Source organism: Narcine bancroftii, chromosome 10 (genome assembly GCF_036971445.1).
Source record: "Narcine bancroftii isolate sNarBan1 chromosome 10, sNarBan1.hap1, whole genome shotgun sequence".
Taxonomy (NCBI): Eukaryota; Metazoa; Chordata; class Chondrichthyes; order Torpediniformes; family Narcinidae; genus Narcine; species Narcine bancroftii.
Genome location: NC_091478.1, coordinates 76,327,360 through 76,471,538, shown reverse-complemented (window position 1 = coordinate 76,471,538; position 144,179 = coordinate 76,327,360). Strand labels below are relative to the sequence as shown.

Here is a 144,179-nt window from a genome sequence, read left to right as displayed (position 1 = left end):
TTCTCATCGGAAGATCACAGTCAGAACGAATTGGAAATGACTTCTCCTCACTGATTATCAACACAGGCGCACTCCGAGGATGTGTGCTTAGTCCACTGCTCTACTCATTATACACCCATGACTGTGTGGCCAGGCACAGTTTCTTTCTTTTTAATATATTTTTATTGATTTGGAAGAGAGAAATATTACATTTCATATTGACCCCACATTAACCACACAACATAATATAATAGAATACAGAATATGTCATAAATAATTTATACATCATCTTGTATACAATGTTCAAATACCATGAAAATTTCATTAAGAAAACTTCAGCTCATATTCTAATATTACAACATAGTCATAATAAATTATCTAATTAGAGTCATCTCTACAATTCCAATGCCATCTACAAGTTTGCCGATGACACCACAGTTGTCGGCAGAATCACAAACAGCAATGAGGAACCGTACAGGAGGGAGATGGATCAGCTCGTTGAATGGTGTAATGACAAAACCTTGTGCTCAATGTCAGCAAAACCAGGGAGATGATTGTGGACTTCAAAAGAAAGTCAGGGGAAAACAATCCAATCCTCATCGAGGACTCTAATGGAGAGGGCCAAGAACTTCAAATTTCTGGGTGTCACCATCTCCAAGTATCTATCCTAGAGCTTCCATGTTGATGCAATCACAAAGAATACTCACCAGCGGCTAAGCTTTGTGAGGTGTCTAAGAAGATTCAGTATGTCACTGAAAACTCTCATAAACTTCTACAGGTGTACTGTGGAGAACATTCTGGCCTGTTGCATCATTGCCTGGTATGGAGGCGCAATCTCTCAGGACAAGAATAAACTCCAGAAGGTCGTTAACTCGGCCTACAACATCACAGGCACCAGACTTCACTCCACTGAGGACATCTACATGAGGAAGTGTCTTTAAAAATAAAAGCAGACTCTATCCTCAAAGACCCCACCACCCAGGCGACACCCTCTTCACTCTGTTACCATCGGGAAAAAGGTACAGGAGTCTAAAGAGGAACACCCAACAGCACAAGGACAGCTTCTTCCCCACTGCCTCTGCCATCAGATTCCTGAATAATCAATGAACCAAAGACACACTTCCCTATTTTTTGTGCACTACTATTTTACTTTTTTATTTATAGTAATGTTGTAAGATGGTTTGCACTTCGATGCTGCCACAAAACACCGAATTTCATGACTGGCTCATGACAATAAATTCTGGTTGTGAAATGTAGAGTAAATGTTTCAAGTGTCCAATCCAGCGAATGGCAATAAAATAAATGTGAGAAGAAAAGGTTAAATAAAATGCGATACATTAGCCTTAATAAATCTTATAATAATTTTTCAAATCACATATGGGGGAAACTGAAGAACTCCTAGTATCTTAATTGTAGTTATTCATTCTTTGACATCTCACACACCTCTTGTAAACATTTCTCCCTTCTGCCATCTGGAAGGAGGTACGGTAGCATTCAGGCCCACACGTTCAGATTGCACAACGGCTTTCTTCCCCAAGCCATCAGGCTCCTCAATTCTTTGAACATATGTGTACTAGTATATCATGGATTTTTATTATATTATTATTTATTGTATTGTGACTTAATATTTAACTTCTATTTATGTAAATGTGCTCTATGGTCATAGAGAAACACTATCTCATCTTTACTGTGCATTGATAGTATGTATGACAAATAAAGGTGACTTCACATTTGACCTTTTCCATTCACTTCCTATTGAGTCATTATTTTCAGGTATTTTTAATTCATTATATAATTAGTTTTGTGTGTGCGTGCGTGTGTGTGTGTGTAAGAAAGTTCAGGTGAATTTGTATTACCCTATTGTCTAGTCTTTTTGTGTGGCTACACGTAAACAACTCAAAATGTGTTCTTTTAAAAGCCCGCCTTCAAATTTTGACTCTTTCTGTCCATTTGTCCTAATGTCTTGTGTAGTTTGGCTGAACATTTTGTTTTAGTATGTTCTGTAGTGGCCCGTGAATTGAATCGCAACCCGGTTCAAAAAATGGCTGGTGAACATGGCAATCATGAGGGACCAACGGCCGTCATCCCATGTGACATCCAGCACGGTGGGAAACAGCGGGAACCCTGGCCAGTCAGAGGCCAGTGCTGCGATGGTGTCACTCCTGTCGTCAGGGTCAGGACATGAATATAAACAGAGCAGGCAATGCAATAAATCAGTCTTCGGCCTCGACTCGACTGTGTGTGTCATTCTTACTCCACACTTCATGTAGTGTGTATGCTACATTGGTGACCCAGCAGTTCCAAGCAGCAGTTGGACTGGAAAATGATGGACCAAGCAGCTCTCCATGTGGTCTCGCTAAAGCTGCCAACGTTCTGGGCGTCGCAGACACGCATGTGGTTCAAACAGGCTAAGACCCAATTCCACCTTTGACAGATCATTGCCGATGGCTACTGCTATGTAGTGAGATCACTTGACCAGTACGCAGCACCAAGGGTTGTTGATTTTCTATGGCAGCCTCCAGAGCAAATAAGATGCCCTCAAAGAGCTACTAATCCACGCTTTAGGGCTATCATGGCGCGAGCGCGCCACCTCTTTGCTGCACGTGGACAGTTTTGGGGACAGGGCCCCATCTGCCCTCATGAGCGTGATACTCGCTGAGGGGCACAGGCCTTGCCTGCTCTTTGAGCAGATTTTCCTGGAGCAGCTGCCCAAGGATATCCGACTCTTGCTTGTCGACGAGGACAGCGCTGTGATGATGTCACTCCCGTCATCAGAGGCAGGGAGTGAATATAAACAGCTGACAGAGCAATAAATCAGTGTGTGTGTCTGTGTGTGGTTCTTACTCCACACTTTGCATAGTGCACACGGTACAGCTCTGTCATTTAAGATACTCTACACATTTAATTTGCTTATCTGTATTTTAACTAAATTAAATTCATACATTGGCAACCAATATTTCACTTTTATTAGAAAAATATGGAAGTACTTTTTCATATTTATTATTTTTGATCATAGACAATTATACATTTATCATGATATCTGATTCACAGTGGATTAAAGTCCAACCAATAACAGGCTCAACGATTGTGTTAGAGGTTGAAATTACTGGTGGTAAGTCTGATTTTTGCATGTTTATATCAATAAAATTAATATAGAGAGCTAATTTCTATTTCCATTTAACTGAAACAAAAGCTTAGTAAAAATACATGGAAATGCTAGAGAAACTCAGCCAGTCTCGCAGCATCCATAGGGTGGAAAGATATATTAGCAATGTTTCAGGCCTGAACCCTTCTTCAAGGAATAAACAAAGAACAGGAAAGTGGCAGAATAAGGACTGAAGATTGGCTGGGGAAGGAATGCAGACCAACAAAAGGTGTTAATTGGATATGATAAGAGGAAAGTGAGAATTGCTTTTGGCTCTGAATGGAGTCAGAGAGAAAACAGAAGAGAGAGAGAGAGAGAGAGAGAGAGAGAGAGGGCCTTTTCATAGTTGGCCTCCGCTATTTTTTTACCTTTTAATGCAGGGTCAGAAAAGCCTGCTCCGATGTCCCCTTTCAGCCTGGAGGCAGCTGGGATGATGATGTGGTGTTCAGGAAGCATGGCTACTTGTGCCATGATGCCATACGCATGTGCCAAGCAATGGCCGACTTCCTTACCCATAAATCCCCACCCAGCTAGAATTGCTCTGTGTTTTCCAGAACGGTTCCAGCTATGTGGGGCATTATGGGTCGGGTAGACGGCCATTGTTCTGCCGCATAATGAGCTGCTGGCCCCGACGAGCAGCCTCAAAGGCCGAAGCAGCCCGGTGAGGTGCTGGAGGCTGGAGTGGCTGTCACAGTCTGCCCCAACTGCTCCCTGATAGCCCGGGCCCTACTTCCCTAATGGCCCCCTGCCCTGAGGGGGTCATGGAGGGAGAGGGGTGAGTGAATGGGAGAGATAGAACTGAGATGGATCTCAGGCTGACGGCATCATTGCGACGTCATCAGCCCACTCCTAGGTAGCCACTTGCATTCATGTTGGGTGGTGGAGCAGGTACGCGCAACTGCGACCGATGCTATCGACCCGGTACCCACTGACGCTGGACATGCCAATGCTGCCGACCTGGTACCTTCCGCCGCTGATGACTCTGCCCCTGAGAGGGATTTGAGTCAGTGCCACGAAGCCGGCCGGGTGCATTCATGCAGGTAAGTTTCCCAATGTAAGGGCAGAGAATCTCCATCTTTACACTTGGATTTTTTGACTTTATGAAAGGGCCTAGAGAGAGAGAGAAAGAGAGAGAGAGCTGGAGGAAAGGAGATTTAAACTGTGTTTTTTACTTCTGCAGCTGCAAGGCTGAGAACCTGCTTGTTATTTAGAATCAGCAGACATAATCTAATTTACACCATGAGGCCCAGGATGCATATTTACTAGACACACCTAAATTCCACCATGGGGCCCAGGATGCAGTTGAATCAGTAGACATTATCCAAATTCCACCATGAGGCCCAGAGATGCAGTTATCTTCAGTAACAACTTTTGGTAATATAAGCCATGGTCCCACTGCTGAAGTTTGAGACTCTTCAAGAGGTGACAACATCTCTCAGCAAGAAGAAGAACTTCAAGAGTCTAGCTAACGTCCCGGTCGAGGGAGGCTACCGGCGCCCCGACAACCTACTACAAGTGTGCAGTCGTTGCCTCGCTTCGGCAGTTGGGACCAGTCCAGTCGTTGATAAGTATAATTGGGAAGGGCTTGCATATTGTAGTGTGAATTCAGCTTTAGATTTAGTAATAAAGCCTTGTATAAACTGAACTGCTCTCGGTGTGTGTGTGTCTATTTTCTTTCGGTAGCTCAAACACTGTGACCAATCTAAAATGAACAAAATGAGAGGTATAAGTTTACCCAAGACAGATGGGGAAGCAGGTGAAGGAGGAGAAAGCCCAATAGGTCATTGCTATCCAATTGGAAGGTGCTCGGACAGAAGACGAGGTGTTGTTCCTTCATTTGCAGGTGGTCTCAGTCTAACAGTGCATGAGATCATGGATTGACATGTTGGCATGGGAATAGGACAGGGAATTGAAATTCTGAAATTGATGTTTTAAACTTGTTTTGCGTTGCTGGAGTTCCTGCAACCATTTCCCTCAATTTTCAGAATGTTGGGTTCTAAGTTCTTAGTATGTTCTAAGTTTAAACTTCACTATGCATTTGGAACTTTTATAAATATTGATTAACAGAGTTAGAAAGTGATTTCCCTTTTGATTCTGTCATCTGAGCTGTTGGTATCACATTAATTGCATATTCTGGTTACTGTTTGATTGTGTTACAGCAGTCACAGATGCCATCTTGGCTTTACTGATTAACTTGACTCCTTCCATTTCAACTTTTGCTATTGTACCCAGAGCACACCTTCACGACGGTTTTTCCAATTGTATTTCATTTAGATTTTTAAAAACATTTTAAATTTAAACATGCAGCATGGTAACCGGCCCTTCCAACCCATGTGTCTGTGCTGCTCAATTACACCCAATTAACGTTTTAAAGAAGTCCCAAACTTCTTTGAAAATATCATAAATTATTTGAATTACGATATCAACTTTATGCAAATTCTCTCAAAAACCTTCAAGACAGGAATAATAAGATGTTTCAATATGTCCATTAATGACTGGATGCAGAATACTGTATACTTGTGGGTCATATTAGAAAGAATATTTGAACTGGGAAACACTGTTGCCTGTATGCGAAGTGATAGGAAGCAGGTAGCTAAGGAAAATGGACATTTTAATTTTAGGAACTTTCACAGGAATGAACCTTAAGTAACCTGGGGTAACTGCCTGTATCAGGCCAAGTCTAGTTGCCTCGACATCGACCCACAGTCAGCTACAGCCTCAAATTACTTTAAGCACTGGGTGAGATGCTTCGAAACATACCCTTGCCGTGATAGAGGACAGCCACCGACTACTAATATTGATGACTATGGTGTCCCCAAGAGTCTGCCAGAGTGTCCAGGACGCGACCACTTATGCCACAGCCATGAAGGAGCTGAATGGGCTCTACGAGCGACCGGTGAACAGGGTCTATGCTCAGTACAAACTTGCTACAAGGAGGCCACAGCCTGGTGAATCCTGTAGAGCTTATATTCAGGCACTAAGGACAATGGGCAGTACTGTGCCTGCACAGACAGAACTGCTGCGGAGACCACAGACGATCTCATTTGGGATACCTATGTAGCCGGGGTTTGATCAAATGAGGTGAGGCATCACCTGCTAGAGCACAGGGTAGAAAACCTAGAGGACATGATCCAGATCGCAGAGATGACGGAGGCTGCAGTCTTAATTATGGACATGTACTCTCGGGGCTGGACCCCACACTCTGTTGTGAGTAGGATGCCCTCCCTCTATCCTACTACTGCCGCTATGCTGCCCAATGCAACCCCAAAGTGTTATTTCTGTGGGAGGAACAAGCACAGCAGGTCCCAGTGCCCAGCGAGAAAAGCCAGGTGCCAGAAGTGCCTTAAAAACGGCCACTTTGCTGTAGTCTGTCACTCCAAAATGGCCACTGTCAAACACAGTGCCTCGTGTGAAGCCCAGTTGCCACCCTCCGTTTCAAACACTTCTTCCTCAGAGCTCTCGTCCGATGAGAGCGAGTGCTCCACTGTGTGGCAGCGCCTGACATCACGGGGCAGACGCCGAGCTTGAAAGGTACAACCCACCCTCGCCGCAATGACGTTCACCCTACCTCATGAAACAAGGTCCGACCAGGCCCCAGCCCCAACCACAATGGCCACCATTGACCAGGAACCCGTCGCCACTATCGACTGGGGACCCACCACCACCGAGGCAGCTGTCCAGGTACCCGCAACTGCGACCGACGCTATCGACCCAGTACCCACCGACGCTGGACATGCCAATGCTGCCGACCTGGTACCTTCCGCCGCTGCTGACCGGGGACCCGATGCTGCCGACCAGGGACCCGCCACCACCGACAGCAAGCAGCAACCCCCAATACTTACCGTTGGCTGGCCGACATCCCCAGCAGGCTGCAGGCAGCAACACCACCTCCCCAACACTTTTTTCAGGCCCAACTGTTTGCGTGACGTCATCATTCACACGTTGCGTGACATCATCACGCAGGACTCCACTGTCCCCATTACAAGTCTCTGCATCAATAACCTCGACCAGGACTTCCCCCAACCCCTCACAAAAGCAATGGAACTGATTAAAGTGCATGGACACTATACTAATTGGTTATTTGACTCGGGGTCAACTGACAGTTTTATCCGCCCAGACCTGGCCCACCGTTGAGGACTGACTATTCTCCCCACTGCACAGAGAATTTCATTGGTGAGCAGATCACACTCAACTGGGGTAAAGGGGTGACCCTGAAGTCCAGGGCATCACGTTCACAGACTTCAAACTATTAGTCCTTCCCCAATTGTGCGCCCCTGCGCTGCTGGGACTGGATTTTCAGTGCCAGTTTCAAACCATTTCCCTGCACTGGGGGGCCTCACGCTCCACTCTCTGTCTGTAACCACTCCACTCTGGAAGCCTCCTGCCAGCGGCAGCCCGAGCCACCTGCACCCACGCCCCAGGGCCTCACCTGTAGTCTCTCCACCCTCCAAGTTGCTCCGCCAGTGCTTTTTGCAAACCTCACCCCGGCTGGAAACCTGTGGCCACCAAAAGCCGGCCATATAGTTATGAACACAGGAAAGTTATCACAACCGAGGTGCGCAGACTGCTGGACGAGGGCATTGTCGAACCTAGCTCGAGTCCCTGGAGGGCCCAGGTGGTGGTTGTTAAAAATGGGGAGAAGCCCACGGATGGTGTTTGACTACAGCCAGACAATCAACCACTTCACGCTTCTGGATGCGTACCCCCTTCCACGGATCACAGATGTGGTAAATCAGATCGCCAAATACTGTGTATTTTCCACCATTGACATACGTTCGGCATATCATCAGCTTCTGATCCGCCGAGAAGACCAACCTTTCATGGCTTTCGAAGTGAATGGACGGCTGTATCAATTCCTCAGGGTACCCTTTGGGGTCACAAATGGTGTCGCGGGATTCCAGTGGGAAATGGACCGGATGGTGGACCAGAACGGGCTGACTGCTACTTTCCTGTATCTGGACAATGTCACCATCTGCGGCCATGACACGGAGTATCATGATGCCAACCTTGAGAAATTTTTTCAGTCTGCAATTCGGCTGAACTTGACCTACAATTTCGACAAGTGTGTCTTCCGGACCACTTGGCTCACAATTCTAGGTTGTGTGGTGGAGAATGGGGTAGTTGGACCCTGACCGCATGCGACCCCTCATGGACTTGTCCCCCCCCCCACACCCAGAAGGCACTCAGATGCTGCTTGGGCTTCTTCTCCCACTATGCCCAATGGGTTCCACACTATGCTGACAAGGCACAGCCACGCATCAAGACCACCTCCTTCCCCCTGTCAACCAAAGTCAGAGTGGCCTTCGACTGCATCAAATCGGACATCGCTGCTGCAACGCTGCATGCCATCGACCAGTCCATTCCATTCCAAGTCGAGAGCGATGCGTCCGACTTTGCACTGGCAGCCAGGCTGGCCGGTCAGTAGCCGCCTTCTCCAGAACCCTCCAGGGTCCTGAGAGCTGACATTCTTCTGTTGAGAAGGAGGCCCAGGCCATAGTTGAAGCAGTACGTCGTTAGAGACACTACCTCACTGGCAGGCTCTTTACACTGCTGACCGACCAACGCGCGGTCTCCTTCATGTATAATAATATCCAGCAAGGTAAGATCAAGAATGACAAAATCGCCAGGTGGAGAATCAAACTCTCCACCTTTAATTATGACATACTGTATCGGCCTGGTAAACTCAACGACCCGCCAGATGTGCTCTCCAGGGGGACTTGCGCCCACATACAACTGGACAGACTGCAGAGACTCCACGAGGAGCTCTGTCATCCAGGGGTCATTAGGTTTGCACACTTTGTCAAAGCTCGTAACCTGCCCTACACGGTCGAGGAGATTCGCTCCATGACCTGAGCCTGCCCGGTGTGCGCTGAGTGCAACCCCCACTTCTTCCGTCTGGAGAACACCCACGTCATCAAAGCCACCCGCCCCTTTGAGCATCTCAGCGTAGACTTCAAGGGGCCCCTACCGTTGACCAATCATAACACCTACATCCTTACGACCATTGACGAGTACTCCCGTTTCCCTTCGCTGTGCCCTACTCGGACATGACTGCCTCCTCAGTCATAGAGGCCCTATACTGCATCTTCGCTATCTTCGGGTACCCCAGTTTCATCCACGGTGACAGGGTGTCCTCATTTATGAGCGCAGAGTTGCGGCAGTACCTTCTGGAGCATGGTATTGCTTCAAGCAGGACCACCAGCTATAACCCACGCAGTAATGGGCAAGATGAAAGAGTGAATTCCACCTTCTGGAAAGCGGTTACGCTTGCCCTCCTGTCCAAAGGTCTCCCCACCTCTTGCTGGCAGGACGTGCTCACTAGTGCCCTACACTCCATCCGCACCCTCCTATGCACCATGATCAATGCCACCCCCCATGAATGGATGTTCTCTTTCCATACCAGCGTGGCTCACAGTTCCCGGTCCAGTCCACTTACGGCGCCATGTCCGGTACTCAAAGAATGACCCTTTGGTTGACCGAGTGACTCTTCTCCATGTGAACCCACATTATGCCTATGTTGAGTACCCGGACGGGCGGGAGGACACAGTCTCGGTAAGGGACCTAGCCCAAGCCGGATCAGGTGCAGCAGTGCCTTTAACCCAACCTCCCCCTACTCCTTCTCCCCCAGGTCATGTGCTTGAACAGAGGGACCAGCACCACCCCACCAGCTCAGGCCAGACTGTCGACAACGCCATTGGGGAATTGAGCGAAGCAGTGGCCGCCCCCTATGGGCCTGCTGGCGACACAACTTCGGCGACCCCAATCCCAGCACCATGGTGGTCATGCCGGATGGTCAGACCCCGTGACCAGTACAGCTGCTAACCTCCATCCACCCCGGGGTCAGTTCTCAAAGAAGGGGTGAATGTGATAGTACAGATTCTATCACCAATATGTATATGTACAGACTGTAGTGTAGGATTACTGTGATTGGCTGAGAGAGTCAGAACACCTACTGGTAGGTCTTAAAGGATTGCTCCTACCCAGACCAGGTCATTCTGGACTGGTCAACCTACTTGTGATATGCTCCAGTCTTTTAGTTAATAAAAGCCTTGGTTTGGATCAACAAGTCTTTGGTTCTTTCGATGCACTCTACAATGGGCACCCTCCAACTGGATGGTATAAAGATCGACCTTCAGTTTACATTAGCACCCTCCCCCATCTATCCTTATGTACCTTTTCCTCCTAGGTCTCTCTCTCTCTCTTTCCTCAATCCACAGGACCATAATAGTGGCAGAGAGAATCACTGGAATCTCCTTCCGCCTCCATCAGTGTGATCTACCGGGATCGTTGTTTGAAGAGGGTGCGCAAAGTCATTCAGAACCCCTTCCACCCTGCACACATCTTTCAGCTGCTCCTGTTGGGGAAGAGATACAGGAGTATCAGACGCAGCACCACCAGGCTGAGGAACAGCTTCTTCCAATTGACAGTGAAAAGGAACTGCTCACACTAACCATCCAAGATTCTAATATTTACAGAATATTTATTTAGTTATTTTGTTATTTATTTGATATTTAGTTATTAGTTATATGAATACATGTCCTGCATATTTATTGTTTGTCTGCAGTTATCTAATGTCTGGTACTGTTTTTTTCTGCATGTTTTGCACTAGGGATCAGAGAACACTGTTTCGTCAAATTGTAATTGTACAATCAGATGACAATAAACTTGACTTTATAAGGCACTGGTGAGACCTCACTTGGAGTATTGTGAGCAGTTTTGGGTTCAAAGGAGGTTCACTTGGATGATTCATACTTTTGACTGCTCTTGGCCTGTAGTCGTTAGAATTTAGGAGAAGGGGGGGTATCTCATTGAAACATTTTAAATGTTGAAAAGCGTGGACAGGGTAGATGCAGAAAGGTTTTCCATGGTGGGAGAGTTTAGGACAAGAGGGCACATTTTTGGGATTTAAGGATGTCTGCTTAGAACAGAGTTACAGAGGAATTCTTTAGCCAGAGGGTGGTAAATCTGTGGAATTTGTTGCCACAGGTGGTTGTGGAGGCCAGGTCACTAGGTATATTTGAGGCGAGATTGATAGGTTCTTGATTAGCCAGGTCATCAAAGATTATGGGGAGAAGGGTGGGCAGTGGGGTTGAATGAGACAGTGGATCAGCTCATGATTAAATGATGGACTGAATAGCCTATTTCTGCTCCTATGTCTTATAATCTTGTACCTTTTTCCTGATGGTAGTAGCGAGAACAGAACATGTCCTGGGTTGTGTGGATCATTGATGATTGCTGCTGCTCTCCGACGGCAGTATTCCATGTCGATTTTTCTTCCAGCTGGGGAGAGTATTGCCTGTAATGTATTGGGCTATGTCCACTACCTTTTGCAGGGTATTATGCTCAGGAATATTGGTGCCACCACACCAGACCGTGATGCAGCTGGTCAGCATAATTTACACGACCCTATAATAAAGAATCATCTTTTTCAACCCTCTATCTTAAACGCAGGTTTCAAGGAGTGGGATAGATTGGGTATAAAAAGTTTTAGGGATTTGTACATTTGAGGTAATTTTGCTTCATTTGAATAACTAACAATTAAATTCAACATTCCTAGCAGGCATTTTTTTAAATCTAAAGATAGCTACAAATTAGGCATTTTGCTCAGTCTAAACTTTAATTTTCCTCAGATTCCCAAAACCAATCTCCTGGCTTTACTTTTTGATTTAAGATTTTCTCATTGTGGAGTGATAGCAATTATTTATGATAATTTGATGGATCTAAAAATATGTTGAGGGAGGGGAATTAAAAATGAATGGGAATGAGATTTGAATACATCAATTCCAGATGAAGGCGGGGATGCCACTCTTGATCTGATTAATAATACTTCATTCTGTGCACGATGTTGTTTTAGTCAATTTAAAATGGTACATAGAATACATCTGTCTAATGTTAAACTATCTCGTTTTTATTCTGATGTTGAGAGACCTGCTGAGTCTCTCCAGTATTGTTTTTTTTTGCTTGATCCACTATGTGATAAATGCAAAATCTTTGCGGCCTCTCAGATTAATGAGTTTTGGGAATGTCCAAAACTGAAAAAGAGTTTTGTGAACAATTTTTCCAAATTTTTATCAGAGATTCTTTGGCCAGGGATAAATGCTGACATTGAAAGAATGGTTTCAAGCTGTGAGACTGGTTTGAAACATCATGCAAATCAGACAAAGGAACCCATGATAATAACGGACTTACCAGCAGAACCATGGCAGAAAGTTGGGACTGATTTGTTCTACATGGATGGAAAGAATTACTTGCTGGTTATTGATTATCTGGAGATTGCACTGCTTCCTAATGCACCTGCTGCTTGTGTGATCAATCTTTGCAAGACATGAAATTCCTCAAATTGTCTACAGTGACAATGCATCATGCTAGAATTCCAGAACATTGCAGAAGAGTATGATTTTTGACATGTGACTTCAAATCCTCTGCATCCACAGTCAAATGGTAAAGCAGAGAAAGGAGTTCACATAGTTGAAGAAAGCACTAACAGTGGCTCAGATCCATATCTAACTCTATTGAATTACAGAACTTCACCATTTCAACATGGCATGTTATCTTCTGAGCTTCTGATGGGACATAGACTACGCACCACACTTCCTTACATTGCAGACCCAAACAAGAACAGAGATGTCAAAAATGTTGAACAGAAACAAAAGTGACTGCAATGGAGACAAAAACCAAACGATGACAAGCCAGCAAGAAGCTTAGGGCCACTGGCTCAATATGACACAGTGAGACTCAGAGATTCCATCACTTGGGACAAAAAGGCTACTATTCTGGAAGAAGGAAATTTAAGATCCTACACTGTCAGGACAGAGGATGGTCAAATACTGAGAAGGAATTGAAAGAGCCTGCTGAAAACAGAAGAGACACTGCAGGAACAGGAAAATGCAGAAGATCCAGCCTGCACAGAAACAGAGGAAATACCACTAGTCCCAGACAGTAGTGGACAAGCAGAGCTGACTCAAAAACCTGTGTTAAGAAGATCTACACATGTTATCAAAGCACCTGTAGGCTGAATCTCTAAAAGAAAAAGAACTGCACACTTAAAAAGTTTGTGCTGCCGATGTTGTACTTACATTTGCGTTGAATTTTAAATTGAAATGAATACTGTATTAATGTGTCGTAGCTTAAGGACACAAAGTAGTCTGTTTAATTGGCTTTTTTACAGAGGTGGCTAAGAACCACTCAAATTGTATCTAGCATGGAGGAAGCCTAAGCCATTAAAGTTCATGACTGTGGTCACCTTGCAGCCACTAGCAACATGGTCCTTGCTCTACTGTGTGGTTGCAATTGAGGTTGCAGCAGGTGTCAGCTTTCATTGAATTAAGCAGATATTTCACAAACTTGCCATGGCTCACGTAGATCAGTGGTTCTCAACCTATAATTGAAAAAATATAAAAATGTTACAATATCTCATGAGGATGTTAATTAATTTCAATTAGTTGATTGAAGAATAGTTACTCATAGATGGATCACTGTGAAGTAATGTTTTGCTGAAGGTAATTTATTCCATTAAATAATTAATTTGTCTGGGGAACAAGACCTGAATTTCCTTGGAATATCTGTGTTGGAGTTTACCCTATCCTGTTGATACCAGGAACAAAGGTGTACAGATTTGTTTGACTGTGCAACTGTCCAGGAGGCATGGTTAATGTAGAAGTTGAAGCAACACTGTTACAGTGCTAGTGACCTGGGTTCAAATCTGACACTGTCTGTAAGAAGTTTGTACGTTCTCTCTGTGTCTGCGTGGGTTTCCTCTGGTCAATCTGTTCCCTTGCACCCTTCAAGATCTAGGTGGGTTGTAGCTTAATTGGTACATTTAGGTGGGACGGACTTGTGGGCTGAAAGGGCATGTTACTGTGCTGTACATAAAAATTTAAATTTAATTTAATTAATTCCCTGTAAATGTGGAAGGAAGCATCAATACTAGATTATTCCTTCCATCAGTATCCTTTCCCTACTGCAACAAACTTTTTGCAACACTTTGTTTATCCATGTTCACATACCTGCCCATCAGGTCGAAGCTTTCTCTCAGAGCATTCCAAATAGTCAAATTTCTCTGTTTATTTCCCTCTTATCTCTATCCCCACAATACATCTGCACCCGGGACAATTTACAATGGCCGATTTTCCCCCCCATCCTATCACTGGGGAGTGGGAAGGGATGGGACCACCCAGGGGAAACCCATGCAGTCACGATGAGAATATGAAAACATCACACAGAACTGGGAATGAAGACAGGTTTCTGGAGTTGTGCAGCAGAAATTCCAACTTCCAACCACTTTGCCATCATTGTATTCACATTCACATTTGGCACTTGAATCTTCATTCATTCCCACTGGCATGGTTTAATTAAAATCTTAATTTAATTGAAATACTAATTGAAAAAAGTTATTGTTCATCGCCATGGAGCGACCATGTGATTCTAATGGCATTCCCTCTTCATTTCCCCACTGTTTCTTGGCGACATTATCCAGGCCATTTAAATGCATGAAATTTTATTGATATTTTGCATGCATGCCCCATCTCCATGCTGCTTGATATCTTCCACTGTAAACCATGATTCCCATCCTCCACCAAATAAAGGAAGTTTTAAATATCCAACCAGTGACTCTGCTTCCTGTTGATAGTTTTCCATCATTGGTCACCGTTCAGGATGCTTCTGCGTACAAAACCTGGTCACTTTTCATGCTCAGGCTGAACCACAATGCAGCACTGAGACTAGCCATCTGTGTGAGGTTTCTTTTAATGAAACAGTAGAAACTTGGGTTCTTTTAAAACAACTATACTTTATTAATTAAAGACTCATAACTGTGTTATATAGAGAATTTAGGTTAAAATGACTTAAGTTAAAATGTGATGATTAATCATAAAAAGGGAAGCCAGAACGGACAGGGAGCTTACTAGCAGCCAAGGACAAAAAGTTCAGCTGAATATGTTTTTTTAAAAACCTATCTTTTCATGGTCATAGTGAGAGACATGCAGGAGACAAAGGATTGATAAGAAGGGTGAGAAACAGAATTTAGTGTATGTAGAGTTCACAGCGTACGTAACGAACGTGATAATTAAAAATGCAGTTATACTTAGAATGCTTTTGTAATACTAACCAATTAAAACAGTATTAATAAGAAGGGGAAGGGCAAACAATAAGGGTATAAAAATCAATGCACTGTATGTATCGGGGCTTAACTGGTGAGAAGCCAGTTAAGTCCAACTCTGCAGACTTGTAAATAAAGCTTGTCGTGTCATCAGTTTTAAAGAGACTCATGTGTGAGAAGTTTTATTTCTGACAACTGTGTGGAGGATCCATCTTGAATCTAACCAAAGCTGCAACAAACAAGTCTCTGGCTCCATCTAATGGTCAGGAGAATCACTAGCACTCTATCATTACATCCCCTTTCCTTAATCTAATGACATCACACATGAATACAGTATTAATTTCAATTTAAAGTTCAACACAAACACAAATATAACATCAGCAGCACAAACTTTTTAAGTGTGCAGTTCTTTATTTTTGGAGATGCAGTCTGTAAGGTGCTTTGATAATATTTGTGGATCTTAACACAGGTACTTGTGTCGGCTCTGCTGGTCCACTACTGTTTAGCATTGGTGGTGTTTCCTCTGTTTCTGTGCAGGCTGGATCTTTTGCATTTTTCTGTTTCTGCGGTGTCTCTTGTGTTTTCAGCAGGTTCTTTTGATCCTTCTCAGTATTTGACCATCCTCTGTTCTGACCATGTAGGATCTTGGATTTCCTTCCTCCAGAACAATAGCCTTTTTGTCCCAAGTGATGGAATCTCTGATTTTCACTGTCATATTGTACCAGTGGCTCTAAGCTTCTTGCTAACCTATCATAGTTTTGTCTCCATTGCAGATGCTTTTGTTTCTGTTTGACATTTTTGATATCTCTGTTCTTGTTTGGGTCTGCAGAGTAAGGAAGTGTGATGCATAGTCTACGTCCCATCAGAAGTTCAGCAGATAACATGCCATGTTGAATTGGTGAAGCTCTGTAACTCAATAGAGCTAGATACGGATCTGAGCCATTGTCTTAATACTTTCTTGAGCAGCTATTTAACTGTGAACTCCTTTCTCTGCTTTACTGTTTGACTGTGGATGCAGGGGACAAAGTCACATGTCAAAAATCATACTCGCTGCAAAGTTCTGGAATTCTATACAACTGTAGCAGGATCTATTGTCACTGTAGACAATTTGAGGAATTCCATCTCTTGCAAAAATTGATTTTCTACATTTGATCACACAAGCAGCAGACATATTAAGAAGCAGTGCAATCTCTGGATAGTTTGATAGATAATCAATAACCAGCAAGTAATTTTTTTTCCATTCATGTGGAACAAATCAGTCCCAACGTTGTTGCTTCACAGCAGCATTTCACTGCGATTTTTCTTGATTACCTATGTTAATGGCTTCTGGTCTGTCTCTGCCACAAATGTTGGTCAACCATACAAGTAACTGTGGAATTTCTCGAGTCCATATACCAAACCTAGACACCCTTTCTTTATCTGTGCATATCAACATTCAGATGTTGACATCGTCCTTGATGCGTATACTACTAGCCTCCAACTTCTCCCATAGCCTGAAGTGCTACGACACCTGTTCCATCTTTTGACATGTCTGTAGATATTTTCGTCCTTCTGGATGCATCAAACAATGTCAAAAGCACTGGTTCTGTAGTTGGAGTGGTCTTCAGTCATCCCTATTCTTCCTTGTGATTGAGTGTCTACTTAAATTCACATTAGTCCTGTAATAACCTCCTTAGGCACATTGTTTTGGAAGACAGGTTTGGTATGGATTTACCAATGTAATTGATTATTCCTAGCACACTCAATATGCCATTTTTTTTATCAGTGTGTCTGGGACACACCTTGCTTTCACTTTGAACTTGTCTGGATTTTGTCTAAAATATTGGCCAATAAATTGAAGATTATTTTACCATTAATCATTTCTGAAGATCAAACTGCTTTTTATTAAAAATCATTATTTTAATTTTAATATACACAATTTATTGAATGTTTTATATTTACCTCCCACTCCTGCCCCTGAATGTGTTCTCTCTTTAGATGCAGAGAAGGCTTTTGATCAGGTGGAGTTGGGTTATCTCTTTGCTACTTTGGAAAAATTTAATTTTGGGGCATGTTTTATTAAATGGATTAAATTATTATATTTATGTCTTACTGCCTCAATTCTTTCTAATCTACAGCAATCAAAACCTTTTCATTTTCAATTGGGTACTTGTCAAGGTTGTCCTTTAAGTCCATTACTTTTTGACCTGGTATTGGAACCTCTAGCAATTGTTCTTTGTGAAAGTAGACTTTTTATAGGGATCCATAGGAATGGCAACGAACATAAGGTTTCCTTATATGCAAATAATCTTTTGCTTTTTGTATCTAATCCAGATGTTTCTTCACCAAGCATATTAGCTTTGCTTTCTCATATTACTCAGTTTTCTGGGTAGAAGTTGAATCTGCATAAAAGTGAATTTTTACCTTTAAATATTCTTTAAGATATTCTAATTTTCCTTTTAAGATTGTGAAGGATCAACTTACCTATCTTGGTATTATAATTATTAGGAGTTATAAACATCTTTTTCAGGAACATTTTTCTACTTTATTTCATCAGGTTAAATCACTGCTATCAAGATTGTCACCTTTATCTATTTCCATGATTGGTCACGTTAATACTATTAAAATGTACATTTTACCTAAAATTTTTATATCTTTTCCAATCTATACCAATTTTCATTCCCAATTCCTTTTTTGACTCACTTAATTTGCTTCTATCTTCCCACATGTGGCAAGTAAAACGTCCCCGCTTAAATAAAGCTCATCTTTAAAAATTTAAAAGGATTAGTGTTTCCTAATTTTAGATTTTATTATCTTGTGGTCAATATACATAATTTGCTTCTTTTGTTACATTTTGGTAATCTACTTAACCACCCTTCATGGATAGAAATGAAACTGAATTTTACTGAAAGTACTTCCATGTTGGTAATTCTAGGGTTTTTTTAAAAAATCTTCTTTATATAAACTAACTGATAATCCAATAATTAGATAGTTTGAGCATATGGCCACAATTCAGAAAGTTTTTTTGGATTTCAGCTTTTCGCTTGCTATTATATATACTGGTAATCATTTTTTTCAACCTTCTTTGCAGATACTGTCTTTAAATGTTTTTATTCAAAACAATTTTGCTTCCTCCTTTTTTTAGATATTTACAAATTAGACATTTAGTGCAATCTCAGATCCCTGACTTCCCCTGAGTTCCCGAGGCAAACATCCTTGATACCCTTTTTGATTTACAACTTTCTCATAAAGGTTTAATATCTCTTAGTTAAGATATTTGCTTGATTTAAGGACAGCATCGTTAGTTAAAATCAAGAACGATTGAGAACAGGATTCTCAGATGAGGTGTGGGAATCTATTAATACAACCTCCTTTTGTGCACAGCACTGTTTGTTGCAATTTAAAGTGGTCCATAGAGTACATATGTCTAAAGTTTAAATGGTCTCGTTTTTATTCAGATATAAATTCTCTGTGACAAATGTAAAATTGGTGATGCTACTTTGGTTCACATGTTCTGAACTTACCCTAGTTGAGAAACATTTTGGAAAGTTATCTTTCAAACATTATCGGTGATTCTCAAGTTCAAATTTAAACCTTGCTCTTTAATTCCTCTATTTGGACCATTTCAAGATGATGATGTTTTACTGACTCCAACAAAAAAAAAACAAATTTTATCTTTTACTTTTTTGAAAGCCAGCCATGCAATTTTGATCAGATAGAAAGACAATACTCCGTCTACACATGGTTCAGTGATATTATATCTTGTTTAAGTTTAGAAAAAATAGATATGCCATTGAAGAGTCAAATATTAACTTTCAAAAGACATGGGGCCTATTTATGGATTATTTTCATAACCTAAAGAATTTGGGTTGTTCTGAAGCTTTGGTGCTGTGTTGTCCATCTCCAGGTTGTTTCCACCTGTCAGCTTTTAACCTTGCTTATGGTAGGGGTAAGTATTGCAAAGGCTACAGCTTTCAGAAAGCTGCTGAGCTGTGTGACAGACATCACATTCACTCAGGGGTTTGTGCACAATGTTCATGTTTGAACTGGGTTATTGCATCCTGATCTCAGTTTGTCAAGCATTTCTTTGTCAATGCAGAATATAATGCAGGCAGAAAAGGTAGTGAAAAAGGCCTACCACAAGCTTCCCTTCGTGGGTGGGGGATGGAACCAAAAGCTAAAACTAAATTGCAAATTTACAAACCACTGGTCAGACTATGTTTGAAGTTTTCATTGGCACAACTATGGAAGGATATGGTTGTACGGGAGAGAGTGCAGAGGAGATTCACAAGGATGTTGTCTGGATTGGAAAGATTGGATAGGCTGGTTTGTATTCTCTGGAGTGAAGGAGTCTGAAGATAACCTGATAGAGATGTATAAAACTATAAGAGGCATAGATGTAGTCAGTAGTCTGATCTTTTCCCTTGGAAGGGGAATCAGAAGCAAGAGAGCATAGGTTGAAGATGAAAGGAAGGAGATTTGAGGGGAATGTAAACACACAGTGATTGATACCTGAAACACAATACCAGTGGGGGTCGTGGAATGAGATACAATTATTATGTTTATTTTTTTCAAAAATATACATAATAACATTTTAAATAAACAGTAATTATGTTTAACATATTTAAAAAGGCAAGGGCACAATCCTAATGCAGGGAAATCAGGTTACTGTGGATGAGACATATGGTCAGGGTGCATGTGATGGGCTTACAGCCCATGTTCATGTCATATGATTCTTGATTTCAAGATCAATTAATTCAATTTGGTTTGGAACTCATTAAAATCTTGTTACATTCTGCAGTTTCTAGCAAGAAACCTGTTCCAAAAAAACATAAATGCGCAAGCTCTTAATTTTATTTACAAAACTCCTGTTCAGTGTTCCAAGTTTCATGGCAGTGAAGTATGGAGGTAGAATACTGAACTAATTTAATATCAAAATACAAAGTATGATCTTGGTTGTTTCATAAAATAATGATGTAAAAATTATGCAGTGAGTCTGCAAGGTTATTTGCTGAAAAGAGGATGATAATATTTACAAAAATGCCTGTCGACCAATCATGTTTCAGGATTCAAGTGTTTAGTCTTTAAAAATGACACATTTATTGTTTACTTATTACACATATTTTACACATTATTACATATTACAGTGTTGCCATGGCTGCAACAGAATGCACAGGATCAATGTTGCTCTTTTACACATCAAGCATGATAAGGGATCCTCCTATAGGACATTAGGTGAGCCATGTCGGGAATAAAATCAAATTCCAGTTTATTGGATTTAAAATAAAAAATATAGTTACTTATTCTTTGGTTTGAATCTGTCCAACAGAAGAACATCAAGGGAACATAGGAAAGATGTGTTTACGGGGACAATATTCCTCTCTAATGTGCTTATTTCCCAACAGCAAGATGCCATAAACCATGGGTAGGTCTAACCATTTACCCTGCTGTTACAGGTTACTATTTGGAATAGTAAGGTCCTAAATATCAGCACTCCTTCCTCCTTCCAGCAGGGAGTCCTGGCCCCTTGTGATTTCAACATTTTGATCTAGTGCCCAACGATTCATCTCAAGGCCCACCTGATAACACCACAGTGCGACAGAATTGTCTGTTTAGCTTTAGGTGCTCTGAAGGAAAATGGTTTTGAATATGTATTCCACAACCTCCTACCCCACCCCCCGATTTTCGGATTGAGCAAAGGTAAAGGTAAAGCTTCCATTATTGTTACATAATACTACATTTAGAATGTAACATTCATGAAATTCTTTAACTTTTGTCTACCATAAGGCAGACAGAGAATTGCCATTTTGTCCAGTGCCCCTCACAGGGACCTTCAGCACCTGGTGTTCATAGGCGGTGTCCCCTCCAAATACTGACCAGGTCTGAGCCTGCTTAGCTTCCGAGATCAGACAATCTCAGGCGCATTAAGGCTATTAGGCTTCTGTGGGGAGATGCTTGGATGCAAATGCTACCCTGGGGAACTCCAGCACTAATGTCTCGGGTCTAAAAGTGAAAATAATTTTATCATGGATCATGCATGACTTCAGCAACAGGGTGACTTTGTTGACCTCGGGTGGAGTTCCTCATTGCCAGACTCCAATCAATTTCAAAGTGCTGTTCCATATTGACTTTAATACTCTGTTCATTTCCCTGTCTTGTTTAAGTTTTTAATGACAGCTTATTACCCTACGCAAAGCCAGGTCCCTGAGTGGTATACCTATACTGGTGATAAAGTTTGATTTGTAATTTTAATCAACTCTTTACTTGTCCTGCGAACTCAAATATTCCAGTCATTCTTGGTTGTTACCTTAGTTGGCGTAGTAATTAGTGCAATGTCTCTACAGGACCAGCAATCGGGGCCTGAGTTTGAATGCTGCGCTGTCTGTAAGGAGTTCTCCCTGTGTATGCATAGGTTTTTCCCCAGGAGCTCTGCTTTCCTCCCACGGTTTGAAACATACAGGGGTATAGGGTGTAATTGGGTGGCATTGGTTCATGGGCCTGTTACTGTGCTGTATGTCTAAAAGTAATTTTAAATTTTAAATTAATAATTTATTAAATCTTCTGAGAGATAAGAAAAATTGAGAGGCAGCTTTCCATGACCTTGGAATACTGATTATTGCTTTAAAGTCAGTTAACCATATTTAAAATAGATGTTAAAATGTAACTTTCATTCAGCAATCATTGATGGAGAGAAAATAGGGGCGCTGGCAATGGGGGAACTTTTGTTTGTTCCAGAGATATTGCATTCATCATATATAACAGATTAACTTTTAGCTTAATGTCTCATCTGATAGAGAGACATCAGTTAAAAGGGAAGGTCTACAGATACTCAGTAATGTACTGAAATGCCAGTCCAAATATTACAGTATTTGAATCTAAAAACCTTGAATCACAAATAGCAGCGCTGGAATTAAAAAAAGGAAAAAAAAAAACAGTTTCAGTCTAAGAACCAGAAATATTTCTTTATCTTAAGTTGCAGAATGCAGTTTTCCCCCTTTAATTTTAGATTATTTCCTTTCAAATTTCTCTCTCTCTTATTTTATAGGACAACTTGAATAATCCACAAAACCTGAAAAATGGCAGGTACATCAACCAATATGCATGGTCTGCATGAATCTTTTAAAAAGTTTGCAATGCATGGGGATACCAAGTCCACAGGGAATGAAATGAATGGGAAAAACTGGTCCAAAATTTGCAAAGACTGCAACGTCATTGATGGCAAAACAGTCACTTCAACTGATGTGGACATTCTATTTTCAAAAGTAAAGTAGGTACCAGCCACTTCTCCACAAGAACATTGTTTGTACTCACTTCATCAACTTAAAATATAACCTGCTTACATTTTCTTCACAATAGAACCTACAAGCCAATTCAACAATGCACATCTTTGACATAGCAATGTGTTAAATGTTTAAATGTCAGAAAGTCCTGAGCAATCGAGAAAGATCATCCAGCAGAAAAGAATACAGGAAACATGTAAATAGGTTAAAATAGTAGAAATAGGTTATTTCAGCCCATGAGTCTGCCCCACCATTTAATCGTGAGCTGATCCATTTTCTCACTCAGCCCCACTGCCTGGCCTTCTCCCCATAACCTTTGATGCCCTGGGTAATCAAGAACCTATCAATCTCTGCCTTAAATCACCTAATGACCTGGCCTCCACAACTGCCTGTGGCAACGAAATCCACAAATTTACCCCCTCTGACTAAAGAAATTCCTACGCATCTCTGTTCTGAGCAGACGCCCTTCAATCCTGAAGTTGTACCCTCTTGTCCTAGACTCTCCTACCACGGGAAACAACCATTCAACATCTACTCTGCCCACAACTTTCAATATTCAAAATGTTTCAGTGAGAACCCCCTCATTCTCCTAAATTCCAATGAATACAGGACAAGAGCTGTCAAGCACTCCTCATTCCCATAATCATCCTAGTGAACCTCTTTTGAATCCTCTCCAATGTCAGCACATCCTTTTTTAAATGAGAAGCCCAAATACTCCAAGTGAGCACCAATGCCTGGAGAAACTCAACAGGTCACGCAGCGTACATAGGAAGCAAGCTTATAATACTATATAACCAATGTTTCCAACATTTCAATTTCCAGAATGCATTGAACAAAGTGGTACACATAAGGCTACTTGACAATATAAGATCCTATAGTACTACAGGAAACATATTAGAGTAGGTAGAGCATTAGCTGATTGGCAGAAAGCAGAAAGTTGGAATACAAGGATCATATTCTGATTGGCTGCCAGTAGCTAGTGGTGTTATGTTATGGTATTGAATGCCAAGTTGTAATCAATAAAGAGCATCCTGATAGAAATGTCTTTGCTGTCCAGGTGTTCTAGGGCTTTGTGAGGAGCCAATGAGATGACTGTTGCTGTGGTAGGCAAATTGAAACAGATCTATGTCACCACTCCGACAGGAGCTGATATGCTTCAACACCAGCCTCACAAAACACTTCATAACTCTTCCTGGGCACCGGTACGATTGATGCCTGTTTGAAACGGGTGGGTACTACGCATTATTGGAGTGCAATATCACAGATATCTGTGAATACATTGGCCAGTTGTCAGCACAGGTTTCAGTCCTCGGCTGGGTAGTCCATCCGGACTGGATGCTGTCCTTGCATTCATTCCCCTGAAAGCAGAATATGACTCCAGAAGCCCTTCATGACAGTGCCTAGGCCCAACCATCTTCATTTGCTTCCTCAAAGACATTCTTTGCATTAGAAAGTCAGAAGTGAAGTTCACATAACTGTGCAATGTTCTGTTCCATTCATGACTCTGTGCCAAACGAAGGAATCCGTGTCTGCATTCAGCAGACCTAGACAACATTCAGGTGTGGGCAGATAAGTGGCAAATAACATTCATCCCACACAAGCGCCAGGTAATTAGCATCTCTCACAGGATATCTCCTGTCTATGACATTCTGCACATAACCTTCTCCAACTCATTTACCATCAGCATCCTGAGGCTCATCATTGATTAGAATCTCAATCAAATCAGCTGCATAAATATCATGGCTACAATAGCAGGTCAAAAGCTAAGTATCCTGCAGCAAATAATTGACCTTTTACCCCAAAATCTTTTCATCCTCTTCCCCGTGGCCTTTCATTCCTCTCTCCTGCACCGTCATACTCCCAGGGTGGGACACAGAGTGAAGCTTCAATAACACGAAAGTCAACAGCATTCAGGTCTAACCAGCACTATCCACCATCTTAAATATTTATGCTCTCCATCATGGGTGCACAGAGATTACAGGGGCTACTCTCTACAAAATATCTTTCAGTTACATAGTTAGTCTACTCTGGCAGCATCTCCCAAACCTGTGACCTCACCAGCATTAAAGTCAAGAGCAACTGGCACATGGGAACATAATTCAGCTTGCCCTCCAATCTGCTTTGGAACCATATTCACTTTCCTTTACTTTAGCTAAGTCTTAGAACTCTCTGTCTCTGCAGCAGAACTGCTGCAGTTCATGAATCCAGTTCACTGCCATCTTTCCAAGGGGAATTAAGGACACACAATGAACACATACCTTGCCAGTGATGCCCAGTTCCTGATAAAAGAACAAATTATATTGTTGATGCTATTAAAATAAGAGTAGGAAATGTCATTACACTTAATAGTTTAGGTACAATCAGTGGAAAGAGAAACTAATATGAGTGTCCTTGAGCAGTTCTATAACAATATGAACTCACATTTTCTCCACAAGCATTGCTTGATCTGTTCAGTATTTTTCTTGTATGAAATCATGGCAATCTAGCATTTTTTATTTGGAAGGATATTTGTGAAAATTAAGGCACAATTTTATTTTAATTTCAGAGCCAAATCAGCTCGAGCAATCAACTTTGAAGAGTTTAAGGCAGCTCTGGCAGAACTCGCTCCAAAGAGATTCAAAGGCCAAAGTCAAGAAGAGGCACTTCAGTCAATTTATGGTCTGATTGCTGGAAAAGACCCAGCAAACCTTGGAGTAACAGTAAGCACGCTGACCCATTCTGATTACAAACTCATGTCTGGAGTTATATAATTCAGTTTCAAATGTTTCAAAAAATTCCATTGATTTTCCTTGAACTTCTGGCATTTCTATTGAGTTCCTGGAACTGGACCTAAAATTTGTAATTCCATCCACTATCTCTGATTTGGACCAAGGTGAACCAGACAAGTTTTGGTCCATCTCAGTCTGAGCCACGTTATGAATTTTCTCAACAGTTAACAGCACACACTCAGGACACACGCTAATGCAAAGTTAATATGGACATCTATTCAGGCATGTGCATGAGGATACAGGGCCATGTCCCTCTCACACACATCTCTGGCCTCAGATAGAGTCACATGCACACACGGGACTTTGTGAGGGTTGGCAGGAAGCCCATTTACTCTGATCAACCTGGAGAATGCACCAACAGTAAATACTGGTGTACTTCACAAAATCACAGCACAATGCAGTATATAAGGCCAGTCTGCCCATTGGGTTTGTGCTGACTCTGGGGTGATTTAGAATCAGATTTATAATTTATTTTTCTGAACTACTTGAATTGTTTAGTGAAGAGAGAACTGGGACTATTATATCTTCTTTCTGCAGGAAGCGTTTTCCATTCAGGACTTAACCAGGATCTTCATGGAGGGCAAACTCTTCATTGGTTAACCTCTAAAATTTACACCAGTACACTGCAGGTCGATGTGTCATAGTGACCCTGACAGATGCAGAATAGATTTGGCTCTCCATGTGCATGGAATATTCCATTAAGGATAAAAACTCCAAGACCCTCAGTCTCTCCTCAGAATACCTGTCCAAACCCTGGACTCTCATGGGCTCCAAAGTAGCTGGAAAAGGATCCAGTATTGAACCACTAAAAGGATCCAGTATTGAACCACTAAAAGGATCCAGTATTGAACCACTAAAAGGATCCAGTATTGAACCACTAAAAGGATCCAGTATTGAACCACTAAAAGGATCCAGTATTGAACCACTAAAAGGATCCAGTATTGAACCACTAAAGCAGTGGATTGCTTGAACATGATTTGCATTCTTCTGTAACCCTGGTGGAGCAAAAGGTTCTGATACTTTCAATATCTTATAAGCTTTCCTCAAATATCATCCTGATATCTTTAACTTTCTGGAACTTACATTAATGCAACTGTTTATATTTTTCATTCATTTGTTTTTGTATGTGACCACAATGAAAATTTATTGTAAAAATGACAAGAGTACACTTTGTTTTAAAACAGGCAAGATATCTATCACTTTCAATGAATTGTGTCATTTCTCCTTTCAGGTTGTAACTAAAGGAGGTGGCGTTGAGAGATTGACAGATACTTCTAAGTACACGGGTTCCCACAAGGAACGATTTGATGAGAGCGGAAAAGGAAAAGGGATAAGCGGCAGGGAGTACGTGGCAGAAAACACGGGCTACGTTGCGAATTACAAGGGAGCTGGAACATACAATGAAAAAGTGAAGAAATAATGGTCATTGGAGTCTTTCCACACAAAGGCACAATGACACCTGTGCTCTCAGCATCTTTTCTTCTTCAATGGCTTAAGGTCCTCTGGTGTTTACATTAAAAAATTAAATTAAATCTCTATTTTTACTTTGAACTATCTACTTCCTAAGTAGAAAGTGCAGCTCCCAGCTCCTGTCCTAAGGCAACTCTCCTGCTCTGTTTCTCTTTAATACCTGTTGCTGCCCCAAGGGTCAGACGATGTAATGGGTGAGATCATGAATGTTTACCCACAATGTCAACAATCTTAAATTCTTGCAAACGCAGAGGTTGAGGGGAATAGAGAAAAACACCGTGTAATGAAGCAGCTGGGGTGGGATGGCAATGTGCATCAAGGAGAGGGAAGGAGACTGAATGTCAAATAGAAGAGAGGGAGAGAAGAACGCCAGCCCAGATCATGGACAGCTGGGGAGAATGTAAAGTTGGCATAGATTTACAGCAAGGGCAGCTCTGGCAATTCAGACCCCCACCCCTTGCTGTCTGAATTATGTTTGTACATTCTGTCAGTGACCCCTGAGTGCTCCAGTTCCCTTCCACACCCTAAAGCCACGCAGGCAGGTTAATTGGTGACTGCAGTGTGGGTCAGTTACAGGAGGACAGGGTAGGAGGAGTTGATGGGCATGTGAGAGAATGAGTAGGGGAATGGGATTGATGGAACTGCTCTGGGAACAAGCACATACTCAATGGACTGAGCGGCATTGAGGGATGGGAGGGGTTGGGGAGAAGAGTAGGAGAGAGGGGTGAGAGAGGGGAGTGGGAAAAGTGGGGAGAGGATGGGTGGGATGGGAGGGGAAGGGAGGGGATGGAATTAAGAGAGGTGAGGGGAGGAGAGGATGAAAGGGGAAGAAGCTGAGGAGGAGGGGAGGAGCTTGAGGAAAGGAGGAGGAAGGGAGAAGGGAGGAAAGGCAAAGGAGAGAGGGAAGTATAGAAGGGGAGAAAGGAGGGAGGGAGAGTAGAGGAGGGAGGAGAGAGAGGGGAGTAGAGAGGGAGAGGAGGAAAGAGCAGGTTTAGAGAGGGGAAGGAGAGAGTGGGGAGAGATACAACAGAGATGGAGGATGTTTGATTATTTACAGGACAAGCCAAAGAGTGGTAGTGGATGATTGCTTTTCAGACTTGATGTCTATGTCCAGTTTTGCCTACTAAAGTGCAACACCTTGCACTTGTCAATGTTAAATTTGATCTGCCATTCATTAGCTCCCTTTCCCAGTTAATGTAGATCCTCCTGTAATGTTAGAACACCTTCTTCACAGTCCATGATTCCACCAATTTTGATGTCATCCTGCAGCCCATGAATTTTGTTAACTACATGTCATCCACATAATTAATATCAACAACAGTGGACCGAACACCTTTCTAGCAGTTAAAGGGTGGTGGGGCAGGGCTGGGGGAATTTCTGGTCAAAACCCTTCAGGTCAGAGGAGGGAGCTAAAATAAGGAGAGGGTTTTGCTCAACATTCCAGAATCTGTAGAATCATGTGCCTCCATGGGTAATTTACTGCCTGTTTATCAGGATACCCAGGTTGAATCAGTGACGCAATGATCCGAGTTCTGAGTTTGAGTCCTACCCTAGTGCTGTGTGTATAGAAAGCACGGCCTCCTGCTGCCTCGAATGTGTGTATTGCATGTGGTCACGTGTCCTCCCCGTCTGATACATATTCGGAAGTCATATCATCAGTCAAGATTGGGCTCCAGCCACTAATTAGTTCACACCTCGCCATTGGCTAATTTAAACTACCTAGGGTCAGCATTGGCTACCAGCAAAGATTTGCACTGTATTTAGCACCAGCACAGAGCCTCTCTGCCTTGTGATCCAAGCCCCAAAGACAGCTCCATGCCAGGTCACTACTGTGAACATTGTGGGTAAGGTGTGTACTACACTGAAGCTGAACCTTAATATTGCGATAGATCAATAGTTGCTCCATTGATCAGGGAACCGGGAGAGTCCCTGTTTATAGTGTGTGAGCGGGGTCAAATAAAGGTTTACCTTTGTCGGAGTCCAACTGATGTCGGAGGTGAATGTCTGTATCGTCACTTAAGTGAAACAGTGTGTGTAGTTGAGAGCAAGGTCGAATATAGGTTTATTGTTGACGGAGTCTAACTGATGTCCGAAGTGAATGTTTGCATCATCACCTAAGTGAATTAGTAATTGAGTACCGTTTAACGTTCTCCCTTGTTTATTTCCTGTGTGTTAATTAAAGTTATGTGTGATTGCAACGTTTGTGTCCACACTCATTTTTATGCAAACCTACCGAACCTGAAACTCTTCTCAATACAACATACATATATTTGAGCATAAACTGACTCTTCAGTGCAATGCCCTGAGAGAGTGCAACAGAATCATAAGGACCATCTTTGGATACTATTAAGCTAAAATCTCTCGAGGATGGATGCACAAATAAAATGGCGGCATTGCTAGAGCTGTTGTAACGGTTTGGAGGGACACAGTGGATTTAGTAGTATCCGTGGGGAGAAATGAATAGTTGATGTTTTGAGTTGGAAAATGGAGGCCTGACCTGAATGTTCAGTTCTTTCCAGAGATGCTGCCTGACCTGCTGAGTTGCTCATGTTTCTTTGTTGGCTTGATGTATTTCCACATTACTTTAAATGATGTTGGAGAAACTCAGCAGATCAAACAGCGTACTTTATAGAGCAAAGATAAAGATACATAACCAACATTTTGGGCTTGAACCCTTCATCGAGTTATTATCAAAGCTTTTGATGAAGGGCACAAGCCCAAAATGTTGGTTATGTATCTATCTTTGCTATATTTCTGTAGTAGAGATGGAGAGCACCAGGTTCCTTGGAGTTCACTTAATTTGAACCTATTGTGGACCCTCAACATCTCTTCACTAATCAGGAAGGGGCAAAAGCACCTGCACTTCCTGAGAAGACTCAAGCGGGCAAGGCTACCGGCTACCATTATGTCAACATTTCTATTTAAGAGTTCTGTCCTGGCTGGCTGCATCATAATGTGTGCAGAGAAATGGATCAGAGGTCAATCCACAGGTCCATAAGAGTGGCACAGAGGATCATTGAGGTCTCCCTCACATACCCCCCCCCCCCCATTGATGTGATCTATCAGGATTGCTGTCTGAAGAGGGCACACAAAATCATTGAGGACCAATTCCACTCTGCACCCAACATCTTTCAGCTGCTCCCATCAAGGGATACAGGAGTATCAGAGCCAGCACCACCAAGCTGAGGAACAGCTTCTTCACACAAGCAATGAGAATATTGAACAATCAAAGAACTACTCACACTAAACATCCGAGACTCTTATATTCATGAAGCAATATTTATGTGTATAGATAAAATACTTGTCCTGCATATTTTTTTGTTTGTCTGTATGAGTGTCATGTCTGGTTGTGTGTCTGCATGTTATGCACTGAGGACCGGAGAATGCTGTTTCGTGGGGTTGTACTTGTACAATCGGACAATAAACTGGACTTTACTTAAAGTACACTGTTTTACCTGCTGAGTTTCTCCAGCATAGTATTTTTTTACTTCAAACACAGGGTGGCTTTTTATTCTTACTTTTAATGATGACAATTTTTCTTTCTTTATAAGTTCCAATTACATGAAAGAGAGATAGTATATTTTTTCCTTATCTTGTTCCAAAATGGTTTAAATCTTTTCAAGTTGCTAAAGTAAATGAAAGAAGGCCCCAAAAGATACCGTACATGTGTTGTATAGGAGGATCCAAAGTATAAAAAATTTACCTTAAAATCGGGGTCATCCCATACAACGGGTCTTACCTTGACAAAAATCGCAACACCGCCGCCATCTTACCGCTGGCTCCAACACAATCCCACCTTAGTTTATTTGCAAAGTCTCAGCTCTCCTCCACGAGGTCCATCTGCTAGTCCAACTACTTTAAACGGCCTGTTACAGGAATTGACAGTGGTTTATTTTAACATATCCGAATAAAATTTAAATAATAATGTTATTAAATCTTTGTGATTTGCTTTTAACGCCATCCACTGATCAACGGGAAGTGCCAGATTTGTGGTCATCTAATACAAATGTATTGCTGAAAACCTACATTTTAGGTGGAATTAAAAACAAAATACTGGAGAAATTCAGCAGGTCAAACAGTATCCTTTATATACCAAAGATAAAGATATATAACCAACGTTTCAGCATTGGGAAAATGTTGAGTGAAACACGATAGGCTGCAAACACTGACTGTTGTAAACACACCGAAATGATGGAGGAGCTCAGGTGGTCTATTCAGCATCTATAGGAGACAAAGATATATTGGTGACATTTCAGGCCTGAGCCCTTCAAGGAAAAACCAGAACCTGCACAAACAGGATATTTCAGAAAGTCTCAGAATGGGGGAGGAATCCAGACCAACGAAAGGTGTTAATTGGATGTGATAAGGGACTATTTTAGCAGCCGTGTCGCACAAGGCTCAACTTAAACCTGCCGGTCCCGTGGATAGGCAGCAATCTCGTAGTGACGTCCCACCTTGTCCCGTGGAGCCCGGGACATGGAGTAGTTAAAAGAAGCCTGTAAACTCTGAATAAATCAGTCTTGAGTTGACTAATCTGGTGTGTGTTTTTGTATTACTTCAGTAGCTCTACTGTAGTAGCTGCTACACTATGTAGAATTTATCATGTCTGAGCGAAAGGAGACAGGGAATAGAGAGATAAAGGGGGGAAGCAGGGGATGGGGTTAAAAGGAAGCCAGAAAAGTCAATATCAATGCCATCCGGTGGAGGGTGGTGCCCTGTTGGAAGATGAGGTGTTGTTCCTCCATTTTACAGGTGGTCTCAGTCTGGCAGTGTGAGACCATGGACAGACATGTTGGCAAGGGAAAGGGGTGGGGCAATGAAATGGGTGAACACTGGGAGATGCATGCTATCGCAGCGGACAGAGGTGCTGGACAAAGTCTGCGACCAGTTTCTCTGATGGAGCAGGAGGAGCACCAGATGCAGTAGGTTACCCCTGCAGATTCACAACTGAAATGTTGCTTCACCTGGAAGGACTATTTGTTGGCCAAATAAAGGTGTTTTTACTTCAACTCGTCCTCTATAGGGTCGTCCTATACAACGGCATACGCGGTACATTTTTTTTGTGAATGAACTGCTACGTTGTCCGCCTGTCAGCCGCCGGGGGGCGCTGGAGGGCTGAGCGGGACGGAGGCAACGGCCCAAGGCTCGGGAGGGAGCAGAAGCTGTTCGCTGGGAACAGGGGGCGCACCCTGAGGAGATGGCAGCGGCGATCGGGCCGGCGGCGGCGGCGGAGCTAAAACGGCCGGCAGCCCGGTGTCCCGGTTCGGCTGCTCGTCGCTAGAGCCCGGCGCCCGGGCCGCGATGGTGACGGAGCCGCGACGGCGGCCTTGCTAGATGATCGTCGCGGCCTGGGCCGTCTTCCACGCCGCCCGGAGCCTGCTGCGAGGCCTTGCGCTTGCCGTCCGGCCGCCCGGCCGCATGGGGAACAGCTGCGTGTGCCGGGAGGCCGGCGACGCGGACGAGGGCGCGGCGGCGGCGGCGGCCCCGGCCCCACCCGGAGGAGGTCAGCCGCCACCTCCGCCGTCCTCATCCTCCTTTCACCCTCGCCATCATCACAGTAACGCCGAGGGCGAACCCAGGAACCGCTCCCGGGAGCCGGTGAGGCCGCCGCGGAGGGGCCGGGGCCCCCACGAGCCTCGGCGGAAGAAGCCGAACGTGGACGGCCTGGTGCTGGATACGCTGGCTGTCATCCGCACACTGGTGGACAAGTAAGTAATCCCCTTCCCCTCCCCCTTTCTCCCTCTTCCCCCTCTCCTTCCCCTTCCCCTACCCCCCCTCTCCTTCCCCTTCCCCTACCCCCCCCTCTCCTTCCCCTTCCCCTACCCCCCCTCTCCTTCCCCTTCCCCTACCCCCCCTCTCCTTCCCCTTCCCCTACCCCCCCTCTCCTTCCCCTTCCCCTACCCCCCCTCTCCTTCCCCTTCCCCTACCCCCCTCTCCTTCCCCTTCCCCTACCCCCCTCTCCTTCCCCTTTCTCCCTTCCCCCTCTCCCCCTTCCCCTCCCCCCTCTCCCCCTCCCCCTCTCCCCCTCCCCCCTCCCCCTCTCCCCCTTCCCCCTCCCCCCTTCCCCCTTCCCCCCTCCCCTTCCCCCCCTCCCCTCCCCCTCCCCTCCCTTCCCCCCTCCCCTTCCCCCCCCTCCCCCCTCCCCCCTCCCCCCCCTCCCCCCTCCCCCCCCTCCCCCCTCCCCCCTCCCCCCCTCCCCCTCCCCCCCTCCCCCCCCTCCCCCCTCCCCCCTCCCCCCCCTCCCCCTCCCCCCCTCCCCCTCCCCCCCTCCCCCTCCCCCCCTCCCCCTCCCCCCCTCCCCCTCCCCCCTGCCCCCCTCCCCCCTCTCCCCCTTCCCCACCCCCTTCCCCCTCTCCCCCTTCCCCACCCCCTCCCCCCTCTCCCCCTTCCCCACCCCCTCCCCCCTCTCCCCCTTCCCCACCCCCTCCCCCTTCCCCACCCCCTCCCCCCTCTCCCTTCCCCACCCCCTCCCCCCTCTCCCCCACCCCCTTCCCCACCCCCTTCCCCCCTCTCCCCCACCCCCTTCCCCCCTCTCCCCACCCCCTTCCCCCCTCTCCCCCTCTCCCCTTCCCCCTTCCCTCCCCCCACCTTGCATGTTGGGCCCCGGTGTTCCCCAACCAGGATAAAGAGCTCAGCCCGAAACGTAGGGGTTAGGTATCTTTATCAGTCCTATATGAAGTGAACTTTGTGACCTGCTGAATTTCTCCAGCATCGTGCTTTTACTTCAACTATGGTGTCCACAGGCTCTAGGGGTTTTACTCCTGTCCACTGCAAAATTCTGCGAAATCTCTTCCAGGGACGCCTAGCTACCCTGAAGACGTTCTCCTTTGGGGTCGGGCACCTGCCTACGTTCTGCTCATACCTTGAGGAAGGGCTCAGGCCCAACAAGTTGGTTATGTATCTATCCTTGCTACATAAATTTCCCGCTGAGTTTCTCCAGCATTATGTTTGTACTAAAGCTCTCATAAAGTATTTTGGGTTTGAGCTCTTCATCGAGGTATGGTTGCTGTGAAAACACAATGCTGGAGAAACAAACAACACTTGATGTAGCAAAGGTAAAGATGCAGAACCATCATTTTGGGATTGGTCCCTTCATCAAGCTATGACAAAATGTAGACAGGTGCCCGAAGATAAAGATACATAACCAACGTTTTGGGCTTGAGCCCTCATCAAGGTATGAGCAAAATGTAGGCAGGTGCTGGAACCTTGGGCACATGTCTAAATTTTGCTTGTACCTTGATGAGGGGCTTAAGCCTGAAACATTGGTTTATATATATTTATCTTTGTTATATAAATGCACTCTCTGACCTGCTGAGTTTCTCCAGCATTGCATTTTTACTTCAACCACGCTGTGTTTTACTCCTGTCTACTGCAAAACTGCAGAATCTCTTCGAGGGATGAGGGATTAATGCACAAGTGACAATTGAAGGCTAACTTCATCAGAATGGCTTCAGATCAGGCAGTATTGAACAGGTGTAAGAGTTTGAGTGGAGTTTAAGGCAGTTTTAAAGTAAAAGTGTAAATTTGTTTGGAAATGGAGAAAGTTGTGGAAGTACAAAGCAGGCTAGGAGACATCTATGAACAAAGGAAGTGATTACCATATGTGTGTTCCATTTCTGCATTTCATTCAACCCCTTAATTCCCAAACAAAACATAGCAATGAAGTTCTCATCCTTGCCTTTCCCCACTCTTCCTCCTGCCTCATTTGATGGCTACTTTCCAAAAGAAAGATGTGCATATATTGGTAATACCATTTTTCTATTGTGAAGGCATTGTTTTTCCCCAGTACCCCTTTCATCATATTCACTCAAATAACATTCACCGCCCCTTTGGCTTCTCTTACAGTTGTGAGAGATATAACAACTGCCCTTTTATTTCTTTTCTGAAGCCTCTATAGATGAAATGATCTCTTTGTACCAGCCATTTATGAAGCTGTATATCAGGGTGGCCAAACTTGTTGAATGTAAGAGCCATACGATAAACCTCAGGTGCTTGAGAACTGCAAGACTTGAAAGACTATTACATGCTTTTACTCTTGAATGCACATTTTGTTACAAAAAGTGCATATAAATATTAAGTACATTTACAGATGCTCCCCTACTTGCGTTGGTCCAACTTATGATATTTCAAAGATGCGATGGTTCGAATCCATACTTTCACTTTTGAATTCTGATCTGTTCCCGTGCTTGCAATATGCAGTACACTACTCTCTCATGATGCTGGGTGATAGCAGTCTCTAGTGATCATGTGAGCAAGTGTACTGTAAACAACCCATCTTGTCTACTAAGCGCCCATGTGTCTCTCCTGCTTCTGGTGAGAAAAAAAGAGAAAAGCAATTACTCTGGGTCCTTCATGCCCTGTGTGCTTTCAGCTATGTACATTAATGGTTTTTTCAGTGTGGAATAAAGGTATTCAAAATTTAATTATAAAAACTGGTTGGTGCGGTATTCTTTTTCGATTTGTGATGGTTGAGGAGCACCTGTACGTAATAATATTTATTTATGTATGTAATTTTGAAACTACTAATATGTATTATTTTCAGTAATCAAAAAGTACACATATTGTATATGCTCTTGTATTAGTTGAATTTTGTGGACCAATTTTGGGGTAAAATTTTTAAGGGGTCGACTATTACATGCTTACTACTTTTGCCCGTGGTAAGTACATGCATTTTTTTGGGGTGTCGGGAGCTCTGATGGGCGGATAGATAACTGGGACTGAGTGCTAAGTCCGCCTTCAGGAGCTTGGATTGGCAGGTAACTGGGGCCTACGCAACCATCCACAGTTGGGGCGTTGGGAGATTGGATTGGCGGGCAGCCAGAGCCAAAAATAGGGAGGGTTGACTTTTACATGGTTTCGACTATTGCTTGTGTATAAACACCAAATATTTTCAATCGCAAGCCACGCCCACTAACATTACCATTGTGAGCACTAATTCGTATTATTTCTGTCTCAACCAACATATTTCCACGATCTGCACATTCTTTGTCAAAGACCTGCATGTGATTCACGAGCCGCAGTTTCATTCTGCAATATGGAGGCACGGTGCAAAGCTTGAGGTTTTGTCTGACACTTTAATACTTATTTTGCAGTGTGACTTTGGCATCTCAAATTGTTTTAATGAAGCTAAAAAGAAAGTGAAATATATTTCAACTGGATTTTTTTTTAAACCTCAATGCATCAATTTCCAATTACATTTCTGCTTCTTCCACTCTCTTCCTTAGACCTTGTTTTTTAATTTTGTCATTATTATTCCCAGTTACCTTGCACCACCTTTTTTTCTCATTTGGGGTCTTTGGTTTTCCCCTTCTTGTTTGCCTTGACTGCATCTTGAAACTTTGTGTACTTTAAGATTTCTTTTTTGTTCCAGGTTTCCAGCATCCTCATTTACTTTTCTCCTCCTTCCATACTGCCACATTTCTCCAAGTGCAATAGAAAGAGGCTGCACAAGACCCTCCTTTTGTTGAGGAGTTGCACGTTCTTTGCACCTTGCTCCTGAATTTCCTAATGGGCTTGTTTCCACTTGGTAGGAAAGACCAGATCTATCATGTCTTTGCTTGAGAAATAGTTGCTCTTTCTTGATTTGTGCGACTGCTCGAGATGTCTTTTCCTTTTAAACCTTCTGCACCTTCTCCAGTTTACATTACAAAGACATTTACTGCATATTGTACCCAAGGATAGTTGCTACTTCCCCTTATTACAATAATCATGGACAACTCTGACAGTATAAAAGGACTTTGCACTCTTACATATCACTTTTTTAGCTTGAGAATTACTGTAATAGTATCAATTCTTTTAACTAAATTAAGTTTGCTATTACAGGTTTTTACTTCAATAAGTAGGAATTTTGGGGTAAACATGGATTGTACAATGTATATGACAATAAACTCATTATTTGATTATCAGATAGTCTGATCAAGACTCTCCCCTAGAAGTATAATCATTCTGCTTTAAATCCTATTATTTGCCTTTTTTTTGTGCCCTTAACTGGCTCTTTTTATTGATGTCCAGATCCCTTTGTTTTGTTATGCAGCCACAACTTCTGACATGTTATGTGCACTGTACCACTTGATACTGGTAATACTTGCCAATTAACCATGAACAATGGTCCCAGCATTTTGGAACATCAATTTCATCTTCTTCAATTTGCTCCCCCCCCCCTTGCCCCCCAAATGCCGCAAGTACAGTCCATCTAATGCTCTTGTTTTGTCATTAAGTTTACTGTTCATCATAGTAGCATTGTCAGTTGATAACCATATAACCGTTTACAGCACGGAAACAGGCCGTCGGCCCCTCAAGTCCGTGCCGGTTCACTTGAACAGCTCCACTAGCTCCTCCGCAAACTCCTGAGGAAGCAGAGGCTTTCTTCATGATGTCATTGTGTGTGTGACACCCTCTCCACCTCTTTGTTCAGAAATCTGATGGCAAACTTAAAGACTTTCTATTAAATTTCATATTTTGATTCTTCAATTTTGCAGTTACAATAAGTGAAGCAGTGCTGGGAATTACCTTGTGAAGGCAACAACTTTTAGAATGTGTATCTGAGGTTCCCAGAAGATGAGATCAGTGATTCCATCAGCTCAGCACACTGCTGTTCACGTTGCTAACTCATGACCGTACTGCTAGGTTCAGCTTCTCTCAAACAGAAGCATCACGTTTGCGGATGACACAACTGTAGAGGCCTCATTGGCAGCAATGATGAGTAGTCGGCTAACAGAGAAGCAAAATCTATTTATTTATTTTTATATCTGTATGTATGTTTGTATTGTATATGTATTGTCTGTATGTGTGTTATTTATGGTTGTGTGTCTGCAGGTTTTGCATCTAGGATCTGATTACGCTGTTTTGTTGCGTTGTACTTGTACAATCGGATGATAATAAACATGAACTTGAATTTCTTCCCAGGTGGTGAGAGTTGAATAACGCTAGAAACCCATAAATTATTTTGGATCAGGGTGTATATATGGTGGGTGTGGGTGTGGGTGTGTGGTGTATATATGGTGTGTGTGGGTGGGTGTGTGTGTGTGTGTGTGTGTCCAGAGATGTGCTTTTTTTTGTTGGGCTGTATATGTCAAATCAGATGACAATGAACTTGAATGTCTGGTGTAATACTTGCTAAATGCTCCAGTTCTCAATCATCTTGTGCTTCTATTTCCACTGTGAAAGTTTGAATTCTATTTTAATTGTGGCTATCTGTAAAATGCAAGTAGTTATGATTTGAGAGACATCTTTTTGTTTTCACTGGATGCCAATATAATTGTCTTGCTTAAAAGATGTAGTTGGCTGGCCAGTTGTTGAATGTGCTTAGCCAAATAAAGTTCCCTGCTATAAAATGCAGATGATTCATTAATTTGTACAGTATATTTCATAGAACAATGAAAAAGAACCTTGAATTACAAGAAAACTGTGATTATAAGGTTTTTTTTCTGTTGTAATAATTTCTGCAAATTGTGACTTTTGACACAATATACTGAATAACTTCTTTATTTCTTCCAGCGATCAAGAGCCTCCATATTCAATGATCACCTTGCATGAAATGGCAGAGACAGGTAAGTTCTGAACAGGAACTAAACAAGTTGCTAATTTTATGCTCACTTCAAGGAAAAATCAGAAAAGGCAGAAGTAGGATGTATCAGAAAGTCGCAGAATTCAAACAATGGGGGAGGAATCCAGACCAACAAAAGGTGTTAATTGGATATGATAAAGGACTAGGTAGAATTTAGGGTATGGAGAGACAGTGGGGGTGGGGGGGGGGGGGTGGGGAGAGAAAGGTGTGCAGGGTGGGTGGGTTATAACGAAAGACAGAGAAGTCGATATTAATGCAATCCAGTTGGAGGGTGCTCAGTCGGAAGATGAGGTGTTGTTTCTCAAATTTACGGGTAGTCTCAGTCTGGCAGTACACGAGACCATGGACATGTCAGCAAGGGAATGGAGAATTGAAATGGGTGGCCCCTGGGGATCCATGCTATTGTGGCAGATAGAGCCGAGGTGCTCGACAAAGCGAATCCTAGTCTGCGTTCATTTTCTCCAATGTAGAGGAGACTGTAGCGGGAGTACCGGATGCAGTAGATGACCCCTGCATATTCACGAGTGGAATGTTGCTTCACTTGGAAGGACTGTTTGGGGCCCTGACGGTGATGAAGTAGGAGGTGGAGCATATCCTGCGGTCACAGGGGTAGGCCCCAAGGTGACAATTGGTGGGAAGGGAGGTGTGGACAAGGAAGTAATGGAGGGAGTGGTTACTATGGAAGGCAGAGAGGGGGATATGTGTCTAATGGTGGGATCATGTAGTAAGTGGCAGAAATATGCAGATGCTGGTGGGGTGCTAGGTGGGGACAAGAGAAATCCTGTCCTTGTGGGGGGGGGGGGGGGCAGGGCAGATTTGTGTGTAATGGACATGTGGGTGAGTGCCGTTTATGGTGGTAGAGGGAAAGCCACGTATTGAAGGAGGAGGATATCTCTGATGACCTAGCATGGAAGTCGTCATTCTGGGGACAGGGTGTGAAGAGGTGTAGTCAAGGTAGCTGTGGGAGTTGGTGGATTTATAGAAGATATCTGTCGAGAGTTTGTTTTTTGATACAGAGACCGAGATTGAAGAAAGGGAGAGTGTTGCTAGAGATGGATCAAATGAATTTGAGGTCAGGGTGGAAGTTGGCAGCAAAATGGATGAAGTTAATAAGCTCATCATGAGATTGAAGTACCTTTACTCACTAGAATGGGAATTACATTTTTAATGTTATATGCATTGTTGTTCAGCAGATTTTAATTGCACTGCTGCAAATTCAAAGTTCACAATTACAGGTACACGATCCTTTATCTGGAACCCTTGGGGTACAGTGTGTTCCGAATTTTGGATTTTTCCGGATTTCGGAAAGCCCACCCGAGTTGTGCTGCCGTATCCACCCCCACCCACTTCCAGTCGCCCGGCACGGGCCTGTTACCATGTATTTTCAAATAAATAAATAGAATTGAATGGCATACAAAGTCACTTCAGAAAACATTTAAGAGACCACAAATTAGTCTTGGGTTAGACTGCACAAGGACAATTGTTTCTGATCTGAAATGTTGAAATAAGCTGTTTTTGACTTGTAATTAGTTTCTTCCAAGCCATGTGCAACAGAGTACATTTGCAACATAGACTTAATTTTACATTTGCAACATAGACTTAATTTTACATTTGCAACATAGACTTAATTTTCTTATTGCATGGAGATGTTTTTTTTTAAAAACCTTTAAAGTTTCCTTTTATTGTCACATAATAATACATTAAAAATGTAATATACATGATATACTTTAACTTGTGTCTGCCATAAGGCAAACCAAGATTAGCTATTAACATTACCCTGGTAGAAAAGAGAGTCCCTTCCGAGTCACTCTGTGGATTCACCTCCAATGTTCCCACAGCCACTGAAGCTGCCCAGACTCCAGTTCAAACCATTAGCAACCCGAGCTCCAGATCCCAATGACCTGGTTGACATGAATCTGTTGCATGGAGGTGTTAATGTGCTTTTGCCTCCCTACTACTTTCCACATTTATCCATACTTTCATGTTTTGGTCATTTATCTCTGTACATTGACAATCTTCTGAGATTCGTACTATATATGTAATCCTTTTTTTACTTTTACCAATCATTTCATTGCTGTGAAAATCTGAAAGAATTTAAAATCACTTATGTGTAAATTGTGTGGCACTGAATTAGCAGATAATGTTTCTATGTATTGATCAGGTCTAATTAGGATCTTGGTAGCTCTTGTGTTGGTTGTAAAAGAGAAAGAATTGAAGATAATTTGGGCTTCATCTCTCATTCGAGGCTTGGATCATATGTCCAGAAACTTCTGTTGGGGTCTGTAATATTGAACTCCAGAACATCCCACCTCCTGACAAACTAATGGGTTAACCCTAGTTCACAATGAAGTGTGAAGGGGAATGCTGGGAACAGCACTCAATGTAGCTTAAAGTCCCAACCTAGCGAAATTGTAATGGGTGAACCAAAAAGCATACAATAGATAACCTAGCGAAATTGTAATGGGTGAACCAAAAGGCATACAATAGATAGTGGATGTACTGGTTGTCATCCATCCAAATACCATAGACTCTAGATGGGTTCCCACTGAAAAGAAGGTACAAAATATTTCACTATTAGGTAGGAAAACTGGGAATGTTAGGCCAGATGACTTCAGATCAGTAATTAGGAAAAGATGGAATTAATTAAGAAAATGATAGCAGGTACTTAGAAAATATTAAAAGGAATATTGAACTGCACGTTTCACAAACATTTCTACGACTGATTCCACCTGCATTGAATTCGTCCATCGTTATTGAATGAAGATCTACTGGGACCAATGCCTGAAGAGGGCGGACAAAATCAGTGAACCGGTGCGGACTCGAAAGGCCAACATGGCCTGTTTCTGCTCCGTAAATGGTTATATGGTTATATCAGTATATTTTTTCCATGAGGTTTGGCATTATTTAAACCCAGCTACAGTATGTTCCACAAGCCGAATAGGACTTCCACTTGCTTAGATATAAACCATCAAGGAAAAGTTTCTTGTTGAATTGGCTGTTGAAAATACAATTGAAACTGATGACAGTAGCGCTTGTTTGCAGTTATTGCTTTAGGTAGAAAGCTGTCAACTGGAATGCAAAAATTTGTACTGACAAGCATGTACGTACAAATCATTTGTATTCCAGACAATAATGCATTGAACTGCAAGTGCCAGAATAAATGATGACCTAATATGTGTGCTTGCTGTAAAATGAATTCATGCAAACTGGAGGGAAGAACATCAGTTTTGAAGTTTACTGTGCTTCTCTCACAACTTGCGGTGTAGGGTAGCCAGAACTAAGGTGACTGGATTTCTACTTTAAATTGGCAAAGATTTACAAAACCTGTGTTGGGCTTTATTTTTGATCTATCTCAGCAAAAGTTTTGATTTTGGAATTTTTATTTGAATGACTGCAGAGGTTGTGAACAGAAGTATGAACTGACTGTTTTATTCATGTTTTAAGTATTGCAAATTCAAATTTTGTCACCCTTTTGCTCATTGATTGGTTGAAAAGTATCTACCTTCAATTGTTTGAACTTAATTTGCTGTACAATGTCCAATATGATGTTTCCGTATGTAATGAAATAATTCTGTTTGTAGTAGCTGTGGTTCACTCAAAAAATTAGAAGTTGCATTTTAGTGTAATGTTTAATTTTTTGGGGAGGTGTCCGAGAAGAATGCCCCAATGTTAGGCATCCTCAGAATCTCATTTTCTGTGTTCTTGAGCTTGTCTATCTACTATGGGCGAGGTACAATGACAACGTTGGTTTTGTTGATTTGTTAACTCATCTAATGGATCAGACAGATTAGCTGGTAATTTTTTCATTGCTTGGAATGCAAGATAAATTCAAGCACATCTTGTACAAAAACTTATTGAGCCTGTGGGCTTTGGAATTTAGTTTTATTTTCTAGTTTGCTTCTTGAAAATGGTTGAAATTGATTTGGATGCTCTACATTTAATATTGGCACTGCTTACATATTTTAAAAAGCAGTGCCCTTAAACCAAGTAGTATTCTTTGAACTCTGGTGCTGAGAGTTGTCTCGTTTAACAAGCACAAGGCCTCTCACTTCATTAAGTGCTACACCCGTGCCCAGAAATAATTTGTCTGATTAGAGCAGTTGGCCATTAATAAATATGATAGGCAAAGTTGGGAGCTAGTCATAATTTGTTGTTTTGTCTTCTTTTCCGTTCTGTTTATAGAAAAGGTAGGTGTGAGTGAACAAAGTCTTAATTTTTTTCTCTTTCAGAATGATACCATTTTTAACAAAGACACAGATTATTTAGTCATTTGATAAAACTTGTGTACTTGCTGTACAATATTGATTTTTGTTTAACTATAGGCAATTAATTCAGAATATGGCTTGTATTTCATGGAGCTCATCGTTAGATCAAGCATTTCTGGTGAATTACTTCTGTTTCTACATTAGTTGCTGTCCATTATATTTCCAAATAAATCCTAGTCTTCGTCATCAAGCTGTCTGAGCAGAAAATTGCCTTGACTGTTTAAAGATTGCAAACTGAGAAGTAAAGTGCAGAATTTTCAATGAGTACTTTAAATATTTTTGTATAGTACAAAACATTATAAAACACAAGATCAAAGTAGAAACTGAAATGTGTTAAAATGCTTCAAAATCTACTAAGGATTTTTATAGTTAATGAAATTATAATTGAATTTTTTTTAGAGCTATTCCGCTAATCAACAATAGTGTTTTAGTGCAGGATTAAAATTCTGTGACAATTTTTGAAACAAACTATTAATTTTGAGAATATATAACAATGATCATTCAGACATAACTAATATTTTCATCAACACACAAAAGAGCATACACTGCAAGAATAGGGGTGAACTTGACAGCATGTAACGGCTAATATAGCAAAGACTGATCTGGGTGGGCGAGCAAGGTGAAATTTCCTTCTAAAAATTACCTTTGATCAGCTTTCTCTATTTTTTTCATCTCTTTAGTATTAATTATTCTTGTTGTGCTTTCATTCACTATGTGGTCTAGAGTCTAGTCCTAATGCTCTCTTCCAGGGACAAGTCATAGTGGTCAAATCTCTGGCGCAGAGTCTGCCCCTTTGGCTCAGAAAGGAAGATGGGAGAAGAGGAGAGCTGTAGTGATCGTGGATTTGTAAGGGAACAGGTGGGAGTTTCTGTGAACAAGATTGAGACTCCTGGATGGTATGTTGCCTCCAGGTGCCAGGGTTGGGGATCTCTCGATCAAGTCAACAGCATTCTCAAGGGGGAGAGTGAGCAGCCATGACATAAATAGGAAAAGGGATGAGGTCCTGAAGAGGGGGTTAGGAAGGAAGCTAAAAAGCAGGACCTCAAGGGTGGTAATCTCTGGATTACTGCCTGTGACACACATCAGTGAGGACAGGAATAGGAGGTTATGGCAGATGAATGAGTGGCTGAAGAGTTGGAGCAGGGGTTCAGATTTGTAGATCATTTGTAGATCAATGACCTGTACAAAAAGTACTGATTGCACCTGGATGGGGAACAAATATTCTGGTGGACAGGTTTGCAAAAGCTGTTGGGGAGGGTTTAAACTAGTTTGGCAGGGGGATGGGATCTAGGATGAGAGAGCAATGAGTAGGACAGAAGATATACAAATAGAGGAAAGATAGGTAGTCAGTGCAAAATTGCAAGTGAAGGATTGAGGATTTAACTTGGGATTCTTTGAAAACAAAATTGAAAAGGGTGATGAATAAGGCAGTGAAGGTCTTGTATTTAAATGCCTGCAGTATAAGAAATAAGGTTGATGATCTAGTAGCGCAACAGGAAGTTGGCAGTGGCCATCACTGAGTCATGGTTGACACAAGACCACAGCTGGGAACTAAATATCTGTGAGTACATAGTGTATCGGAAGGGCAGGGCAGTAGGGAGAAGGGGTTCCACTGGTTAAAATTTGAATTAAATCTTTGAAGAGTGAAGACATTGGATTAGAAGATAGAGAATTCCTCTAGGTAGAATTAAGAAACTGTAAGGGTAAAAAGACACTGGGAGTTGAATGCAAGGCTCCAAAGAGTAGCAGGATGTGTGTACATTCTACAAAGATAGAGAAGGCATGCAAAAAGGGCAATGTTACATTAATCATGGGGGATTTCAATATGCAGGTTGATTGGGAAAACCAGGTTGGAGCTGGATCCCAAGGGAAGGAATTTATCGAATGCCTTCAGGATGGCTTCTTTGAACAGCTTGTGGCTGAGCCAACCAGGGAAATGGCAATTCCAAATTTGATGTTGTGTAATTAACCAGAGTTGGTAAGAGAATCCATCGGAAGAAATTATCATCATATGAATATCATAATAGAATTTACCCTAAAGTTTGAGAAGGAGAAAGATATGTCAGTATACAAGTGGAATAAAGGGGACTGCAGGGGTATGAGCGAGGAACTGGTCAAAGTTGATTGGGAAAGCAACTAGCAGGGTGGTAGGCAGAGCAGCAATGGCTGGAATTTCTATAAGAAATAAGGAAGGTTCAGGACAGGTAAATAATTAAATGGAAAAAAAAATCACCTGTGGCTGACAAGAAATCAAAGCCAAAGGAAAAGCTATAGAAAGGGCATGCAAGGAAGCAAAAATTAGTGGGAAGGTAGAGGACTCGTAAGTTTTTACAAGTGTACAGATGGCAACTAAGAAGAACATTAGGAAGGAATGAATTTTGAAAGGAAACTAGCAAAACTATCAAAAAGATTCCTTTTTTTGCCTATTTTAAAGTAAAAGAGGCAAGAGTAGATGTAGGACTGATAGAAAATGATGCTGCAGAAATTGTAATGGGAGACCAGGAGATGGCAGAGGAACTGAATGACTATTTTGCATCAGTCTTCACTGTGGAAAACACTAGCAGTATAGTGGACTTTCAAGGAAGAGAGTTGAGTGCAGTTGCAATATCCAGAGAGAAGGTGCTTGGGAACTGAAATGTCTACGGTTAGATAAGTCTCCCAGACCAGACGGAATGCACCCTTGGGTTTTGAAAGTAGTACCTGTACTGATGGTGGAGGCATAAGTAATTATCTTCCAAGAATCAATAAGTTCTGGCATGGTTCCAAAGGACTTGAAAGTTGCAAAGGTTACTCCATTATTTAAAAAGGGAGGGAGGCAGCAGAAAGAAAGTTGTAGACCTTTCATCACAACTGATTGGTTGGAAAGAAGGCTAGACAAAGAAGATAAAAGTTGTTTATTTGAACTTTGAAAAGGCTTTTTACAAGGGGCCATACACGAGGCTGCTTAACAAGATGAGAGCCTGTGGAATTACAGGAATGATAGTAGCACGAGTAGAGCATTAGCTGATAGGAAACAGAGTGAGAATGAAGGATCCTATTATGGTTGGCTACTGGTTCTGCAGGGGGTCTGTGTTGTGGCCACTTCTTTTACATTGTATGATAATGATTTGGATTGTGGAATAAATGGCTTTGTGGCCAAGTGTGTGCAGTTGATACAAAGATAGGTGGAGGAGCAAATAGTGATGAGGACATGGAGAGGCAAGAGAGAGATTTCGATAGATTAAGAGAATGGGGAAAAGGAGTAGCAACTGAAGTAGAGTTGAAAAGTGTATGATCATGCACTTTGGTAGAAGGAATAAAAAGACAGACTATCATTTGAATGGGGAAATTTTTCAAAATTTGGAGATGCATAGAGTCTTGGGGGTCCTTGTGTGGGATACCCCAGAGATTAATGTCCAGGTTGAGTCCATGGTGATGGTGAATGCATTTGTAACTAAAGGAATAAGATACAAGAGCACGGATGTGATGTTGAAACTTTATAAGGCACTGGTGAGGCCTCACTTGGAATAAGAGGTACACTTTTAGCCTCCTTATTTAAGAAAGAATGTGCTGACATTGGAGAGGGTTCAGAGGAGATTCACAAGAATGATTCTTGGATTGAAGAGATAAACACATGAGGAACATTTGACTGCTCTTGGACTGTACTCCTTGGAGTTCAGAAGAAAGAAGGGAGACATCATAGAAGCATCTTGAATGTTGAAAGGCCTGGACAGAACAGATGTGGCAAAGTTGTTTCCCATGGTAGGGGAGTCAACAACAAGAGGGCACTAATTCAGGATTGAAGGGTGCCCATTTAAAACAGATATGGAGGAATTTCTTTAGCCAGAGAGTAATTTCATTTGCTACCATGGATTGTTGTAGAGGCCAGGTTGTTGGCTATATATAAGACAGAGATTAATAGATATTTGAATAGTCAGGGTATAAAAGATTATAAGGAGAAGGCAGGGGTCTGAAGCTGAGTGGGAGAATGCATCAGCTAATTATGGAATGGCAGAGTGGATTTGACTGGCAGAATGGCCTACTTCTATATGTTATGGTCTTGTGTCATGGTTGGTCAGACAGTTTTAAACCAGTTTTAATATGTTTGCAGCCAGTAGATTTGAATGTGTATTTAGTTGATGCTCTAACTTGAGCAAAGTTCTGAGAATTTTAAACAATCTTGATTGTGTGTTCCTGTTCACTTAAACTGTGAGGAAATATTTTGTTAAATGTTGGTCTCAAGGATAAGTATTTAAAAAGTTTCCAATCACCTGTTGTCTAAATAAAAATATTCAAAGTGAAATATTGCATACAATATTTAATTGACTTAGGCAAAGCTGAATTTAAAGTTCATTTTGCTTTTTGGTGATAGATGAAGGCTGGCTGGAAGTAGTGCAATCGCTGATCAGAGTTATCCCTCTAGAAGATCCATTGGGGCCAGCTGTGATTACGTTGCTGCTTGATGAATGTCCATTGCCAACCAAAGTAAGTAGTTCCTGACCAATTCTAATATGTTCTACATCGAAGAGAAGTAATGCAAATCTGCATCAATTATTAGCTGTATGGAATACAATGATATTTCATAAAATTGTAATTGACCTATTCAATGTTAATACATTCTAAATCCAAGTTTTCCAGTTCTGCAGCAGGAGACCACATATCCTGTTTAAGAGTATGTTAAGTTGTATTGAAAACTCCTGTAGTGTAAAAAAAACTGATCCAACAAAATGATAAATGGTCAGTAGATGTAACTGTACTTGCCCCTTTTACAGGGCTCTGAAGCTGAATCAATGATGTATCAAATAGTGTTGCAGTTTGAGGGAATTAATCTTGTTGAAAAGTTTTATTTTTAGTAGTTGAATAATATGTACACTTGATATTCAAATATTCCATTGTAATTTAACCTCTTTCAACAAAGCCTAGAATTAATAACATTCGAAGATCAGGTGTTTACAGAAGAAATACAAGGGATTTTTGTATTTTTTATGGTCTCTGGTTACAACAATAGTGTATTTGTAATAGTCCATCCAAGGTGTGTTTTCTATATTTTCTGTATTTTCCATATCTTCATATACACATCTACTTTGTTAAATCTTCCAATCCTTATCAGTTTTTGAAATGTACTACAAAGTAGAATATTAATCTACTGATAATTATCAGTGATTTCCATTTCCATGTTTAGAGCAGGGTTGACCATCCTTTTAATTTTTAATTTAGACATACCCAGCAAGGTAACAGGCCACTTTGGTCCACAAATACGTACCGAGGGTGTAAGTTAATTGAGTGGCACAGACTCGTGGGCTGAAATAGCCTGTTACCATGCTGTCTGTCTAAATTAAAAATTAAAAGGTTGGCCATGCCTGAAGAAGAAGGCTCATCTCTTTCCAAGATCTTGGTTGAGTCTATGTCTAAAATAATTTCTATAAGCAGACAGAAGTGGTTTCCTTTTATTCCCTTGTGTTAAATAGGCACTCTAACTTGCGTTTTGTCTTGGGAAAATGCTTGGGATAATATTCTCTGAGCAGTTGGTGTACTCAAATACTGTGCACAATGTATGCATCGTTTCTAACAATTAGAACATTTAAATGTAAAATGGACAAAAGTTATCAAATAATATGCAAACTGGGCTAACTTAAAAATAAATAGTAAACCATAATCATACTGTTCGACATTTTTGGGGCTTCGTCCCACTTGGCAAAGATGTGTTTGAAGAGATAATTTTTAAAAAATTCATATTTTGCAATAACAAAGGTTTCTATCGAAATTGCTTTGTTGATTTATTTAAATCATTATTGAAAGGTTTCAAATTTTTAAAATACATTTGGCAGGATGCATTACAGAAGCTATCAGAAATGTTGAATTTGAGTGCATCTTTAGCAAAAAAAGATGCTTGCAATCCAGCTAAACATCGCAACACCACTGCAGTACTGGGATGTCTGGCTGAAAAGCTTGCAGGTATGGATGACACATATTCTAAAAAAATGTTTGCATGTGGTGGGGGGTATGGGGTGTGTTGAGCAGGGATGCACAAGTCCAGAACTTTGATTGTTTTTTAGTTCACTTTGTTATGAGTCCAGAGGACTCCAAAACCCAGTGGCAATAGAAATTCACCAAGACAATGGTTACTTAAACAAAAGTTGCTTTTAATTTTCTTTAAACATAATAACAAGGTCAAATTTTAACTTATTACTATCAACTTAACTTAGCCCCCTTTAATTCTAAGCACACATGTATGAAATGTGTATATGTTCAGGAAAGTTCTTTGTTTCACAATTAATCATTCACTTCTCCGGTATCAGGCATTTCTTATACTGTGCACAGAATTTAACATTTATGAATTTTCACCAGGCTATGATATTTAAAGTTAAATGGTTTCTACTCATGAAGGTTATTGTTGGTTTCGGAGAGAAATTTGTTGCTCCCTCTCCCTCTGAGAGAAGAATCCTGTTTCTTTTTTCATCTCTCTGCTTGTAAAAACCAAATACCTCTCCCAAGGCTCCAAACCTCACCTTATCAGTACTTGAGCCTGGATTCTGTTCCAATTTGCACCTCCTTTTGAAGTTCTTTCCAAAGCAGTTCCATTGTCTCTGCAAAACGTCTGACTTCAGCAAAGCTCTTGCATTTTAAATGAGATGTCTTTGATGAAGTGTTACTCTGTTTGTGAAGTGACCTACACTAAAACCCCTCACAATCTATCTCTTTTAAAGATATATTTATCCATAACCATAATATAACCCTTAACAACTTCGATTAACACTAGTTTTATTTTGCTATTATTGTGAATGTATGGAGGAGGAATCATTAATGGAAAATGTAAATTGGGCAATAAGCCAAACGCTAGTGATCAGATGTGCACTGTACTCTGGGGTCGTCTTTAAATTTCAACGTAGAGCAGACATGATTGGAGTACTAAATTGAGGTTCATGAATTAAATTTTAAATAATAGATATAATATCTGATTTATCTGCATGAGGGAGGTTAGAGGAGGGGGTAATATTGAGCAAGTTGCTATGATAGATAACAACCTTGTTCTATACTTGTGTCACTTAAATGTAGTGATCACGTCCTCAATATTGTGTAGCATTAAGAATTATTATCAAGTAACTCATTTGAGGTTTCTTACCACTTTATTTGAGGGATCAGGAAAGCCAGTGTGGGACAAAATAGAGATGGATAAAATAGGAGAGACATTAGCAGAGGAATTTATTTATAAGTGGGATTCAAAGTTAATAACTGGTGTGAAGGGGGCATTTTTGCTTAAACATTTGAAAACTATTTTGATAAATAATGAAATAGGAGCAAAAGAAAGTATAACACCTAAAACACATCTGATTCAAAATAACCTTATACCTTTTTCTAAAGATAACCCATTAAAAAAAATATTTGGCTTCATAACGGTATTAAAAATGTAGAAGATTGTTATGAACAAGATGTGATATCGTTTCAACAGTTAAGCAAATATGGAATTACTCAAAATACATTCTTTTGCTATCTTCAACTGAGAGGCTACTCTCGGGAAAAATTAGGTCCAACAAAGTATTTGCCAGCTTGTAGTGATTTGGAGGTTCTTATTAGTAAAGGTTATACTAAGAAATTTATTTCTGCAATGTATCTTTTATTACAAGCAAATACTATTAAAAAGGGAATAAATCTAGACAGAAATGGGAGGTTGATTTAAATATTACAATTGATGAGGAAAGATGGACAGAACTCTGTCAAGATTGTATGACAAATATTATAACTGTTAGATACAGTTTAGTTCAATGTAATTACATCAATTATATATAACACCACAAAAATTACATAACATGAAATCTGATTTATCAGATAAATGTTTTAGATGTGGTGAAGCAGTAGGAACCTTTTTTTGAACTCAGTCATGTTCTAAAGTTAGAACTTTTTGGACAGATTTAGAAAAGTGTTTGGGACAGGTTACTGGGATTGTTATTCCAAAAAATCCAGATTTATTTTGTTGGGGAATATAGAAAGAACAAAACCTGAATTAAAACTATCATTTTATCAAGTTAAATTTATTCAACTATCTTGAGGAATGTGTATTGCAGTGACTTGGAAATTAGATGTGCATTTGTGCAATGAAAGATGGCACTCCGAAATTCAAAGTTGTATACCCTTGGAGAAGATTATATATAATTTGAGAAATAAATTTTCAACCTTTGTACAAATATGGACCCCATATTTGCAAAGTTTAGGGCTAAATATGTAAGAATGTACTTCTGGCCTCTTAAGGCCTGTATAACCTTCTTCCCTAAAGTTGTTTAATATAAATACTGTAAGATTCCAGTGTGTGAGCCAATCCTTTGTGCAATCCAGGTTGATATTACTTTTTTCTTTACATTTTTCTTATCTGTTTATATAATTCTTTTTTATAACTATATTTCTAATGTCATAATTATTTTTATATGGTTGGGGATAAGGGGGAGGGGTTAATACCATGTAATCACTGTAATTTTCAAATTTTCTTAAATATTGACTTTGTATAATTATAATTACATGGATGAAAACTTTAAATAAAACTTTAAATAAATATTGTCTAGCAAAATGCATATTTGTTAAAATATCATGTGCTTACCATTCTTACCCTCTCATGGCAATTGATTGATTGTTTAAATAATTTGCAGAGTAGCCTGGGAATCCACTCAACAGTACCCTGACCAATAAAAATTGTTATCAGCTGCAGTGTATTGTGTCTTTGTTATGACATAGATGGGTAATAAATGTCTTTCTAATATTTTCAACATCTGCAAAGAAATGCATTATGCTTCAGGATGAATGAAGAAACAATGATTTGTTTTCTCAAAGGTGTATTTTCTGTTTTTATGATTGTTCTTGTTTGCATAAGCACTTTTTAAATTGAAAATCTGTTTTTTCTGTTAGTACAATTAAATATTCTGGGTTTCTTCTAAATTGTTGAAGGAGGAGCTGCAGTGAATAGATAGAGCAAAACATCCCTCAAGCATTTTTGCAGTGTACTTGCATTGTTCTTTGCTTCACTGTATGCCTCTTTAATTGGGAGTGTGACATGGAATGGTATTTGACACTCTTGAATTAATTTAATTGATAGGTTCATCAACAGTAATTATTATTTTTGAAGTCCACAGAGTGATTATTTCCCAAATCTCATAATTTTTTCACAACAATCACTGTTAATTTCTGACGACAACCAGAAATTCGTATGATGAGATTTATTCATTCATAAAACTTCCCATGTTTTAGGTCCTGCCAGCATTGGTCTTCTAAGCCCAGGCACCTTGGAGTATTTACTGGAAAGTCTGGTGAGTATGATTGATGCATTGGATTCATTAACCACCAAATACTGAGGTGATTATATGTTGGCTGAAACTTGGAATTATTTCTGTTTTGTACATATTACAATTGATGGCAATCTTACTGCTTTTTAATTTGCATTATACATTTTGCAGTAATCATCTAGACTTGTCCCTTCCTGTATTTTTGAGAATTTCTTTAAAATAAAACAGCATCTAAACCTGCTGAGTTTCTCTGCATTTTTGTCTTACACTACAATCACTGTCTGCGGACTTTCATGTTAACTCTTCAAGTCATCAGTTCCATTCATTAAGATTGTGCCTGATCTTTTTTGTTGGGATCAGCTCATTACGAGACTTGCATAATCTTCATTTCTTGAATTCAAAAATCTATTTCTTCTTCCAAAATTTCACATTTTAGCCAATCTTTTGATCAGCTTCCCTAATGAGCTTTGTAAATGTATAATTTTGCCTAGCTAAATGATTGTTACAGTACAATTCTGATTATCTGAAATGGTCAGGACCAGGCCTATGTCGGATAACATTTTTTTTGGAGAATGGTCATTTTTGAAAAACAACCCAGTAGCAACAGCAAATCATTTCTAACAGTGTTTAAACAACAACAAACATCAAGGGAAGGCTTTTTAAGCATTAAAATAATGTTTACTTCTCTCCAAAAAATCCTGATCACCGACACCTCACCACCAAGGTCCTCGCTCCCATCAGCAGCCCAAGGTCCCTGGTTAGTTCAGCTCTGGAAAAAAATTTCAAATAAATGAGGATTTCGGAGAATCTGATTTTTGGATCATTGGAGTTGTACTGTACTTCCATGTGGAAATGATATATAAACCAGTGAAAAATGAATTTGGCAGATGTCATAATACGGGCAGTACCTTAATGATGGCCTGAATGCAAAGATGAGAATGGAGAATTAAACTGCTTTTAAGTTGAGGTCTTTTGATTCCACATTGGAAAAGGATGCTGAGGCACTAGAGCTGTTACAACTCAGCTTTACAAGGATAATACCAGATGTAGGGGTTTATCAATTAATGGAAAGAATGAATTAACTTCCTTTTCATGCTGAGGGAGATCCTGATAGAGATCTTTAAAATTATGGAGTGGTTTGATGGAGGTTATTTGTGTACCACTACAGCCTTAGCATAGTATTTTTTGGAGTCCAATACTTGTATCATGTTTAAAACTATTCAGGTCTTTTTGGAAGTAAGACTACCTTGTATTTTATTCCACTGTAGAGGGTATAAACTTTGACATTGAATGCAATGTGTTTTCTGATCTCACGGAAAAATAATTCTGGTTACTTGGCAGTGCAAAACTGCAGCAAGTACTTCATTGTACTTAATGTTGCACAAACTAAAGGTTTCTACAGTAAAATATTTGATTTTTGTTCATTGCAGTATGCTGCTGTAGCCACAATTTAGATGGTTTGAAATTGAAGAAATGACTCCATTGAAACAGATGCCATTGAGTTTGGCTTGACTGAATAGCCAGTGATAAACTTTCTAATTTAGTGTAGTCACACTTGGGAGATTTTGTATGTTTAAAAAAATATGAGTAAAATAGCTGTTGGATCAGGATGAATTAGTTAAGAAAGATGAGGATGTAATCAAAACTCATATAATCCAGATGAGACAGAACTAATGGATGTAAGTGGAAGATTATTTTGTGTAATGTTTACAACATAATTGAAAATAGTTATGAGAATGATTTTATTTTTGATAGAGGTTGGAATGAAAAGTCCAGAATAATTGCTATCTCCTGTGATTCTCATAAGGATGCTGTAGACGACATTTCCCTCCTGCTAAAATGTCCCACTTTCAAAAAATGTTATCTTCAAGGAAAGTAAGCAGCGATATTCTGAATTGCCTCTATTCATCCAAATCAATCAAACTTTGTACTTGCAGCTGTTAATAGCTTTAATTTTTCATTGATAAAAGCAAATAAACAAATAAAAACAAATTAAAATGATTAATAATAATTCAAAGAAAAGTTTTTCGAGTGAACTTCTAAGAATGAGAAGGAGTTCCTTGTCCTCTTGGATATTACAACATATGATGTCGTAGTAACTATGGTAACTCTACAAAACAACATCCTTCTTAAAGGGAAAGTCATAAAACAACCACAGATCAGAAAAAAAGTTTTAACCTTTACATACGCTGTTAGATATAACTGGTGGATGAGGAAATTTGAAATGTTAAAATTGACACATTTGAAAGTTTAAATATTTGGTACAGTAAAACCTTGTTGGAATGGAGTAGTTGGGGTCCAAGATTTCATACTGTGTTACAGCCGAGTCGCGGAACAGACACATATATGTCAGAGTGTCTACGGATAATCAAACCCTGACAGCCCCCAGGTGTGGGATGACAGGGCTGCGCCGGCTGCCCCAACTCAGGAGCCAGCGTTTGCTCTGGAGCACCTCTTCCCACTGCGGACCGTGCCACTGAAGGTGGTGTTCTGCCACCTGAACGTCCCTTCGTAGACACCCACAGCCGGCTCCAGAGCCGCATTCTCCCGGCGATTCCACTTGAAAGCAGCTCATAACTAACAGTTTCAATGAAAGAAAGCAAGCACATTCTTTTAATATTAGTATTCTGAATTTTAATAAACTTATTTGCAAAGTTTGGGGTCCACAGACACCTGCGCTATAAACGATTCTGTGGATTAATGAATCGCGTTCTAATGAGGATTCACTGTACTTTAAATCTGTCAATTTGGATGCAATGAAACGATTAGCATTTGCAGTGTATATACTGATCTGTAAATATACTGTGGGCAGCCCAGATGGCCATAGAACACACAGCAAAGAAATAGGCCCTTTGGCCCATCTAGTCCATGTTGAACATTCTGCCTTGTCCCATTGACCATGGTTCTCCATATGTCTCTGATCAATGTACCAATCCAAATTTTTCTTGTGTTGAAATCAATCCCTAATTTACTATTTCATCTGGCAGCTCATTTCACATTCTCTCCATTCTTGCATGAAATTTCCCCTAGGGTTCCCTCTAAATATTTAACCAATCTCCTCTAATTCTTGTCTCACCTATCCTCTGTGGTGAAAGCCTGCTTGTATTTACTCTATCCATACCCTTCATAATTTTGTACACCTCCGTCAAATGTCTCCTCATTCTCTGACACTCCAGGGAATAAACTTATTTTACCCTTTAGCTCCTCCAATCTCAGCAATATCCTTGTAACTCTTCCCTGTACTCTTTCTAATTCTTGTAGTTAGGTTCGAAGACTGCACACAGTCACAAAACTTTGATATTCATCTTGGTTTTTTTTAAAAATGGCGGCTCTGCTGTAACGGCAGCACTGCCGCTGGTGCATACCCAGGGAGCATGGAGACACAGCGTGCCTCCTCAAGTTAAAATCCCATGCTCCTAATGCTGACGGCTCTGTACTGACTTTTAATGGCCTGTTAAAGGAGCTATTTCTATTTAAAATCCTACAACAATGGGTCTGTGCCCAAGATGACAACACCTGTGTTGGTAATGGCCTCAAGAGTTGCAGACCCTGGGGGAGGAAGGGGTCTGGCACAGGGCACCTGAAGCGGGTAGAAACATCCCTGTTGAGACGAAGCATAGGAGACCATGGCAGTGAACCATCGAGGGGCTCCGAGGCTGAAGGGCCCACATAGGCTGTGGACAACTTGCGATTGAAGGACTCACAGGACTCTCACAGGCTGTGGGCTGCTGGAGACTGGCTCATGCGAACCAGGTATTAGAACTGGGATTCAAGAGGGTTCTGAGGGCAAGAAGGCTCCCTAAGAGCTTCTGGCTCTGAAAGCTTCCTGATCATATCAGAGGTTTGAAACTGGAGCTTGAGTTGCCAATGGATTAAACAAGGGTCTTGTGACTGCAGAGGCTGCGAGAACACTGGAGGTGAATCCAAGGATGCTCTGTGTCTCTGAAGGGACTCTCCTTTGCTTCTTTCTCTTACTGTACGGGGCACTGGACAATACGAATGGTGACTCTGTCAGCTTTATGACAAACTGAAGGAAATTTTGTGTAATATTGGATTTTCTGCTTTATTACATGGCAATAAAATAACCTTGAATCATCTTTTTGGGTTTTCCTTGTGTGCAACTCAAAAAAAAAGAAATTCTTCTAATTTGCCTCTGCTCAATCTGGTAGTGATCATAATCTAACTCGGCTGTGGATAAAATTATTCCTGAATTACTTTTGATTTGTGACTATTAACCTAACTTTTGGAGAACATTTTCTTGGCCTTTATCATACCAAATCCAGATGTTAACCTTTGAAAAGGTGCTATATTGTCAATTTGCCTTTTAAGAGATGAGTTTTGGTTTGTGTTCCCTGAAGATTATTATTTGCCAGTACTGCTGGTATTCTTAATTTTGTAAAGAGAGAATATTCTGGATTTCTGCACTGTTTTTAATTTACCCATCCGTTTAATATTAACTAAGTGATCAAAGGCAGATCTGTCTGCTTCTGCATGGTTTCTCTTTTCCTAGGCTGAAACCTGCATTAAACATTCAATCATTGGACCTCATTGTAGCTACTAACATCTATTCCTGCCATATTTTTGTTGTCTTTGAATTCAAACTAAATGTCTAGATCTGGCCCAGCTGCTTTTGTGGATTTGGATCATGTATTAATCTGAGGTCATCTTGACAAATGTTCCCATTCCTGGTTCTCTGTTCCGAAGAAATACTTGGCCACACAATAATCTGTTACAATTTTTTTTATGGATGGTTTAGGTTATTTTTTGAGAATAAGAGTTCAGTTCTTTTTGAAGTATTAATGCAGGTAATATAATAATTGAAGAATTTATGTGGTATCTTTTTGATGCCTTTTATATTCTTGGAGTGCCTACAAATAATTAAATGCCAGAAAATTCTAAATAGCAATCAGTTTACACAAGTAATTATGGAACTATCTTTTGAGTCCATCCCATTCACAAATCGAGCTATTAAAATCTGTTGTCTGCTTCCGTGTCGATGGGAAAGAAACCAAAATGATATTTATTTGCATGACTTAAATTATGTCGTTAAAAAAAATCTTTAACTACTGTAGAAATGTACTTATTGTGTAACTCTTAATATTACAGAGTGTACAGTCTCACCCCATGGTCATGCTTTTCTCTCTTATTGCCCTGGAGAAGTTTGCACAAACAAGTAAGTTTTTGGAAATATGCACAACGGAAGGAGAAAATTTTCAGTGTAAATGTTTGTTCTTGTTTTAAACAATACAGCATGTAGTAGTGCATTGATTGCTCGGGCATATGACTGGGTCATTACAACTCCAGTAAAAACTTGCACTTGCTAGCTGTTGGTAGCCAAGGCAAGTGTGAGATTTGAGAAAATTGTGTGCAGATTCATGGTATTTAATTATTCTGTGTTGTAACTCATGCGAGCATCAGTAATCAGGGTTGTTTCCCTGCATCCAAAGAGCAATGATTTGCACTCAAATTCCAAAATACTGCTTAAATATTTTTATAAACAATACTGATGAATGATGGGAAATGTATTAGCGTACTATGGCTTAATTAATCTGAGAAAAGTTGATTAGTTATTTATCCAAAGAAAGCTGCTGTAAATTTTGACTCTTCAATGCATTCAATTTATTTCCACACCTCCTCCTCCCAATAAATACATTGTCTATCTTATCAAAACCATGTATGCTTTTTGAAATCCTGATCTTTGATCATCACTACCTGTTCAATTTGTCTTGCATCATGCTCTGACGACGGATGCTCTTTTCACATTTTACCCAGAGTTGTGTAAATTTTAGTAATAAGTGGACCACAAGTGTCCACAGTAATTCTTGGTATAATTCGATAACAATTTTAAAACTACTTTTGGCCCTTGAGCATTGGTGCAGAATGTGCAAAGCTTGAGTATTGAATTTGCATGTTGATACACATGATAAGCCTTTGAACTGGTGTAATAAAAGTAAGATTGATCTTAAAAGGTGCAAATTGCAATTCTAGTATTTGTGTTGCACAAAACGATTTTTTATTGCTGTAAATCTCAAATGTAATTGTTTGCGTGAGTCCATGCCATGAATTCTTCAGGAGTGAAAAATTTTAATTGCAGGTGAAAATAAGTTAACCGTCTCTGAATCATATATTAGTGATCAATTGCTAATTTTGGAATCATGGGTAAATCACAGAGATTATCTGAAACGGCAAGTTGGTTTCTGTGCACAATGGAGCCTGGATAATTTGTGTAAGTTCATAATTTTTGTGTGATATGTCCTGTCATAAAGATGGAATGATTGTAATTTGTTGATGTCCATTCAAAGCCTGATTAAATAAAAGTGCCTAACTTGCACGACTGCTGCATCAAAATAATTCTGATGTTAACTTGAGGACAAAAACAATGTATCCAGAGAGGCTTTCAAGTCTATATACAAGCATATGAACATGCAGATCAGGAATATCCTTCAGCTCTTTTTGCAAATTAAGATCATAGCTAAGCTGATCAAAACCTTAGCTTTGCATTCCCATATGTCTGTGGTAACCTTGGATCTTCTGGAGTATTAAGTATTTGCCTACCTCCGTCTTAAAAAGCGAAATTTGCTTCCACTACTCTTTAGGGAAATAATGGTTCCAAAGCACACATTCCATCAGGGGAAAATAAATCCTATTTCATCTCTCTCAAGTGGACAAGTCATGCACAGCAGCATGCTGCAATTGCTAACCATTTAAATAATAATCTTGTACAACGCGAACAGTTGCAGGGTACCATAGGGGTCAGTGCTGGGCCTGCAACGTTATACAAGATTATTATCTAAATAGTTAGCAATTGCAGCATGCTGCTGTGCATGACTTGCCCTTGCTATTCTTGTTTTTAATTTCTGTTGAGTACTGTTTTTTTTAAAAAAAAGCACTTTTTGAAAGTCTTCCACTGTTCCTCAGCCGTCCTTCCATTATAGCCTGTGTTCCCAGTCTACTCTGGCCGACTCATCCCTTATCCCCTTCCAGTTTACCTTGTTTAGGGATAGCATACTGGTTTTAGACTGAACGATTGCACCCTTCATTTGTATGATCACTCTTTCCAAGAGGATCCCTAATTACTAGATCACTAATTTTGCCTGTCTCATTGCAGATATTATCTCTCACTGATGCCCTGATCTCATCCTTAACTAAGAGCTCTACTCCATTACCCTTGCCTTCCTGTCTGTCTTTCAGTATTCCCCGATATCCTTGGCTATTTAATTCCCAGTCCTCTTCATCCTGCAACCACATTCCAGTAATTGCCAAAAATGTCCTTAGAGTTTAGAACACCTCTTAAAAGAACAATAATTAAAAACTAATATAGGCCTGAAATCCAGTTATAAATTATAGTTTGGAGAAAAACTTATTTGTTCTTCATACTCATTTGTTCTTGCATTTACATTTTTATTGGACCTGGATCTATCTGCATAAAGTACTTAAATGGGATGAGAACTAACGGTTCCACTTTGGTGCATGAAATAATTTCAGTGCAGAATTGATAAGAATTGTCAATCTAAGGACATAATGTTTGTGGATATTGTTCTTAATGCCTTTATTTTTAAACATAGTTTTGAAACGGAAAAGGCAGTTCACTTACGAGAAAGTAAATCTCAGCTACATTAATGCAATGTTGAATAGCAACGATGTTAGTGAATACCTCAAAATATCTCCAGATGGTTTAGAGGTAAGAATTTTGATTGCTCTGTAACATTAATATTATTTCCTCAAGTGATGTTTGAAACCTTGTGACTCAGAGTTTGAAACTTTGTTATTTGGGACAGGAAATTGTGAGAAAGTTGCAAAAAAAAAGATGGGTGGGTTTGAATAAAATTATAAAGAAAACTAGGAAAATGGAAAGTTTGTGACAAAAAACAAGGTAGTCGACTTTGGCAGGAAAACATTTTTTTAAATGATGGGCGAGTAGGAGATTGGCAGATACATTAAGTACAGGATCAAATTATATGCTAATCTTTTATCACAATGAGTAAAGAAATCTTACTTGAGTTATCAAGGGCTTTTTTTGTAAAACCACAGAATAGTACAGTTTTGATTTCCTTACCTGAAGAAGAAAACTAAACTAGCTTTATAGGAAGAACAATAATGGATTATTGGAGTAATTACTGGGGTTGGGTTATCCTATAAGAGACAGAGAAGATAGAATCATTCTCAGCATTTGGGGAATGTTATAATTGAAACATATAAAGTTTTCAAGGGTTTTAAAAGGCCACACTGGAAACTGATTTGACTTGACAAAGTCATTTTGGAATATTACAAACTATGCTGATGACCTGGGAAGATAGGAGTTGAGGAATGTGATTTGTTGTTTTAATGGTGAATGATTTCTACCATGGAAATTTACTTGTATAATTGCAATCTTCAATTTGTTTGATTCCCTCAAAGGGATTCATCACCAGGGAAAGTGTTGCCACCACCCTAAGTGCTTAACTTCCTTTAATCCTTGATTATCTAATACAATTTACACATAGCTTTCTAAAATCAAGATAATCTGAAGTGTATGTATCTTATTCTTTAAGATAACTAGGGAATCATGTCAATGACATGGAAAATGGCAGGTCACTGATTAATTTTGACAAGTTATTGGTAATTATGAAATTAGGCAGAATGAGAAGAGATGATGTATCTCTTTTACAGTTTGTGTCTGTGAAAGTAACCGGCGTGTTGAGAATTTTTTTAAGTAAACTGGATCTTTGGTTTTATAAATACAAGCAAGGAAATCACAGCGAAGTATGCATATGAAATTGCTATTTTGGCTGCAACTGGAGTATCATTTTCTGAGCGGTGCTCTTTGGGAAGCATGTGAAGGCTTTGGAGAGGTAATAACTCAGATTTTACCAGAATGATTCTGGGAATGAAGGTCTTTATGATGAATGAATTAAAGAAATCAAGATGGTTATTTCAACAAAGGAAGATCTGAGGTATTTGAAGTCGAATGGCACAGAAGGAATAAAGAGAAACTTCCTGTTTTGAGAAGGGGTATGGTGTGAATTAGGGAACAGAATGAAGTTGGGGAAAAAGGACAAAAAGCAATTTGAAAACACCTGTAGTCGCAGTAGAGGAAAATTCAATTGATGTCATGCGAGAGCAAGGGACAAGTGCATGGACACAAGGATTTACAGGGTTATCTGGAGAGGATGGGGGGGGGAAATGGGATTGTTCTTGAATTGGTTCGTTTGCACTGAACAGGCTGAGGATTTGTGTCTGAGCTATAATTATTTTTAATCCTGTCAAAATAGGAATGTAATAAATATTCTACATCATGGGTAGATAAGCATACGCATCAACTGCTATCATCAAGGCAAAAGTAGCTCCTGCCTATTTGGATGCTTCATTTCATCTCTCTGGTATTCATCTCCCATGCAAATCAGGCCTTGGCTGCTAATTTTCATTCCTCAAGGAAACAAAATGCATCCTCGAATGTCTTTACTTTTAGACATTTAGTTAAAGGAGAACGTGATCACTTCCAGTTGTCTGTTGAATGTTGTTGTCCTCGAGTGTCTTTACTTTTAGACATTTAGTTAAAGGAGAACGTGATCACTTCCAGTTGTCTGTTGAATGTTGTTGAGACATCTTTAATGACATGGTTTGTTATGGTAGCAGGGGACTGGACATCTGGCAGTCTTCACCACAGCCTTTAAGAAAGACAGTCTTTCCTAAGTGACATTCATGATCTTGTATTGATGGCTTCAAGCCTGACCAAACACTTAATTTGCATGCTTCGGGCCCATGGCTATACCTGCAAGCAGGCTGCAGTCCCCTTTTTTTTTTTATCTTGCCTGTTCTTCTAGCACAGAATATTCATACAGTATTTTGTGACTTGAACTTGTTCTATTCCAAGACTATCATTAGGGTCAGATTCTCATATTAAACACATAACTCCAGATAAGATCTGTTCATGTACTGCAAAGTTATCTGTGCAGTTGAAGGAACAGAATCTCATTTCTTAATTATTTTAAACACTGAAATTCAGTCCAAAAATTCTAAATCTGGTCTTTTTAAATTTTTTATCACCTTGCTAATGGCAAACATTGTGCTGTTTGTGCTATTGCAGGCTCGATGTGATGCATCCTCATTTGAGAGTGTCCGGTGTACTTTTTGTGTGGACTCTGGTGTATGGTACTATGAAGTAACTGTAATTACTTCTGGCGTAATGCAGATTGGTTGGGCAACTAAGGACAGTAAATTTCTTAATCATGTAAGTTGTGATATTCTTGCTTTAAAAATTCTTTTCTTTCTTAAATTATTAATACAAATTGCAAAAGATTATATGTAGTGAGTTGATTCATAAATTTTATTTTTTAAAACTTGTATGTTGTTGGGGAAGATGCCACAACTAAATCCAATCCTGAAATTAACATTAATACAAGCCCAGAGGACCCCAAAACCCAGCAGCAATAGAATTCACCAAGACAAATAGTTACTTAAATAAAAGTCATTTTTAATTTTCTTTAAACATAAAAACAGAATCAAGCTTTAACTTATTACTATTAACTTAACCCCCCCCTTCTAATTCTAAGAGCATGTGTAAGTAATGTGTATAAGTTCAGAACAGTTCTTTGATTCACAGTCCAATCTTACTTCTCACTCCTCCAAGTTCACCAGTATCAGGCAATTTTTATATTGTGCATAGAATTTAACATTTGATTTTTCTCCAGAGTCTTGTGAAAACTGTTAAATGGTTAATGCTCAGGAAGGTTTCAGAGAGAAATTTGTTGCGGGTTGGACACGCACAAGCTTATTCCTTCCGATCAGTCACTTCAGTGTCTTCCTGAAGAAACTTGCCCCATCAGGGTTTTCCAAATGATAACCTTCTTCTGCAGGTCACCACAGAGTTCCTCAGCCACTTCAGTGTCTTCCTGAAGAAACTTGCCCCATCAGGGTTTTCCAAATGATAACCTTCTTCTGCAGGTCACCACAGAGTTCCTTTTGTTTCCCTTATTTTAGGTGAAACACTCTAGCCAGCCATTTCCTCTTGTATGGACCACAAGGGTTTTCAACAGGCTGAACTCAGAACTCACAACCCATCTTCAACATGGGATTTAAACAAGCTGCCAGCTTGTTGTTGCAGCCTCCAGAAGCCACTGCAGAAAACAGTTCTCTCTATCTCTCTCTCTCTCTCTCTCTCTCTCTCTATATATATATATATATACTCTCTCTCTCTATACTCTCTCTCTATACTCTCTCTCTATACTCTCTCTCTATACTCTCTCTCTATACTCTCTCTCTACTCTCTCTCTATACTCTCTCTCTCTATACTCTCTCTCTCTATACTCTCTCTCTCTATACTCTCTCTCTCTATACTCTCTCTCTCTATACTCTCTCTCTCTATACTCTCTCTCTCTATACTCTCTCTCTATACTCTCTCTCTATACTCTCTCTCTCTATACTCTCTCTCTATACTCTCTCTCTATACTCTCTCTCTATACTCTCTCTATACTCTCTCTCTATACTCTCTCTCTATACTCTCTCTCTATACTCTCTCTCTATACTCTCTCTCTATACTCTCTCTCTATACTCTCTCTCTATACTCTCTCTCTATACTCTCTCTCTATACTCTCTCTCTATACTCTCTCTCTATACTCTCTATACTCTCTCTCTATACTCTCTCTCTATACTCTCTCTCTATACTCTCTCTCTATACTCTCTCTCTATACTCTCTCTCTATACTCTCTCTCTATACTCTCTCTCTATACTCTCTCTCTCTATACTCTCTATACTCTCTCTCTATACTCTCTCTCTCTATACTCTCTCTCTCTATACTCTCTCTCTCTATACTCTCTCTCTATACTCTCTCTCTCTATACTCTCTCTCTCTATACTCTCTCTCTCTATACTCTCTCTCTCTATACTCTCTCTCTCTATACTCTCTCTCTCTATACTCTCTCTCTATACTCTCTCTCTACTCTCTCTCTCTACTCTCTCTCTCTACTCTCTCTCTCTACTCTCTCTCTCTCTACTCTCTCTCTCTCTACTCTCTCTCTCTATACTCTCTCTCTCTATACTCTCTCTCTCTATACTCTCTCTCTCTATACTCTCTCTCTCTATACTCTCTCTCTCTATACTCTCTCTATACTCTCTCTCTATACTCTCTCTCTATACTCTCTCTCTATACTCTCTCTCTATACTCTCTATACTCTCTATACTCTCTCTCTATACTCTCTCTCTATACTCTCTCTCTATACTCTCTCTCTATACTCTCTCTCTCTCTATACTCTATACTCTCTCTCTCTCTATACTCTATACTCTCTCTCTCTCTATACTCTCTCTCTATACTCTCTCTCTATACTCTCTCTCTATACTCTCTCTCTCTCTATACTCTCTCTCTCTATACTCTCTCTCTCTCTATACTCTCTCTCTCTCTATACTCTCTCTCTCTCTATACTCTCTCTCTCTCTATACTCTCTCTCTCTCTACACATCTCCTACAGATTGCGACACTGGACCCAAGCTTAAGCCTGTTCATCTGTTGCTTTCAAAACAATAATCCATTTGCACCTGCTTTTGAAGTTTCTTGAGCTCTGAGTTCTTCTGTTTGCACCTCCTTGTGAAAACCTTCAGCAAAGCAGTTTCCATTGACTTTACAAAGGCCTGGAGTGTCTGGTTTGAGCAGAGCTCTTGCATTTTAAATGAGATCTGTTTTGTGAAGTTTTTGTCTTTGTTTGTGACCTACACTAAAACCCCACTATCTCCTCCAAAATCTTATTTATATATACTATAAAAAATAATAATATCCGTCACAATAATTTTGGAAAGATTACTGAATGGCTGTTAGAATTGGTCGTCCTCAATCTTTTTCTGCTCAGGACTTGTGCGCCCCTGCAGCATTCCATTTAGTATCAGCAAGTTCCATGGAATTTAATCTGGAGCATTTGTCTTGATTATATTTTTTTTAACCTCTTGCCATTGAAGACTTTTTGAGCAAATCCAATTAAAGTGGTAATTGTTTACAACAAACACGTATAGAAAGAGTTAATTTAATATTTTAGTTCTGCATTTCCAGTTATTTAATATTTAAAGTATTTTCTGAATTTTTGGCAAATGTATATTAATTATTTATTATACAAGAGTAAAATGTGGACTTAGCCCAAGCCATTGAACCATTAAATTAAAATGGTGGAATTAATTGGTAGTTTAGACAGCATCTGTGAAGAAATTATCAAATGACCAGATCGCTGGCTTTTATCAAACCATTTTAAGTGAGACATTGATGACGCTTATTTTTAAAAGGAGGGTTATGGAATTGGAGATGATGAATACTCTTGTGCATATGATGGCTGCCGGCAGCTAATTTGGTATAATGCCAGAAGTGAACCGCACATACATCCTTGCTGGAAAGAAGGTAAGTGTTAACTTTTAATCACCTGGTGTGAATTTTACCATAGCTTTAAACCTGTCTGCCTCGTTCCTTTCATGATGAACTATCTGGATTTCAGTGCTGAACTAGATGCCATACCATTGGGATTTTCAAGTAGATCATGGATTATTAGAGTTTTACTGTATATAGCTTAATATCAAATTTTGTTGAAAAGATAGACTTTTTCCCTTGACGGTAGGAGAGATTGAAACAAGTTTAGAAGTAACATGGGGTGCGGGGGGGGGGGGATCTTTTTTATTCAGAGAGAGGTGGCTGTATGGAATGAGCTTCTGGGAGAAGTAGTGGTGGCATGGTCCATTTTGTCACTTAAGGAAAAATTGGATAGCTATATGCATGGGAGGGGAATGGAGGGTTATGGGTAAGGTGCAGGTAGGTGGGACTAGAAGGGCCGAGATGGCTTGTTTCCATGCTGTAATTGTTATATGGTTACTTCTGAAATGATTTGCAACATTTTACTGTGGTAAATATGCTATAATTTTTTTTTTAATTGCTGTAATGTCTCACTGAAAGTGTGCTTATAGATGACCATTGGAGAGAAAATAAAGGCTAATAGTTGGATGAAAATTGTTCCTGAACTTGGAGGTGCTGAACTTTAGGCTTCTGTACCTTTTGTCTGAAGGTAGCAGGAAGAAGGGAGTCCTTTATGATTCAAGTTTGTAATCATAGTTGCTGCCACTTTTATAACAGAGCTCTCGTGTACTGTACAAAGATATACAGGTAGTTGCAAATTACAAGAAAGGTCTGCAAATAGCACTGTGGATGTCTATCGAACAGAAAGTCAAGATATTGGCTATAGCTAACATGGTGAAAATGTGTGATGGACTTATTGAAGGACTAGAGCAGCACGCATTCATAACAGAACAAGAAATCATGTCAGTTTATTAAAAAACCATTGTTAATGAGGCAGATGATGCTGGAAGAAACATTTGAAAAAGCCATAGAGGAAAATTTCTAGTGTTTGGTGCTGCATTTATCTTATTTTGTAAGCAGGGATGAAGCTGGTTCTTGGTACGTATTAAACATTATTTCATGCTTGAAAAGCCTGCTGTTGTTTTTTTGTTGCTGTTTAACCGCTGATGCAAGTATTCTGCTGATGGTACTGAGCTGTTTAAAGCCATTGTTCCGATAATCAAAATATATAAAACGAAATGTGTGTAAATATTTTGGGATGATGGTTTCAGGATGTTATTTATCAATCTCACAGCCTGTGGGAGGAGCGATTTCCCAGCCGGATGCTCATCATTTTGATGGTACTAGGTTAAAGATTGTGTCCTCTAAAATCCTTGGAGCCCTATTTAAGCAATGCTCTCATTAAATGTTATGAATAGAAAGGAAGACCCCAGTGATCTCAGCCACTTTGATGATCCTCTGGCCTGGTGCTTTGTAGCTACCAGTGCCTTGAAATGATTGAATCATTGAATATATTTAAGAGGGAATAAGATCTATTTCTTCAGTATAAGGGAATTAGGGGTTACAGAGAGAAGGTGGGGATGGGGTACTGAACTTTAAGATCAGCCATGATCTAATTGAATGGCGGAGCAGGCCGAATGACCTACTCCTTCTCCTATCTTCTATGTTTCAATGATGCATAGACAGGACACTCTCGATTGTGTTCCTGTAAAAAAAAAAGTCAAGATGCAGTGCAATGACATTACAGCATCAGTGACCGGGGTTCAAATCCCACACTGTCAGGAGTCTGTACACTCTCCCTGTGTCTGCGTGGGTTATCTCCGGGGGTTCCGGTTTTCTTCCACCCTTCAAAATGTATCATGGTTGTAGGTCAATTGAAGTGTTTGGGTGGCATGGGCTGTCACCATGCTGTATGTCTAAATTTTTTTTAAAATGTGCCTTCCTGACTAATGAGGTGTTTCTAGGTCCAGGATAGGTTGTCCTTATATGCACACAAAAACACTTTGTGTTCTCCGTAACAGAATCATTGATAGTTTGCTACTCTCTCCAACCTTCTGAATTCCTGGGCACTTGAGTTTCCAAATCAGGCTGTGATCAAACCAAACAGTATACTTTCCCTGGTACACTCATAGAAGTTTAAGTATTAGAAAAAGAATGATATTGGAATGAAATGATTATAACCATCAGAGAAAATGCAGAGGATCACATTTCTCCCTCCCTTAAAAATATTAATGGTTGAATCAGTTGAGGACATAAAATTGAAAGATGTCTGACTGTAAACTAGCAGTTGTCACTAGGGGACTGCTAAAGAGGTCAGAACAATTATTCATTTAAACAGACTATTGTTAATAAAACATTGGGATGAAATAAAATGGCAGATTTTGGAAGTCTGAAGTGAAAACTAAATGCTCAATGGGTTGGACCATATTTTTTTTAAAGGAGGAACCATGTTAACTCATGTTTTCAGAATAAACTTAACCCAGAGATTTTTAAAAATGTGACAGTCAATTTGACGTGTGTCTTTTACATGTGGCATTTTAAGATCAATGATGAGCAAAGAAACAGAAAGATGTACGATGTGAGGGGGTGCCAGTGAACTGGAAGAAGGGAAGGAGACCTTTTGGACCAGGTGGTTGTAAATGCTATGGAGGAAAAGGAACAAAAAATATAGATGCAGAAGGATCGGATGCAAACCTTAGCAACAACTATTTGACTTAAATTTATATTTTTGAAAGTTTACTTTGTGGTTGTGTTGTATCAGTGATTGCCCAAGTTTGAAACTTGTGGATCTTCAATTTCAAAAACCTAGAAATGCATTTGCCCTTTCCATTGCAGGGGACACCATAGGGTTTCTCTTGGATTTAAATAAGAAGTTGATGATTTTCTATCTTAATGGAAACCAACTACCCCCAGAGATGCAAGTCTTTTCATCTGCCACGTAAGTAGATTTTTAAAAAGGCATACTTTGAATTAATGCTGATAAGAACATTAACTCTTGGAATAATGAAACTGGAAATAGGCTAACAATGTTCTTTGACTGTTACTACCTTGAGGTTACATGTTTTTGATCTCTGAAGTGATCCATGTGGTCATTGCTTTCATCTGTTTTGTCTGTTGTATAGTTCCTTTCAATTTTTGAAAGCTGTAACAGTGCAGTACCTTGGGGTATTTTGTAACTTACTTGCCATACTTTTGCACGATTACTTCCCTGGGACAGATGGAATTTGTAAGTATTTTGTATGTGGCTTGTATTAATTTTACTGACTTAACTGCAATCCTTAACACGAGTTTTCAAAAAAGAGATTTGTATCTCCAACTTTGGTTAAAAATTCAACCATCATCAATGCATTAAGCTAATAAAAAGCAAATAAAGGTCGAATAAAATGCAGCTAATTTTCAGGGATAGTGTTGGTGAAATGTGTTTATGGGCTTCAAGGTGCTGTTTCTCTGCCATGTTTCATTGTGTGAAGATTTTACCAAATTACTTTTTAACTGACATACATTAAATGGTATTAACATCTTCTGGTTTCTTGGACAGATTTTCACTTGTTATTTTAGTCATTCTTTTCCATTCACTGATATCCAAAAATGAACTATAGAAGATGCTGAGAGAAGTTTGTTGCTGAGTAAATGAGAAAGAACATGATAGCATGGAGATTTGCAGAGAATTAATGATTCGTGGTAGTAGTGACAGGCAGCATGTAAACAAATGGCATAAAGTAGAGGTGTAAAATGGAGATGGCTTAAATCTATAATTCCCAGACAAAAGAGAGAAAAATTGGATCCAAGACTGATGAGATAGCTTTTGAATACTATGTGGAATTCAGAAGGTTCTAAGTGAAAACACGATGCTGGAGAAGCTCAGCAGCTCAAACAGTGTCCTTTATATAGCAAAGATACATAACCAATGTTTTGGGCTTGAACCCTTCATCAAGATATGGAAAAATGTTGGCAGGCACCCGAACAAAAAGGTGGGAGAGGAGCACAGTCCCAAAGGCAGGAGGTAACAGGTGGAGGGCACAACAGTAAGCAGGGGAGGAGGATGGCTCTGTGAGTGGACAGGGAAGGGGGAGGAGGAGATCTGAGGGAAAGATGGAAGGGAGAATGGAGAGTAGGTTAGCAGAAATAGAATGTTTCTTCCACAGTGTCTGTAAACTTTTGTGTTTTACTTCCGAACACTCTAATGAATTTTTTTTAATCAAGTCATCGCAATATAACTTATTATTCTGGAACAGTATAAAACTGTGGTTTTGCTGTCAGAGCATCTCTCAAAATAGCCATTTCATAATAATAGTATTTCCATCATGATGCTGAGGATTTGGTTAGTGGGCAGGGTAAGATGGGCTGTCTCTGGCTGGGACTTGGGGAGATAGTAATGTGAATAAAAATTAATCTAGGGATGAGATTACTATGGAAGATGGGGAGGTGCCCAAAGGAAAAAACTGTCTGGAAAAACAGATCAGGTTATAAATTTGTAATAGGACTTGCACCCAGATGGGCACGGCTAGTAATGAGAACGAGACATCAGATGAGAGTTTGTTAAAGGTATGGTTAAGTAAGACCTGACAGTTATTCAAAGCGAAATATACCTTCTGAGGTGGAATAGAAGATAGTAATCATTGATCAAATAGATGGGTTATGAGTGAAGTCAAGTTTATTGTCATCTGATTGCACAAGTACAACCCGACAAAATAGCGTTCTGTGGTTCTTGGTACAAAATAACCTGACGTAACATACATACAGACAGACAATACATATGCAGGACAAGTATTCATATATCCAAATAAATAAATATTATTTTGAGAATATGAGAGTCTCAGATGGTTAATGTGAGCAGTTCCTTTGTTCATTCTGCATTCTCACTGTCCATGGGAAAGAAGCTGTTCTTCAGCCTCGTGGTGTTGGCTTCTCCACTATGGGAGCAGCTGAAAGATGCTGTGAGCAGGGTGGAAAGATCCCTCAATGATTGTGCCCACCCTCTTCAGACAGTGAACCCAGTAGATCATCTCGAAATGCGGGGTGGGGAAGAAGATTCCACTATCTGCCACTCTTATCGTCCTGTGGATTGACCTCTGATCCATTTCTCTGCAGCAACCATACCACTCTGTGATGCAGCCAGCCAGGATGCTCTCGATTGAGCTCCTCCAGGAGGATGACATGATATTGGCTGGTAGTCTTGCCTGATTGAGACTTCTCAGGAAGTGCAGTCTCTGTTTTGCCTTCCTGACAAGTGAAGAGATGTTCTGTGACCTCGATAGGTCACTAGTTAAGTGGACTCTGGAGAACTTGGTGCCTCTTCTCCCTCCACTACAGAGTTACTGATGTGTGGTGGAGGGTGATCACTCCTGGTCCTCCTGAAGTCCATGATCATCTCCTTTGTCTTCTCCACGTTGAGACTCGGGTTGTTACTCTTGCACCGTATCGCGAGATTTTCTACCTCTTCTCTGTAGTGTGACTCATTACTGATGAGGCCAATTATGGTTGTGTCATCTGCAAACTTGGTGGATCTGGCGATGCTGTCGTAGGTCAGAAGCATGAACAGGAGTGGGCTGAGCACACAGCCGTGAGGTATGACAATGCTCAAAGTTCTGCTATCGACATAAACAGTCTGTGGTCTTTCTGTTAGGAAGTCCAGAACCCAGTTACAAGGGTGTTGAGTCCCAATGAGGACAGCTTCTCCACCAGCTGCTATGGAATGATCATATTAAACATCGAGCTGAATTCAATGAACAGCAGCCTGGCGAATGCGGCATCACTTGCCAGATGGGCCAGGACACAGGGAAGCGACAAGGCTATAGCATCTGTGGGATGGTTTCTTCTGTAGGCAAATTGAAATGGATCCAGTGTCTCTGGGAGGTGTGCTTTGATGTGTTCCATCACCTGACACTCTAAGGATTTCATAATGGTGGAGGTCAGTGCCACAGGTGGTAGTCATTGAGGCCTGTTATTGTTGCCCTCTTGGGTACCAGGGATGTGTTGAAAGAATAAAAAATGTACTTTTGGGTACTGCTGGAAAGGATTTCAGTTTAACCTTCCGAAATCTAGTGCTTAAATTTTGGCTGTGAATTTGTCCCATAAGGATTTTAGCCCAGAGAATGGAGGTGGAACGAAGTGATGTAAAGTGGGCAGGAGAAAATTAGGGACAAGTCAAGGGTGAACAAAAGAATGAAGGGGGAAGGAAAACAAACATTCTCCAGACAGGAGGTAAAGTTGAAAGAGAAGGATTTTGAAGAAAGTTGTAGTAGGAAAGTTCTGGGCTGACAACCACAGTGTGTGGGATTACATACATTATGAGAATTTATTGCATGTCCAAGATGAGAAATCAAACATCCTTGGCACTGAAGCAAAGGTTTGGACCATATAAAAATTAACGGTAAGTTTGAAAAACAAATTGTACTTGACACTACTGTGCAATGAATTTTTGTCATGTACATTGTACAATGGACATATGCACGGAAATTCCTGCTGCAGCCAGACAGATACATAATCTTTTATCCAAAATTCTGAAAGCCCAACCTCTGAAAACCAAACATTTTTTCCATGGATGTCGTCTGTACGCCAAAGCTACTGTTTGGCGGCAAAATGACCTGACGCGACACACCCCGTCCAGCGCCGTGTCTCAGAGCTCCTACCAGTCAGCTGTGTCTCTGCTGATCATGAACTTTGAAGACTGTGAAAATACCAAAAAGGGCTGCAGAGTCCCCTATGGGTAATAGAGAGAAGCAGAAAAGGAAGCACCTGTCATTATCGATAGCACACAAAGAAGAGTTATTGCAGAAGCTTGATCCTGGTGTATCTTTGAGGCATCTTACTGAAGATTATGGTGTGGATATACCACCATATATTTCTTTAAAGAAGCAGAAGGATAAGTTATTGAAGTTTTACAGTGGTGTCCTGAAACTAACTAAAAATAGAAAAACATTGCATTGGGCAAAAACACAGGCCATGAGCTGATGGAGTGGGTTCGACGATGGAGAAGTGAACATATACCACTGACTAGTTTGATTGTCATGAAACTTCGTTTACCACCCCCAGGTTCAGCGCTGCCATAACCCCCCCCACCATGTCCAGAAACCTTTCTAGTTGAAGTGCTTCTTGGTTTTGGATTTATATGAAACCAGCACAATTACTTAATGTGCACCGCTGTTACTTATTCTATTGCCTGAAAAATTCCAAAAATTGTCTGGTCCCAAGGGTTTGGGGTAAAAGATTATCTACCTGTTCTTTGTAAAATAAAACACTAATAATAGGTACACATTAAATTAAAAATAGATAATATATCCTTCTTCTTCTTTGGCTTGGCTTCGCGGACGAAGATTTATGGAGGGGGTAAAAAGTCCACGTCAGCTGCAGGCTCGTTTGTGGCTGACAAGTCCGATGCGGGACAGGCAGACACGATTGCAGCGGTTGCAAGGGAAAATTGGTTGGTTGGGGTTGGGTGTTGGGTTTTTCCTCCTTTGCCTTTTGTCAGTGAGGTGGGCTCTGCGGTCTTCTTCAAAGGAGGTTGCTGCCCGCCAAACTGTGAGGCGCCAAGATGCACGGTTTGAGGCGTTATCAGCCCACTGGCGGTGGTCAATGTGGCAGGCACCAAGAGATTTCTTTAGGCAGTCCTTGTACCTTTTCTTTGGTGCACCTCTGTCACGGTGGCCAGTGGAGAGCTCGCCATATAACACGATCTTGGGAAGGTGATGGTCCTCCATTCTGGAGACGTGACCCACCCAGCGCAGCTGGATCTTCAGCAGCGTGGACTCGATGCTGTCGACCTCTGACATCGAGTACTTCGACGTTAGGGATGAAAGCACTCCAATGGATGTTGAGGATGGAGCGGAGACAACGCTGGTGGAAGCGTTCTAGGAGCCGTAGGTGGTGCCGGTAGAGGATAATATATCCAAAAATCAGATAATATACACAGTTACCATAGTGCAACAGAAAAGTGGAATAACCGTAATGAAGACAAGGTTTGTGTCATTATGTTTAGTACACAGAGGTTCAAGAGCCTGATGGCTGTTGGAAAGAAACCACTCTTGAACATGATCTTCAGGCTTTTGTAACTTTGTTCTCAAGATAGCAGCAAGAAGACTTTATGACCATGATGTAAAGAAAACCATGTAGTTAGTTGGATGGAAATAACGAGCTGAACTTAAAGAAATGGCGTGTTTCTAATCATTTGCATTTGGATATCACCTTAGATACAGATGTGGGGTCGAACATTGAACTCTGAACATGTTTTTTTTCTAAACTAAGATTTCAATATCAATAAAGTTAGAACATGGGAAATTAGTTGGATTTTAAATCTCTCTGGTCCATTTTGCCATTTAATGATATTTCAGCCAATCTAAAATTTAACTCAAACAACAAACTTTTACCATATGCCTAAATACTTGGTCAAAAAATCTATTATTGACCTAATAAGTTTATTATTTGCTGAAGAGTACAATCTTCTGCAGGTGACATTACACATCTTTCAGGAGTGAATTTAAATAGCAATGTTAGACTAGCCAGCCATTCTCGACCTTGTTTCGGCAATGGCCTCCTAAGGACTCTGCTCAAAGTTTATAGGTCTCTTTCCCTGTGAAGCAGTCAGGTTGTGGTTTTTTCTGTACTTCTATTGACTATATGCAGTGCATTTCCAATCAACCAAAATTCCGAATATCCAACAGTTTTTTTTGGGTAAGACATGACATCACAATTTGAAAATAAGTTGGAAAAATATTTACCCACTATGCTGAAGTGGGGCTACAGGGAATCAGTTTTACAAAGGAGACATTTGTCCAAGGTTACACATTGAAGGAAAGGATAGCAATAATTAGTTATTTATTAATTCTTTTTTTTGCAAGTTACTGCAACTTTGTGATAAATTGCATTGTAACATTCTCTGAATTTGAATTGAATACCGCACTTTCTGCTCGCTCATCCGAGCCCCACGTGCTCCCCACCCGCCCACTCGAGCCGTTCCCTCTGTCAAATACCCTTTTAGTAGGGTTGCAGAAATTCAGCTGGAGGACAATCCCTTTGCAATCTCCTTCCACTACAGGTGAGGTGAGACCTCAGGCTCCAAGGCAGGAGCGGGGACTTTGGGCTCTCGGGGAGGATTGGCGATGGCAGTGGGGAGGAGTCGGGGATCGGCGACAGCATATACAAGTATTCTGATGCAACTGGGCTGCTTTAGATAAAACTCCCTAATATTCAAAAAATCTGCTTAACCAAGATAGGCCCGTATTAAAAGAAATTGTTACATGAGGTGAGATGAAAGCCAGGCTTTTACTTAAATGTGCTGTGGCCCACAGGCATAGCGCATAGCACATAGGACCCTGTTGAGACTAGACTCCCTTCTTTCCAAATCAGAATTATGTGAAAAGTATTATCTCTTTTTCTCATATTTACTGAGATATTAAACACTAATGTTTAAATTTCAATATTGCTTATCTTTTTGCTATCTGATAAATTATAAAAGTTATTTCCAAAATTATGATCAAATCTTGATTTTTAAAAAAAAATTTAATTGCAGATCGGGATTCTTTGCTGCTGCTAGTTTCATGTCCTATCAACAGTGTGAATTTAATTTTGGAGCAAAGCCTTTTAAGTATCCTCCAAATGTCAAATTCAGCACATTTAATGAATATGCCTCTTTGACTCCAGAAGAGAAAATTATTCTTCCAAGGTGAGTATATTTGGTATGAAGCAACCTAGTTGGCTTTCAGAATTCTGTTTTTTTTAATAATCAGTTTAGCTGCATGTGTAGATTAGAAATTCAACGTGTGGTGTATTAGATTACAAAATTTGACATGTGTGTTGTATTTAAGACACAGGCGACTTGCTTTATTGAAACAAGTGAGCATACGGGAAAACTGCTGCACACTGTGCTGTGATGAGATGGCTGACACAGAACTCAGACCTTGTGGACATAGGTAAAATACAGTCTTGCTTTGGTTAAAGCCAATTCATTTTCTTAGCTGCAGTGTGAGCATGTTTTATTTAGGGTGATGTTTGCCTCCCACTACCATCATGTATCACTGCACATCTTTGAAGCACTTTGTCCATGAAGATTTTAAATGAACTTTCCAGCATTCCAGTGGTTTTGATACAGATTTATCACCCTGTGGACATTGCTCAAATGGTTACTGTAATTGCCTCTTCCGTATCTTTCCCATAAGAAATGGAAGAAAGGGCAGAGCATTCAACTGCTCATAGTTACATCATTTGTTACAATCATTTTCTTCGACACCAACTCTAAATCCTTTAATTTTAATTTCCTAAAATCTATCAACCACCCAAATATTCTCAGTGACTCTATTTGCAGGTATAGTTACAAAGTTTAAAAGGCATTTGGAGCAGAGTCTGGATAGGAAAAGTATGGAGGGATGCAGGCCGAGTGAGGACAAATACGATTAGCATAGATGAGCTTCTATCTTTGTCACAGATGACTCGCTTGATTGAAACAACTGGGACAAACTTTGCTGAAGAGTTTGTTTCTATACTGGGCAGCTTGGACTTCGAGCACACTAATGTAAAGAGACCGTGCTCTCTGGCTGAGAATTTCTGCTGTATTGAATGGCCACCTCTTTTAAAGCTCAAGGTTCTCAAGAATTTTGTGCACAGTTTTTTCAAAATGATGAAAAGTAGAATGGGGATGGAATTGGTCATGCAAATACTAAATGTACTCTTTGTACTTGGCTGGCTGATGTGGCGCTAACATTCTGGCAATCCTTCAGCGTTTTCATGTTTTTATTGTGCAATTTTAAGAAAAGAAGGATTAATTTTGAGGCTATATAGTAGTCAAGTGGAATTTTTTTAAAACTTGATCGTTTGTTCCTTGTTTTTACCAGTGATCTTTGCATGGGATGTGCCTTGCAACTGGACACCTGTCCCTTGTGCCGTCAAGAAATAAAGACGCGTGCCAGGCTGATTTCCCACATCTCCTGAATGTTTCACTTTTTTTAAGACTTGTTCTGATCACCATCATCATTAATACAAAGTGCTATCAAATGAAACAATCGAGCTGGGACGTGTACCTTTATTAAAAGGCAATGTGCGTAGATGCTCATGTTTCTGTACGAGGCAAAGCAGCCAATCTTGGCAGTGAAAAAGTTTCAAGAAAATGCACTGTAATCTACATAGCTGAATTATAGCACGAAATTGGTGGCTCAGCTTGGCTATTATCAGAAATGAAATGGTATGCTACGGCAGTAAACGCTTCTAAGAAGTCAGGTTGAGCCAGATTTAAGGAAGAGGCCTATTATTGGAGCAGTGTGGAGAAACCGATACTCTCGTGAACACACGGCCTGACTGACACAGACATCAGCGACGAACGTCCCTCATCTTGACGAGCGCAAAACAAAATTGATTTTAAAGATGCAAGTTCCAGTTTGTTTCAGAAATTAGATTTGTTTTCTTTCTGACTGCAAGATAATGTGCTGTACTTTTATTCAGCATCTGTAGCTTTGAAGGGTAACAGAAGATTCCGAAGGATATATGCAAAAATATTTGAAAAATGAAATTTTCAACATTATATGTATGCAGAAATGTTTACTTTTGTAGGCAATGTTCCATGAGGCCCCAGGCATATGACAAGAAAACAGTATCATCTGCTGGTGAAATGATGTATCAAAAATTGAACTTCTCAAACCTCTGATTTGCCAAATTAGTTGGTAAAATCTGAGATGTGATGATTCCAAAGAACATTTTTTAAACAAAACATCTGTGGTAATTAATACTTTGTAAATTTTGTTTTGAAAACATTTGTAATCCATCCCCAAAACCAAGCCTTGAGGATTGCAAAACTGTAAATTATTTATTTAATACAGTACATATTTTACAGATCCAAGATGCTTTCATCCACCTTTGTCCTTAATAATTGCATTTAGTAATGCAGTGGACTTCAGTTTCTCCTCCTCCCCACCACCCCAATTTTTGATTGGAGCAGAAATGTACCTGCTGAAACTTGGGTATTTTGAATACAATGCATTTGAAAGGATTATCACAATTGGATAAATCAACGAGCTACTAAGTTGTAATGATGCAATTTGGGAAGTAATTGAATTGCTAGTCTTGAAAACAGCCATAATGTTATTAGAGATTTATTTGATTTGTCATATTTAATTGGTGGAGAATTCAAATTTAATTTTGGTGACCTGATCATATTGTACTGTATTGAAAGTACTCTGGAAAACCTCACTACATTCCTATTTACTGCTGTACAAAACAAATGATGGTATTCTTTCCCCAAACACCAGAACAACTGGTGCTTTGAAATTATTTGCATAATAAAATACAATTATTTAAAGAGTTGACCTACTTATTAACATTGAAATGTATATATTGTTCATGCCATTTATGTACTTTTGAGAATGCATGATCTGGTCAAATTAAATGTGTAACTTTTCACTTTTTTAATGTACAAATGCCAATTACAGGCATATCTTTTATAACATGGTTTTGAACAGCTTGGGTTTTGATATATGGTCAGTCCCCGTCCTGTGCAGTCACTGTCCCAGGCGAGCTATCAGTGACGTTGACTTGAAACTTCAGGCAAGTGTTATTTCAAACCAAGCCGAAGGCAGGCATCTGCCTACACCCCCACCCTCTCCTTGCCTGATAAGTGTTGTGGGCTGAGTTTGCCGGAGACAGGCAGGGGGAGCCTGGAACTAAAGAAGGTGCAAACTACACATTCGACAGATGTTTTCTTCATTAAACAATGTTCACTTATTGCCAATAAAGATCTGTCATTTTTCATTTTTATACATCCCTTTTAAATATTTTATGCTATTTGCATAAGATTTCATGATAAAGAAATAAAAAATTATAGAATTGGAACGTATTACATTAATGTACATTGTAACAGTGTGGTTTTCCATGACACTGAACTTGTTTGGAATGTATTAGCAATAGTAAATGCCATTTTTATCCATTCTACTTTTGGAAGATAGAACATTACAGCACAGTACAGGCCCTTCGGCCCTCAATGTTTATATCAACCTGTATCACCAAGCCAGATTGGAAATAGAACAAATATTTTCAATTTAAATCTTGTTTGTAAACTTGCCCAATGATTTTCTGTGCAGAGTCTGAAACTTGCTGCTCTTTATCTTTTATTAATTACTTGGATCCTGTAGGAGCACGATCTGCAAATGATCTTTGCAAGAATTAGAATATTTTTATGTCTTCAAATAGATAAAATAGGCTTGACTGGCAAACTTAATATGATTTTGAGTGGGAAGTCATAATATTCGGACTTTTAGAAGGAAAGTGACCAAAATATTTTAAAATTTGTTTAAATTTTTTTCTAACAGTTGGCATAATGTTTATTGCCCTTGAAAGTAGCAGTGTCCTTCTGATTGAAGGCATTAAATTTTTTTTATTTTTCACACTATGAACCATATCAATCAAAATACATACAAACATTTCCCTCTTGAATATACAGTGTCATTTTCTCCCCTTCCCCCCCCCCCCTCCAAACCCACTAAACGTTCAACATATACATTATAATAAACCCATTAAACAATGTCATCACACTGAGAATAAATAAGAAAATTGCAACATCTACTTTTACACACTGGGTCAGTTCATTTAATCTCATTCAATCATTTTAGGGGGTGGAGGTCCGCGGTAGGCCTTCTCTGTGGTGTTCCATGTATGGTTCCCAAATTTGTTCAAATACTGTGACTTTATTTTTTTTAATTATATGTTATTTTTTCCAATGGAATACATTTATTCATTTCCATGTACCATTGCTGTACTCTCAGGCTATCTTCTAATTTCCAGGTTGACATTATACATTTTTTTGCTACAGCTAAGGCTATCATAATAAATCTTTTTTGTGCTTCATCCAATTTGAGGCCTAATTCTTTACTTCTTAGAAGAAAGATCTCTGGATTTTTTGGTATGTTGCTTTTTTGATTTATTTAATACCTGATTTAGATCTTCCCAAAACTTTTCCACTTTCTCACATGCCCAAATTGCATGTACTGTTGTTCCCGTTTCCTTCTTACAGCGAAAACATCTATCTGATACTGTTGGGTCCCATTTATTTAACTTTTGGGGCGTGATATATAGCCTGTGTAACCAATTATATTGTATCATACGTAACCTCGTGTTTATTGTATTTCTCATAGTTCCGGAGCATAGCTTTTCCCATTTTTCATTTTTTATCTTTATGTTTAGATCTTGTTCCCACTTTTGTTTGGGTTTACAGCTTATTTCATCGTTCTCTTTCTCTTGCAGCTTGATGTACATGTTTGTTATAAATCTTTTAATTATCATTGCGTCTGTAATCACATATTCAAAGCTGCTTCCTTCTGGTAACCTCCACCTGCTTCCCAATTTGTCCTTCAAGTAGGTTTTCAGTTGGTGGTATGCAAACATTGTACCGTGAGTTATACCATATTTGTACTTCATTTGTTCAAAAGATAATAAATTATTTCCCAAAAAACAAATTTCTATTCTTTTGATCCCTTTTCTCTCCCATTCTATTGTGAAAGGGATTAGTTGATTTTGCGTCAATAATAATTTTGGTAGTTGGTCATTTGTTTTTTTCTTTTCTACGTGAATCTTCTTCCAAATGTTGAGCAGATGTTGCAGTACTGGTGAACTTCTATGTTGCACCAGTTTTTCATCCCACTTATAATGTATATGTTCTGGTACCTTCTCCCCTATTTTATCTAGCTCTAACCTGGTCCAATCTGGTTTTTTCCTTGTTTGATAAAAATCTGATAGATATCTTAATTGTGCTGCTCTATAATAATTCTTAAAGTTCGGTAGCTGTAAGCCCCCTTGTTTGTACCATTCTGTTAATTTATCTAGCGCTCTCCTTGCTTTCCCCCCTTTCCATAAGAATTTCCTTATTATTTTCTTTAGCTCCTTGAAGAATTTCTCTGTTAGGTGAATTGGTAATGATTGAAATAGGTATTGTATCCTTGGGAAGATGTTCATTTTAATACAGTTTATCCTTCCTATCAGTGTTAGTGGTAAGTCTTTCCAATGTTCTAAGTCATCGTGTAATTTCTTCATTAATGGCTGATAATTTAGTTTATATAGATGGCCGAGATTATTATCTAGTTAATACCTAGGTACCGGATTGCTTGTGTTTGCCATTTAAATGGTGATTCTTTCTTAAACTTTGTGAGATCCGCATTATTCATTGGCATCGCTTTTATTTGCATTGATCTTGTACCCCAATATTTCTCCATATTCCTTCAATTTCTTATGTAATTCTTTTATTGATAATTCTGGTTCTGTTAAGTATACTATGAATCATCTGCAAATAGACTGATTTTATATTCCTTCTCCTTTATTTTTATCCCTTTTATTTTATTTTCTGTTCTTATCAGTTTTGCCAAGGGTTCTATAGCTAAAGCTAACAGTGAGGGAGATAGTGGACATCCCTGCCTAGTTGACCTGCTTAATTTAAATTGGTTCAATATATATCCATTTACTGTCACCTTCACCAATGGTCCCTTATATAATGCTTTAATCCAATTAATATATTTCTCTGGTAGGTTGAACCTCTGTAGTACTTTAAATAAATAATTCCATTCTACCCTGTGAAAGGCTTTCTCTGTGTCTAAAGCAACCGCCGCTTTTGACGTCTTATTTCCTTGTACTGTATGGATTAAGTTAATGAACTTACAGATATATTGTCCGTTGTTTGTCTTTTAATAAATCCAGTTTGATCTAGTTTTACTATTTTTGGTACACAGTCGGCCAAACTGTTTGCTAATACTTTTGCTATTATCTTATAATCTGAGTTAAGTAGAGATATTGGTCTATACAATGCTGGTGTTAGTGGATCTTTCCCCGTCTTTGGTATTACTGTAATTATTGCTGTTTTACATGAATCTGGCATGTTTTGTGTTTCTTCAATCTGGTTCATTACTTCCAGGAGAGGAGGAATTAAAAAGTCTTTAAATGTTTTATAGAATTCTATTGGGAGTCCGTCCTCTCCCGGCGTTTTATTGTTCGGTAGCTTTTTTAATATATCCTGTATTTCCTCTATTTCAAATGGTTTTATCAATTTGTTTTGCTCCACTTCTTGCAATTTTGGTAGTTCAATTTTAGCTAGAAACTCAGCTATTTTGTCTTCTTTCCCATCATTCTCAGTTTGGTATAATTACTCATAGAATTCCTTGAAGTTTTCATTGATATCTGTTGGGTTTATATGTAATTTGTTTATCCTTTTTTTATAATTTTTTTTTTGATGAATTCAGCATCCCAACTTCTGACCATACGATGAAAAGGCTAAGATGCAGTAATTTCCACAGGTAGATGAATATGTAAGGCAATAGCCTAACCAGAGCAGCTTTAGTGGAAGGGGTGTGTACATTTGTGGGTCTCATTTGTAGGCATGTGGTACGAGCTGCCAGAGGAAATGGTAAGAGTGGGTACAATAGCAATGTTTAAAAGACTTTTAGATTGATACCTGGATAGAAAATGTTCAGAAGGATATGGGCCAACCAAACAAGAGAATGATTATCTGATCTCCTTGTTCTCTACCCTGTGATGGTGGCAAGTAACTCCAGTGAATTTTGTAGATGGTGGAAACTACAGTGACTGTGCCTTTAGTGAAAGAATTGAATAATCAAGGTGGTTTAGGGTAATCAACTAAATTGGCTAGTTTTTTTTGATGAATGATAAATTTAAATTTAGACATGCAGCACAGTACCAGGCCATTTCAGCCCAATTAACCTATAAACCCCCCCCCCCATTTTGAAGGGTGGGGTGAAACCAGAGCCCCCAGGGTAAACCCACACAGACACTGGAAGAACATACAAGTTCCTTACAAACAGCATGGAATTCGAAACACTGTACTGATCACTGGTGCTGCTGTAACAGTGTTGCGCTAACCACATCACCTCTATGATGTTCAGCATTGTCGGTTTTGTTGAGTACTCCAATGTGTTCCTGCAATCCTCCTCTACAGTAGAAAGGCTTTGGAGTTCCTGTTCATGTTGAGGTGTTGTGGGTAATTTTAAGAATGCTAACCACCACAGAATACAAATTGACCACAATTTATTAGATCAGACAGCTCCAAGCAAGTGGCTAAAGATTGATATGGGTTTTCTGTAAGTAGTTTGAGTCTCCCTTGGAAAGTTCGGTTGCTTGGATTGGGGGAAGAGGAGGATGGTTGGCAATTTGGAACTAACCAATGAAGAGTGGGAATACTGCTGTTCACATCAGGCATACTCAAACCAGAAGTGGCTTCAGAAATTAAGAGGGAGCAGGAAGATTATGGGAAGCAGAAGAGGGAAACCTAAATGAGAGGACCACAGTATAGCGTGGGGTTATGAGGCACAGTAAGTGATTATTTTTGTGGGGGGGGGGGGGGGGTCAAGAATGTGTACATGTCCTTGGTGTTACAGTGTATGATAGTGTCAAATCTGCTCTCCAATCTCCATGCCATTAGATCAAAATCTATTTTATTAGGTGAGCAATAGCCTCTCAATATTAAAAGAACCTGTGTGTAGGCATTTACCATTCCAGAACTGTATTTGTACACATAATTAAAGGGATAGACTGATATGTATCCTGTTCAAGCTTCAGAGTTTAATTTGGGAATGATATTGGCATAGGCATATGGGCTGAGGGGCCTGTGCCTTGTGCTGTACTGTTGAATAATTACAAATTCAACCTGCAGAACATTGAATTCTTTGATTTGAAAAGTTGACTTTTGCTGCCACTGGTCTTTACATTAACAGTATTTTCTGGTTTTATTTTACTTTTTTCACTTATACTGGAGATGATGATAGACAACTTCAAGCAGAGCACAAAGATTAATTTCAGATTTGCTGTTTCATGTAGTAAGCTGGAGAAACATTAAATTAACTTTTATTGAATTTAGCATGTTTAATCATGTAATGATGCTAAATCATTGCATTAGTTCAACTGACATAAAAATGTTTTGCAGCTGATTTTCGTTTGTACTCGGCATCTGATGCCTCTTGTGTCTGTGTCCCAACAAAAATAGTCAGCTTGCATTGATAGATTCCAGTTGCCCTGATACTGCTTCTTCATGGTCACAATGAAGAACTCCAAGAGTGGATGCAGAAAAATGAATTTTCAATGACTTTGCACTTAATGGTTTTTATGTTTGAAGTAGCCTTAAAATGTCAGGAAATCATAAAAAATTGATTACATCTTGTTTTAAAAATGGTTAGTGATAGGAACCTTTTAAGGTGATTACTGTGATCACCAGTCCAAAATGCATAAAATACACCCCAAAGCGTACAGGAAGCAAAATCTTTGCTGTCCAATGTTATTGAAGAGGTCTATGCTCAGCATCGGAGGATCATCCATATGAATGCAAAGGCCAGAGTGTCAGAATGACAGACTACATCAGCCCAGAGCCATGATAAATTCTCCCTGATCCTTTTGTCGGTCGGACTCCTCCCCACGGTTTGTTTTTTGAGACTTTCTGTAATTTCCTGCTTTTGCCTTTTCTGGATTTTCCTTGAAGAACAATATATCTTTGTCTCCTCCTGCATTTCCGTGTGTTTACTCCAATCACAGCGCCTGCAGTATTTCTCACCGCTCCAGTGCAAATCGATGGAAAAGTCTCCAGATACAGTGGTTGAAGTAAAAACAATGCTGGAGAAACTCAGCCAGTCAACAGTGTCCTTTATATAACCAACGTTTCGGGCTTGAATCCTTCATCAAGCTCCGGCAAACAGGAGCTGTTTCCCCCCTACCACCCCGAGACCGAGTGCGGAACCCGGCGCCTGCGCCATGGCCGCCGCGGGGACCGCTACTCGGGTGGGACCGCTGCCCGGATGGGACCGCTACTTGGGTGGGACCGCTACTCGGGTGGGACCGCTGCCCGGATGGGACCGCTACTCGGGTGGGACCGCTACTCGGGTGGGACCGCTGCCCGGATGGGACCGCTACTCGGGTGGGACCGCTACTCGGGTGGGACCGCTGCCCGGATGGGACCGCTACTCGGGTGGGACCGCTGCCCGGATGGGACCGCTGTTCGGGTGGGACCGCTGACTTCCGTTCCGTGCAGACATGGCGTGGAAGTGTCCAGGTGGGAGAGATCACCTCCAATCCGTGGGAACCGGGGTGGGGGGTGGGTATCTCGTCCTCTCCGGTGTGAATGGGCCCGGAATGCCGACGTGGAAAGGTGCACCTTCTGGTCGTATCAACGTGCTCCTTGACCGGCCAGCGCGAAGGTGTAGCGCCCGAGGCCCTTCTTTCCCCACCTCGGCGCTTTATTGTGTGTGTGTGTGTGTGTGGGGGGAGGGGGGTTGTTGCGAAGGAACCTGCTAAAGACGTTAAAAGAGAAGGGTGGGGGACATTCCCTCTTTGCGCCTTGGCAGAATCAGTGTGCCCGTTAACGATGTCAGCTCACCTCATTCACAGCGACGCGTATGGAGAAACACACGGTGAAATATCTTTGCAGGAGATTTAATTCTCTCCGATCATGTTCCGCGTTCCCCTGCACAGATCCGCTCTGTCATGGCCATCCCGGGCTCCTGGATGCAATACCATTTCATCTCCCCTCCCCGGTTTTTTTTAAATTTCTCTCTGTATTGCCCAGTTTGCTCACATTCGTTATTTGTGGGTACGTTGTGTACAGTCAAAGCAATGCTGAGTGGAGAAACTCAGCAGGTCCAACAGTCTATGTGGCCAACGTAACCAACGTTTTGGGCTTGAGCCATGATAAAATGGCTTTGCTGACACCTCGATGAAGAGCTCAAGCCCAAAACGTTGGTTCTGTATCTCTATCTTTGCTCTATACTGTTTGACCTGCTGAGTTTCTCCAGCGTTGTGTTTCTGCTTCAATCGCTGTGTCTGCAGACTTTCATGTTTTATGTTGTGCACAGTTTTATTTTGTTGCATTACATGTACTCTGGCAATAAATCAAATCATTAGGTCCTTTCAAGCTGGCGTGTAAAATGGCATTTTGCCCAGTTAGTGCCCTACTCATGCAGCAAGGATAGGTCAGGGAGCCCAGTTAAACTTAATTAGGATGCATCCAACGGCGGCTTGAAAACGAAAGTAGCCGACCCGGTTGTTCCGGTGACATCAGCGTGTGTGTGCGTCACTGTGCTGCATCTATTGAAATGCAGGGCTTACATCCTGCTGTTCCTGCAATGACTGCAGCATTCGCCTGACAGCGGTGGTCACAACAGTTGCCTGCTGTCTTCCAGCACAGCAGAGTTAATTAGCCAGGACCTGGAAGATCATTCCTGATCACCATTTGGACTTCCATTCGTCACTTCCAGTGGTGCGTCAATCAATGCGTCAACGGAGGGCGGGGGGTAGGATCCTCCTTAAATCACCAGTTAGGGATTTAATGGATCAATGGAAGCACCTTTGCCCCACTAATTGCCCCTGGATCCCAGGAAGGCAACTGAGGTGCTACAGCTTAAAAGTGCCTATTTCCAAACCGTCCTATCTATCCTCGGTCATCTCTATGCTGGGGTGAGTCCTGATGCAAAATTACATTTCTCTGGCAGTTTGTGCTCCATATTTCCAGCATCAGTTTATGTTTCCACACTGATGATGGGTTTTACAATTGATGTATAGCTGTACTGTTGCCATTTTAAACAAAATTTGCATTTTAAATGTATAGGGTTGTTGTGAATGATACTTAATTCAACAATTATTTAACTGATGTGTGAACATCGCAAAAGCATAGTTTAGTTCTTTTGCAGTGTGATCGTTATCCTAATGAAAGAAAGTCAAAGCAGTCCATTTGCTTCTGGAAAATTTCCTACGGACAGAATGAGGTTGCAGCTTTGAGGACTATGTCCTATATTTGGATGGTTAAATGTTTGCAAGTTCATTAGCAGTAATCCTTCGTTTTATCTTAAAATGCATTGCAATCTTTTACAAGTATCCGTCTCGATTGCTGTCATCTTATTGAGACCCTAAGCAGTAGTGTTTAAGAGACTTTTACGTAGACATGTGTATCATATGTAAGCACTGGTGTTTTACATGAGCATCATGTGTTGTCTTATGCTTTCTGTTGCCTTTTGATCAAGATACTTATGCTAGTTCATGATCCACTTAAATTTTGGTTAATGTTGACTGGAATAATAGAGTAAAAGAAAGATATTTTTGAATTGCATTCAGGAGAACTTTGTTGAGAATGCTCTGAGTGAGTTGGACCAAGTTGCAGTGGGAAAATATTTGGGCGTATGTGATTGCAATATCATCATTTACTTTTTGCACAGGAAGGAAAATGAGCAATCGAGAATAAACTAATTAGCGGAGGGCCATTTTCAATGGGATGGAAGAGTATCTGGAATAAGTAAACTGCATTGAAAATTTACAGGCAAACTAAGTAACAGTGGGCAGACTTTGATGAGGAGATTCTTTGGTTCATTGACATTCTTTTTCACATTACTTCACATTTCTTTACAATGTAAAAGTTTCACTGTTGTGCAATGCAGTCAAGCCTTTCCTTCTTTGAATGAAAATAGTTTTTATCAACTAAATTGATGGAGAAACACAGTCTTTCAAAATGTTGTTGATTTAGGAATTATGTTCCTGAGCTAAAAATCTGGTCCGGTTGCTCAGTTATTTAATAAGGATTGGAGAGGAAAACTGGCAACTTCAGGTTTAAATAAAAAACCATTACAATTGGGGTGACACGGTAACAATAAAAAAAAACCAAACCTATGTTTAAAAAGGCCCCTTTAAAGGGTTCTTTTTTTTTTAACCAGTAGTTTGTATTACGTCTTGACAGTTGCTGTTTACAGCACAATTGATATGAGATGAGGCAAACTATGAGATTGAATTATTAGTAGAGTTACTGAGCACATGAACAAAACTAAACTGATCAAACAAAAAAGGCCACACGTCTCAGTGAAAGTCACATAACTATTGGTGTGCAAAGACAGTCAGGATAGTGTTGCAGTAACAGCAGCACTGCCGCTGTTGTGGACCCAGAGGATCAGGGCCACAGCCCTTCATCGCTCTTACACGGGATTCTTCTGCCTCACGTTCCACATGGTGACCCTGTGCGGATTTAAATTGCCCGTAGGAGGGGACCGGTGTCTTTTTATTCTTGATAGTGATGATCCACGGAGTCCAGATCTAAGTTTGGCAGCGTAGTATTGCAGGCTCCAAGGAAGCAACAGATCACCATAGTGGGAGAACAAGCTCCTGCCTCTCCCTCCCCAGCTGGGAAGGGTCCTGAAGGGTAGGAGTGCACAGCAGTTGATGAGACACCAGTACAAGGCTCAGCATCTATAGAAATGTGAGACACATTGGGCTGCTGGTGAAGGATTTTGTGAAGGTGTGACGGCAAGCCGTGCTTACTAAGGACCTTGAGGACTGACAGCTCCCAAACTCTTTGGAGGTTTGGAAATGGGGGCTGAGTCAGGTGAATTTACAGTTGAGTAATGAGGCATGAGTGAGAAGCGAGCCAAAGTTGATTGTTAGGAGATCCAAACAGGGATGACAGAAGAGCAGCATTGGCAGGAGTTTCTGGGTATAACTGGGAAGACGCAGGATCGTTTCATCAGAAGTAAAAGAAGGGAGGATTCTACAGGGAGGATGGAACCATGGCTAGTGAGGGAAGTCAAAGCATCAATCCAAAAGAGAGGTGTTACAATATTGCAAATATTAGAAGGAAACTAGAGGATTGGGAAGCTATTAAAAATCAATAAGACGAGCAAACAAGCTAGCCAATAATATGTTTCATGAGGCTTCTGGCTGTATTGAAACACATTTTCTGCTTTTAATTCTTGTCTGAGCTTTCTAAGTAGCTGCAGTGTGAGGCTTGCACATCCCAGCCGATAAATTTGAATTTTTCTGACTTTGCATCATTTCACCTGTAAATGAAGAATATAGAATAAGATGGTGACAGCCTGACATTTGTTTTGTTCCTGTAGTTCACTTTGATACTGGAGATAGAGTGGTGGAAATGGAAGATCCAGAAGTTGAAAACCTTGCCTTATCTTCGTAAGTAAGATCCTGTTGGTCACCCTGCTTAGTTTTACAGGGCAAGTATGGAATCCTGGTTTTAGAATGTTCTTTATCTTAACAACAGGTGGTAATTGGGTGATAATTATATTGTTGATTAAACTGTACAATTTTAACATGAGTTTGGGAACAGAGATGATGGCAGGCATGTACTAAATGTAAGCAGTTGAAAGCGATAGAATGATTCAAGGATGGTGCCATATAGGATCCTTCCCTTTACAAATGGTGCAGTCAATAACAAAAGCAGTATTGAGTCCATTAGTGGACATCACTTTTTAGAAAAGTGGTGTGATCCTAAAGAGAATACCCGTAATAATATGACAATTTTAGTTAAGTGGCACAATTTGCAGGACTCGGGAATGCAGGGAACCCTGAATGTTTGGATGGCCTTCAAGTAGATAGAATAGTACATTAAACTGAAAGGTCTCCTTTGTCTTTTGATGATTCATAGTGTGTCTGGATATCAAATTGTGGTTTATTCCTAACACCTCCTGAAATACTTTTACAATCATGGAGTGATAAGAGTTTTATAGCAAGGCAGCAAGCTCTTCAGACAAACGACCACGTCGACATAGTTGCCTGCCTAACCTAGTCCCATTTGCCTGAGTTTGCCAATATCCCTTTAAACATGTACTGTAACTGTCTAAATGTCCTGTGAATATTGCAATTGCATCCATCTCTCTTCCTCTGGCTGCTTGCACATATCTATCATTCTCTGTGTGAAAAGATGCCCCTCAGGCAAATCTTCTCTCCTCACTTTAATTAATGGCGAAATCACCATATCTGTTCCCCTCTTGATTTTTTAAATCTCTTTTAAGGTCTCCCCTCAGCTACCTAGAGTCCAGGGAGAATGGTGCCAGTCTACCCTTGGAACATCCTCGTGAATCTTTTCTGACCTCCAGCTTAATAACATCCTACCTTTAATTGGGCAACCAGAACGGCAAATGTGGTCCAACCAACCAACATCTTGTACAGTTGTAACATGACATCATATCATTTGGGCCTGAAATTACTACCATTTATTTGCAGTTGATTTTAACCACCATCCAGTTTTAAGATTCAGCATAAATTACAAAATACAATCCATGCACCTAATATTTAAAAATTCAGAAAGAAAAATTGGGAGGTTGTCCTGAGTTTTGAGTCTGGTTCATTTAACATGGAAGTCCTTGGGTAGGGTGCTCTGTGGTTAGTAAGGGATTGCTTGAGGTGGTATGTGAGTGGGGGAAAAAATTCTGAAAAGCACTGCTCTTGGAGAATGTGAAAGGAGTTTTGGTGGAACACTATGGGCAGGGGTGGTGGTGGTGTTTGGGAACTCCAAGAAGGAAGTGACAGAACTTAATTATATTAGGTGAAGATGATTAGATATGTTGGAACATAAGTTTCCAGAAAGAATTTGGATATCGAATTATGCCAAGGGGAATCATAGTTGGGTGCCAACAAAGCCTGTCAGTGAGCCTTCTAATGTGATATCCCTCTGTACCTTTTAATTTTTTAGGTATAATGTTCTGAAGGTCCAATAAATGGAAGGGTTCAATCTGTTGATTGCAAAAACAGGTTGAATAAATCAAAGGAAGTTTAAATTGCTCAAACTTTTTTAAGCCATGCAAGGATTGTGTGCCTCAGAAAATCAGGAGTTCAAAGATTTCAGAGAACGCCACAAAGATCCTTCGTTGGCTCTTCCAAGCCACATTAACCAGAGAAGGGGCATTACCATTCATAACAAGGGTAGTCGTTTCCCGGACTGTTTCTGAAAATTGGGCATGCATTTTAACAAGTTGCAACATTGTATAATTATGCGTGAATTACAATTAAACTCTTTATAATCTCTTATCCAGGTCTTCTGATGTTGATGCTGAGTTTGATGCAGTCATTGGGCACATAGAAGATATTATTATGGGTAGGTGAGACAATGTTATAGAACTCAGTTCACACCACAGGAACAAGGCCTTTTGGCTACGTCTGTGCCGAACATGATGTTCAAATCAAACTAAAATAACTGCTGTTTTCATCTTGCAGATAAGCCCTCCATTCCCTTCATATTCATCTCTAAATATTACTTTCTTACTTCAAATTGCTCCTATGTTTTATATATCACTCCTTACATTTAGATTAATTTGACATAGTTCTTGCAGTCTGTAGCCATAACAGTTTTCCTGGCCTTCAAGTTATACTGGGCAACAAATTTTTTTAGAAGGGTTGCTTCCTGATAAAATATTGGGGATGATGATGGAAAACTTCAAGCTGAACACTGATAATTTCAGATTTGATGTATCACGTAGGAAGTTGGAGAAGCATTAACTTTTATTGAATTTAACATGTTTAATACCATAATGATGCTGGAACATTGCATTAATTCAACTGCTGATTTTTGTTTGTACTCAGCATCTGATGCCTTTCGTGTCAGTGTCCAACAATAGTCGGCCAGCATTGATGGATTCCAGTGGTGCTGATACCGCTTCTCCATGGTCGCAATGTCCTGGTGAAACCTTTCACCATGTTCGTCACTGACTAAACCAGGATCAGCAGGGAAGACGTCTAAGTGCAAATGCAGAAAATTAATTTTCAATGACATGTCGGACTTCATGGGTTTTGTATGCTCATGAAGTAGACTTAAAATATGAGAGGAAATCACAAAAATAGGTCATATCTAAAAAAACAGTACATGATAGGAAAGTTTAAGGCGATGTTTATGATCAGAAGCCCAAAATCCATAAAATACACCCAAAACTGCTCAGGAAGCAAAATCTTCATTGTGCAGTGATATACATCCATCTACCACAATAAGCATGCACTCTGTCCACCACAAGTGCAGGATTATGGCATTGTGTACCATTTACTAGGGCATCACAGCACCTCCCAAAACTGTAAATCCCTCATAAGTTGCATACGAACCAGATTTCTAAGTACATCTGTTACCTTCATTGCCAAATGTTTTACCTGCCTTCATCAGGACTGCAGTGGTTCAAGATGGTGCTTGTCTTCACTTATTAAAGAACAGTTAGGGATGGGTATGAAATGGTGGCCTTGCAAGGGAGACTTGTCTTCCTGAAATAAATACAGGTACTCCCCAATATGTGTCTGTTTTCTGGCCAACCAGTTGTATCTTGAAATGGATGCATGTCGGAATTGCCCTGTATTCCTGTTATAGTTTGTCAAATACTAAATGGCGGCCACCAAGGCCAGCTGTTGCAAGAGGTTGGCCACCAGCCAGCTCTCGCAAGGGGTGTTATTTTCCATAGATAGGCCCAGTTTTCACCGTTATCATGTAAATTTTATATTTTTTTCTTTCATTTCAGTGTTCCCCTTGTAGTAACATGATGGAAACGTGCTTTGACGGACCCAAAGCCACTTTTTTAAAAAAGGTGATTTGGAACACATGCACAGATGTCATCGCTGGGGAGGGAGAGCTTGACGAGGGAGAGAGAGAGCGACGACAATATGTGCATGCTTTACAAATCACAACATAGGTTGTGAGGTGACGCTACTGCCCCTAGTTACCTGGTGCCACCTCAGGCTCACGGCACCAGCAGGGACGTTGGCCTCCTGGCAGGGACAAGGAAGAATCCTACCTGTACAGTTTTTAAATTTTCAGCCGTATGTGTGGATGGACGCAAGTCAGATAGGTCCTAAGTCGGGGAATACTTGTATAACTAAAAAATGTAATTGGAAGATAAATTAATTTGTGAATCCAGAAGTTGCTGTCAAGTTCCCCATCTCTGTCAAAAGCATACAAAAACTGAGAGACTCACTGTTCAAAAACATTGAACAATGTGACCCTGCTGAACTTAACGGTGTTTATGGAATTAAGAAACAAAATAAGTTAAAAAAAAATTTATTTTGACATTAAATTTGGTACTTTAACTGACACTCTTGGTCCAAACTGTATGCTGGTCATGAATTATTAATGTGGGTCATTAGGGAAATACAGTTACTTTATGGTCACCCGCGTCCATGATACTTTTTTTATAGGACTAACATCTTTTGAATGTTGACTAATAGAAAGCTCCAGTGCAAATGCCCAAACATAGTCACTGGGCAAATAGAGCAAATGCCTCATGCAATTAATTCACTATGGTCTTTAAAAGTTGATCCTCTAAACCAGGGTGGCCAACGTTTTAATTTTTAATTTAGATATACAGCACGGTAACAGGCCATTTCAGCTTACGAGTATGTACTTGCATTTAGATTAATTGAGCGGCACAGACTCATTGGCTGAAATGCCCTGTAACCGTGCTGTATGTCTAAATTAAAACTTTGGCCACCCGTCTCAACCTTTTTTTGGCAATAGACCCCTTGGGACTCTGCACAAAGTTTATGTGCCTCCCTTCCTGGTGAAGCAGTCAAGTTTTGGTTTGTTCCATACTTCTCCCCTACCAACTACATCAAAAAAAACATTTCAAAGTTTTTAATGTTATAAGAGGTATAAAGAAACCAAGGCTTTTACTTGTATCTGCTAAGGTTCCCCAGGGGGGTCTATAGGGCCCCATTGAGAATGGCTGCTCTAAACAAAGACCTAGAAAATCCTCAGCTAAAGACAGTAAAATTTAAGCATGTATCACCACTAAATGAAAAATGCTCAACACTGTAAGATTGATCTGTAATTTCTAACCTTCCTACTGCAGATGAAGAATTTCAAGTTCTGCAGAGACACTTTATGGACAAATACTACTTAGAGTTTGAGAATACTGAAGAAAACAAGCTCAGTTACACTCAAATTTTCCAAGAATACGTGAGTTTCTGCCTCTTTATTTATTAGGAATCCCTAGCAACGTAGTTTTACAATTTTTGTGCGGACCCCAATTATAATTTATAATTTTCTGAAACGTTCTAATAAACATTCTGATAGGGGTAATTTTTATGTCAGCGCTAATAATAGAAATGAATTTCAAGGAGGACTTTAAAACTGAAACTTGATACCAGAGTAGGAAAGGAGAGGACCCTGGACTAACGCAGGCAAATGGGATTAGTGTAAGCAGGTATCATGATCGGCAGGGACAAAATGGGCTCTAAAAGCCTCGGTCTGTGTTGTACATTTCTATGAAACTTCTGCATTATAATTCCACAAATAAAAACATTACTTGTAAGCAAATCTGCTTAACTGTACGCATCTATTACTAAGAATGTGAGGCTACCTTTGTCCATTGTTTCTGATTTTAAGGGCATAGTAGCCATTTCTTGTCTCTTGATCTGAACTCGGCATAGGTTCATGATAAAACTGCTTTTGACAATATGGATTGTTATTTTTTTTTCTGTTGAAATGGAAGCTCACCCTGTGATGTCCTGTTATTTTTGTTTTAATACTTGAATTATCAGTTTGCTACCCAATTTTTTACTCCTATAATCTAATGGTGACTTTTTTCTCCTAGGTGGATTTGTTAGAGAAGTACATTGAGAAACAGTTAATAGAGAGGATACCATCCTTCAATATGGTGACATTTATTACATCATTACAGTAAGTTAGTAATTTTATAATTCTGTTAATTTCATGCTCTCCAATATAAACTCCCAACTCCTGTGATGATTTGGGGAATGTATGGGTTAAGTATTCAGCAGTATACACCAGGATCTTTACTTCAGTCCTGTTCTTTGCTAAAATAATTGATCTGTGAATGATGCACTTTAGTTCACATGAGGCCTGCTGAGAGAAAAACCAGGTAACATTTTCATTCTTGGACACCATTGGATGCGCTGTCAACTTGTCCCTGGTTCCTATCTTGTGCCTCTTTGGATTCACATTTTAACATGTGTTTTCCCTATTATACCAGCAAATAATCATACCTTCATCAACTGGGATGGTGATTTTAAAATAAATGTCTTTTTAAAATATAAATTTTGATCATAATAAATTACAATTACAGGAAAGGTTCATATTTGAGAGAATTATTTCTATTGTAATTGTATTCAAGATTTAGAAAAGGTGCTTTTTTCTACATCTGTGCAGTTACTGCGTTGAGATTCCAGTTTGGCACTTAACCTTGCTTCCTTTGAAGCATATGTAAATGGGATTGAGTAATCCAGGGATAGCTTAATATACTCAGCAGATGTTTGTGGAACTTATATTGTTAGTAGTTTGTCATCCAATACAGCACCTTGTTATCTGGTAGAAATGCCAAGAGTCTCTTCACTGATGCTACTTGTATTTGTTTTTGGTGCAGTTTGAATACTGTGAACACTGCAGCTCCTTTTGGTTTCAGGTTGACAAGGGGTTGTCTATGAAACACTGTCTGAGAAGAGTTATCTGTGCAGGGTCTTTGAGATCTTCAATATTGGGTCTCTTGTACCAAAATTGCCTCTTGTTTTGCAAGCAGACTAATGGATATAACCAAATTGATTAGGCAGTAATCATTCTTACCAAACATCAGTATCCATCCTAATGTGGATGACAAGAGCATCCTTGCTCTCCCTCATTCATACAGTAACATTGTTTTACAGGTGTGAATGCCTGGATCAGGTGTGTTGAATGCCAAAATAGGTAAATGATTATGTCGAGATAATTCTTTGGGTTTTTTTGTTGGAGGATTCTATAGGAGTTAACTTTCTTTATCCCCCATTGTCCATCATACATCACCAGGATATTACATCTTTTCCAAACCATGGCATTGAAATCACACAAGTGGATGGACTTGTTCACTGCTATCTTCTCACCATCCCTTTCTTGGTGATACTCGATCATTTCTGTGGCTGAATCTCTGCATGTTTGCTTGCCTCCAGACCTCCTTCCTATCCTGTTTCACTCCTGTCCCAATTAAAATCAAATGTATGCTCTTTCTGATTTGGGACCTCCATCACATTTTAGGAAGCAGCTAGTTATGCAGCAGAAATTGGTTGCCCAAAGAATAAATGGTGGGTGGAAAGTACACAGGAACCCCAATGACTAGGTGATAACTCTGGTGTGCACAGGTTCTGGGGCCCAAACACTGCTGAGAGTCGAGAACATAAAGGAAGGTCACCCACTGGACAGAAATTTAAAAAGAAATCCTACGTATTACTCTGTAGTTGCTGGAAGAACCCTTTATCGATTCCACAACATACTATGGTGTCCACCCCACAATTGACGTGATGTACCAGGATTGTTCTCCGAAGAGGGCACGCAAAATCATCGATGACCCCTTCAACCCTGCACACAGCATCTTTTTGCTGCTCCCATTAGGAAAGAGATACAGGAGGATCAGAGCCACCACCACCAGGCTGAGGAACAGCTTTTTCCCACGGGCAGTGAGAATGCTGAACGACCAAAGGAACTGCTCACACTGACCATCAGAGACTCTCATTTGTACAAAACAACATTTTTTTATTTATTTGTCTGGTTTGTCTGGTTGTGTGTCTGCATGTTTGCACTGAGAACACTGTTTCATCGGGTTGTACATGACAATAAACTTGACTTTCTTTTTTGAGCCCTTCCTACATCTATTGGCAAAAATTTCAGAAAGTTGATGTGTGTTAAGTTTGAAATATTGTAGTTGATAAATATTTTATCATCAAAGGCTTCTTAAAAGCTATTAATGAAACTTCTGTGATTTATTGCAGGCAACATAAAGATGAAATATCTGGAGATATATTTGACATGTTGCTGACCTTCACAGATTTCCTGGCTTTCAAAGAAATGTTCCTTGACTACAGAATGGTATGTGATGCTCTTTTGCCTGAATTTGAAGCATCATGTCATGTCTGTCTGGAATATCAGGCATCTTTAAACCTGGGTCATTCATGGGTTAGCTGATCCAAAGCAGGGACTGTGAGGGTTACAGCCATTGGATCTTTTATTCCGGTGAGAAGCGAAAGACATGGCCTCAAATAGAGTTTCACATAAGTTTATAAAAATGCAAGTTTATGTGTTGAAATGCTGGCAGCAACTTGTTTATCCAACATTTAACTTCCTGGGGTCAACGCTATCGTAGGTGTTTTCAAACTGAATGATTAATATACAGGTAGTCCTTGACTTCCAACCACGTGAGTTATGTCCACCCACACATACGACCAAATTTCTTTATTTAAAAAAAGATTTAAACTACTGTAAAGTACATATTTTGTATTGAAAGTCCCCACTCCCGGCGGCAGTCCGACACCCTTGACTATTATTTACAAGAAGTTCATCTGTTGAGTATCCTATTGTGCTGTACATGTGTTGACATTCTTCATTAAAGTTATTTGTTAAATTTTTTTTATCATTGCTTTAAGACTTCATTAAGGCATGTGTGGTGGAGCGAATCTAACTTGGATCCAATTAGAGTTACAACCAACCTTTCAGTCCCAATTGTGGTCGTAAGTCGGGGACTACCTGAATCTTGAAAAAAATATACAAATGATTTTATTATAGTCCGAGATCATTGCATTTGAATAAAATCTGTCATGTGATGAATTTAGACTGATTAATATAAATGATATTGACTGCTATTCAGGGCTGGTCCCTATTCATTTCTTTGGCTCTTTTAGCCAGGAAGTTTAAAAAAATAAATTTTGGCAGTAGTGCCGCCGAAGTCAATAAAAGAAAAGGACTAAGAAATGAAAATCCAAAAACTGTAGATGCCAGAGATCTGAAATAAAATGCGAGAACCATCCATTGGGTTGGGCAGCAGCTGTGGAAAGAGAAACAGTTGTCATTTAAAGTCGAAGGTCCTTTAACAGAACTGGACAACAAAAGAACAAGTTAGTTTCAAGTTGAAAAGAAGCTGAGGGAGCACTGGATAGGATAAAGGGAATCTAATGGGGGGAGATCAGTGGTTGACGGTCAATGAGGCCAGTAGGAATACAGCACAAAAATGCAAAAGCTGAAAGTCAAATTTGTGAGGAAATGCTGCTAATGGAGAAAGAATTGAGCCAGTATTAAAGATGGATGAGCTATGGTGGAACTGGCTAGTTCTAATACAGAGAAAATGTTACCTGAGGTACTGAATTCAGTATCAAATTCAGAAGGTTGCAATGTGACCGTGTATCTGATGTGGTGCTACAGACAGACAGGAATGTAGTGGATTAGGATGAAGAATTTAAGTTGCAGGCAAGAGACCCATGGGTTTAAGTATGAGTGGCATAGGGAATTGAAGTGACAGGCAAGAAGTAGTTCAGGGGGAGTCTGTGGATTGAACACATGTTCCACAAGGTGGCCACCTACACTGCATTTGGTTTCTCTGGTGTAGAGGAAACTGCGATGTGGGCAATTGCAGTATATGAGAGTGGAAGTTGGGTGAATTTCTGTTTCATCTGAAAGGACCTTGGTTGTTGAGAAAAATGTTGCATCTCTTGCATTTCCAAGGGAAATGTTGTAAAGAAGGTAGTGGTTGGTGAAGATGGAAGAGTAGATCAGGTTATCTTTAAGGGAACATTCCCTTTCACAATGCTGATAGGAGGGTGCGAACGATTTAACCTTCTTGAAGTTTGCAAATATTGTGAAGGATGTTCATTGAATGGGGAAGCAAAAGGTGTAAATGTATCCTTGATCTCTTGGAAGGAGGGGGGGTTGAGAGCAGAGGTGCAGGAAAAAGAGTTATAACCGAGGGTGCTCAATTATGATAGGGGAAGACATCACCGAGGTAACTGTAGAAAAGTTATTACTAGAGGAAATGGGAGCATCTTGCATGAGGCAGGATGGGAGGAAGTTAGTCTTACCATTTGAATAACAGTAGTGGGCGGGAATGTCCTTCTTCCCCAGCCTGTGCTGCTGAGTTAGCTGGGCAGCTTGACCAATGCCATTTTAGGGCTGTTGGTCCGATGCTCCCCCAGCTTCCACCTCCACGGGTTCGTTGTCCTGGGAGTCACTTTAGCGATCTCTGTCCATGTCTGCTGCCACACAGTGTGCCAGCCCTATTTCCACAATTGCGTCCCACCATATGATATTATTTAATCCTAATTTAATCCTGGAGATGGAAACCTCCAACACAGGAAAAGAAGAATCAGAAATGGGCCATGTGAAAGCAAGAGCAGGGTGGATTTAGTGAGTTGTGAACACTTAGAGGTCTGTACAGTCTGGACACCGATGTTGACCCTGATGTGCTGGAAAAAAAAATTTGTGGGATAACAAAATTGTTTAATGTATCCCACAAGAACACAGGCCTAACATTGGTCCATGCCATTTCCAGAGCTATACTTTTGATAAGGATGCTAAGCAACTGAGTATTTGGTGGGGGGGGGGAACAAATTAGACTTTTGTCCTCAGAAGAAGCAGAGGGCTCTCAGACCATTCCTTTGTAACGTGGAGGTGTATAGGAATTGTGCATCAATGGTAAAAATTAGGTGATTTGGACGAGCCCCTTGAAACTTTTAGGTTGTTCGAGGTCATCGGTGGTGACAAGGGACTAAATCAGCGGAGAAAAGAAGAAATATTAGGGTACAAGAATATGCAGTTGCATGTAGAAAAGGCACCATTTGCGAAGGGAGAAACAGGCTGATAACCCATCTTCAGAACTGGACGAAGTTAGAAAATGGGGGGGAGAGGGAACATCACGATAAACTTTGGGAGAGTGGAGACCAACAGAGGCATCTCCTTCCATTACTATGCTGATGACACCCAGCTCTATCTCCCCTGAAGCCCAACTATCAAGTAAAGATAACCAGCCTCAACTGGAGGACATAAAGTGCTGGATGGCTCAAAACTTCCTGCAGCTAAATGAAGGGAAATCAGAGATCATCCTATTCCCCCACCATCCCCCCAACTCCACCAAAATTATCACCAATACCCTTGGCAACTTAGCCACCCTCACTAAACCACACGTCAAATCCCTTGGTGTGATATACGATTCCACCTTCAAGTTTGACAACCAAGTCACTCCAGTAGTAAAATCTTTTTCCAGCTCCACACTATGGCCAAAATCAAATCATTCCTGTCACTGAATGACCTCAAGAAAGTTATCCATGCCCTCATTTTCTCCTGTTTAGACTACTCTAACTCTCTTTACACAGGAAATAGTCAGTCGTCATTGTCCCATCTGCAACTGGTTCAGTGAGCAAGGCTCCTGACAGGAGCCAAGTAAAGGGACCACATCACCCCTATTCTCACCTCCCTTGCCAGTACAGCTCAGGATAGATTTTAAAGTTCTCCAGTTTGTTTACAAAGCCATCAATGGACTAGCCCCCTCATACATCACTTCAAGACCCCTCGGATCGACCAATTTAGGGCACTTGGTTGTTACACGCTCAAATAGCAAACTCGGGGGAGATCGCGCCTTCGCGATAGCAGCCCCCAAACTGTGAAACAATATTCTTCTGTACATCAAATCAGCCCCTTCCCTTAACTCTTAAATGCAGGCTGAAGTTGTATTTTACTCAAGTGTTTTGAAGTGATTGTTGATCGTTACCATTGTTGTATGTATAATTCTAAATCTCGGGTACCTGTTTTATACTGCACATTAAATAAGATGTAATTTATGATCTATACAGCACTTGGGTCAACATGAGTGGTTTAAAATGTGCTATATAAATAAACTAAACCGAGCATTTGTGCAAATTCTACTGGTGCCAGCAGTGTGAACGCTTGTTAAATGCAGATAATCAGTTTGAAGGAGGTAAATAAGAGAGAAGTAGAAAAAGAACAATTCTGGAGATGCTAAGCTCTTCCAACAATTCTGTTTCTTTAAGTTTCCAGCATTTGCAGTTATTGGCATTTCAATTACTGAAGTTTCTGACTGCTCTGGAAAAAATGTTCCTTTTTGTGCTAGTTTGCGCATCATAATGGAGTCATTTCCTTTCGAATGGAGCAATTGCTTTTAGAGTGTTTTAGTTGGTGCTCTGCTCCAAACCGTCCACGCAGACATTGAAAGTGAGGTGGCCACTGTAAGGTAAAACATCATGAGATGGGAATGTGCAGGGCTGTAACAAGATGTGAATGCATCCTTGTACTTACAAGATAAGAGAGACATTGATGGATTGAGAGGCAGGAAGCTAGCAGGGAAAGGATAGCAACAGTTTTAGTCATTGGACAAGTAATGATATGATGATGTTCTAAGCACATATCCAAGGGTATAAAAAATCACCATTTTGCTGATAACGGCAGAATGCATTCTCCGACTAACATGGTTAGTCGCAAGTGTTACAATCCGGTAATAAAGAACAAAGAACCCTGATTTCGACTCAGCCTGGTGTTTGTCTCACTCATTCATGAACAAAGCAGACCTAACACCACTCAAAGAAGCCTAACAGGGATTAGAAATATTGTTCAATCCGCTTTTCCTTTAACAAAATTTACAAATTATCTAATTTAAAGAAAAAAGTTTTGGCCAGATGCTCACCTGCGAGGACAGAAAAAGAGATGAATTTCAGTCATTTTATTTGAAAGATGGCACTTCAGACAGTGTTTCAGAAATTTCACCCTGGAGATTACATGAACCCTTTGTTTTCAAACTTTTGGTTTGGCTTTTTTTATAAAAAATCTATAGTCCTACTTCAAAACTAACAGGTTTCCAGCCCACATCTCCAACATCTCATGGTTTTATTTTCAAACTTTGGCAGCTTTCCCCATTACCAGCAAAAGGACGATGAGCCTTCACTTTGTAACCCACTCTTTTTGCAGGTACTCCTCTATTTGGAATGGGGTTACATTCTGACAAACCCATCACAAGTCAAAAAGGAATACAGGTATACCTTGTATAACTCCGACAATGCTATGTTGGTCTCCATACTGATCGCATGGCCCCGCTCTCTCCCAATAGCCCTGAATCAGTCCTCACGCTGTCCCGCTCTCTCCCCACAGCCCTGTATCAGTCCCCACTTTGATCCCACTGTCCCGCTCTCTCCCCACAGCCCTGTATCAATCCCAACATTGATCCCACTGTCCCGGTCTCTCCCCACAGCCCTGAATCAGTCCCTGCAAGCTTTCTGACTGAACTAAAAGTGATTGACCAACGAGGCTATAAAGAATTCACCTTAGAAGAATTATCATTTATTGGAAAACATCAACAATGCTTGGATGACCTTACTTTAACATATTACATGAAAGTAAATAACAACAGTCACACTATTGTACCATCGTAACCAAAAAATCGTAAGTGGAACCATTGTAAGTAGAGGAGCATCTGTAATCCCCTTCTCCCACTTATTATGGTTTTCTTTTTCATGCCATCAACTGTACCCTGATTCTCCTCCTCTTTACCAACATTGGAGAAAATTTAGTTAATCCATTAATTCACCAACAGGACAGCACAGTTAACGTCGCAGTTAGTGCAATGTTATTATACACAGTGCCAGCAGCCAGGGTTTGAATCCGGCACGGTTTGGAGGAGTTCGTGGGATTTCTCTCCTGTTCCAAAAACGTACGGGGTTGGCAACTTGATTGGTCACATGGGTATAATTGGACATCGTGGGCTTTTGGACCAGAAGGACCCGTTACAGTGCTGTATTTCAAATTATTAAACTATTATTATAAATCTACCAAAACATTGCAATTTGGGGGAAAAAACTTAACCCAGTCACAGGAACCGCATGTCAACTCCATGCAGATAGTGAGCATTCCTGCTGGTCTTCCCTGCCTGGAATCTCATTGCCTTCAAACCCCACTTCCAGCTTTCAACAACTTTGAGTAAATCTCACTTCCCTTGGCACCTGTTTTTTTTCCCTCCATATCTATTCAGCAATCACTGTTTAAGAATTTTCTTTTTATAAAGGACAACTCAGGAGGGGAAGGGGAGATTGGGGATAAATAAGATAGAAATAGGAGAATAAGGAAAATGTTGGATGTTGTATGAATGTTGTCTTATAAAGAGTTGAAAATAAGAAAACAGAAATGGAAAAGGAGGAAAGGTAATGATGGAAAAACGGAAAGAGAAGATAAACAAAATATAAAAGGGCTACGCTGAACTATATGACTTTAAATATTAATGGAATACATAACCAAATTAAAAGGAAGAAACTACTAAATTTAAATGAATAAATGTATTCCATTAGAAAAAATAACATATAGGTTAAGAAATAATATTGAAATATTCGAACAAGTATAGGAGCCTTACATTAAATACAATAGCGAAAACCTACCGGGGACAAACATTACCTAAGTTGATGGAAGGAGAAGGAAAGAAAAGAATGGACTCAGTAGAATTTCTGGTGTATTTTTGTTGAATGACAACATTGTCTGACTGGCTTAATGCAACCTAGATTGTATACCTAAAATGGATGAGAGGGGGGGGTGGGGGGGGTGGCTTGGGAGGAGGGAGGGGGGGGAGAAAAAGTCACTGTATATGTGTGAAAAAGAAATAGTGTATATCATGGCTAATGTGATTTATGGTGTGAAAAAAAAGAATTTTCTTTTTAAATTTTTTTTATTTTTCACACTATGAATCATATTAATCAAAATACAACAAACATTTCCCTCTTGAATAGACACAGTGTCATTTTCTCCCCCTTTTCCCCCCTCCCTCCTTCCCACCCCCTCCAAACCCATTAAACGTTCAACCTATACAATACAATAAACCCATTAAACAATGTCATCACACAATGAAAATAAACAAGAAAATTGGGTCAGTTCATTTCGTCTTCTTCTCATTCTTTCATTTTAGGAGGTGGAGGTCCTCTCTGTTGTGTTCCATGTACGGTTCCCAAATTTGTTCATATAATGTGACTTTATTTTTTTATTATGTTATTTTTTTCAATGGAATACATTTATTCATTTCCATGCACCATTGCTCTACTCTCAGGCTCTCCTGATTTCCAAGTTGACATTATACATTTTTTTGCTACAGCTAAGGCTGTCATAATTAATCTTCTTTGCGCTTCATCCAGTTTGAGGCCTAGTTCTCCATGTAAAGAATTTGAGGTGAAACTGTTCCTCAGCTAAAATACAACGCAGATATTAATTAGAATTGGTTTACCCAGGCCTTTGTTGTGCAATAGTTGACTTTCACGGATTTTTCCAACTATAACATTCAAAGGAATGAAACTGAACTAACTTGCGATGGATCTGAAGTGCCTAAACATTAGTATTTAAGGATTAATTTTACTAAAACAATTTTCTTTGCATCTTATCTGTTATTTTGGCGGGGGGCGGGGGGGGGGGCATTGTTAGGGAATGGGGAGGAAGAAAATCTTTCTGCTGAAAGATTGGTGCCACGACTCTGGGAGTTGACAAAGGTATCTGGTATTTTTTAATGAGGTGGGTGAGGGACTAGTGAGAAAGAAGTCAAACTAAGCAAATGAATATTTTATCAGATGCTGGTGAGATTATAGATTAAGCAGCTGCAATGCTAATTGACAATATTTCCTTCTATGGAATGAGATGAGTGATGTCAGATATTGTTTAACTTGTGACTCAAAACTAACCTTTACTTTTTAACGTTGCATCTGCAGGAAAAGGAAGGGCACAGCCTTGACTTTAGTGGAGATCTCATAGTGACATCTTTATCAAAATCCTCTTCATTGTTTCCAGCATCAAATAATGTTAGACCTTTCCAATAGTTTTGATTCCTTTCTGTGGAGTTCTGCATTCATTCTGTACAGTTACATAGTCTAGTGATGATGAAACAGGCATTTTGATGCTACACCCTTCTCTAGGGAAGGACGTACAGGCACATTTTAAAGTGCTGAGGTCTTTCATACTTTTTTCAGTAATTCCAAGAATTCAAGGCAACTGTTAAAACCAGTGTAGGATACAGTCCTGCTAATATTCTTTCTGGGTCTGGCTGCTGTTGTGATAATTCCCTTTTCAGGTTTCACAGGCTGCCTCTCTTCTCTCTGAACTTCATGAAAAGTTACACTTTTCCAGAACTTTTGGGAACCAGGTGAATTGGAGACAAAAAGTACTATTCCCACCTCCTCCCCCTCCCCGCAAGAGTATGAACTATTGCATTTTACCTTGTCGACTAAAATGTAGCTTCTCTGATCACAAACATCTTGATTATGGTACCCACTTCCTATTTCATAATGAAATGGGAGGATACTCAGCCCAGAGTCTATTCTAGTTCCTATGCCTCCTCTCCTTGCTTCCCACCAGCCTTGCAACTGGTTTTCATTTTCACATATGCCTGTCAATCCCTTTGATTCTTTCTGCCACACTAGATGACAATTAAGCTACCACCACATCTTTGGCTCATGGAAGGAAATCAAAACCACCCATCCGGCCCCAAAGAGAGGGTGCTAACTCCATATCAGTAGCACCATCGAACCCCGGTCCCCAAAGTTATGTTGCAACAGCACCAACTGCTTTCACCTTACAAAATTGGGCAGCCCAGTTGGCATAGCAGTTAGCTCAATGCCTTTACAGCGCCAGGTTCAAATCCCAAGCTGTCTGTACATTCTCCCCATATACACGAGTTTTCCCTCATGGGCTCCAGTTTCCTCCCACCATTCAAAAAAAAATACCAGGGATCTAAGTGAATTGGGTGTAAATTGGGCAGCACGGACTCAAGGGCCGGTGTTGTTAAATTTAAAATTTTTTAAAGTAATTCAATGGTTGACTGCAAATTAGAATCTTCTGTCCAGAGTTGATCAGAATCATTGAATCAGCTTTTGTATACTTAAGTTCAAACTGTACTTCAGTTCATCTTAACACTAAATTTCTTAAAAGGAAAGCAAACATTCCAGTGAGTAATGAATTATTAAAAATGTATTTAGGCATAGTCTTAATAACAATCTCAAAAGTAGTACCTTTTTTTTTAAAAAAAAAGCATCTTAATTAGAGAATACTGTAACATTTTGATTTGCTTGAAAAGTATTTTGTGAGCCAATCAGTTTAGGCCACCAGTATTCTCATCATTATTCTAATGGATGGTTAATTGGCCAGTATAATTGACTTTTTAAATCCAGTTAATGGTTGTAAACTCAGCCCTTGTATTGCTACAGTTCAAAATGAAGATCTTGATGACTTTCTTAGTTTGTGAACAGTGCATTTATCAGTTTAGCTCTTTTCACCGCTGACTAGGAATTGTGTATTTATACATATTTTTATTTCAATGTATTTTAAATAAATGATTGTTAAAATGTACTTTTGTGACAAATTGTGATTATATTCTTGAGACAAAAAGTTAATGTCTAATCAGTCTTATTTGTAGTACCACAACTCTACAAATAATTGCATTATACATCCCCCTTTAACTCGTTTTGTCTTAATTTTCAGCTAATTTTTAAAAATGGAGCTTTTAACAGATCAGCACAAAGGAAGTACCAATATAGAGGAGAGATCTGAGTCAGTGAAGTCATCGTTGATGGAAGAATATAACAATAGGCTAAGGTTTTTCTCGGCTGCCCAATGCCAAGTGGTTCTGGCCAAGTCCTGTCCGCTCTCTAGGCCGGTTTGGGCCTCAACATTGCTGAACAAATGGGGGTTCTGGGAATAATTCAAGCAATCTCGTTAAATAGATCAAGCATTCGGACCTTTCTTCTCTGCTGCCAAACCCTTATTGGTGACAAAAATTCAGTCCTATCTCATGAAGACTGGTCAGTTGCATTCCTGATATTCTGACATTTTGTGCCAGATTTGACCATTTAGGTCAAGGGGAGGCAGTATCTTTAAAAAAAAACAATGGATTAACATTGAATTAGGAAAATATGCTTATGTAAGAAAGCAGAATATCACTGGCAACCTCTTCCATTCATGTCATGATTTAATAGCTCTGAGATCTTAGCTATTTTCTCCATCTTAGTTAAATTTATTTCCTGTTAGCATAACAGCTTAGATTGCAAACAGTGACTGGGGACAACTCCAGGACAAATGAAGGAGAGGCCAATCATTTTCCAATAGTTTCAACACAAGATAGATTCCTACTGGATACAAATGTATTTAAAGTACTTTTCTCTGTCACCACAGAATGACTCATTTCACTCTTTTGGGTTAACTCCCTGGTGTTTAGAAAACTAATGCATATCCCTTTACTGTGATTAACCCAAAGATGGAATGAACAATAATAATCTCATGGCATTATGCAAAGTACAGAACATCCCAGGTTCCTAATTAAATCTCCTTCCTCAATCAACACAAAACTCTGGGCTGACACTCACTTTGTTTACGTAGAGCTTGTGCCAATTTTTTTTCTCATATAACCTCCTTCACCTCCTGTGTTGTAGCTTTTCTAGTCAATGATACAGAACTGACACAATGTGCATAGAAAATTGTTAGGCCCGACTTCCCTGTTAGGCATCTTTCATCAGTTGCGCATACATGATAGTTTTATGTAACCATGTAATCCCTCTGGGAATGAAACCTGCTAAATTGCCTGGTTAAAGGTAATGATAACTGTTTGGCAGAACATGTTTTTGATGTTAATACATGTAATCATGTGCATGTGGAATTTTAATAGTAAAAAAAAATGTCCAAATTAAAGACCTCTACAATACACTGAACTCACCAAGCTCCTTACATGCTCAGTAATATGTGAGCACCACACTGCACATTCTTACCTCCCTAATTGTACTAATACAACTAGATATATTCTTTAATTTTAATGTTTAAGATCAGATATTCTAGGCGAACTGATACCAAACCTCAGGGAATGATCACAATCACCTTCAAAGTTGAAAAAGCAGTTTGTTTGAGGGATGAGATTTAAATACAGTATTGGCATCATCTGCAGGCCTATTCAGTCCTCTATTCAGTGATGAGGCAAATGCAGTTCAATGCTTGCTACTAATTTGACTATGGAATAGGGCCTGTGTGAGACGGAGTCACGTGATGGAGTAGTGGCCGGACGGTGAACTCCAGCCCTCTCCAGAAAAGTCGGGAAAAACGAGAGAAAATACAAAGGCACAGAAATACAAGTTAAAGAAAAGTGAATATAAAGGTGGAAAGAAGATGGAGACAAAAGGAGAAAAATCAAAATCAACGGAAAGAAGAGAGGAAGAGAAGACAACGGAGGAAAAAGGTGAAGGCCTTACCTGTCCGAAGAGGCCCGCTGCGGAGAGAAGACCCCACTACCTCAGGTCGGTAGAAAGAGAACTACAACAATGGCTCACAGAGCCGAGTAAAAGTGCGCAACCGCGCATGCGCGACTCCTCGCGCATGCGCGATGCGCATACAAAAAAACACACCGACGGGAGGGGGGACCAGCTGGGGAGTCGATCTCCACAGCCGGCAACGACAGCTGCAGAACACCTGCAGCAAGAAGACACCACAGAAGACAATGGAAACAAGAAAGAAGAGGAGGAAAGGGCAGCAAAGAAACAACAGATGGTCAACCTAGAGGAAGAAGAAGAGGAAGAGGAAGAGTACAGGGAAATAGAAGAAGAAAAGATAGGCAAGGTAAAGGAGGTACTTGCTCTTGTTAGAGGATACATGGAGTCATTTAAAGAATGGCAAACACAGGAATTCAATGATTTAAGAAGAAGAATAAACAACACAGAAAAGAAAATAAATAAAATGGATATGACCTTAACAGAAATGGGGAAAAAAATGGACAAGATGGAAGAACGGGCAATAGCAGCAGAAATGGAGGTAGAAGACTTAAAAAAGAAATTGGAGGAATCTAATAAAAAAACTAAAGAGACACAAGAATTACTAGCCCAAAAAATAGATATAATGGAAAATTATAACAGAAGAAATAACATAAAGATAGTGGGCCTTAAGGAAGATGTAGAAGGCAAGAATATGAGGGAGTTTATAAAAGAATGGATCCCTAAGGCCCTAGGATGTCCAGAACTACAGCAAGAAATGGAAATAGAAAGGGCACATAGAGCATTGGCCCCTAAACCACAACCACAACAAAAACCAAGATCTATTGTAGTAAAATTCCTAAGATATACTACAAGAGAAAAGGTGCTGGAGAAGACAATGGAAAAAGTAAGAGAGGGCAACAAACCACTGGAGTATAAAGGGCAAAAAATCTTCATTTATCCAGATATAAGCTTTGAACTCCTAAAGAAGAGAAAAGAGTTCAATGCAGCAAAAGCGATTTTATGGAAGAAAGGATATAAATTTACACTGAAGCATCCTGCGGTATTGAAAATATTTATTCCAGGACAACAAAACAGACTATTCTCGGATCCAGAAGAAGCACGAAAATTTGCAGAACAATTACAAAAATAGACTGAGGGATGAAGACGGGTAATGAGAGCAAAAATTATCACGATTGATATGTATGTGGGTAAAGACAAAAATAGACTGAGGGATGAAGACGGGTAAGGAGGGTAAAAATGACCACGATTGATATGTATGCGGGTAAAGAGGTATAAGAGTGAATAGAGACAACGGGCATATGTGAAAGTATCTGTAATTAGAGGAAAACATAGAAAGTATAGACAAGAATTAATAAGGGAAGGTAATGGAATAGAGAGAATAAGGAGGGAACTAAAAGAGTGACCTTTGTGACATATAAAAAACGAAATCTTTTCTGGGGGGGGCTGGGTGGGGGGAAAAGAGCGGTCACTGCAAAATCAGTTGACGCTTGCGAGTGGATTCGCAAATCCAAATGGAGAGGGGAGATGTGGTTGTCCGACAAGGGATAAAGGGCAACTCAGGAGGGGAAGGGGAGATTGGGGATAAAGAAGATAGAAATAGGAGAATAAGGAAAATGTTGGATGTTGTAGGAATGTTGTCTGGTAAAGAGTTGAAAATAAGAAAACAGAAATGGAAAAGGAGGAAAGGTAATGATGGAAAAACGGAAAGAGAAGATAAACAAAATATAAAATGGCTACGCTGAACTATATGACTCTAAATATTAATGGAATACATAACCAAATTAAAAGGAAGAAACTACTAAATTTACTGAAAAAGGAAAAAATAGATATAGCATTTGTCCAAGAAACACATTTAACTGAATTGGAGCACAAGAAATTAAAGAGAGATTGGGTAGGACATGTAACAGCAGCATCGTATAATTCAAAAGCAAGAGGAGTGGCTATATTAATTAGCAAAAATGTGCCATTTAAAATAGAAGAGGAAATAATAGATCCAGCAGGGAGATATGTTATGATAAAATGTCAGATATATTCAGAGCTTTGGAATCTACTTAATATATATTCACCTAACGAAGAAGATCAAAAGTTTATGCAAGATATCTTTTTGAAGGTAGCTAATACGCAAGGGAACATACTAATAGGAGGGGATTTCAATCTGAATTTGGATCCAAATATGGATAAAACGGGGAAAAAAATTAACAGGAAGAACAAAGTAACCAAATTTATAATTAAATCAATGCAAGAAATGAAACTTGTGGACATATGGAGGAAACAAAACCCAAAAGAAAAGGAATACTCATACTACTCGACTAGACATAAAACATACTCAAGGATAGACCTATTCCTGTTATCAGCCCACATACAAGGGAGAGTTAGGAAAACGGAATATAAAGCTAGACTATTATCGGACCACTCACCCCTGTTATTGGCAATAGAGCTAGAAGACATCCCTCCAAGAATGTATAGATGGAGATTAAACCCCATGCTACTTAAAAGACAGGATTTTAGAGAATTTATTGAAAAACAATTAAAAATGTACTTTGAAGTAAATACGGAATCAGTGGAAGATAAGTTTATACTATGGGACGCAATGAAAGCATTCATTAGAGGGCAAATAATAAGTTATGCAACCAAGATGAAGAAGGACTATAATCAGGAAACAGAGCAGTTGGAAAGGGAAATAATAAACATAGAAAAAAAATTAGCAATAAAGGAAGATACAACCAAAAGAAGAGAATTGGCGGATAAAAAAATAAAATATGAAACATTACAAACATATAAGGTGGAGAAGAATATAATGAAGACAAAACAGAAATATTATGAACTAGGGGAAAAAACACACAAAATCCTAGCATGGCAGCTTAAGACAGAGCAAACTAAGAAAACGGTATTGGCAACAAGGAAAAAAGACAAACAAATTACATATAATCCAAAAGAAATTAAGGAAAACTTCAGAGAATTCTATGAACAATTATACCGAACCGAAAACGAAGGGAAAGAAGGGAAAATAGATGAATTTTTGACTAAAATTGAACTACCAAAACTACAAATAGAGGAACAAAATAAATTAACAGAACCATTTGGAACAGTAGAAATACAAGAGATAATAAAAAATTTACCAAATAATAAGACACCAGGAGAGGATGGACTCCCAATAGAATTCTACAAAACATTTAAAGACCTAATAATACCGCCCCTCCTGGATGTAATCAACCAGATTGATGAGACACAAAACTTACCAGATTCATGTAAAACAGCAATAATTACAGTGATACTAAAACAAGGGAAAGATCCACTCTCACCAGCGTCATATAGACCAATATCTTTGCTAAACACAGATTATAAGATAATAGCTAAACTATTAGCGAACAGATTAGCAGAACAGGTACCGAAAATGGTAAATTTAGACCAAACTGGATTTATCAAAAAAAGACGCACAACAGACAATATTTGTAAATTTATTAACTTAATTCATGCAGTAGAAGGAAATAAAGCACCGGCAGTAGCAGTTGCTTTAGACGCAGAGAAGGCCTTCGACAGAGTAGAATGGAATTACTTGTTCAAAGTATTGCAAAAATTCAGTTTACCGGAGAAGTATATTAATTGGATTAAAGCATTATATAAGGGACCGTTAGCGAAAGTGACAGTAAATGGACATGTATCAAAGCAATTTAACTTAAGCAGGTCAACGCGGCAGGGATGCCCACTATCACCATTATTGTTTGCGCTAGCTATAGAACCACTAGCAGAATCGATAAGAAGAGATAATAATATAAAAGGAATAAAAATAAAAGACAGGGAATATAAAATCAGTCTGTTTGCGGATGATGTGATAGTGTACTTAACAGAACCAGAACTATCAATAAAAGAACTATATAAGAAATTGAAGGAATATGGAGAAGTGTCGGGATACAAGATAAACGTAAATAAAAGTGAAGCAATGCCTATGAATAACGCGGATTTCTCAAAATTTAAGGAGGAATCCCCATTCAGATGGCAAACGCAGGCAATAAGATACCTAGGTGTGCAAATAAACAAAAATCTAGGCCAATTATATAAACTCAATTACAATCCACTAATGAAAAAACTACAGGATGATTTAGAGCATTGGAAAGAGCTACCACTAACACTGATAGGAAGGATAAACTGTATTAAAATGAACATTTTTCCAAGGATACTATACTTATTTCAGGCATTGCCAATACAACTGACAGAAAAATTCTTCAAAGAGTTAAAGAAAATAATAAGGAGATTTTTATGGAGAGGGGGGAAACCGAGGATAGCACTAGACAAATTAACAGAATGGTATAAACAAGGAGGCTTACAATTGCCAAACTTCAAAAATTATTATAGAGCCGCACAATTAAGGTACCTATCAGATTTTTATCAAACAAGGGAAAAACCAGACTGGACGAGACTAGAATTAGATAAAATAGGGGAAAAGATACCTGAACACATATTATATAAATGGGACGAAAAATTGGTACAACATAGAACTTCTCCAGTATTACACCATCTCCTCAATATATGGAAGAAGATACATGTAGAAAGAAATAAAATAAATTACCAAATACCAAAACTAATATTGACGCAAAATAAGCTACTCCCTTTTACAATAGACAACCTTGCCTTTAGAAAATGGGAAAAAAAAGGGATTAAAAGAATAGAAAATTGTTTTTCAGGAAGTAGATTCTTATCCTTTGAACAAATGAGAGATAAGTACAATATAACGGGAGATACAGCGCTGGCATATTACCAACTGAGATCCTACTTGAAAGATAAATTAGGAAGCAACTTGAGTTTACCAGAGGGAAGTAACCTTGAATATGTGATTACAGATACAATGTTAATCAAAAGATTTATAAAAAATATGTATATTAAACTGCAAGAAAAGGAAAATGAGGAAACAAATGGTAAAACTAAACAAAAATGGGAACAAGATTTAAATATAAAGATAAAAAAGGAAACATGGGAGAAGTTATGCTCTGGAACGATGAGAAATACAATAAATACGAGGCTGCGTATGATACAATATAATTGGTTACACAGACTATACATTACACCGCAAAAGTTAAATAAATGGGACCCAACAGTATCTGATAGATGTTTTCGATGTAAAAAAGAAAGGGGAACAACAATTCATGCAATCTGGACATGTGAGAGAGTAGAAAAATTTTGGGATGATCTCAATCAGATATTAAATAAAATAACAGAAAACAATATACCAAAGAATCCAGAGATCTTTCTCCTAAGTAACATAAAAAATAAAGAATTTGGAATTGACTTGGAGGATGCACAAAAAAGATTTGTTAAGATAGCCCTAGCTGTAGCAAAAAAATGTATTATGTCAACCTGGAAATTGGAAGATAATTTGAAAATACAACAATGGTATATAGAAATGAATAAATGTATTCCATTAGAAAAAATAACATATAGTTTAAGAAATAATATCGAAATATTCGAACAAGTATGGGAGCCTTACATTAAATACAATAGCGAAAACCTACCGGGAACAAACATTACCTAAGTTGATGGAAGGAGAAGAGAAGAAAAAAATGGACTCAGTAGAATTTCTGGTGTATTTTTGTTGAATGACAACATTGTCTAACTGAATTAATGCAACCTAGATTGTATAACTAAAATGGATGAGAGGGGGGAGGGATGGGGGGGTGGCTTGGGAGGAGGGAGGGGGGAGGGAGAAAAAGTCACTGTAAATGTGTGGAAAAGAAAAAGTGTATATCATGGCTATTGTGATTTATGGTGTGAAAAATAAAAAATTAAAAAAAAAAAAAAAAAAAAAAAAAAAAAAAAAAAAAAAAGAATAGGGCCTGTGAAGATTTGTGTGAGGTGGCCACAACTGGTGAGTGGCAGGTCACACGTTCAAGTCCAGCCCTCACAGCTACTATCCTGACAAGAACCTCCAGAATCTAATGCATGTCTAGATGGCATTGTCACTCACCTGGAGTGCTTCTCCAGTCTGCTTGGTCGACTCATGGAACCACCTCCTCTGCCCAGTCTCAGAAATCAGGGCAGTGAACATGCACAGTTCTGTTTCTACCAGAATATTTGAAATAAGGAGACACAATCTTTTATACAAGATTCAATGCATAATCTTAGCAAAAGCCTGTCTGATTGTAACAAGACTTTATTACTCTCAGAGTATGTTTCTACAGGTACACAATCCTTTATCCGGACATCTAAAATCCAGAAAACTCCAAAACTGGCTTTTCTGAAATCTGGAAAAATCCGAAATTAGGAACACACTGTCCCCCAAGGGTTCCAGATAAAGGATTGTGTACATCTACAATAAAATCCTTTAGAAAATAAATATGTAGCTGCCCATTAACTTTGTTTCACAATCAACGACACCAGATCTCTGAACATTTAAATACGATTTTATATATATATAAATTTTTTTAAAAAATTTAATACAAACTCTGCTTTTCCATTGCTATCAATGTAGATAATATTTTCTACCCCCCCCCCCATAGATTTTGTTTTAGAGATACAGCACAGTAACAGGCCCTCCCAGTCAGTGATCCCACATTGCCCAAATACGCCCATGTGACCAATTAATGTGCCAACCCTGCACATTTTTGGAACATGGGAGGAAGCCCATGCAGGTACATGGGAGAATATACGAACACTTTACTCTCTTTGTACTTACTCCTTTGACTATATCAATTATGCTTCCCCACCACTTCTTTTTCCAGCTTTTTATTGTCAGTAAACACATTCTACTTGGTCTACAGACAGCTGAGGCACCCTACCCGTTACTGCTTGACAACTGTAAAATTATGCATTTATTCCTACCTGACTTCTGAGTACCAATATTTTTCAAGTGAACTTAAACTGTACAAAATTACAAACTATACAATTCTGCCCTTGGTTCCACTGTCTAAAAATCTCAAACATTGCTCTGAGAAGACTGATTTCCAATCACTCCAAACATTGAAGAAACATTTCTCATCCCAATCCTCACATGAACATGCGATATTGTCTAGACTCCTCCATATTCTCACAGCATCTATTCCCATCAGGATCACTCAAAAATATTACTTATTTCAATAAAATCACCCATCATTTAACTCCAGAGTTTATAAACCCAAAAATTGTATGAAATCAGTCCTGCGAATCTTTGCCTTGTGGCCTTGGAAACAAATGCATCTCTCCTTACAAGACCAAAGCTATACAAAATTCTCTGGCTGTCATTTACTTGGTAAAAATCACAAGCAAATAGAAAGCCTCCCACTTACGGTATGTAAACAAATGCATGTCAATCCTGTTCAGTGTGAGAGAGTGGTCAAAAGTATTCAGATATAATTCACATTCAGATCGATGAGTTACCTTCTCCATAAAATGATTATGCTCGGAACATTTTATTTAAAAATTAAAACGAACCCTGATGCTTTTGTTAAGTGAAGCCAAATTATACAAACCAACTGAATTGTAATGATGTGCCAAGTTCACATTGGTGAACAAGTCCAAGGCATTACAGCAGTGAAAACTGCTGAGGCTGGGAGACCATCAATGTGAATAATTGCCCGTTTCTCCTTCCTCTCCCCCCAAAAAAATCTGCAATCTATTCTCAAGTACGTAAATGACAGAAAATGTTATTGACTATACATTCATGTAGCACAAGCTACGAGAGTTGGAATTTTGTCAACAACACTTGCTTCGGACATCACAGCCTTGGTTTAAATATGGATTCCACAGAAGTGAGGATGATTGGCCACGATTTTTCCGGATTAGACTTCAGGAAATCTAATCAAACTAGTCAAACGGGTTTAGAAGAGAACCGCTCGATGGGTAACCCAAAGGCTAATGCCCCAGCCCGAGGACGTCACTGCAGGGAGTTCCTCAGGATGGTCCAAGGCACATCTTCAGGTACAGTACCATTTATTTTTCTTGAACCCTTGACAAGATCAAAAGTGGAGATAGTGGCCAACTCTTAAACAAGGAGTGGTGAATAAAACAACAGTGAAGGAATTCACATTGGCTTCCATTTAGATTTTGACATGTTACTTCATGGCTGATAAGTGGCAAATAAAATTTACCCAAGCCAATGAAAATGTCTAACTAACCAAACTTGACAATCAAAATTTAAAATATAATGCTATTAAATTTTTTTTTTAAACTATTTAGACATACAGCAGAGAAACGGTCCCTTTCAGCCCATGCCACCCAATTAACCTCCAGCCCCGGTACATTTCAAACAGTGGGAGGAAACTGGAGCCCCCCAGGGAAACCCAGGCGGACGTGGGGAGAAGGTACCAACTCCTTACAGACAGCGCAGGATTCAAACCCCAGACCTGATCACTGGCGCTGTAACAGTATTGTGCTAACTGCTGCACCAACCGTGCCGACCCTTGTCAGTCCTCGACAATCAATAGCATTATTTATCCTTGCAGAATCCCCTGCCCACAGCTCATCACTGACCAGAAATTTAACTAAACCAACCACACAAAACACTGGTTCCACCACAGCTAGTTGGAAGCTGGCTATCCTGTGAGAGATGTCCCATCAAATCGGTTCCACCAGCAAAATGAATCACTCCATCCATGCCTGGATCAGTAGAACGCCAACAACATTCGAATAAAAGCAGCCAGTTTGATTGGAACGCATTCAGCCACCTAACCCATCCAACATGAGCCATCTGAAAAATGCACCGATACTTAACAAGAGACCAACTTCCTAACCCGCAACCTCTAATAGAGTTAACAAGAGCAGCAGGAACAAGAGGCAAGAAGAACCTGTTGCCACAGGTGGCTGAGGAAGCGAGGTTGTTGGGTGTTTTTTAAGGCAGGGATTGACAGGTATTTGATTAGTCAAGGCATCGTGGGTTATGGGGAGAGTGGGCTTGAGTGGGATCAGTTCATGGTTAAAATGGCAGAGCAGACTCCATGGGCCCACTGCCCCATATGATCTTGTGATGAGGATACCTGTACCCCCTCCTTCGCCCAGGTCATTTACTATCCCGACTTGGAATTATATGGTCATCGCCACTTCTCATGGTCAAGTGGGGGTGGTCATAAATGTTGGCTTCCCATAGAAAATGTAAGTTCCGCTGTGATCTACAGTTAGTCTCTGCAGGTTCATGGAAATCGTATTTAGCATGGAGATAAAATGCTTCAATTTTCCTGGCCAAGTGAGCTCCTTGACACTTAGCCAGACCACATCCATGATCAAAGTCTATATTGCATACATGCTGTGATTGACAAGACAGAGTGTGGTTATGATTCTGTCTTAAGTTCCTGACTTGTTTGAATAAGTAGTTCCCATTGAGGTGGCAGCCCTTAACATCTCACAACACCTTCAACTGAAGGCAAGCAAGACCAAACTCAACTGTCCTTTAGCACTCTCCATTGTATGAACAATCACAACCACATGGTGGTGTCCAATTTCATTTATTAGAAGATTGGTACAGATCATTGATTTTTATTCATTTTGTTAATCTTATTCAAATATATCCAAAATGTCAAAATAATTATTTGAAGTTTATTTTTTTTAAATATTCCAATTAAAATCAATTGACCACCAAAACCATCAGGGTTTGAATTATATTTTGCAACTTAAACCCAAAAGCAGAAAAACAACTCATGCATCAGCCAGTAAAAGTTGCCAGTAATGAGATCAGGCAAATGTAACTTTGCATGTTCTTTTATAAAAATGTAGAAAAATACTACCAGTCAAAAGTCTACACTGCCTCCTTTGCCATCTTCTGTTTAACTTGTCAAGGCAAAAATGGTTCTGATTTAGACTTTAAAGAAGCAAACCATTTATCTTCCACACTTGATCACCCATTAACATCATTCCTTAATGGCATGTGTAGAGTTTAACTCTAGATCAACCTGCTGCTGTGGTGCATGCCCCCAACTCTGGCATTTTGACCCCTCTTCAAACCTACCACATACCTTGAACTCTCATCATTCTTTTGCCTCTCACCATAATTAGCACCAGGAGACTTCCAGTACTTCCAAGGCCCCCTGCTCTGGAATTCCTTCCCTGATTTAATCTTTTCCACTGCACTCTCGTTATTCCAAGTATCTTCTTTGGCTGACATTTTGAGCCAACGTCACTACCTTCAATGTTCGTGTTTGTTTTTTCACTGAAAATCTGAGAAAAGCCTTGGTTAATATTCAAAAGTGTCATGATGTATTCCATTTAATTCACCCCCGCAAAGTTTCCTGGCTCAGACACCATCATAGCTGAAGGAGTGTGCACTGATCTCCAGGTCTCCCAGCAATTTGGACACTCAATTCTTCTGTGCTCTCCATCACAAAGGAAAGGCCCCATCTTCATATCCTCACCTCCAATTTGCAGTGTTTGAATTAGGAATAGGATTGCAGCATCAAGTCTAAAAACAACAATCATTGCTTCAGGAAACCAGGTTTGAATTTTCAGTGTTATCCCACTCTGTACTGAAAATGCTGATGCCATTTCTAAGTGGAAACTTGCAGAATTGATCGCAGAATAGGTAATCACAAGAACATGAAACTGGGGTTCACCTATAACTACTTCCTAACCAAACCAGCAGCAGTTAGAAATGGTCTCGGATTTTTTTGCATGAGCAGTTGAACACCTGACAATCTTTACTCATTTTACAGAGTTAATAATTTTTCACTAAATGTACTTGTAAACCATGCTCAAGGCTGTTTTGTTTGTAGGTGCTTCAAGTACAGATGACTAACAATGAATTTTTCGCACAGACAAAACATAGTTACATAGGAAGTATAAACCATGAGAGAGTTTTAAAAAAAAAATCACAGCATTTCCAAAGTAGATTAAAATTGTAAAAAAATTAATTTTGCTTTCCCTTGCTAACCACACAGTATTTACCACCTGATGTACGAGAATGTACAGGAGCATACTTCTGGAGCCAAAACATTCTCATCTTGGCCTTTTGACGAGGGGTGAAGTAATTATCCCACAAACTGCCAGCCTAAGCAGAGTTACCAGTTGCTTGACTTGTTGCTGCGTTGTCCCGATCCTCACGCAAAGAAAGCACGGAGAGAAAAGTGCTGATTCCATACAAAATCATCACCACACCTGCAAAAAACTATGGGAAAAAGGCACCACGTCAACATCAACTGGTTAGGATTTTCCTCTCATCGAGAAGCTGCAAACTTGTGCTGGAAAGAAAATGCAACAAATTGAGAAAGATTGAAGTCATTCAGAACTCCCATCCTTAATAAGTGCTCAGTAATCTGGGCTGGGAAGTGAAGGTTAATGCAGCTGTTGGCTAATACTCACTTAATGATAGGCACCAACCAACAAGCTTAATAAGATACACATCTCTTACAACCGAGGGGCAGCACACTTTGCATAGTGGTTAGTGCAATGCTGTTACAGCGCCAGCAATTGGGACCAGGGTTCGAATCCCACTCTGTCCATAAAGAGTCTGTACATTCTCCCCGTAACTACTTGGGTTTTCCATGGAGGCTCCAGTTGACTCCCACCCTTCAGGATGTACCGGGGTGTAGGTTAATTTGGTGGCACAGGCACATGGATCAAAAGGGGCCTGCTACCGTGCTGTATGTCTAAATTAAAATTAAATTTTAAAAATTAAATGTGCAATATTTAAAAAAACAAAGCTGGAGAAACTCAGCAGGTCAAACAGTGACCTTTATGTAGCAGAGATAAAGATACTTAACCAACATTTTGGCCTTGACCCTTTCATCAAGGTATGAGCAACATGTGGACAGGCATGGGCACCTGTCTACATTTTGTTCGGGCACCTGTCTACATTTTGTTCGGGCACCTTCCTACATTTTGTCAGACCTTGATGAAGGGCTCAAGCCCAAATGTTGATTTTGCATCTTTATCTTTGCTACACAAAAGTCACTGACCAGCTGAGTTTCTCCAGCGTCGTGTTTTTACTTCAAACATGTCTACAAACTTTCATATGTTTTACATATGTGTAATGTGCTTAGCCTAAGTTCAGGACATATCTGATAAAAATGTAAATGAGGGTCCGTGGACTGATTTGCAAACGGATTACATTAGATCCCATGCAATGCACACAAGTGCTGGAGAAACAAAGTGGGTCATGCAACCTTAATCCCTATGCCATAGGTGCTCTGTGATTAATAAAGGATTGATCAAGGTGGTATGTGGGTGGGAAGAAAAAGTTTGAAAACTACTGTTTTAATCATACCTAATTGACTCATTATGTGCACGGTTTTGTAACTCAAAAGGAAATGGGACAATGACAATTTTTCTCCAGCAAAATATTTCGCTAACAATTGAGTCTAGAGCAGTGATTCTCAACCTTCCCTTCCCACTCACACCACCTTAAGCAATCACAGAACACCAATGGCATAGGGATTAAAGTGGAATGTGAGTGGAAAGAAAAAGGTTGAGAACCACTGGTATACAGAAAGCAAACCAACATTTCAGGCCTAAGCCTTTGGACAAGGTGTGAACAGAAAGCATGCAGGCACCTGATAAAAAGGTGAGGGGAGGAGGGAAAAGACAGGGGGAGGAGTACAGGCCAACAGGTCACAGGTAGATAAGGGTGAGAGGGCAAAAGTTGATGATAATTCCACCTGGTTGCATGAACAGCCACTCCACCCTCCCTGTGTGTCTCTTTCTTTTTCTCTCTCTCTCATTCATTCTCTCTCTTCCCCACCCGTTTCCTTTCTGCCGGCTCCCCAGCCCCTTCCTTCTCCATTCAGAGAGCTACCCCTATTTTACTCTTCTGCCCTCCCACGCATACTTGCCTTTGACCTTGTGCCTGCTGGCCTGTGCTCCAACCACCTCCCCCTACCTTTTTATCCAGGCACCTGCCTGCTTTCTACTCACACCTTGATGAAGGGCTCAGGCCAGATACCTTGGCTTCCGATGGATGCTGCATGACCTGCTGAGTTTCTCCAACGCTTTTGTGTATTGCACCGCAACCACAGCGTTGGCAGACTTTCCTGTTTAACTTACATCAGACCCTCTTTTCTCAAAAGAGCTAATTGGAAGAAGTGTTTTTTTTTTTTAAAAACAAGAAAAATAAGAGAAAAGTAAAACTAGGACCACAAGAGACAGTGGACAGTGAGGGTAATAATAATCCGAGCCTGCACTGTACAGAAAGAGAAGTGGTAAAAAAGAAGGGGGTAGGAGGAACGGCTGAAAATTGCTGAAACAAAATATAAAGCTGTAAAAGCAGGAGGTGAACATAATAACTCTTGTTTTTTTTGGTAATTCTTAATTTATCGCACTATGAACCATATCAACCAAAATATTTACAGATGTATCTCTTTAAACATAGTGACATTTTCTCTTTTTTCAACATCCCTCCCTCCCCCCTCCAAAACCAATAAATATTGAACATATAAAATACAATAAAACAACATCTTTATACAAAAGGAAAACAAATAAGGACATATCATTTACTTATACACATTAAATCTAATCGTGTTTATCTTCTTATCATTTTTGGTGGTGGAGGTCCGAGGCCGGCTCTTTCTGTTATGTTCCATATATGGTTCCCAGATTTTTTCAAACAATGTAACTTTGTCTTTTAAATTATATGTGATTTTTTTTTCCCAATGGAATACATTTATTCATTTCCATGTACTATTGCTATACTCTCAGGCTCTCCTCCATTTTCCAAGTTGACATTATACATTTTTTTGCTAAGGCTATCATAATTAATCTTTTTTGTGCTTTATCCAGTTTGAGACCTAGTTCTTTATTTCTTATGTTATTTAAAAGAAAAATATCAGGATTTTTGGGAATGTTGTTTTTTGTGATTTTATTTACTATCTGATTTAGTTCTTCCCAAAATGTATTCACTTTTGTACATGCCCAACTTACATGTATTGTTTCCATTTCATTTTTACAGCGAAAGCACCTATCCAACATTGATGGATCCTATTCTTTTAATTTTCAAGGAGTGATATATTGCCTGTGTAACCAATTATATTGTATCATACGTAACCTTGTATTTATTGTATTCTTCATAGTTCCAGAACAAATAAAGATAGAGAACGAAACATGGGAAAAGTTAAGTCCTTTTTCCACTTTGGGTTTATACCTTATTTCATCATTTTCCTTGCCTTGCAGCTTAATGTACATATTTGTTAGAAATCTTTTAATTATCTTTGAGTCTGTAATCACATATTCAAAGCTGCTTCCTTCTGGTAACATAATAACTATTGTAAAGCAGTTTTATAAATTGCTGGAAGTTTTGGGTTATTAGAATCTATCACTGGGGCATTCCATCCGATGCACACTGTACCAGAATCAGAAGTTGAACCTCAGCGCCGCTGTACGGGTTTTCTTTGGGCTGTTGTCGCGGCGTGATGCGTAACTGGGCGAGTGGTTGAGCCCCACATGAAAGCTAGATCTCGAGTGTGGGTAAACACACAACAACTAAAGGTAGTACTACAAAAGCTTAGATATCATTTATTTTGTAAATGTGAAAAATTACTTTGCATTGCACAATTTTAAAAAAAAATCACATTCTCCAAAAGAGAAAAGAGCATTCACTTCCAACGTGTTTAGATACTCACTGCACTAGCAGCTCGGTTATTGTATTTGTAGGTCCCATAAATAGATGTTGGGTCAACTGACGAGGCGTTCGTGATGAAGGCAGTTAAATAGAGAATGGTGGCACCCAAGTTAAAATAGAGCCGCTGGGGAGACAAGGACAAGACTGCCTCTTAAACTACAGACTATTATGCAGCACATTGTCATACCAAAGCAAACACACAAATAAATAGATGTATAAATGCCCCAATCACACTACCTTCAATAATTAAGGGGAAATGTAACTTTTAAAATTTACGCAGCACCGTTACAGGTCCCTCCAGTCCCCAGGCCCAATGACACCCTCGTAACAAATTAACCTATTAACCACATACACCTTTGAAACGCAGGGGGAAACCGCCTGGAGGAAACCCACATGGTGATGGGGCAAACACACAACTCCTTACAGACAGTGGTGGATTTGAACCTGGGTGGCTGGCACTGTAATAGCCACCCCAAATGTCATCAGAGATTTTCAAACTTTGAGATACACTGTCACTTAATAAACCCCAGCTAAAATAATTCTTTTTTTTTTAATGAAGACTTTATTTAAAATTTTATAACATGAATACAATAGAGAATTACATTTAAAGAAAAATTTAAAAAAATTAAAATGGTATGATTACAATATTACATCAGAAAACTACACAAAATAACCCCCCCGAGCTAAAATAATTCTTCTTCCTGGATATTTCTTTCTATTTCCTCAAGTGCCTGAAACTGATAGAATCCAGTGCCCTCCAGGAACTTCCTTGAATGAACCACTTTCTGTGAATTGGCTTGGAGAGCACACTGGTGTTTTTTTTCTAAAGGGCAGTTTCCACAAACAAACCTAACCCTATCCTATCCCGGCACACCTTTGGGTACCAATTCCCTGACGGACCTCACAACTCGGCACAAACTAAACTCAATGTGCACGAGGAAAAAAATAACAGACAATCCTCCTTGTTTCCTTGCAAAATTATTCATCTTTCTTTGGAAAACAATAACTTGCTTGTTTCTTATTTTGCCGAGAGTCAAACTGATCTCTGCTGTTCTGACCATTTAATAAAACAGCAGTAGTTCAAGAAGTCACCAAGGATCTCAGTATTTCCCAGGATCAGCAGCGTTAAAGATGAATATGACGCTGCCACATTGGGCCGAGGAATATTTAATCAGCTATAATCAGACTGAATGGCAAAGCAGCCCATGAAAAGATTCTCCCCTGGCTTGTAGTAATTACCTGAATCAAGGAATGAAAACTCCTGCCTGAATCCCATGCAGTGGCGTTTTATGGCCATATGAAGTGGGAATGGGAGTTGGACTTTCCACCCCTTGAGCCTGCTCTGCCATTCAGTGGGATTGCAGCAGATCTGACACCTCTCGCTTCCACCTTTCTACCCTATTGTCATAACCCTAGATTCCCTTAGTGACAGGAAATCTAGGAAATCTACAGGTATCTCTGCCTCAGGCATGTATGCAAGGTCTCTGTCCCCAGTTTCATGTGGCAAGGAGAGCCAAGGAGTCACAGCACTCTGCAGGAAGAAATTATTCCTTGTCTCAGTCCCCTTGGGACATTTCCCGTTGCTACACTCTCCTATAGGAGAAAACATCCCCTCTGTATTTACCCTATTTTGTCCACTGAAGAATTTTAAATGTTTCAATAAGATTGCCTCTTATTCTTCTAGAGCAACAGAACATTACAGCACAGAAACAGGCCCCTTCAGCCTTTCTAGTCTGTACCAACAATTTTTTTTGTTGCCTCATCCCACTGACCTGCACCCAAGTCCATAGCCCTCCATTCCTCTCCCATCCATGTACCTGTCCAAATTCTTCTTAAATGTTAAAAGTGAGCCCACATTCACTACTTCAGCTGGCAACTCGATCCACAAACTACAATGAGTGGAGTCCCAAGCTGTTGAAGCTTTCCTCATGGGTAAGCTCTCCCAAACCCAGAAAGTGATGGTAAGATTTGGAATAAAGCAAAGTGATTATCTGAAGACCCAAGTGCTGGACGTTTGTCGTGTTCGTCATGAGCAATGGAGATCTGCAGAACCACGCTGACTCACGATACCGCAAATGAAACCTACCACGTGGCCCCACGGCACCTTTGGAAGTTTTGAAGTCAGGTTCAGCAGGCAGAAAATAAAGAAAATAATGGTGAGAATCCACAGGAAGATCGCCACAAATATCACCCATCCAAACGCTTCATCACCAGTCGAGATCCTTGAACCAGCAATGAGTGCCCACACCAACGAGCCAAAGACCTGCGCAGAACACAACATAATGTTGGAAGCAGGTCCAAAAAAATAACGCCTTTCACTCTTTCAGGATCAGACCGAGTTTTCAACCAGCTTGGTCTTGAAATGTGTGAAGGAGCTAGCAATTTATATCTAGATAGTTCCCAAAAATACTAATTAGATGCATTTGTTTAAGTGAAATTGGTTAAGGGTTAAATTCTTAATAATGATTCAGCAATGGAACCAATAATATTCATTTGAGAGATTCTCATTAGATTTTAAGACCTCTCAAAACTTTTTAGAATATGTATCCTTGGGTAAGATGTGTGAATCGTTGCCAATTGGGTTAAAGATGATTCAGCACAGACTAGAAGGGCCAAAGGGCCTGTTTCTGTGCTGTATTGTTGTATGGTTCTAACAATGGAAAGCATCAGATTGTTTGAAACTTTGTTTGGTGCAATGGGATCTTCTATAATCAACCTGGGGGACTCACATTAATGAGATTGAACCATTCCTTCAATACTGCATGGAGGTGGAAGTTTGGATTATATATGGCCCCATACTCTTCTGAGTCAAAGGCAAAGCCCCAAGACTGACTTTAACCAGCCCAGTTTGCAAATTTCGTCAGTTCACAGCCTAGTCATTCAATGTTTGGTCAGTTCCATGTTCCAAAGATGCAGCTTTCTTAACCACTTCTATTCAAAGTTTCTGGAACATGAATATCTAATCTAGGTGCAAAGCAAGGCGGTGATCCAAATAGCAAAGAGATCAGGCAATTTGGGCTTTTGGGGGAGTGATCCAGCTACCAGCCAGGTCTGCTTCCCAGGCTACACCCAATGCTGCTCCAGAGCCTCAAGGGATATCTGGATCAAGGGCACACATTGAGAAGGGTAGCACAGTGGTCAGTGCTGTTGGTTCACAGATCTGGGGACCCAAGTTCAATCCCAAAACTGGGTACTGGAGGTGGAATTTCCACTCTCCTGGAATCCATGTAGGCTCCCGCCAGCTGCTCGGATTTCTCTCCCAAACAACAGTTGATACTCATATCTCTTAAATTTCCTTACATCATGGTAGAAGTCTATTCTGGCCACTGAAACCTGTGCCACCCGATTAACTACCAGCCCCGTACGTCTTTTGGAATGCTGGAAGAAAACCCATGTAGGTCATGGGAAGAACATACAAACTCCTTACGGGCAGTGCCCCATTCAAACCCAGGTTGTCAGTGCTTTATAGCATCGCGCTAACCGCTTCACTAACCATACCTCCCACTTCTCTCCCTGCCCCCCACTCAGAACTGCTGAACTTGAATTGCTGTTTCAGGCAATCCCCGGCCTCTTAGGAAAATACTTTGTGTTTCAGTTGCACTCGTTTCTACATTGCGGGATCGAGCACGCAGGCGAGACAGAATTGGGGACTTTCACTCAGAATGACTTTGTCCAGTGGGAATGGGAAGTCTGATTTACAGCTCCCTCCCCAAACCCAAAGTATTTTTACAAAATATGAATTAAGCCTTTTACCAACTAACCCATTGACAAATTTTTCACTCATGACTTTTCCTTTAAAACTCACATGAAAACAATTAGCAGCCAATATCATTACACGATTATTAATGTCAGTCATTTGATAAGCCAACATAAATCATGCCATGGGTGCACGCCCATTATTCAATGGTAAAGAACAATGAGAAAGAACACAAGAAATAGGAACCAGAGATGGTTATCTGACCCTTGGAGAATCTGCACAAACATAGCTGATATCCTTCAGCACCATTTCTCTCCTCAATGCCTGGAATTTTTGGACTTGAATACCATGTTCAGCACAGACACTGGGCTAAGGAGCCTGTTCCTGTGCCCTGCTGGTCAATGATCTACAATTCCAGAAATCTAATGATCCCTATTTCAAATAGAGACCGAGCCTTCTTGGCATGCCCAAGTAGAGATTTGCAAAGATTCATTACAGATTTCTCATCTCAATGCTAAACAGACCATTGACTTCTGGTTCTGGATCTTTGAGCTAGGGAAAAACATTCCCAACATCCAGCCTGTCAAGCCAGAGTTTCAACGCTTATTGCATGGACTCAATAACTAGTTTACTCAATCTGTTGCAATGGAATACCACCCACCACCCCCCCCCTCCCAAATCCTCAGAACCTACCCACTGTCGTGCTCCCTTCAAAAGGAGGAATGGGAAATATTCTAGTGAATTAGCAAAGGTTTTACATTTTAGAATTCACTTTTCAGATATATTAGCCAAATCTTTGGAGAACAGAGCCACCACCTGGCAGCTGAAAAGCAACAATTTTAAGACAGAAAGATGTAGAAGAACTTGAGTGATGCACTACATTGGCATGGGTGCAAGGGGGAAAAAAAATCAAAATGTCAGTCGCTTGGTGAGAAGAGACTCAAACAGGGCACTAGAGGGAGAAGGAATGGTCTCAGACTGGAACCCACACACCCATTGGTTAAATTGTCCTTGGAAGTTTAGTATGTAACTATGCAGTACTTGGTGCACCTTGCTTAATGACCACCAATTGTTATAAACATTAGATACTGGGGTTTTTTTCCTGTACAAGTCGTCGGTTGTTTTTAAGCGGTTTGTGGTGACATTTACACATGCAGGACTGGGTTGCTGGGAAATAATTCTTGAAAACTTTAATGAAAAGATTAACATTATTCTCATTGCTATTGAATATACAAACCTACACTCCACTGGAGTCAGATATTTTCTTCATGTTTGTTGGGAGTACATTGTGTAAAATTAATTTATTAATAGAGCACCTTTAATGACCTCAGCATGTTACAGTCAATGAGGCTCACTTGTAGTCAGTCTTGAGAAGCAGATACTGCAATAACTAGTTTGCACAGAAGACCCCAAAAGCATCAGGGAGATGATGAGATATTCATTTTTAATGATGGTTAAATATTGGGGGAAATGCTACACACAAGGATGTACCAGTGATCATTAGGATCAACTTAATCTATAGATCCAGAATTGCTTTCTCCTTTTGATATGGCTATAGAGGCACATGGATAAAATTATATACAAGTCTGTTCCTGTACAGATAGTCATGTGTGTTATTTACACATATATTTAGGGATATTTTAGTATATCATACATCTCAAAAAAAATTACAAATTTAAAGTCTTACCACTGAACATGAACTACCCACAGATAATATTTAACATTTTGTTTATATACAAGGACATCTAGTTTAACCTGTTTTTTTTTAAACCAGGTAAGTGGTTTGTAAATTAAGACATGGCATTTATTAGTCTGTACATGAATTGAGGTTGGGACAATCCCAAACAACAGATCAGTCCTTGAACCCCGTAGAAACCTTCAGTTGTTTTTTTACATCAGCGATAATGTGTATGAAAGCATCTGCTTGAATTGAGGAGTGTCCAATGGCTCAGTGGGATAATGGGTTTGCAACAGAAACACCTGGATCTTGGATTCAATCCTAAATTTTGCCAGAGGCTGTTGGTTAGGACTAGGAACTTGCTAAAGATGTTACAAGTGGTCTCACCGTCCCTGAGTCATTCTTGGAGACCCTGCCAACTACTGCCACTGGATGCCAAGGGGATCATCAGACTCTGTATCCTGCCTGTCTGTGTGTGGCCATTCAGGCATATCCTTCCAGAACTGCCAGCTCCATGCGAACGGCCTTGAGGAGAAGGGATATTTAAAAATTCTCCTTGGGGAAGCAGTTGGCTTGCCCAAAGTGGGAATGAACTGTGTTTAGCCACCAGCAGTACACTGTTCTACTACCTTCTTACTGCTGCCAGCCCTATTGAAAAGTGACTCAGTTGCAATAGTTGCACTGATGCCATTTTTATTAGGCTTGTAATTTGTTGTCATAGTAACAATATGCCTCAATTTAAAAAAGGGGAGAAAATGCCACTGTGTATATTTAAGAGGGAAACGTTTATATATTTTGGTTGATATTGTTCAGTGTGAAAAATAAAAAAAATATTTAAAAAATAAAAAAATAAGCCTCCCTTAGTGTCACAAGGGCTCTTGAAATCTAATCTCCGATTGTCATTCTACTTTTCAGCAATATGGCTGAAACCAAAGGAGATTTTTTGACTTGCGCTCCAGTCTGCAGAACTTGTAGGTTTCTTGACACAATACGCAGATAATCCAACCAGGGCAGGGGCCACACCGGAGCTGGTCTTGTGAAATGAATCTGGCCTCCAACAATAATTTGGATGAAAATCTTGGTGAGCTGACTTTTAAAAAATAAAGTTTGCAGAGGACCTAAAAATTTTCAGAGTTGTGGATAGTGAGGAAAGGTGTCAAAGGATACAGCCGGATATAGATCAGATGAAATTGTTGGGTCGGGGAACGGCAGATGGAATTTAATCCGAACAACACTAGGTGTTGCACTTTGGGATGTCAAATGCAAGAGGGTAGTGTACAATAAATGGGAGGAACCTTGGGAATATTTGTTCACAGAGGGATCTTGGGCTGCAAGTCCACACCTTCCTGAAAGTGGCAACACAAGTTGCGAGGGTAGTAAAGCAGGTGAATGGCATCCTTGCCTTCATAGGAAGGGGTGCTGAGTACAAAAATCTTGAAGCCATCTTGCAATTGTATAAACCTCTAGTTAGGCCACATTTGGAGTACAGAGTGTAGTCTGGTCATTGCATGGCAGAAGGGATGCAGATGCTTTGGAGAGGGTGTGGATGTGTTAGCTACAAGGAGAGGTTAGAGAAACTTGGACTGTTTTTTCTGGATAGTCAGCTGTGATGTGACAGAAGTATATTAAATTATGAGAGCAATGAATAAGGCCATCTTTTTCCCCCCACGATGGAAGTGTTAAACTCAAGTGGTGTTAGGTCTGCTTTGTTCATGAATGAGTGAGTCAGACACCAGACTGAGTCGAAATCAAGGTTCTTTATTACCGGATTGTAACACTTGCAACTAACAGTGTTAGTTGGAGAAGGCGCATTCTGCCGTTATCAGCAAGTGGCGTTTTTTTTATACCTCAGGATACGTACGTAGTAAATTATCATACCATGACATTGTCCAATGAATAAACTGTTGCTATCCTTCTCTTAGTCTGCTGCACATCATTCTTGTTAGTGCCAAGCTTATCTTGAGTGTACAAGGTCACACCTGCATCCTGTTACTCCTTAGTACTGGGTGACTCCTTCTCCGGTCCCATCTCATGATGTTTTTACCTTACAGTGGGCATACAATTAAAGTGAGATGGGGAAGTCTGAAGATATACAAACCAATTAAAAATATGGTAGGCACCTGGAAGTGGTGGAAGCAGATAAAATAGCCGTGTTCAAGAGGCATTTAGACAGGCACACAAACACGGAATGGTGGGATATGGATCGGATAGGATGGGTACGAACGGGTATGACATCATGAGACAAGGGTCTCTTCATGCACTGTTCTAGGATCGGATGAGGTCTCCTTTTGGTCAAAACGTTTGCCATCTCTCTCCATTGTAGAAAACTGACAGAAGGACCAGAAGGCCTTGAACTCCAACAAATGTGGGAATCGAGTGAATTCTGCCCCTTGGGCTATCAATGTACACATTGCTTCCCACAACTTTAAAAACTTGACCCGAGGACACCAACAAGAGTCAACGGTAGCAAAAAGGGGAATTCTGAATTGATACCAGTGGGGGGATTTTATTTCCAATGGCATTTATTTTCTGATGTTGCTGGTCATAAGTTTACATCACATTCAGCGCTGAAAGGATTAAATCCAAGTTCTACAGCTGGAACCACGATAGCTTAACAGCACTGGTAGCTGCAAATGAACTACCTAACGTAGTTCGGAGAGTGGGAGGCAAATGGAAAGAAGGAGTACATATGGAGAAGAGTGATCACAAATTCTCAAACTTAGAAAAATGCCACAAACCAGCTAAGAGAAATCTGTTAACAGGAAATGTATCCTAATTCATACCCAAACATCAATAGAGGACAGTCAATACCAATTACAAGTCTGATTGTAATTTTGTGAGATGGGCGTCAGCGCATCCGAAGCTGAGGAGGACTCAGCAGTGTTTACAGAAACTCAGCACAGTTCTAGCACGGGGTGGGGGGGGGGGGGTGGGGGTAGCTTCAGCTAACCAAGTCATAATAGTCAGTGAAACATGGAAGTCTGCAGTCGCAGCGATTGCAGTAAAAACACAAAAATGCTGGAGGTACTCACAGAATCCGTAGGAGGTAAAGATTTATATACCCAACTTTTCCGGCCTGAGCCCTTCTTTAAGGTACGAGAAAAAAAGCAGGCAGACGCCCAAGGTAAAAAGGCTGGGGGAGGAAGGAGGGAAGAGCAGGGGGAGGACCACAGGACAATAGGCAAAAGGTGATAACTGGACATGGATAAGACAGGAGAGGAAAAGTGAGAATTGATCGGGGAAGGGGATGGTTCTGTGAATGCAGAACTGGAGGAAAAGGAGACAGGGAAAACAAGGGAAAGAGAGAGAGCTAGAGGAAAGGAGTCACAGGATAGGGGAAGGGGAGAGATGGGGTGGGGGTGGCAGAATCAGAGGTCAATGTTAATGCCATCCTGTTGGCGTGTGCCCATATGGAATATTAGGTGTTGTTTCTCCAATTTGCAGTGGTCTCAGTCTGGCAGTGCCTGAGACCATGGACAGACATGTCAGAAAGGGAATGGGAGATCCACGCTATTGAGACGGACAGAGCCAAGGTGCTCAACAAAGTGATCTCCCAGTCTATGTCCAGACCCTTCGACTTAGAGGAGATCACAACGGGAATGCTGGATGCAGTAGATGACCCCTGCAGATTCAGAAGTGTTGCTCCACTTGAAAGGACTGTTTGGGGCCCTGAATGATGGTGAGGGAGGGGGCATGGGTGCAAGTATAATAATCATCAGTGATATTCCATCTCCATCGAATTTGCTCATCACTGCATCTTCGCGTGCACTTTTCACTAGCAAGGAATCAAATTTAGAATGGCCAACAACAAATTTATGCAGCACATAATTAATCTTGAGAAAATGTTCAAAACTGTGTTGCAATTCAAGAGCTGTTTTTGAATTATAGTAACTGAAGGCAGCCCAATAAATTTCCTAAAGCCAAGCTGAAAGAAAACTGCAAGGCACCAGTTCAATGCATTTCCTTTAGCATGGATTATTTACCTTTCGTATCTGTGTCAAAATAGAACCCTTATCAGACATTCAACTTGCAACAATATTGCAAGCACAAGAAAATGGACAAACCCAACTATATAAATGAAATAGCATCCAAAGTCCAAATCTATCTGCACACACCCATGAGAAAAATGATCCACTTAAAGCTTTTGATTTCTTTCTCTATTATTTGTTCTTGAAGTGCCCAGATTTCCACTTCCACTTCCTTGCACAGCTCCTATAGCCCAGAACAAGACAATATTCAGCTGATAACTGTCCACTGCCTGTCGTGGGCTGGTGTATTAAGGACTAGATGCAGGGGTCAAAATAGAGGGCAAATGTTTCAATCACATTTTTTTGGTCCAAGACTAAATTTAACTGCTTTACTTCAAAATCCACCAAATTCCAGAATAATTCACTGGTCATGTTTGTGGTCATTTTCTGCACATTGGTCTTCTTATCCACAAATGTGAACAGTGGTTAAGTGGATGCAATTCAAGTCCTTCATCATTAATACAGAAATTGTAATGAACTAAAACTCTGAGAAAAACAAAATAATTACACTGGACATCAATTTTTTCAAAAGCCTTGCTTCCTGAAAAAAAAATTGGGATTTATGATAGACAACTTCAAGCTGAACACGAAGATAATTTTAGATTATCTTTTTATTGCATTTGACCTGTTTAACTGCATAATGTACATCTGAGCCAAGCTCTCAGGTTGCCTGCACATATTGCACAACAAATAGAAGGAGCTCAGGGTTTGTCTTGGTCACCAATTTTATAACCGAAGTAGAACTCATAGGCTTTCTTAATAAGTGCAGTCATGCTACGTCTTTGAGCCTTAAGCATATACTCACCACAAATGTAACTGAATGTATGGCAGATGTTGCAACATTGAAAAGACATTTCTGCTGTATTGAATCTTCCCTGAAGACAATAAATGCTATTGCTAAGTACACTCATGATCCTATTAGCTGAAGAATATGTGCATCAACATGCATTCAATCGAGAGGAGTCACATGATGGAGTAGTGGCCGGTAGAGGAATACCAGCCCTCTCCCGAAAAGAAGAAATAAAGTGAAGAAAAACAAAGTTCAATAAATACAAAATATAACAAATAAAAGATAAAGTTGTAGTGAAAAGAAAGAAAATGGCACCCAAGAAGAAAAAAGTAAAAGCAACAGGAAAAAAAAAGAAAAGATGCCAGAAAAGGAGAAGGCCTTACCTGCATGAAAAAACAGGGAGTCGTCGTGGAGAAGAGCGGCTGATCTCAGAGGTTGGTGATGGCCCTGCAGAGTCATGATCCCCACCACCCCCCCCCCCCCCCCACCCACAACTGCTGGACTGCAAAAATGGCTCTCTGAGGCAAAAAGTGCACAGTGCACATACTAAGGAGAAGGAGAACACCTACGGGAGGGGGGCTCAGCCGAGGAGCAGGCAATCACAACGGGACCAGCTGAGGATTGCCCGACACCAGGTCTCTCAGCTGGAAGAGGAAGAAAGTGACAGGAAAGTGAGTGAAAAGAAAGAAGAGCAGCAGCAGGAGGCCCAACAGATGAAGTTCAGAAGAAGGAGGCCAACAGGAAGAGGCCAAGCAAGAAGAGGCCCAACAAAGTGAGACAAGCAACTCATCAGGAAAATCAGAATAGAAACAGATACAAGGAAGAGAAGAAGACGACACAAACACAGGTCCAGACACAGAAGAAGAGGAAGAAGAAGCCCAAGATCTTCACAGCGAAATAGAAGGTAAAACAAATGGACAGAATATAGATAAAGCTTTTTTTCAAGAAAAAATGAGAATTTAGTGAAATTAAAAGAAAAATGAAAAGAACAGAAGACAGTGCAAAGATTAGAGCTAGTCATGACAGAAATAGGGAAAGGAGTAGAAAATATGGAAGAACGAGAAACGGCTGTAGAAATGGAAGTAAATGACTTAAGAAGAAAATTGGAAGAAAGTGATAAAAAAGTTAAAGAGACACAAGAGTTGTTAGCTCAGAAAACTGATGTGTTGGAAAACTATAGTAGACAAAACAACATAAAAATAGTGGGCCTAAAGGAAGATGAAGAAGGCCCAGATATGAAGGAATTTATAAAAGAATGGATCCCAAAGATCCTGGGAATGACAGAAATGCAGAAAGGAATGGAAATAGAAAGGGCACACAGAACACTAGCTCCAAAACCACAGACATATCAAAAACCAAGATCCATTTTAGTAAAATTTTTGAGATACACAACAAGAGAAAATATACTGGAGTGGGCAAGGAATAAAATTAGAGAAGACAATAAACCATTGGAATACAAGGGTCAAAAAATATTTTTTTACCCTGACATAAGTTTTGAACTCTTAAAGAAGAGGAAGGAGTTTAATACACCAAAATCGATCTTATGGAAAAAAGATTATAAATTTATGTTAAGACATCCAGCTGTGCTTCAAATATTTATCCCCAGGGAGCAAAACAGACTGTTCTCAGATCTGGAGGTAGAACAAGAATTTGCAGAACACTTGCAGGACAGAAGGAGAGATGAAGAGATGTAATAAGAATGAAGAACGGCGCTAAAATATATATAAAGATGTAAAAACAATGTATATGTAAAGAACTAAAGAAGGGAAAGAGAAAGAAGGAAGGGGGAAAAGAAGGGAGAACATTGTTATATTTATTAAAAAAGTGTTTTCTGGGGGGGTTTGGGGGAGAGAATAACCGTCACTGCGAAATCAGTTGACAGTCGCAAGCAGGTTCGCAATCCAAATGGAAAGGGGAGTTGTGGTTGCTTGGCAAGGGATAAGGGGCAACTCAGAGAGGGGGGGGGGGAAATATATGGGGTTAAGGGAATATTGGATGTGGGAGTTGTTGAAGTATTTTATGTTTTAAATGTGTTGTTATACATTGAGTTAAAAAAGGGAAAACTGAAGAGATGAAAATGGGGAAAAGGGGGATGGTGGTGGTGAGGAAACGGAAATGAGGTGTAAACAGGATATGAGATGGCCATGTTGAACTATATGACTATAAAAATTAAATGGAAGAGGCTATTAAATTTACTGAAAAAAGAAAAAAAAAAGATATAGCATTTGTGCAAGAAATGCATCTAACTAAAGTGGAACATAATAAATTAAGGAGAGACTGGGTAGGACACGTAGCGGCAGCATCATATAATTCAAAAGCTAGAGGTGTAGCTATATAAATTAATAAAAATGTACCAATCAAAATAGAGGAGGAAATAATAGATCCAGCGGGGAGGTATGTAATGATAAAGTGTCAGATATATTCAGAATTTTGGAATTTGCTCAATATATATGCACCTACTGAAGAGGATCAAAAGTTTATGCAAGATTTTTTTTGAAAATTGTAGATATGGAAGGAAATATATTGATAGGAGGGGATTTTAATCTTAATTTGGATCCAATGTTGGATAAAACTGGACAAAAGACTAGCAAAAAGAATAAAGTGGCCAAATTTATGGTTAAATCAATGCAGGAAATGAAACTTATGGATATATGGAAGAAGCAGCACCCAAGAGAGAAGGAATATTCATATTATTCGAGTAGCCATAAAACATACTCAAGGATTGATATGTTTTTGTTGTCAGCCCATATTCAAGGGAGAGTTAGGAAAACTGAATATAAAGCTAGATTGCTAGCTGATCATTCACCCCTGTTATTAGCAATAGAACTGGAGGACATCCCACCAAGAACATATAGATGGAGGTTAGACTCCATGTTACTTAAAAGGCAGGAATTTAGAGAGTTTATTGAACGCCAAATTAAAACATATTTTGAAATAAATACGGAATCAGTGAAAGACAAATTTATATTATGGGATGCAATGAAAGCATCATAATTAACAGAACAAGAAATATCAATAAAAGAACTACATAAGAAATTGAAGGAGTATGGAGAAATATCGGGGTACAAGATCAACACAAATAAAAGTGATGTCAATGAGTAATGTAGATTATACAGAATTTAAAAAAAGAATCACCATTTAAATGGCAAACATAAGCAATCCGATACCTATAGGTATTCCGTTAGATAATAACTTAAGCCACCTGTACAAATTAAATTATCAGCCACTAATAAAGAAATTGCAGGGAGACTTAGAACATTGGAAAGAATTAACACTAACGTTGATACGGAGGTTAAATTGCATTCAAATGAACGTCTTCCCAAGAATACAATACTTATTTCAATCGTTACCAATTCCCTTAACAGAGAAATTCTTTAATGAACTAAAGAGAATAATAAGGAAATTCTTATGGAAAGGGGGGGAAACCGAGGATAGCATTACATAAATTAACAGAGAGGTACAACCAAGGTGGTTTGCAGTTACCAAACTTTAAAAATTATTATAGAGCAGCACAATTAAGGTATTTATCAGATGTTTACCAGACAAGGGAAAAACCAGACTCGTCTAAGATAGAGCTAAATAAAATAGGGGAGAAGGTACTGGAACATATACTTTATAAGTGGGATGAAAAGCTGGTACAATATAAAAGCTCACCAATATTGCATCATTTACTCAATATATGGAAGAAGATTCACTTAGAAAGGAAAAAAACAAATTACCAAAAACCAAAATTATTATTGAAGCAAAATCCACTAATTCCTTTTACAACAGATAACCTTTCCTTTACAGAATGAGAGAGAAAATTATTTTTGGGAAATAATTTATTATCTTTTGAACAAATGAAGTACAAATATGGAATAACTCATGGTACAATGTTTGCATACCACCAACTGAAAACCTACTTAAAGGACAAATTGGGAAGCAGACTGAGATTACCAGACGGAAGCAGCTTTGAATATGTGATTACAGACACAATGATAATTAAAAGATTTATAACAAATATGTACATCAAGCTGCAAGAGAAAGAAAATGATGAAATAAGCTATAAACCCAAAACAAAAGTGGGAAAAAGATCTAAACATAAAGATAAAAAATGAAATATGGGAAAAGTTATGCTCTGGAACTATGAGAAATGTAATAAATACAAGGTTACACATGATAAAATATATAGCTATATATCAGGCCCTAAAAGTTAAATAAATGGGATCCAACAGTATCAGATAGATGTTTTCGCTGTAAGAAGGAAACGAGAACAACAGTACATGCAATTTGGGCATGTGAGAAAGTGAAAAAATGTTGGGAAGATATCAAATATTAAATCAGATATTAAATAAAATCACAAAAAGCAACATACCAAAAAATCCAGAGATCTTTCTTCTAAGTAATATAAGAAGAATTAGGCCTCAAACTTGACGAAGTGCAAAAAAGATAATAGCCTTAGCTGTAGCAAAAAAATGTATAATGTCAACTTGGAAATCAGAAGAGAGCCTGAGAGTACAGCAATGGTACATGGAAATGAATAAATGTATTCCATTGGAAAAAGTAACATACAATTTAAAAATTAAAGTCACATTATTTGAACAAGTTTGGAACACAACAGAGAGGGCCTACATGGACCTCCACCCCCTAAAGTGATAGAATGAGAAGATGATGAAATGAACTGACCCAGTGTGTAAAAGTAGATGACACAATTTTCTTGTTTATTTTCATTGTGTGATGACATTGTTTAATGGGTTTATTGTAATGTATATGTTGAACGTTTAATGGGTTTGGAGGGGGTGGGAAGGAGGGGGGAAAAGGGAGAAAATGACACTGTGTATATTCAAGGGGGAAATCAATGCTAGCTTTCATGAACTGATATTTTTCTAAGCCTAAATAATATTGATTTTTATTATTTTTTTCCAGCTACTAGATTCGCCACTTTTTAAAAAACCAGTTGCATTTACATTTATCTAGTGTCACCAAGTTGAGTAGTGGGCTTCTGATCCCTGCAGTCATTGCTGTTCCTTTGACATGTGACAAGCTTCTAAATTAGTTTTTGATTTTTGTAAAAAAAAATACTTGGAGAAACTCAGCAGACCAAACAGTGTACTCTATATAGCAAAGGCAAAGATACATAACCAATGTTTTGTGCATCCACCCATTCAAATTTTCTGTCATCACTCCTCCCATTCAAACTGCTGATTCCTCAGTCCTGATAAACAACGGTCTCATGTTCCATCTCCCTTTCCTCTTCAACTTCCAGACTGTGTTGTAGCCTCCCACATCTCTGCTCATTTTTCCTGGAGAGCCTTGTGCAAACCCCATTGACCAAGTTTCAATCTTTGCCATAGAAAGTTTATACATTACTATTCCTATTTTCTTTATATACAGAAAGTAATGAAGGCAACTTGAATGCTGCCTTTTGTTGCAGGGATAATTACAAGAGAGAAGTAAGTTTTGCTACAACCTCACAGGGCTTTGGTGGAGATCTTTGGAAATGGTGCTACTAAGTAGGTTCCTGGGTTGAAGTTAAACCAAGTCCAAAACACTGAGCATGTTGATTTAGGCTTCCAGGAGTTTAGAAGAATGGAAAGCAAAGTTACATGACCACTTGTGTCTGGAGCTGCCAATCTACTTTACTGCACTCTAATGCACTCCAAAATCGTCAGACATTCTGGTAGCTTTTGTTTTTAAAGAAAAAGAAATACCTTTTTATACAGAGTCACCGGAAGCTGCCTCAAACACAGGAACGAGACCCATTAGCCAGCTCTCTATACAATGTGCGTTTGTCAGAAGGCCTGAAAAGTGGAGACGACTGGGCCTTTGTAGAGGTTCATCCAATGCAGATGTTCAGGACTTTGCTCCACTGGTTGATCCCAGAGATGTGAGCAGTGACAAATGGCTGCCTGAAAATCTTTATCTTGCTCTTTCCAAATCTTGAGCTTCCATTACAAAAAGCTGAATATTACATGCTGGCAGATTCCAAGGTCAGAGGGTTGAGGGATGCACTGGAGTAAGGATGCAGCGAACAAATGGTCTGTGGGGAAAGCCAGGAGTTAAGGTTCCCCAAGTCCTGCATACAGAGGTTAAAAAAGCTTCAGCTTTGTTCAAGGAATGTCATCTTGCAAGCTTGTCGAATAATGTCTCGTACTGTGTTATCAAATTTGGAAAAAATTCCCAACTGGAGGGGAGAGCCCTTGCCCACTCATTTCAAGCATTTAAGTCTTTGTTGTGGAGGTTCTGACAACTATGTTATGTAAAATTGTTCTATCACAGCTTCATACACATATTTCGAGACCAACCTTTAAGAGTTACAGTCTTGTAACTTGCCCAACTGGTGCAGTGAGCAAGTCCTCTCCGACTTAAATTTTGTAACGGGAGCCACCACAACCAGCTCATCACACGCACTCATACCCTCTGTATGGAAAACGTGTCCCTTTGATACCCATTAAATCTTTCCCTCTCAAATCTGTGCCCTCCAGTTGAAGACTGGAAAAGGATGGTCCTATCTACTCCATTCACGTCCCTCCACAAAGTCACCTCTCAGCCTCCTCCACTCCAGGGACAGTGGGCCCAGCATATTTAGTCTCAAATGCTCCAGGTTCCAACCACATCCTCGCCAACCTTTCCTGCACAGAATCACCTCCTAGCTAGAAGTGGGCGTCCAGATCTGCTCACAGTGGTAACGTGACCATCCGACTGCGAGGCTCAATGCCCTGATGTATCTCTAACTCGATGTTTGTAATGGATAAACAAGAACCGTCCAAATTTTAACACTATTTAACAACCTGTGTGCAACCCAACCTGCTTTCACGGAGCCGTTTTCCGGCAACGTGCAAGCCTTCAGCCAACAAGGAAATTAAAATTTAATGTCAATAAAACTTCATCCTCGCCTCGGTGTAGCGTTTAACAGCGAGTTGCTCCGCTCCCGTTTACCGGCTCAGTGAGAAAGCAAGAGAAGGGGGTGAACTTACTAATTCCCCAATCATCAATAGACCCAGGAAGGATCGCAAGAAGGAACTGTTGATTTGCATTGGAGCCGAGCTGAATCCGTGTGCGTTACCGCTGCTGCCAGTCCGAGTGCTCACTTTCCCGGGGAAGTCTGCCATCGCCAGGCACGCATCCACCGGTCGCAGCCCCTCACCTGCAGCGCAACAAGTTCAGCTGGGAAACGTGCTGCTGCTCCGCATCGTCGCCGGCTGAGCTGCCTGATCAGCGGAGGACGGCGAGGGCGTTCACGCGTGACCCCCCTCCCCCCAGCCCTGCCCGCCGAACAGTGAACTTGCTCAAGTTTCTTGTTAACCCCTTTTTGACCGTCCCACGGTGTACTGGCCTCGACGATGCACTTCATCCGACTCTCCGTTGTTCAATTGGTTGCACCCTGGCCCCCTAATCACTCGTCCATCTGAGCAGTGGTTTTTCAAACTTTTTCTTTCCACTCACCTGCCACTTGAAGTAATCCCTGTGTGATCAGTCGGGTGGGAAGGGAAGGTTGAGGAAATATTTGGCTTGAGAAAAATTGTCATTGGTCCATTTCCTTTGGAGTTAATGAAAATGAACATAATGAGTCATTTAGGTCAGATTAAAACAGTGGTTTTCAAACTTTTTTCTTTCCACTCACATACCGCCTAAATTATTCCCTACAGAGTACCTATGACATAGGGCACACATGTCAAACTCTGGCCCGCGGGCCAAATATTTGGCCCGCAAGATCATTTCAAAACTGTATTAGAGGTGGCCTGCCCTGCAGCGAGAGCCGATGCTGTTTTTTGGTCATGTCACCCCCACCATCCTCCCCCTTCATTGCACATCCTTCCCCATTGTAACACGAGAAGTCTGTCGATGTCATCGGCCGGCAAGCCGGTTGGAAGGCTCCCCGCGCAACCAGTCGCTTCTCCCCCCTGTCGAGCGGTGCGGCGGATGGGCTAGCGCCTGCGATCTCCTGTCAGCGCGACGGGCGTGGCAGGCTGCGCACGGCCCCCGGGCAGCGCGAGCCCCGCGCGACTGGCACCGGACGGCCCTTCCACAGCGCGAGCGCACTTCTCCCGGTCGCCACGGTCTTCAGCGCTTGCACCCGCGCGGACCCCAGGGACGGCTGGTTCGGCCCTGCGCGTGAAGAGAGAGATGGTGGCTGTCCGCAAAGGCTGATCGGCGGCGCACTGGGCCTGAGTGGGTGGGTAAGCAGGGGTGGGCAGAGGGTGTAGGTGAGGAGTAATGGGCAGGGGAAATTATGGTGGTGCGAGGGGCAGTTAGAGGGAGGGATGAGTAGAAGGAGGGGTGGATAGGGAAGAGGTAAAAGGGGAGGGGCAGGGCGAGTAGGGGAGGGGTGATTAGAGGGTGAGAGACGGGTAGAGGGAGGAACAGGTTGAGGGGAGAGGCAGCAGAGGGGTGTATATAGGATAGGGTGGGTAGAGGCAGAGCGAGTGGAGTGAGGGGTGAGTAGAGGTTGGGTAAAGGACTGGTCAGGTAGAGGGATGGTGAGTCGAGGGTGAATAGAGGCCTAGAGCCTGAGGAGTGAGCAGGAAATGCTGAGTCCTGATGCAGGACAAAATGGACACAGCCTGTGAATGCTGACTACATCTCCACAGGGACCAAATAGGTTTCCCTCAGGTCAAGCAAAGGGTGAACTTGAGCTACCTACTCCTGACCTGTAACATTATCCTCCTAAAATTATATCCTAAAGTTTAACATTACATATGTTGAAAGAAGAGAAAACATGCAGATGTTGTTGAAAATTTTCAATAAATATTTAGTTCGGCCCTCGACTTAGTCCAAGTTTTTAATTCTGGCCCTCCGTGAATTTGAGTTTGACACCCCTGACATAGGGATTACTTAAAAGTGGTCATGTGAGTGGAAAGAAAAAGTTTGAAAACCACTGGGTTAGGGCCATCATTCTGAGATCTCTGTGACTGCACACACATCTCCTCCAATTCCTTATCCTTCAGTGGCCATAAAAGGAGCTCATGACTATTAACCATGATTTTATAGGATTCCCCCACCCCCAGTCTAGGGAGAAAAGTGCTATCTGTCCAGATTCTTCTTGTAACTCAAGCCTTCCCTTTCCAGCTTAACAACATGCTTCCAAAAGCAGGTCAAACAGAACTGCGCATCATACTTCCAGTGTGGCCCTTCAAGGCACAGTGGATGCTGCCTGGCCTGCTAAGCCCCCCCCAGTAGTTTGTATGATTCACCAGAATTCTTGTGCAGTTGTAACATGACGTCCCAATTCCTCTACTCAGTGCCTTTACTGATAAGGCAAGAGTGCCAAACACTTTCTTCACTGGTTGTCCTGCTACTTTCAAAGAGTTATGTACTCCGACTTCTCAAGTTATGCCTTGGTACATCTGGATTACATGACCTTAAGTAGTTTGTCCATTAGTTGAATCCCTTTCATCCTGCACACTGCTTCTTTCAACTGCTCCTGTTGGGGAAGAGATACAGGAGTATCAGAGCTAGCACCACCAGGTGGGAAGAGTGCAGAAGAGTGAGGGTGGGGGGTTTGATAGAGGTGTTTAAAATGATGAGGGAGATAGAGACAGAGTAAATGTAGATAGGCTTTTTCCTCTGAGGGTAGGTGAGATACAAACCAGAGGACATGGGTTAAGGGTAAAAGATTAGAGGTAACTTCTTCACATAAGAGAGTGGTGAGAGTGTGGAACAAGCTTCCAGATGAAGTGGTGAATACAGGCTTAATTTAACATTTAAGAAGAATATGGACAAGTACATGGATGGGAGAGGTATGGAGGGCTATGGGCTGGGTGCAGGTCAGTAGGTTTAGGAAAAAATGGTTTGGCAGATTCGAGGGGCAGAGGTGGCCTGTTTCTGTGTTGTAGCTGTTCTATGATTCTAGTGAACAAAATTGACACAGCTGTTCAGGGGCATGCATTCTCTCTGTCAGAATGCAAAATCTTCCCACATACACACAGCCCACCAAGGTAAAACAAGATATTCACAGACTAAATTTCTTGCTGGTTTACAACATTAATTATCATTGACTGATATCTACAATATCTGTTAGTGGCTTGTTTTCCCATCAAATCCCCTGAAATTAACATTCCCTTTTTGGCTTCAGTGTTAATTGATCCTGCCTAATATTTCTCTCAAGATTTGAAATGAACAATGGTGTTCTGGTTCATGGGCTGCCTACCCCCAAGACCTTTGATTCTTTGTTTCAGCAAAGCTCAGATATTCACACCAGTCTTCTTCTCTCGGCTTTCACATGCTCTGGAGTGGCCTTTTGTTGAATTTACAGACTCTGTCACAGGGACAGGTGAAGTTTGACAAGGCGGGAGATTAAACTGGGAATGTATTTTGGCTGCCTGACCGCCACAGTGGTGTAAGGTAAAACATCATGAGATGGGAATGTGTAGGGAGTTACCCTGTACAGGGCTGTAACAAGAAGGGGAGGTGTCCTTGTACTCCTGTTAGGTAAAACATCATGAGATGGGAATGTGCAGGGTTGTAACAAGATGTGAATGCATCCTTGTACTTACAAGATAAGAGAGACATTGATGGATTGAGAGGCAGGAAGCTAGCAGGGAAAGGATAGCAACAGTTTTAGTCATTGGACAAGTAATGATATGATGATGTTCTAAGCACATATCCAAGGGTATAAAAAATCACCATTTTGCTGATAACGGCAGAATGCATTCTCCGACTAACATGGTTAGTCGCAAGTGTTACAATCCGGTAATAAAGAACAAAGAACCCTGATTTCGACTCAGTCTGGTGTTTGTCTCACTCATTCATGAACAAAGCAGACCTAACAGTGGACAGACTCAAAGTGGTCAGCACCTCCCTATATGATGTGCTGTTACTTCAAGCACGTTTGGCTGACAAACTCCCATGAATCAGGGAGGACTCAACCTCCCTCCACCCACCCACCACTGGTTTTTTAAATCCTGAAAACAAAAGGACTAAAATGAAGAGGGAAATTAGATAAAAAGGCAAAATAACTAAGAACAAAAATATAACCTGGATGTGGAGATTGTAAGGTTGTTAATATTTTATAGGTATTTTCCTTGTTGATAGTATGTATTTTTAAAAATACTTTAGATCTAAATGTAAAGAGAATGATAAAGAAGTTAGCTTATTAAAGGTTAGATTTTCTGCATCCACATCTTCACATATATGTTTATATATGTGGAATAAGCTTCCAGCGGAGGTGGTTGAAGCAGGGACATTATTTACATTTAAGGAAAGACTGGATAATTACATGGAGGGGAGAGGATTGGAGGGGTATGGACCAGGTGCTGGTCAGTGGGACTAGAAGGGTGGGGATTTGTTCCGGCATGGACTAGTAGGGCCAAACTGGCCTGTTCCGTGCTGTATATGGTTATATTCAACTCCCCTCTAATTATTTAAATCAGTCTTCTAATTAATGGTCTTCACTACTAAAAAAAACCCTATCCACGTATCGCAATTTTATGTAGATTTATTGTATCGGCCTTCTGTTTGAAAGGAAAACCCAGTCTATTCAATCATTCCTAATGTGAACGAATTCCTCCAAGTCTGACATCATCCTTGTGAATCTCTTCTGCACCTTTTTGTTCTGTCGCAACCCAGGTGCATGGTGTCCAGATTCATATATTGTACATACATTTCCTCAGTACGAGCATATTGTCTAAGGAAACAATTTAAAGTATCCTGAATGGTGAGAGCACGAAGCTCAGTTTGATTCCGACATCACACAGTGTTGGTTCACAAATCAAAGATGGCCTAATGGTGATGAGAATTGTAATGGTCCTGCGACAAAATTCTTATTTGAATTAGTGGAAACAACTAAATACCTGTGGGTCATCAGCAAAAACAATGTGTACCATCTGGCAAAGGTAATTACCTAAAAGAAAACCACCATAAACATAACAGGAATTACTAAATGCTGGTAAGGTAGCATCAATAGAATGATATAATTTAACATTTCAATCAAATCCTATCATCTAAACTTGTGGTTTAATTTCCAGCATTATGTAAGTATTTGAAATTTGCACATGATCTTGGAATTGATGTTAAAAAAAATTGATAGGTTAAATTAAATACCCTTTCAAAATTGGAAGATGATTTTTGAATCAGGAATTCTAAGAGGCTTGGCTAAATATGTAAAATATTTTAAATGTGAAGGGAGAGAAAAAGCATTTAAGTTATTCTAGGCCAAGTAAAAGATGTTTCAAGGATAGCACCAGTTTTCAAAAATAAAAGCATGACAGCCACTTCCCATTGTGTTCTGATATTTGCCAGTGGTGAGATTGGGAGTAGGTTTGATCAGTTTGAAATTTCATTGCTGCAAGGGGTCTGCACCTGAGAATCAAACTTTTCCATTAAACCGAAGGTCTGCGGAAGCCTGCCACATGCAGGTTTTCCATTCGACTTTCCCCCTATTGTTAATCTTACCCTACCTAAGGTCCTGACTCTTTGGCCTTCTCTTTTATCCTTTATATTCATGTACATGCAAACCTTCTCACACATACTGAAACTTTCCAAACTCCAAAGGCATTTTGTTCTTGCTCGTGAGTCCGTGACTGATAGAAAACTAGCTTGTGTTTATCTAAAGATCAAATTAGAAAAATCGTTACATTAGAGAAATTAGAAAATCATCCTTTGGGCCATCATGGGACAGAATGCAAACCCAACCTTAGCTAATTTTTCCTCAAGGCCATCTATCATTCACATCAACTTC

General features: G+C 40.2%; 4 protein-coding genes across 13 annotated transcripts; 3 read left to right on the top strand and 1 right to left on the bottom strand.

Annotated features, from left to right (window-relative positions):
• The first annotated feature begins 20,330 nt into the window (after window positions 1-20,330).
• LOC138744782 (tubulin polymerization-promoting protein family member 3-like) lies at window positions 20,331-26,780 on the top strand. Of its 2 annotated transcripts, XM_069901445.1 has the most exons (5): window positions 20,331-20,435; window positions 20,530-20,625; window positions 22,246-22,467; window positions 25,026-25,179; window positions 26,480-26,780. In XM_069901445.1, exons 3-5 carry the CDS (start codon window positions 22,277-22,279, stop codon window positions 26,666-26,668), a joined length of 534 nt encoding a protein of 177 aa, XP_069757546.1. In that variant the 5' UTR covers window positions 20,331-20,435; window positions 20,530-20,625; window positions 22,246-22,276; the 3' UTR covers window positions 26,669-26,780. The 2 variants fall into 2 exon arrangements, with proteins under 2 accessions (XP_069757546.1, XP_069757547.1); XM_069901446.1 differs by lacking the exon at window positions 20,530-20,625 and having other exon boundaries at window positions 20,354-20,435.
• A 5,052-nt stretch (window positions 26,781-31,832) lies between these two features.
• Window positions 31,833-77,378, top strand: rspry1 (ring finger and SPRY domain containing 1). Of its 2 annotated transcripts, XM_069901447.1 has the most exons (14): window positions 31,833-32,426; window positions 38,215-38,267; window positions 46,901-47,013; window positions 48,357-48,483; window positions 51,763-51,821; window positions 56,904-56,970; window positions 57,892-58,023; window positions 59,363-59,478; window positions 61,864-62,007; window positions 65,038-65,149; window positions 67,931-68,033; window positions 74,604-74,756; window positions 74,899-75,003; window positions 75,922-77,378. In XM_069901447.1, the coding sequence occupies exons 1-14, from the start codon at window positions 32,053-32,055 to the stop codon at window positions 76,016-76,018; spliced, it is 1,755 nt and encodes a 584-aa protein (XP_069757548.1). In that variant the 5' UTR covers window positions 31,833-32,052; the 3' UTR covers window positions 76,019-77,378. The 2 variants fall into 2 exon arrangements, with proteins under 2 accessions (XP_069757548.1, XP_069757549.1); XM_069901448.1 differs by lacking the exon at window positions 57,892-58,023.
• A 6,552-nt stretch (window positions 77,379-83,930) lies between these two features.
• On the top strand, window positions 83,931-106,271 carry arl2bp (ADP-ribosylation factor-like 2 binding protein). 7 transcript variants are annotated; one of them, XM_069901436.1, is made up of 9 exons: window positions 83,931-84,110; window positions 87,931-88,000; window positions 89,860-89,921; window positions 92,647-92,753; window positions 93,391-93,476; window positions 95,552-95,648; window positions 100,524-100,588; window positions 100,804-100,994; window positions 103,289-103,377. In XM_069901436.1, exons 1-8 carry the CDS (start codon window positions 84,092-84,094, stop codon window positions 100,982-100,984), a joined length of 687 nt encoding a protein of 228 aa, XP_069757537.1. In that variant the 5' UTR covers window positions 83,931-84,091; the 3' UTR covers window positions 100,985-100,994; window positions 103,289-103,377. The 7 variants fall into 7 exon arrangements, with proteins under 7 accessions (XP_069757537.1, XP_069757538.1, XP_069757540.1 ...); XM_069901437.1 differs by having other exon boundaries at window positions 100,804-101,009; window positions 103,289-103,372; XM_069901438.1 differs by lacking the exon at window positions 83,931-84,110 and adding an exon at window positions 85,187-85,510.
• LOC138744781 (plasmolipin-like) lies at window positions 90,324-138,747 on the bottom strand. 2 transcript variants are annotated; one of them, XM_069901444.1, is made up of 4 exons: window positions 138,478-138,747; window positions 123,415-123,591; window positions 121,330-121,452; window positions 90,324-90,559 (listed from the first exon to the last, which is right to left on the bottom strand). In XM_069901444.1, the coding sequence occupies exons 1-4, from the start codon at window positions 138,610-138,612 to the stop codon at window positions 90,533-90,535; spliced, it is 462 nt and encodes a 153-aa protein (XP_069757545.1). In that variant the 5' UTR covers window positions 138,613-138,747; the 3' UTR covers window positions 90,324-90,532. The 2 variants fall into 2 exon arrangements, with proteins under 2 accessions (XP_069757545.1, XP_069757544.1); XM_069901443.1 differs by lacking the exon at window positions 90,324-90,559 and adding an exon at window positions 113,304-117,884.
• Window positions 138,748-144,179: the final 5,432 nt, after the last annotated feature.

Excerpts from the sequence above, each read along its gene's own strand:
- LOC138744782 (XM_069901445.1), top strand. The coding sequence starts at position 22,277 with ATGGCAGGTACATCAACCAATATGCATGGTCTGCATGAATCTTTTAAA. Across the intron at positions 22,468-25,025 it reads ATTCTATTTTCAAAAGTAAA|AGCCAAATCAGCTCGAGCAA; the intron begins GTAGGTACCAGC and ends TTTTAATTTCAG. Across the intron at positions 25,180-26,479 it reads CAGCAAACCTTGGAGTAACA|GTTGTAACTAAAGGAGGTGG; the intron begins GTAAGCACGCTG and ends TTCTCCTTTCAG.
- LOC138744781 (XM_069901443.1), bottom strand. The coding sequence starts at position 138,612 with ATGGCAGACTTCCCCGGGAAAGTGAGCACTCGGACTGGCAGCAGCGGT. Across the intron at positions 123,592-138,477 it reads TATTGATGATTGGGGAATTA|GTCTTTGGCTCGTTGGTGTG; the intron begins GTAAGTTCACCC and ends TGTTCTGCGCAG. Across the intron at positions 117,885-121,329 it reads ATAACCGAGCTGCTAGTGCA|TTTTTTGCAGGTGTGGTGAT; the intron begins GTGAGTATCTAA and ends TTTTTCCCATAG.
- rspry1 (XM_069901447.1), top strand. The coding sequence starts at position 32,053 with ATGATCGTCGCGGCCTGGGCCGTCTTCCACGCCGCCCGGAGCCTGCTG. Across the intron at positions 32,427-38,214 it reads ATCCGCACACTGGTGGACAA|CGATCAAGAGCCTCCATATT; the intron begins GTAAGTAATCCC and ends TATTTCTTCCAG. Across the intron at positions 74,757-74,898 it reads GAGAAAATTATTCTTCCAAG|ACACAGGCGACTTGCTTTAT; the intron begins GTGAGTATATTT and ends GTTGTATTTAAG.
- arl2bp (XM_069901436.1), top strand. Across the intron at positions 89,922-92,646 it reads CATAGAAGATATTATTATGG|ATGAAGAATTTCAAGTTCTG; the intron begins GTAGGTGAGACA and ends TTCCTACTGCAG. Across the intron at positions 95,649-100,523 it reads TGTTCCTTGACTACAGAATG|GTACTCCTCTATTTGGAATG; the intron begins GTATGTGATGCT and ends CTCTTTTTGCAG.